This window comes from Telopea speciosissima, chromosome 4 (assembly GCF_018873765.1).
Source record: "Telopea speciosissima isolate NSW1024214 ecotype Mountain lineage chromosome 4, Tspe_v1, whole genome shotgun sequence".
Classification (NCBI taxonomy): domain Eukaryota; kingdom Viridiplantae; phylum Streptophyta; class Magnoliopsida; order Proteales; family Proteaceae; genus Telopea; species Telopea speciosissima.
The window spans coordinates 37,444,879-37,589,057 of NC_057919.1; the positions used below are offsets into that span (position 1 = coordinate 37,444,879).

General features: G+C 41.0%; 2 protein-coding genes, 1 long non-coding RNA gene and 1 other non-coding gene across 7 annotated transcripts; 3 read left to right on the forward strand and 1 right to left on the reverse strand.

Annotated features, from left to right (window-relative positions):
- The first annotated feature begins 18,265 nt into the window (after positions 1-18,265).
- Positions 18,266-100,717, forward strand: LOC122660226 (dihydroorotate dehydrogenase (quinone), mitochondrial). Of its 4 annotated transcripts, XR_006332649.1 has the most exons (12): positions 18,268-18,428; positions 19,182-19,264; positions 32,768-33,091; positions 33,272-33,527; positions 33,797-33,877; positions 33,961-34,068; positions 34,165-34,194; positions 62,758-62,895; positions 67,346-67,383; positions 67,492-67,591; positions 100,386-100,522; positions 100,664-100,717. XR_006332649.1 is itself a non-coding variant. In XM_043855443.1 (11 exons), exons 1-11 carry the CDS (start codon positions 18,294-18,296, stop codon positions 100,458-100,460), a joined length of 1,353 nt encoding a protein of 450 aa, XP_043711378.1. In that variant the 5' UTR covers positions 18,266-18,293; the 3' UTR covers positions 100,461-100,666. The 4 variants fall into 4 exon arrangements, 3 of the variants coding, with proteins under 3 accessions (XP_043711378.1, XP_043711377.1, XP_043711379.1); XM_043855443.1 differs by having other exon boundaries at positions 18,266-18,428; positions 32,768-33,076; positions 100,386-100,666; XM_043855442.1 differs by having other exon boundaries at positions 100,386-100,666.
- LOC122660227 lies at positions 35,671-55,649 on the forward strand. The gene is made up of 3 exons (XR_006332650.1): positions 35,671-35,939; positions 39,450-39,454; positions 55,639-55,649. It is a non-coding gene; the product is annotated as an uncharacterized LOC122660227 (long non-coding RNA).
- A 7,793-nt stretch (positions 100,718-108,510) lies between the features above and the next one.
- Positions 108,511-109,488, reverse strand: LOC122659267 (uncharacterized mitochondrial protein AtMg00810-like). The gene has a single exon (XM_043854399.1). The coding sequence runs from the start codon at positions 109,486-109,488 to the stop codon at positions 108,511-108,513; it is 978 nt and encodes a 325-aa protein (XP_043710334.1).
- A 20,248-nt stretch (positions 109,489-129,736) lies between these two features.
- LOC122660617 lies at positions 129,737-129,815 on the forward strand. The gene has a single exon (XR_006332728.1). It is a non-coding gene; the product is annotated as a small nucleolar RNA snoR117 (small nucleolar RNA).
- Positions 129,816-144,179: the final 14,364 nt, after the last annotated feature.

Consider the following 144,179-nt stretch of genomic DNA (forward strand, 5'->3'; position numbering starts at 1 on the left):
TAAAATAGAATTAATTAAATCAAAGATATTAAATTAAAACCAACAATTAAATAGAAATTCAATGCAAAATTACTACCCAATCAGTCTTCCCCTAGTTTGACAATCAAGTGGGTTATCAACATAGTTATGTTCGTCGCCAATTCCAACTTCTTCATTAACACCATCTGGTCCACTCATTATTAGATGTAATTCATAATCATCCATAGGCTCTACATTGGTTGCACATGCCATTCCCTTCAACTTAGTAATATTGTTATTGATGTATTCAATGGTAATAGTGAATCGATCTTCGGTCATACAAGCCACTTTAATTAGTTCTGTTGTGGATAACCGTAATGCGTCTATCCTCTCATGTCAGCCTTCTGGTCTAATTCGAACAGGGGATAGTGCTACACATGATTCACGCCGCCACCAGTGTGGAAGATATTGATCTAAAATTTCAAAACAATTGCTACGCAGCAACACACTAAGAGCATGACGACAAATTATACCACAAAACTCAAATTTCAGACAAGTACAAGAAATCAAGTCAGATCCTTCCGAATGAATAACAATACGACCCCCCCACTAATGTTTCATGTCGCTCACCAGCCGTACATCGGGATCTATGAGGATAGATGAATACTGGAAGGATTCTAATGGTTGGTTCTAGAATAGATCGAAAGCATACAGAGTCAAGGTTTTACCTGCCTGATTTTCAATCGTAGCTTTGATTAAAAACCTGATGTTGTTAACCTTTTGTTGAACTGTTTTATGTTCTCCTGCTTAGTCTAGCAATTCAACATTAGTTGTTATATATATATATATATATATATATACTAGTCCATAAGTGGGTGCAGAGAAGAGATAATAGAGAGTGGAGGGTTGCTTGTGAAAAAGGAAGTTAAGGAATTAATTTGTAAACATAGTAAGAGGTTTCCATGTATGAAATAGCAACTTAAACATGGTCATTCAAAAATAGACAAGATCTCGTAATTCTTGAATAGACTTTCTATAACAAATTAGATTTTCTTTTCCCACAAGTGTGGTATAATTTTACCCTGTTGATATAGGTCTATTTTCATTGACACTTGCTAATTCGAATGTCATATTTTGTAGTTTAAAACCTCACATTTAAAACAAAAGGGAAGTGGGTAGAACCAAGTGGAAAGAATTCACTGAAAATCTTGGAGGTATTTTTGTGTACAATCATTAGAATTGTAAGCTTTATAGTGAAAAAGAGAAGTTAAGATTTTAGTAAAAATCATAAAACGAGATAAATGCAGTCTAAGTGTGGATTAAACATGGTATTCTATATAACATAAGGCATGTTTTGTAAGTCGTATACAAACTGTCACTCAAAACTGACTACAATAAGTTGCTTCTTTGATCTATGATTTCAAATCAATAGCTCATTTAGTATTAAGAGGAATGACCTGGTTGACTGCAGCGTAAGCTGAGAGGAACTCCAGATATTTGTACCCTTCAGGGTTCCATACATATGATCCCTTTGCTTGAGAAAATACTACAGGTATTGGGCGGTAACTACATTCCAATCCAATAAAATGACTTAGAATAGGCACATGCACTAAGTCGAAGGAATACAAAGCCAAAAGGAACACAATCACAAGAGATTAAGGCAAAAGGGAGACCAAGATAATGTGTATAATGTAACAAAGACAAAGAACACGGTACAATGAAACCCTCACTGACTCTCCTCTAACCCCAAAGTTTTAAAACTTCATTCCAACTTGTGTGTTCTTGATTGCTAGATCTGATTAGATCTCTGCTCATATATCATGATTGATTGTACCCAATTGCTGTAGGGATTTCTATTATTCTTCTTCTTTAGTTAGTTTTGCTTCTATATTTGAATTATACACCTATATTACAATTCTGGACAGTGGTACAAATAATACTTGTTACACAAATCAAAATAAGAGAGAAATGTTTGTTTTCTCAACCATGGTCTCTATGAGACAATAACAAACACTCGACTAAAATATGGTGCTGGTTCAGAATTGAATTGTACTTTTTTTTAAGTAACCTAGATCTTTCATAACTGAATCCCTAGTTCAAGGTTCAGTCTTAATTTTGGTGCCCATTACTAGCAGGTTGTCTAATCTGTGGCTGCATCATTGATTGACTCTCTCATTATCTCTGTCAAGGCTAGATGAGAGTTTGCTAAGCTTAATAATAGTCTTGGCTGAAAAGGTCTCATGCAATATCTGTATCCTTGCATCCTCTTCAGATGTTAAATTTGTATTAATAAAATTTGAGACAATGCCCAATGAATGCTTTTTCACAGGACAATGTTGCATTTGTGGTTCTAAACTGGCAATGTAAAATATGACAACTTAATATGGATTAGATTATTAGGTGAACATGCCAAATTCTTATAGCATAAATGTTAAACTTAAATCTTCTACAGAGACTTCTTACGGAAATTGATCTAGTCAAAAGACATTAGATTCAGGCTTACAACATCTGATTGTTGCTCTCTTCTTGTTATGTCATTCACTCACCAATGCAGAACATAAGCATTTAGGTAACGTAGATTCACATATAAAATGAACAAATCAAATACTGAAGAACACCCATACAGGAATCATAATGAAGTTTGAATATCTAGCAGTGCTAATGACATAAATATTTCTCAAAATAAGATAGCAATAATAGCTACTAATTAGATAAATATTCTCAAATAATGTAGCAACAATAGCTATCAGTATACACAATTTCATCACAATCTAAAAGTGTATCTTTCATAAAAAATTAATCATACTTTGTTGTAGTAAAAAACACTATAACCTGAACTGCAACAATCATTCAAATAAGAAATGGGATAGAATTCAACCCACATTCGCATGCTACCCTTAATACTGGTGTGTACTACATCAGCCATCTTCATAAGCATAGAGGAGCGTTTCTTGTGACATTAAATAAGTTCAGGTGCTATTAACCATCACAAGGGTAGAGGTTTCAAGTTAAAAAATGATAGTCATGAGCATAATTGCAAACAAATGAAAGCAAAAACCCTAGCAAAACAATGGATTATGGAATGTATGGTTTAAGGAATTGGAATTGTTTCGTCCTCCCCCTTTGGACTCTCAAGGGATGCTCGTCAGAACATACAACATAAATACATTCAAATGCAGAGATCATGGCAGCAATCTTCCAGTAAACTTGTTGCTCCAGTCAACTCTCCCATTATTCATCTTAACAAGCACCTAAACAGGGTAGACAAAGACCAATGTCATTCAATGTCGAATAACAAACTCTGTAATAGAAAATCAGAACTACAGTCACATATTCAAATTGTTAAAGATTTCATACTATAATACAAATATAGAAAGAGAAGTAAAGGATTAATGGAAGCTGAAATTGATCAATCAGCAGACAGACCAATTACATGAAGCAAACAAAGGGGAATTTTTTAACTGCTAATCGGATGTGGTTGGCGATGGGAATCATTTGTTTATATTTGCATGTGGATGAAAATCATAAGAATAAAAAATAAACCAAAAAGGGGGGGGGGGTCAAGAAAAGGGAGCATCACAATAATGTACGTGAGAAAATGAAAGAGAGATGAAAAGGAAACTATATGTATTACATAATAATGAACTTGATCTGAAAACCAACCTCCATAGTTTTAACTTGATTTCTAATTGAAATGGAAACCATCTCTTAGACATCAATATGTCCCAACATAGCATATGTAAAGTTTGAACAATATCAACCCTCAAAACCATATTATTCTGTTTATTTCAGATAACCAATCTCCTGCAGTAGTGACTGATCAATCAATAATAATAAAAAAAAGCAATCTTTATGAAGCGGAGATCAAACTTTATCAATTGATATAAGAATCCAATATGACCATCTGAAGAACTGAAAGATTTATAGTAACAGAAGATATCAGCTACTCATCATATCAGATTATCAGAGAGAGAGAGAGAGAGAGAGAGAATGTATCAAGAAATAAAAGGGGGGGGGGGGTAAAACCAAAACAACACTCTAATAAGGCTAAAAAAATAATAGCTAGCAAACATACTGAGTAAAAGGAAGAGAGAATAGGCGAGCGAATTATTCCTCGAGTAAGTGTAGATGTAGATTATTATACATTAATCCATCAAAAGATAACTCAACATTAATGAAAAGGGAGGACTGCAATTAAAATAATAGAGAACAAACTAAGTAAATAAAAACATTACATCAAATAAGATGTAGGAAAAAGACTAACTTAACTTTCATCAAATGAATAAGAACAATACACCAAATACGATGTAGGAACATGACTAAATTTTCATTGAGAGAGGAGGGCAATGATAACAGAGAGCGAACCTAATAAATAAGAACAATACATTGAATAAGATGTAGGAACAGGACTTACACGTAATAGGGACTTCGCTTGTATCTGCCTCCCTAACTTTGTTGGACGATGTCAGTTTCAAAGACCTATAATCTAGAACTGGCAATGTGTGACAAGAGAAACAATTAAGAACTAACAAGCGAATCGATGCAGAACTACCCATGAAAGACATGAGATAAAGAATAAAGAAAATGAAGTGAGAGAGAGAGAGAGAGAGAACAATAGGCAACTACCACGTCCACACACTTACACGTCCTGCGATCCTTTGGCATAGATATCTTCGGCCTGATCGACTTGAGCATCGAAAGGAGGGTGAGTGCATTAATTGTGCTCAGCAGCTACCACATCCGTGTATGAATTCAAGAGAATAGAAGCGAGATTAGGGTTTGTACTAGACCATTTGAGGAGAACAACAGGCATGCCCTTGACAAATTCAAGGGATTGCGATTCGAGGCTGATGATTTTGGCTTGAGAGGTTGAAATCTGTGGTAGCAGAGTAGCCAAAGTTAGGGTGAACAGTGTTAATTCGAAGATATTGTTGGAATCTTGAGATTATCGTCGATGAATCCTCTGGCAATGAAACAACTAGTACTGTCGATGTGAATAAGAAGAAGAAGAATATAAGGGAATTGGAAAATGAGGAACTAGAGAGAGAGAGAGAGAGAGAGAGAGAGAGAGAGAGAGAGCAAGTTCCATAAATTCCTTCCATATTTTTCATGAGAGAGATCAGTTAAGAGTGGCAAAGTGGCACTCAGTCTTTAAGATCTGAACTCCTTTAAAAGAAAAATAAGAATCGATTGCTCTGATAAAGTTCCAAAGTCCAAGCCCAGGCAAAACAACATAGAACAGAACAAAGTTTCCACCGTTTGATTGGAAGAGGAATCAATCAAATGGGTGGTAACACCTGCATGATGACTGAACAAGGAATTGGTTCGGTTTAAGTGTGAAGATTGCTTCAGAACCAATTTGAGAATCAATGAAGGGTGCATCCAAGTGTTCTGGGGAGTGGAAGCTCTGATCTTGGGGCTCCTCTGTTTTTCTTGCGTTGGTATGTAGATCAATGTCAATTTACAAGGAGGAAAAAGAGAGTTCGGAGAAGTAAAATAGAGAGAATGTTTGAGAGAGAAAGAGAGAGATTATGGACAAAGGTAGAGGGTAGAATGCAATGCCTTTGGTGGTTGTGCGTTCTTCATGTCGATGGAAGAAGAGAAATATATAGGGGTTTAAGGGAGGTTTTGCGCATAGAATAGGGTTTGCAAGAAGGAAGGGAATGAGAGAATCGCGGAAGGAGGGGGAAGAAGGGAAGTTGGTAGTCAGATTGTTTCGAGCGAGAGAAAAATATTTCAATAGAAAAATAAATAAATAATAAAGAGTACCAATAGTTTGATAAAAATACAAAGTAAAGAGAAAAAATATAATAAAATAAGAGGATATTTAAATAAGAAAGAAGGGTAAAGTAGTCAAGTGAAAAAGTAGCCACGAAACATGAGTTCATGCACTAATATTATAATATGATATGATATGATATATATATATATATATATATATATATACCATATCTGATACGTAATAATAAATATCAATTGTAAAAGTATTCTAGGCGGATAAGTACCTGTCCAATAAAATTATGTAACAATAGTTTGATACAAAAATAGAAAGTAATGAGAAAAAATATAATACAAAGAGAGGTTATTTAAATAAGCAAACCACGAAACATGAGTTCATGCACTTATACAATAGTATATATATATATACCATATTTAACACGTAGTAATAAATATCAATTGTAAGAGTATCCTAGGCGGATAAGTATCTGTCCAATAAAGTCTTGTAACAACGTTTGGAGCTTAACATACTATCTTAATTACAATGTTCATTGATTCACATCTATTAGATGTCTTCATCGCAAAAAAAAAAAAAAAAAGGATTTCAAATATGGCTAGGCCCACTCCTTATGGATTATACACCTTCTCCATTCCCGTATTCGAACTTAAATTGTAGTTTTCAAGCATGCAAGTCCATTGAATTTCAAATTCCTCAACAGTTTCTAACTCATTCAATTTGTGGAAGACATCATGAAACTCATTCAACTTTGTACCCAACCAGGGATTTGCTTACTTAAGTGCCACATACACAAAGCATGCTTTGGGGGGGAGGGGCTAGGCAACATAATCTTAGTGGCATCTTGAATGGCACAATCTTGATCAGTGATGATGGTTTGAGGAGCTTTTTCACCAATAAAATTTACAAATCCTGCATACCATAAGAATAATAAATAGGAGTACAATATACTTTGGACAGTAACTGTAATCCAAAAAATAGTATTGGTAGGTTAAAATTTGATCATTTACCTTAAATGCCTATTGGAAGGGACTCAGTTGTCTCATTTGCTAGCACACAACAACCGAAAACACAACTTGAACAATGATTTATTAAACCGACCTAAATACCTACCGGCTACCGGCATTTTGTATATGTTTAACTTGTATGTCGTGTCAACACTACGACATCTCCATAATGTTGACACCCATATAGAAACGTTGAATGTGACCAAGCAATATGCTTCAGTCGATTATCATCATCGACTATATATTCATACTGGAAGTCATTGTCTTTTTCCTTCAACGTCTTTTAAATAAGCACAATTCTATTTATATCATTCCTCTTTTTGATAGTTTTGGCAACCTGCAAAAATTATAAGCATTCCCTTGAGTTAAAAGGAAGTCCACCAACACCAATATTGAGTTCCTTTTCTAAAATCAATATCATTTGTCTAACAGGAACCCATGCTTCACTAAGGATCAACAAACCGTCTCTCATTTGTCCTAATATACGACGATATGAAGCTAAATGTCGCACTTCGTTCTGGGTCAAAAGCTCATGATTGTGCTCATTGTTGAATCCATACACCCTGCAAACCCGTAAATCACCATCCTTTACCTCTCTCACACTTACGTAGGCAGGACAATTGTTTCTCTTAGATGTCTATTTGCTATTCTTCTGCTTCTACAGGTAGTTTTTAGGATTTTCAGAACCATTATTTTCATTGACCAGATTCCCCAAAGCACCAATGCCATTACTACCACCCATATTATCATCATCATTGTGTGTTCTTTCATTAGTTGGATTAATACTATCTCCATTAGCATATACCTTCTTCTGTCCACTACAAGCTCTAAAACATATAAAGTCCTTCCTATATACACCTCTATCACCCCAATCCTGATTAAAACTGCGTTGTTTCCTAACAACAAATCCATGAGCTTTTGCATACCGCACATAATGCTCCAACGCATCTTCAGATTTGAGAACTCTTGACATTTAGTTATATTATACTCTACCGCATCCAACCTATTATGTTTCCCACATTCTAAAGTATCCCCTTCTTCATAAATTGGTCGTTCAATATGTCACGCCCCTATTCCTGACAAGGAATATAATATAATATAAAGGGTGATAAGGACGACGCGTGTCATCCTATTAAGCTGCCCGGATCAATGACACAGTGTCCCAACGCACAGTCATAACCAATATTAACACAGTATAATATCAGAATGCGGAAAAAGGAATATTACATTCCAAAGATCAGTAGTATTGCGGAAGCATATAAAATCAAATAGTTACAAGATGTTCAAAGACTAGATGATAAATACAGTAGTTAGTTACATTTCCAATGACCATCTAATAACTATCAAAAGGGTATAACAGTAAATATTTATACCCGGGCCTAAGCCCCAAAAGTAATCAAAAAGGGGATCAAGTCCCAAGAATCCTTATGGCCCGTAGGCGCAATCATCGCAAGGACACTCGTCGCCATGTTCCTCGAACACGGCTTCCGGCTCCTCCTCACCAATCTCATCGTATCCCGAGGGCTGAACTCCAAGTCCCGCAAAATACCCGTCACCTGCATCATAATCTAAAAAGTGTGCGCACGAGGGGGTTAGCTCCACTGAGCCAGTGAGGGGATGGGGATGCACAAACACGCATTCATATAGTCCAATGATACATGCACATGTTAATTCCATTTTTATTCCACCTATCACACAACTAAGTCAGAGGTAAATGCTACTGTGACAATTCGGGAAACACTGTGGGTCACTTCCATTCATCACCACAATGAGACCTCAACTGCCACCCGGGAGCCTACGCCGGGCAATGCCACCAAAACATTTCAGTGGCAGACCCTAATATAACCATCACTACCATAACTGACTCTCTTTCACACCACAGAATCCGGGCTCTGGTTATCCAACACCTAAACCCCTGTTAGCAAGGGTCGTAGCATAAGGGTGCAAAGTCCTAGCTGCAGATATACTACATGGAATTCCTATCGTCCCGAGAAGTAATCCGAGTGCATCAACTTTTCATCTGGTTTAGTGCCCGGTTACCAGCACAGCACGGCGTATATAGTTCAATATGAAATTCAATCAAAATATTATATATAGTCCGGGGTTCCAGCACCGGCATTCACCGACACCGTAACCCAATAAGAAAAGGAAAGCAACCATAACATCAATATATCATCTCCATTAAAAATATGCAAAATGCACAAGCATGCCTAATAAGATATACTACTAGCATGATACATGTATATTTAATGATAGCAAGCCCAAACAAGACCAAACCCACTCACAATATATATGCCAAGCACCAAGATTATAAGTTGTCGCCTCCATCAAGCAATAAGCCACAAGATGGATATATTAACCTAAACAAGGAGTAAAAATAAGGTTAAACAAGCAAAGGAAAAAGATCCCCAAAAGGTCTCCCATAACCACTTAAGTACAAAGTTTCAGAAGCAGAGTAGTTGCAGGAGTGGTCTCATGCCCAATTTCTGAAACCACAGGTAAATCCTAGAAAACCAGGGGCTCAGGACAGTCTCAGTAAAGTGGGGTTGCAAGAGTGGTTTATCTCAGGAAATGAAATCGCACATAAATCTTAGCTTTCTAGGGGCCTTCTCAGGGAGGTAATCTCAGGGTGGTTTCTTGCAGGTCTCAAACCACATGTAAAACCTCACACCTGCAGGTCCAAAATCCAAAGGATCCTCCTCTAAGGGTTCCATTTTCAAGTAGTTTAAAGCATAAGAACATCAAGGAAGCTCCATCCTAAGCTCATTAGGGTTCTAAGACCTCTCTAGGTCCATTTAACCCAATAGATTCAAGAGAAGGAACCGAGAAGAACCTAACCTAAAGCATAATAGGGTCCAAACCCTAAATCTCTCAAATAGAATGAGACTACTAACATTAGAGCTCATAATGGAGTGAAATAACTCCACCATAGCCTGGGCTTTAAGGTTCCATCGATTTCTTGGGTTCCAAGAGAACTCTAGGTCGAATCTCTCCCATTTCCCAACACTTTAAAACCCAAAATAGAAGAAGGAAGAAAGCTTCAAATGGCTTACCAACCCCCAAGATAAGAGAGCTCCACGATTTATAGCTCCAAGAGGTGGGGTCTCAACCTTCCACCAAGCTTCTCCACCTTTCTCCTCCTCTTTCACTCCTCTTTCTCTCCTCCACGATTTAGGTTAGATGGGAGAAGTAATTGAGAATTGAATGCTCTCTCCCCCTTTGGCTTATTTATAGAAAGTGGATCTTGGGTCTCTTAAGCCAAATGGGTCAAGAGCTAAATGGGTTGACCCATTAGTTCTATGTGGGTAAGTGAATGGAATAACCCATCCTTAGGTCAATAGGGTTAAATGGGCCTTTAGTGAAATGGGCCATACAAGTTAAATGGCTTCTTAAGTTAAATGGGCCTGCCCACAAGCTTTAATTAGGGAAAAACCCACTTTAAGATGGGTTCACATGAGATGGGTATAAGTCCTCAATGTACTTTCCAAAGGTAAGTGGGATCCGAAATTAAATATTCTCCTCACATGAAATAGTTCGAGTGGTTCAGACCTTGACCCGCACTTCGAGGTCACCAAGGAAAGAATAAATAATAAAGCTTGAGGGCTAGAACTTACTTTTCCCCTGTCATGGTTTATCACCCATGACCCCGAATAGCTTCGCCACAGCAATGCCAAGCTCATCCCTGAACGAAGTAACCAACTGAGGCGACGGTCCAGGATGCTCTCTCCTAAACTCCTCACTTCCCGGGCTGATGCTTGGAGGATAGTCAAGGAAGTCGCCGTCAACGAACTTTTCCCACTGGCTATTGAGGAATCTTTCCTCCACAGGCAAACCCATACTGTGGTCAATGATTTTATAACTAGGTTTGACCATCATGGAGAACAGGTCACCAGCATACATGGCAGCGGTATCTACACGTCACGAGAAGAAATAATATTTAATTATATCCCGGGGTACGGGTATAACATCCCCCCCACCTTATAAGAAATTTCGTCCTCAAAATTTGACGTACCTTGTAGATAGGCAAGAAAAAGGTATTTCGCCCGCATCTCTACCTCTGTCTCCCAAGAAGCTTCCTTTTTAGGATGGTTGCACCATTTCACCTTCACATAATGGATGGGCCGGTTGCGAAGATAAACAGCCTTGCTGTCCAAAATCTTTTCAGGTAGCTCTTTGTACGACATGTCGGCCGTAAGTTCTGGCGGTTCATGTGTCAGTACATGGCTTGGATCATGGACATACTTGCTCAACATGGACACGTGGAAGATGTCATGCACACCATCTAAAGATGGAGGGAGTGCTAACCGATATGCCACTGGTCCAATCCGTGCAAGGATCTCCAAAGGCCTTATAAACCTCGGGCTCAACTTGCCCTTCTTGCTGAAACGCATCACCCCTTTAGAGGGTAATACCTTAAGGAACACTTTATCGCTGATAGTGAACTCAAGGTCCTTCCGCCTCAGGTCCGCATAACCCTTCTGCTTGGACTGAGCCGCCTCGATCCGCTCACGAATCAAATCCACTTTCTCGCATGTCGCCTGAATCAACCACTCGAACTTCACTCCCTTTCGGGTCAGTCGTGTCATAGGAGCGGAGAGCCTTGAGAAGTTCTCAATAAATCTCCTGTAATAGCTAGCTAGTCCCAGAAAACTATGAATGTCTACCACACTCTTGGGTGTCGCCCAGTCAACTACTGACTTCACCTTGCCAGGGTCAACCTCTATACCCTTGCCAGAAACCAAGTGTCCCAGAAATGCCACTTGTTGCAGCCAAAACTCGCACTTACTGAATTTGGTGTACAACTGCTTCTCCCTCAAGCGCTGCAGCACTAGGCGAAGATGGTCTGCATGCTCCTCCTCGCTCTTGGAATAGACCAAGATGTCATCAATGAAGACAATGCCATACTTGTCTAGAACATCGTGGAACACCCGGTTCATCAATTCCATAAAGGCGGCCGGGGCATTGGTCAGCCAGAAGGACATGACCAAGAACTCATAATGACCATAGCGAGATCTGAAAGCTATCTTACTGATATCACTGTCTCTGATCTTCAACTGATGGTACCCTGACCGGAGATCAATTTTCGAGAACACCTTGGCACCTTGTAATTGGTCGAATAGGTCATCGATCCTGGGCAAAGGATATTGGTTCTTGATTGTCAATTTGTTGAGCTCACGGTAGTCGATGCACAGACGCATACTACCATCGTTCTTTTTCATAAATAACACAGGAGCTCCCCAAGGAGACACACTGGGTCTAATGAAACCCTTCTTTAACAAGTCATTCAACTGCTCTTGTAGCTCCTTCAACTCAGTTGCGGCCATCCTGTAGGGTGCTTTGGACACTGGGGCTGCACCTAGGATTAGATCTATCATGAACTCTGTCTCGCGATCTGGTGGCAACCGCGTCAGATCTTCAGGAAAGACATTTGGAAAATCTTTCACTACACATAGTTCTTCCAAAGGCCTAACCTTAGTTTCAGTGTCTATCACCGATGCCAGGTAACACTGACATCCCTCTAATAACAGCTTCTGTACTTGGAGGGCAGAGATGATAACTTTCTTGGGTCTCTCCCGCCTAGTACCCATAAACATAAACTCTTCACCTTCAGCTGGTTTGAACAGAACCTTCCTCTCTGAACAGATTAAACTGGCCTTGTGAGTTGATAGCCAATCCATACCCAAAATCACATCAAAGTCTTTCATATTCAGTAGTACTAAGCTTGCTTCAAGTCCATGACCACACACATACCGGGAAAGGATCATAAACCGAGTCAAGTTCAACCTTGCTTCCCGTTGGTGTACTGACTATCAATTTATGAGCCATTAGCTTTGGTTCAATGGACATCTTCTTAGCAAAATTAGGGGACACAAAAGAATGTGATGCCCCTGAATCAAATAAAGCATAAGCAGGCTAAGAGCAAACAATAACCACACCTGACAAGCAACAGACAACCAAATCATAGAAACAAAAGCTCTAAAGATGCACATCATAATAGTTGAGTGCATTACCTGTAATAACACTAGGATCAGCCTGGGCTTCTTCATTTGTCACAGAATACACCCGACCTTGAGATTTGTGGGCCGGAGTAGGAAGAAGAGAACGTACAGCTGCTTTGGCTTGGGGCGCCTTTTGCGTAGCTGCACTTGGAGGCCCTATCATCCGAGGATGAGGACAGTCCCGGATCATATGCCCGGATTCCTTACATTTGTAGCATATGTAAGTCTGAGGAACTGATGTGGTCCTTGGTGCTTGCACCACATCTGACCTACGGGGTTGGATTGGAGAAGTGGTAGTGTAGGATCCCCTCTTTTGAAACCTTGTAGATCCCTTAGGTTCATAAGAGGTTGCGGGCCTTTTTCCTGCCTGAATTGCCCTGTAATTCTCCTTCTGCTGGTCCTCAATCACCTTGGTGGCCTAGACCGTATCAACATAAGTGGGGTACTTATGAAGCACCACAGAAGTACTAATGCCAGGCCTAAGCCCTTTCTCACACTTCGTAGCCTTCACATCCTCGGGCTTCATGTGTATTGAGGCAAAATAGAATAGCTCCTCAAAAGCCTGCTGGTACTTAAGGACCGATTTAGATCCTTGACAGAAGTTCATGAACTCAGACTCCTTCTTATCACGAAAGTTCTGAGGAAAGAAGTTTTTGAAGAAGACTTCTTTGAATTGAGCCCAAGTTGCCTCTGGATGAGTTGACCAAAAATGATCCTTAGAGGAGAGCCACCAAGCATCAGAATCACCCCGAAGTTGGTACGTTGCACACCGGATCTTGTCTGTGTCATTGCACTGTAACACTTCAAAGATCCTCTCCAGGTCCCTTATAAATGTTGCCGGGAACATGGAATCATGAGCCAACCTGTAGAAGGTCGGTGTTTCTGAAACCTTTCCGACAGCTTGGAGGCATCTGACCAAGCCGGTGCTACTACTTGGACTGGAGGAGCCACTGAAGTGGGAGGTAGAGTGGGTGCTGGCACCTCTTGTGTCAAAGGAATTTCGGCGGAAGCTTGAGCTAAAGGAACACTAGGTACGGCAGAACCCACAGGGGTAGGTGGGGGAGGATTAACTTGCACAGGAGGGGGCACTGGCCGCCTTTCCCTAACAAAGTCTTGGAACATAGTAGTCATATTTTGCATAAATTGGTACTGCTCTTGTTGCGCCTCCCTATGCTCTCGTTCCATGGATTGCAACCTATTGCTCAACAAAGCGGCAATATCCGCATTATTATTAACTGGCGGTGCGATCGGTAAAACCGTATTCGAAGCCTCGTCGGCCTCTTCCCTAGCAGGGGAATGGTTGGCATTTGACCGTGTATTAACCATGGTTTACATCTGGTTACAGTCAACACCCACAGTTATAGGCACAATACCAATCATAGGCAAACCAACCAAAAATTGATTTACAAAGGTAAACACAGGCTACAAGAAAGGGAAGCAATAATCAGGGTAACAAGCATTAGAAACAAGTTGGTTAAGCAAAACAGAGCCAAAACCCCTTTTTAGCTTGGGCTGTTTTAGGTGTGGTTTCACTAAGCTGCAACGATAGGTAAATCCGAGTTTTCACAGAACCAAAATTTGGTCTCAGGAAATTCGCGGATTCACAGTCGGTTTCATAATTTTGCAACCGAGTGTAAAACTGCATGGCCCAAAAATTAGAATCTCAAACCCACGACTTTTTTTTTTTTTTAAACCCATTCCCTATTTCTAAAACACACCCTACGCTTTGGAGAAACCCAAAGCCGCGATCGTCCTTGCTCCATCTCCCTTCTTAGTGGATTTTTGGCACTCTAAATCACTCCTCAACAGATCCGATCGAGTTCAGGTATGGTTTCTTCCCCCTCTATCGATCTATCTCTTTCTCCCTTCGATTTCTCTCATGGAGAAACCCCAAAAATCGATTTAAGGTTTACAAGGCTTGGGGTTTTTGTTTTCTCCTTGCTAAATAAATGGATTATTGTCCATTCTCTATTCGTTTCCCATCATATGTAATCTAGGTAAGGTATTTCCCCCAATTTTGCACCTTCATCATGAATTTGGGTTGGATTTTAGAGAAATCCCAAAACCCTAACCGGAAATTTTATTTTCTTTTTGCCCAAATCAAGTTCGGTTTTGCTATGTAGGCTTTATGCATATAAATTTGGGTTGTCTCAAGCCATAACTAATTTACTTCTTGCATTTGGAACATCAAGAATCACATCTGAAATTTTCTTTTAGAGATTCAAGCATGCCTCATGATCGAATGCATCCCTTGCTTGATTGTATTTAACATTTCATAAGAGAGCTTAAGCCCAAGCATAACATGGCCATGAATAGTTGTTTCCTATGATTTAAACTCCAAGTACTATATCTGAAATTTCTTTTCTTTGAAGTTCTAAGCATGATTCACTACCAATTAGCTCCATATATTGCTTGAACTAGCTATTTGGTATAAAATCTCATGTTCTAGGTATAATATGGCCATGTATTTATATTGTTTACTGTCATTCAACTCCCAAACCCAAATCTGAAAATTTCTTTTCAAAATTTCTTAGCACGCTTTCTTATCAAATCAGTCCAATTCTTGTTTGAACTAATTGTTTGCATAGTATAATATTCTCTAAGCATAATGTGGCCATGTACATTTATTCTCTATGATTGCATCCACATGGTGGCCACGCATTCCCCTTTTTCCCAACTCCTTAAACCATTCACAACAAAATTTTTCTAGTAAAAATTTCCTGCCATAATTTGATTAATTCTGTTGTAGGAATCAAGGTCTAGGTTATAATTCCTCATCTCTTTTCATTGAGCATCCTCTTAGGCCTCAATATCTAAGCATTGACTTAATATGTTTCTATATTCTTGGCCTTTCTTGGTTGCAGATTAGGGCAAATAAATGGCTCCTAGAACAAGGCGTGCACGGGCTGAACAAGCTGCCCCAGTTGTTTTGGACGCACTATGGTTTCAAGACATGGAGAAACAAGAGTTGTACCAAGACTACTTTCGCTTCAAGAATATTGTGGAGGGAAGGGATGTAGTATTGGAAGACCTTAAAGCCTATAAGGTAGGGCCGAGATTTGAAGCACTGGGGTGGTCTAACCTCCTCAACCTTCCATAACCATTTTACCCCAAGCTCATCCGCCACTTCTACTCCAACTTGTACACCGAGAACCTAGGCACACGAGACTATCGAATCATCTCATATGTCAAGGGAGTCACTATTTCATTCACAGGGGCACAGTTGGCAGGTATCCTCAATGTAGTTATTTGGGAAGAGAAGACCTATTGCGCACCATGGAATAATCCCTACTCTTTTATCATCCCCTCCCCTGTAAATTTTCATAATATCCACTCAATCCCTAATTTTTGAAAAATGATCATGCTCTCTCTTACTTTTTAAACATGCTATCAACCGTACCTTAAGTGATTAATTCCGTTAAAACAGTATATGAAAAGACGAAATTACCCTTTTTTTAATTGGAGTTCAAAGGCATAAACCTTTCTCCAACAGGGGAAATCGAGAGAAAGAAGACGGCGCCAGCAAGCATCCTCCGCCATTGACGACCTGCAAGCTTCCTCCGCCATTGACGACTTTCAAGTTATGTGGACCGGTTCTCCCTTTTCTATTCTTCCTCTTCTTTGTTCTTTCTTCTTCTGCAAACATCTTTCTTCTTTTGCAAACAAACAGAAGGGCAACCCTGCCCCACCATTTGCAACACCCCCCTCATCCACCTTCACCCTTCCTCCGCCCATGCTCCCTACCCAACAGTCCCAACGCGTGTATACTTTTTTACAGTTTCATCGAGAGAGAGAGAGAGGAGGCCTATTGAAGCAGCCAAACAAGATACAAATTCAGATCTGATTTGGTTTGCGATAGAAAAGAAAAGAAGTCCGGAACTGCAACGAAACCCAGGTTCAGACCTGATTTGCAGATAAGAGACCAAACCCATAATTGATTTGCGATGAAGGCTTCAGTTGTGGCTTGCAATACTAGGTTCATATCAGTTTTGTAGAGACTAAATCCAAAACTGATTTGCGATGAATTCTTCAGATGCGGCTTGCAAAACCAGGTTCAGATCTAGTTTGCAGAGAAGAGACCAAACCCAAATTTGACTTGCGATACACAGAAGAGGAGATGGGGCTTCATTCTTGCTAGGGAATCTAGTTTCTGTGCCGGCCAATGTTATTTGCAACAAGATCCCATCTTCAACCAGTCGGAGAAGAGAGAGTCATACTGATACCGCTCCGAAGGCTCCTAGCCTCCTAAGCTCAAACTACAACTTATTCACGGATCATTTCGACAAGGAAGAGCATGCAAACAAAAACTGCTATTCTGCAAATCAATTTCATGGTAGTGGATTCAGATTTAATACCATGTAACAATTCAAGAAAGATTATACTGAGAGAAGAAAAAACCCTTAATACTAACTTAGACTCTAATTTCGACTTCAATTCCTAATTCCATCACTAGACTTTAGGAATCTAGTGAAATCCCCAAAGAAAATTGCGGAAAATTATGGAATAACAACAATTGTTACTAATTTTTAAATGGAAAAATGTTGTTTGTCATCATCTAACAGAGAATTCAGAAATCGTTGAAGAAGAAGAAGAAACAAGGAGAGGAAGAAGAGGAAGAAGAAGAAACAAGGACAGGAAGAAGAGGCAAGAAGAAGATGTTGCAGGGGCGGTGCTGTTCGTCATTTGGGGCTGAAGAGGGTAAAATGGGAATTAAATTATATTAAGGGTAATCTAGGGTTTTAGAAAAATTAGATATGCATACGTCATCATTTAATGGGTTTTTTATCGGTTAGGGTACGGTTGATAGAATCATTAAAAAATAAGGGAGGATATAATCATTTTTTCAAAACATGGGTATTGGGTTGATATTATGGAATCTTAGAGGGAAGGAGATGATATTTTCCCTTTTGTTATTTTTCCAAACGTAACCCAACCCTGTTACATGAATAGGAACCCAAAAAAATATGTGCTCATCTAAAACCCAAAACCTTTCCACTTGCGCTATTATGCGAGGCAGCAAGGTCGACTTCAACTCTTCAACGGATGATCATCTACGCCCCTGTAAGTTGTTGGTTCCAAGTTCCAACATTCTCTCTCTTTACCGGCATTTGATCATCTAATCTAAAACCCTAGAGAAATATTGCTCGGTTTCTCTGATTCTTTTTCCCAATTGAAGCATGGAGACATTGTTTTTCGGGGAATATAAGGGCTCAAGTAGGTATTCTTTTTCCATTTTCTTCTTTTAGTGCTCCATTCACTGCTGGGTGTGTTCATGTGATTTGGGAGATAAATAGTTAGTTAGTGGATGAGTTACAATTTTATTAGGGGCAAATCTTGCCACGCTTTCATGCAGGCTCTTTACCAAATCCAATCCGAACCATCTTAAATATGCAATTCTTTGTCTCCGAAGGTTTCCGAACAAGTCTCCAAGTCCGTGTTGTTCTCCGTTTTCTCTCTCTCTGTGCGTGGGCGTGTGCGTGTGTTAAGCAGATAATCTGAAGGCTTTCTTCTTTTGTCATTCAGTACCAGTAAAGCTCACATGTTGTCTTTCTTTGGCTCTCAGATAACTGAATTTTAGAGAGGGAGGGCGCTTCCATGGCCGCAAGGGCTTCCAGGAATTTTTTTAGGGAGGCTTTGTACAGGAAAGCAAATTTTAAAGCTTTTGGTGCCTCCAGACATTTGAGTTCGGTAGCTGAGACTACTCCAAAGATCCCTCAGCCTTCTAAGAAAGTACAAATTCAGCTTAACTTTTTTCTTCCTCTGCCTTTTTCTATCTCTGAATCTTTTCCTATAAGAAAGTAAGAGCTTAATCTGACTACGAATATGCAATAGTTCATTAACGGATTTGGAAAAGAGGAAAAGTATGAATAGAGAAAGAATCCGCAAGATTGGGTTTTTATCCGTGTATCCACCAACTAAAATCCAATGTACCAAACTAGAGAAGGAAAAGATTCCAACTCATGGAATGTCGTACGTTACTGGTCTTTCCTTTATTTCTTATTAATCTCTTTGATGGAACATTTCTCCGTAGTGTTGAATAGACAGATACATAGGCTGGTCCTCCATATTAGCACTAGGAAAAAATAGGGATCTTTGCCTTGGGATTGCCTTTGGAGTTCCTGCCACTTTGGCTTCAGGCTCTATTTATTATATTACTTTAGTGTCAATAGCCTCTTTTATGCTTGTTTAGCTCTACTTGTGCTTGCTTTCTTCAGCATTTATATGGCATTTACTAGGAAGTTCCTGGTAGCATTGGCCCACTTGGCTAAATTTTAACCTTGTTGAGGAAAGTAAATTTTTAGCTGTAAACTTTCATGAAATAAAATAGATAGAATTGAGCTTCTGGGGGATTTACTTGAATATACTAACTCTGGGTTTTATGCTTGATATCTTTTCTTCTTTGTATACTTTTCTGTGCAGGCATTTGATGTTGACTAATTTCAGTTCTAAATCTTCAATTTCCAATTATGTTTTGATTTGTAGGGGAGGTTATTGACTGGGGCCACGATAGGCCTATTAATAGCTGGGGGAGCTTATGTGAGTACTGCAGATGAGGCAACTTTCTGGTACATCATTTAGGATGTTTCAATAATTTATGCGGTTCTTTCATCTAACACTTATTCACTTATCTTTTGTTTTAACGCTGCCAATGGATATATGATCATGGATATAAGTCTTTGGGTGTAGCATCAATGTTATCTATCAACTGTAATTTAATCAGATTGCAATGAAACCTTTCTAGGGTTTCTTAAGCTTGTTAATAGGTTAAACCAAATATTTAACACTTGGTGCTGTCAGATGGTAGGAGGTTCTGAGTGGCTCTTCCTTACTTCAATGATATATATATTGTATTATATTGATAGATTACTCATAGTTGGAAAACCAGGTTTTCTGACTCGACTTGCCTTTTAAAAAACCTGGTGACTTGGCCTGGTCAAACCGGGTCAGACCGAGTCATGTTTTGTTTTTTTTTTTTGAAATTATAAAAAATACAATAAATATGTATATATTAATAGAAAATCAGAACATGTGATTAAATAACTCATTTTCAAATCTTATAACATAACTTGCCTCTTGCAAGTTAAGAACTTAGAAATCTTACAATGTCATATTTAAATGTATGCAAAACAAACATATCATTCATAAATAAAATTGCTTGCCCTTTGCAAGCTAAAACTTATCAATATGAGATTCACACACTAAAAAAGAAGTGCAAGTTTGACTTAGTACTATGACAGCAATTCGTGTCAATTCAGGACATGTGATTCCATGTTGTCTCCACCAAGAAGCTTAAATTTACAGCATAATTATTAAATATAAGTAATTTAGATTGTAGTGAACTAGGTATGAAATATGAAAGGGAGATTAAAAGATTTTCATCTATGTACTCATTATTACCTGGATCAAGAGTAGAAAAAATAAGATAATAACACAATATTAGTGGAATCTAGGATAAGATATGATTGTATAGTTCATAATAATTACTAGAAATTGGAAAGAAAAAATAATTACCCCAAGAAATGTTGCATCCCTGTTCTCATTAATCGGCTCCAAGCGATATAATACATCATTGAGTCCACGTATAATATGTGGTGCCTATAACAGAATAAATAGAATAAAATAGATAAGCGCATTAATAATTTATAGTTAAAAAAATATTAATAAAAGGTTTAAATAACAAACCTCCGTAAAGTCATCCCGATATCGATATCTTGGATTCAAGAAATAGGCTGCTGCATGAAGAGGATGATGGTGTTGATCATCCCAACGAGCAATAATAATTGATTTCACTATATCCCTTTGTTCCACATCATCACCGTGAGCATTATAAGTATCATAAATGCTTTCTCCATCAACTAATTTCAAGACTTTGAAAAGGGGAATGAAACATTTACAAATAGAATAAATATTTCTCCAAAAAATCCTACTTCGAACAATCTTCTCAACCTCTTTTCCAGCAACTAACTTTGCATATTGAGAATTCAACCACTCATCAGAATCAAACATCCTTTTCAATTCTCTTCTATGATTCATCAAGCTACCCAATGCAATATAATGTGTTGCAAACCTTGTAGAAGCAGGGGGCATAAGATCTCTCTCTTTAGTAAACTTATTTCTCATCAAACTAAGAACTCAAGAATGATTACAAATGAATTTTATAATCTTCCTCCCCTTTTCAATGCATGCAGCTTCCTTTTTAAGTTTTGCAATGTCTTCCAAAACGAGATCAATGCAATGAGCAGTACAAGGGACCCAATAGAAGGTATTATACTTCTTATCGGCCAAAAACTTTCCCGCAGCCTTGTAACTTGATTGGTTGTCAGTCACAATTTGAATAACATTTTCCACACCAACTTTTTTCACTACCTTATCAAACAAATTTGCCAAATTGACCTCATCCTTGCAAATGCCAGATGCATCTACAGAGGATAAGAAATACACTCTATGTGGACAATACACAACAAAATTAATCAAGGATTTATTTGTTTGATCAGTCCAACCATCAGCCATAATTGTGCATCCAGTTTGCTTCAAAGAAGCTTTAAATTCTTTCAAGTTTCCATCAATTGTGTCCATCTCATTTTTAAGAAGCCTGCCCGCAATTTCCGTTCGTGAAGGACGCCTTAATCCTTGCCCATATTCTGCTATCTTGTTCACCATTGCAGTGAAATAAGGGGAATCAGCTGCATTAAATGGAATTGCAGCATGGTAGAAGAATCTAGCAATTGCCACAGCCATGTTCTCTCTTGCTTCAGCCGGATTGGTAGTTTGGTACTTGTCTTTATCTTCATTTGCTTGTACTTGTGCTTCAAAACCTGTTTGTTCTTTTTATGGATTACCTGAGCCTTACTTGAGCTTGAACCCATATTTTGTTTCGTCTTAGTCCCCTTTGATTGTTGGAGTACTTTGCTGCCCTTTTCTATTGTTATCACCTCTACCTCCTCATCCTCACTTGAAGCAATCTCTCCTTACAAGCCCAAAGATCCAATCTCTGTTTCTCCTCTTTCTTTTTGCTCCTTGTTGGTTGAATATGATTCTAGAAATTTTCTCATATTTTCTGGAACATAATCAGTAACTTGCTTACATTGCATTTCCTCCCCCTTAATACCAGCTAAATGATACTTAAATCTATTTATCCCGCCACTAATAATTTTTTCACAAAAGTTACATTTGACCTTCTTCTTCAATTCATCTATTGGTTGGCAATAGCCCCACTTAGGATCAGGCATCATTTCTCTATAGCAATTCATTACAATGCTAAAAGCCTAAAACAAACATATACTACAAATTATTACAAAAGCTGAACATTTTAAGAGCCAAAATTGAACACAAAGAAGAAATTAGAATTGAACATTCCATTCACTGTGTACATTCAAAGCTACCAAAGTACCAATTGTAAAACAATGAGACGGAAAAAAGGAATGAAATTCTGCAAACTGGGTAACAGCAAATGTTATGTGCATGAAGGAAGAGAGACACTGCCAGAATGGTGCAACAAATATTCTCTTCTATATGATGACTTTCTTTTATTAAAAAATAAGGGCTTACTTGCCCATGGTTAGCTTGAATTGTGTTGTACCAAGTACCAACTACCTACAAAGCAAGGAGGTCGGACCCGAGAGAGAGAGAGAGAGAGAGAGAGAGAGAGTCTTCCTAGAGTCTTCCTGGTGGCAATCATCGGGTCTCCGTAGGAATAAATAAGATATAAGATACTGCAGGCCCGCTGGAGTTACAAAAGGGATGTGCTTCAGTGATGTAAATATGACGACTGGCTAGAAGAAAAAGAAGAACCAAGGCCCATCGAACCAGCTCCAGATGGACCAGATCAAGCCAGCACAGCTTCTAGAAGGGCCAAGAAAATAGGCCAAAACACTGTTCACGTGAACAGTGTCACAACCCACAACCCATATTTTCCTTGTGTGGAGATATTTTTTCGAAGATTTTGTGGGCCTCAAGTGGAGGAAGATTCCATCCTAATGCCGGCATAGTTTAGGTTCTATTTTCAGTTTTAGAAAGTTTATAGGTAGTTTCAAATTTTAGTTTGTTTGTATTTTGTTTCCTTGCTTGTTTAGAAAGCTGAACTGTAAAGCCTAGTAGGTTCTAATTTTAGTTACCTTCTATTTTAGTTAGGATTTAGTAGTTTCTATTTTCTCAAGTTAGATTAGTTTTTATTTTGGAAAGTTTCTATTTTTATTGTGAGCTTGCCTAAGCTATTAATAGGCCTGTCATTGTAATGAAGGAACACAGTTTTGAGAATAGAAAATTGCTGGCCAAGCTTGCCATCGAATTATGGGAGAACCTCCTTGTTTCAACAGCTGGGATAGCTGTGGGTTAGAGACCCAGGCTGAGTTAGCCATTCCCCTACCCCCCTTCTCTTCTATTTTCACTTATTCCCCCACTCGAACTCCATATTCTCTGTTGTTTGAGACCACAATCAAGTGCTGCTGCTGCATCAGTAAAGGACCAGAATACATCCCCATTTCAACTAGAAACTGCTGCTGCTGATCACAACCGCAGAAGGATCGAGTCACCCCTGCAGATCAGTTTTCTGCCCAAAATTCTCCAGCAACTTCAAGCCTACACTTCTCTGCAACCTGAGCCTTGTTTCAGTAGGGCTCTGGAGGGCTGAACCCTGTCAAGGAGAGCTACACTTGATCCCTGTTTAGAGTCCAAGTTGCTGCTGGTTTGCAAGATCTCAGCAAACTTTTTAATTTTGATTCCAGTTCATACCTTAGCAACCAGCCATCATATTAGGCTGAAATTTGGAGCACAAGGCCCTCTCCTCGATCCAAGTCTGGATCCAAACTGCTGTCTGATTTGGTTTTATTTCTCTAAGTTATTAATTCTGATTTTGTTGCTATTTTGATGTTCTGCTATAGAGTGGTTCTTACTTGAACCCCTTCTACATTATTCAGGCTTCAGCTGGAAAGTTAAAAATGCGAATACGTTTCATTGTGCTAATGTGCTTATGAAAATTGAAAGATGCAAAGTTGCAATGGGAAGTTGAAGAGTTGTGGAGAAGGGGGCCAAGGGACTCGGGGAGTCTTTTCTTTTGGTCTTTACTGTCTTACATGTTTGTTACTTTGTTTAAGCTGTAGTTTTACTTTTATTAGTTGTTACTAACTAATTACATTTATTGATATATGCACTCAACAGTCATCTACTTAAGTGCTCATTTATGTTTTTTAAAATTTGACAAGACTCGCCTGGTTACCAGTGACTCGGGCAGAAAAACCGAGTCTTGTTGGATTTTCTGTTTCAGGAGCTTGCAATGGGAAAAATAGGGGAATAAAGAAGAGAAGACGGGAGAGGAGGGAGAAATGAGGCTGTCCATAGGGAAGAGAAAGAGATAGCTGCAGGAAGGGGAAGAGAGGAGGGATCACAGAGAGAGAGATCTGTCTGGGGTGGGGAGGAGAAAGAAGCCTTCACTTGGCCAACGTTTTTGCACAAGATTCTTTTTTATCTCAATCCAATCAATAGGTATTTACATGGCTTTTTAAATACCTAAAAGATAATGAAAAATAGAACTAGACTAGCTTACTGAAATAACTAGAAAAAGAAACTAGAGAAGTACTCTTCTGGACACTTACTTGCTTAACATGACAAAACCAACAGCTATGTAGAGGGTCCCACAAGACCCCATGCTAATGTACTTTAAAATAAAATCTCTTAAACTACCGGCTAAGGGGCCCCACTGGTAGTACTAACAACGGCACTAATGCAAAAGACTCAAAACAATTTATAAACTACAATACATATCTATACATATATTATTACACTACATCCAAGGAAGGTTTAAAATTTCGCGATATATCGGTATCTCGGGCCTACCGAGATATCCGAAATATCCGAAATATATCGAAATTTCGCCGAAATATTGCATTTTTTCTGTAATATTTCGGCAGTCCATCTCGGTGGGTTTTTGGCCATATCTAGGGTTGATACTTCATGGACACCCTTATTTAAGCTAAAGAAACACATTTAAACCTTCATATTGCAAAAAAATGAACTCAAAGTGGTGTTTTGGGCTTGCATCCTTAATTGACAGTATACGGTCGCCAACCCTAATGTATAAATAGTTATATACACATTGATTAGGAAGTCAAAGACATAAAAGAAATTTAAACAAACTAATTAAAACTCATAAGACAATTCATAAATCATATTCTTATAAACTCCATAATCGTCAATGACTCAATACTCAATAGCTCAGTACTTTAATAGGCAATAGTGCAATACACAAAGTCACAAGTTCACAAATCTATAAATCACAACTTACAACTTACAACTTACAAGAGTGCAAGACTCACAAGACTCACAAGTCACAAGTGCTAATAATAATTGTTGTGCCTTCTTGGATCAACCCCACTCATGCCCCGCTGGAGTCGACGTTCATTGCTCTCTGTTTGAAGGACATATGTGGACCATGATATAGTTTTGGAGAAGAAACGAGTGTAGTCATCCACAACTGTCATGTAAATGGAGTCATCAACATACTGTAGGTAACCTATCCTAGGATATGGGTTAGGGTTAGCAATCGGTCCAGCCTGGGAAGAAGTTGATCGAGTATGATAGATGTCGACGGAAGCGGCGTTGGCACTGGCTGCATGTATGGCTGGTGAGGTCGGTAGCTAGGGTATTGAAAGATGTCATCCACAAAAGATGATCCAGTATGTCTCTGGGACTGGGACTGAGAGTCATAGTTCCCTACCTCACTAAACTGCCCATATCCATATCCATATTCATATCCACCGTGAGATTGTGATGCACTATAATCTGATGACAATGGAGTGGTATGTGCGTCAAAAGATGGGGCACGCCAATGCCCAGTCGATCCTCCCTCCCTATCACCCATACTCAAACCGCCAACAGAGCTAGATAAGTCATCAATGTCTATATAATCAGCTTGTAATTGTGTTTGTCGACCCCTACGCTTCCTGCTGTATGGTTGTATGGGGGGCTTGTGAGGGTGCGGGTCCGGGGTCATGTGTACTGCGGTCCATATCCTGTGTGGCATGATCAAATTGTGTCTCTCCAGTGAATCGGACTGGCTCTACAGGCACCGTATCCTCGCCTACCACAAAACCCTCTCGCATTCCAGTAAATTCTAATCACCACCACCACCACCACCACCACCACCACCACCACCACTACCACCATCACCACCACCACCATCATCATCACCTGAGGACCTAGACCAGTCATCATCATCAGCAATATTGCCATCAGTGGGTTGGAATGGTATGGGTGATGCTTCCTGTGCATGTATCTGATCCTTGTTAGCCATATAATCATCCACATCAGCACCAATCTCGGAAGCTATCACGGGGTCTGGCCTACCTCCCTCTTGATCCAACATCGGCTCACCTCTATCCCTCACCCAATCCACAATAGGGTCCTCATCGTCTGAGTCAACTTGAAAGATGTCGGCAAGGTCAATAGTGCCCCTTTGTCCCTCATGTCCCATGCGTATGTGTTGCAGTTTCAGCCTCAAGTTGTAGTGCACGTACACCATGTCAGATAGACGTTCGGACCCTAATCTGGTGCGCCTCTTGGAGTGGATGAGCGTAAAGGTACTTGAGTTCCTCTCACAGCCAGATGCGTAACATGTTTGGGCAAGGACCTTGATTGCTATTCTCTTTATATTCTCAGCCGATTCCCCATACAACACCCACCATTCAACTGCATTACAAGTTTACAACAAAAAAAGACATGTGTCAAATGTTGTTTCAAGTTTCAACTTTCAATACATATGTAATTTAAAACTTAAAAGAATTAGATACTGAATTGAGTAACAGCATCACCGCGTGCTCTGCCTTGTATTATAGCATCGGTTCCAAAACTTCCTAATGCATCCCTAAACATCTTTATCTACATCCATGTGAAAAATTAGTAGTTACCTATTACTAATTAGTAATTACTACTTACTAATCATATTCCAAATGAATTCTAAGACTCACCTCATTGTTGCAAATAGCTTGTAGTTGACCATCTGGCTCCAACTTCTACACTAGTTTCACAGCATCAATAAGTTGAGTTTCCAATCCAAGCCTATTATTATATTGATACTTGGGGTTCAAGTAGTATGCTGAAATTTGACATATAGAAATGAGATATTGTCAAATGTATAGGTAATTAGTAAATAGTAATACTATGAATTAGTTACATAAACAAATTTACTCACCAGCCTTATGCAGTGGATGCATAAATTGATTCTCCCAGCGGGCATTGAGGATATCCAAGAAGTGCTTGCTACTACGAGGAGCCACACTGTAGACACTATCTTTCATCAAGTCCATTGCAACATATAAGACTGGCATGGTAGGGTCCTTGAGAGCGGAGTCAGCTATATGTAAAACTTTAACTACTGGCTCCAAACCTTTCACCACTTTGCTTAGTTTTGTCCAGAAGTCCTCAGATGACATGATTGCTTGTGCTTCCCTCCCACTTGCAGTATTGGAACCCTTCCATCCAAACCACTCCTCAGAAGCAAACATACTTCTCAGCCCGGCCTTCTTTGTCTCAATGCTTTTTAGGGCAATGTAGTTGGTGGTAAATCTTGTGATGCCCGGTCTCACCAAGTCACCCCCACATTTTTCCCTCAATAGATTTGAGTGCAAATGAGTGGTTGTATACATAGTTGGTGACTTGTCTTGCACTTTCAACCACAGTCTTCACCAACTTTATCTTCCCCATATCCTTTAGCATTAAATCAATGCAATGGGTTGCACAAGGAGTCCAGAAGAGCCGGTACTTACTGTTGTTCATCATCTTCTCACCGGCCAGCTTGAAGTTGCTTCTATTTTCCGTTACAATCTGGACAACATTCTCAATTCCCACATCTTTTTTAACCACTTCCTTTAACAATCTATAAATGTATTTTACATTTTTTATCTCTTTGGATGCATCCATAGATTTGAGGAAAACTGTCCTCCCATCACAATAGACCGTACAATTGATGATGGACTTTCTTGTAGGCCTAGTCCAACCATCTGCCATTATAGTCACCCCATATGTCTCCCACATACTCCTCATCTCCCCAATGTACTCATCAATCTCAGACTTCTGTTGAGGTAAATAAACATTCATTACCTCATATGGGGTGGGGCCCTTGAACCTTGGGCCAGCCTCTGCAATTATATCAATCATGGTATCATAATGGGGGCCTTATGCAGTATTTGCTGGGATGGTATGGTATAGCATCCACTTAGCTATTGACTCTTTAACTAACCCATTCATCCCCTTCCATGCTCCTTTGATTCTTGGTTGACTGCTTCCTTTCTTCCTATGTAGTTTAGGATCTGATGCTGATGGTGGTACTGGTACTGATAGAGGTGTTGGGGCTGCCTTCACACTTTGTGATCTTTTAAAAGGACTGAAAGATCTAAAACCTCCAGATGTGCCACCTCCTCTACTACCCCCTACTCTCTGTCTCTGCTGATCATCTTGAAAACTAACTCTACTCCTTGAAACAGTCTGTCGAAAGTCCCTAGCCTTCTCTGCTGTTTGTATATCATCAGGTACTGCAATGTCCTCCTCCTCATCATCATCAGAGGAGTCATCATCATCATGGTATTGTCCTCCTCCTCCCATTGAACTCCTCACTGCATCCTCAAGTTGTTCTCTTATTCTCTGCTTGTCAGCCTTCCTCTTCTTCTTTCTCCTCAAACTCTCACCAATCTCCCTAGCTACTTGCACAGGTGTCATATGGCAACCTACAACATCTTTAGATCCTCCAGTCAGATGTTGTTTAAGTCTACTGGACGTCTGGACCCACCTCCCAAAAACTGCATGTGACAATAGTTACATTGGGATTTTCTCTTATCCCCATCAATTGGAGTGCCATGTAACCATGCAATGTCACCCCTAGCTGCCTGGCTGGCCTCTCTTCTTTTTACTCCCTCTGCTCTCTCTGTTGACTACTTTCCCTTACCTTTTGCTTGCCCTTCGCACGTTGTCTTTCACGATCCGTCATAATAATACTTGTTTACTGCAATGTAAGTAAAACAAATAATTAAAAACTTAATGTAGAAGCACTTCAATTGAGACTCTTAGAATACTAAAACAATTGTGTAGCTATTTAATATTTTTCCCTTAACTTTTATAATTTTCTCATAATTAAAAATAATTTTTTATATATAATTTTAATATAAATATTGACCTAACACAACAAAACCGAAAATTATTAAACATAATATATATCTAATGCATTTCAAAACATGTAGAAATTACTTTCATATTTTTTCATGGTTGTTCAAACCACAAACTCATATTTTCCTTATTTATTTCATTTTTTTTATTTTTTAAATATTTTTCTTAATTTTCAAAAAAATAAAAAAAACTATTTATGGGCAGAAAAATAAGTTCGGCACCGTGAAACCATAGATCGACCATTGGTGTCTTACATATATTTAATTGATCCTCATCTAAGTTATATTACCCCTATTTTTTTTCCTATTTTAGTTGTAGGAAAATCAATTTTTAAAACCAGAAAATAAAAAATAGAAAATACATATGTAAAAAAAATTTCAACACCGTGAGGTTGTAGATCGGCCTCCGGTGTCTAACATATATAAATTTCATCACCATCCAACAACTCTTATGCATAGTATTTTCAAAAAAATAGTTTTAAAGGAAAAGGATATACCTTAAATAGTGGAAAAATACTTGTAGGATGTGCTTAGATGAGCCGCCGACGTGTTTCCGGCGACAATCCGTCAAAAAAGTGCTTGAACAATTCTTGGAGTTTTGGATTATAGCTTGGAAGAGTAGAAGAAGAAGAAAATGGTGGAAAACTAAGGCTTACAGCAGGTCTCAGTCGATATTTCGACTGAGACCTGCGAATTTTGAGAATATAAGCAAGTGTCACGTGACACTTTTCGTTAAAATGTGATATTTCGCCGATATCTCGTGAGGCCACGATATATCGTCGATATATCACGAGATATCGATGAAATATGTTACTTTTTCATTTCGGTATTGTATCTTGTCTCGGCCCACTCGAAATACACGATGTTTACCGATATATCGGCGAAATATCGTGAAATTTTCTACCATGCATCCAAGTTACAAAATACAAACCGAAGGCCCAAATTGAGGGTCAAGCCACATCGAACGGGTGGAGGTTATGTCACTGCATCATTGTTACTTCTACTAGCATTGATTTTGAGTCCTGGTGATATATTTGCTCTGTTTCATTGACCCACCAATCAGTAGTTACAAAGCAAAGGTAAGAGGCTATGGACTTCAATTTGTAGGACAATTATCTGGTGTCCCTTGAAATCTGGAAATGATAGGGTCGCGAACAATAATGCTGGAGGGGTTGAGAAGCACACAATGCTGCTTCGGTCCTTGTAGTGGTTAACAGGATTAGAGATAATCTTTTATGATGGGGCTTCTTTAACTTCTGCATTGTGATCAGTTAATATTCTGATATTAGGAGGCAGTGAGACATGTTTTGGTATTGGGGATTGGTGTGCGTGTGTGTGTTTGCATGCATGCCATAGTTGTCAAGGCGGCAAGGCAACCCAAGGCGGTGGAGAGGTACCTAAACGCTTAGGCGACAAGGCGCCCTCCTAGGCAACCAAGGCGCCCAAGTGTTATTTTTTTTAATTTCCCCTCTTTTCAAACATTATTTAGTATGCTACAATATATACCTTATAATGTAGGAGGAATTCAAGTAAGAACCACTCTACAGTAGGAGATAATAGTTGCAGTAGAACACCAAAATAGAAACTAAATCAGAATTAGTAACTTGGTGAATAAGGACCAAGCAGCAGCAGGAATGGCTCCAAAGTAGGATCGAGTGAAGGCCTAGGCAAGGGTGGTTTGTGCTCCACATATCAGCCAATTCTAATGGCTGTTTGTGAAGTTATTCAAGTCTGAAGTTTGCAGCAGATTCTGGGCAGAACTGAGATCGCAGGTGCAGCAGTCCTTCACTTGATTGTGTAAAAAGCAGCAGCAGAACTTGATGATGATTGTGGATTGATTCAAGTCTCCAAAGAGTTCTCCAGCAGCAGTTTATTGCAGTCACAAGATGGCAGCAACAGTAGGGGTTGATTGGAAGAACAAAAAAGAAAATAGAAGATAGAATGTTTGGGATAGGGATAAGGGGGGGCGTGAGAGGTAGGCTATTTCAGCCTTGGGTCTCTCACCCATAGTTATCTCAGCTGTTGAACACAAGTCTCTCTCAGACCAAACACTTGCAAGCAAGCAGTAGAAATTCCATTAATCAAGTTTGAATTCTAGTACACCAAGTAATCTAAGACTTGACTAAGTAAACTGAAATAAAATTAGAAAGTAAACAAAAATAGAAACTTGAGTGAATAGTAACTAACTAGATCAGCAATAAATTCTTCATTCTCTTGCTATCTTCAGTGGGGCCCATAGAATCTCAAATATTTCCTTGGATTTCCTTCTCCATGCAAGGCTTATGGACCCACAACATTGTTCACATGAACAGTAGTTTGGGTACTGTTCATGTGAACAGTAAAAAAAAGAAGAAAAAAAAAGGAGTCTGTTGTGTCCTATTCTTCATGCTTTGATCTACATCACCTTTTATCATAAAAAATCAACATTAAGCTGCATCAAGTCATAAAAAATCAACATTAAGCCACATCAAGTCAAAAAAAATCAACATTAAGGCACATCAAGTCATCAAAAATCAATATTAAGTCACATCAAGTCGTCAAAAATCAATATTAAGCCACATCATGTCGTCAAAAATCAATATTAAGCCCCTTAGAACCAATGCTCTAAGGGGTGAGCCTATTGACCCGGGTTAGTTGGCCTTATTCGGGCCGGGCTTGGTTCTTCCTATCTCCTGGTTTGTTTCTCATTTTGAGCGCTTTTTGGGTTGGGCTTTGGCCCATTGTCTTGTCCCTGCTTTTTGGTAGGGCTTAGTGTCGGCTTTTGCATGTTTCCTTCCACCCCTCTTTTTCTCCCTTTGGTAATTGAATTATTTATTCATCAAAAAAAAAAAAAGAAAAGAAAAAAAAAAGTCATAAAATTTCAACATAGAACTAGAAGACATCAGAACTGAAGAAGCAAACTAATTGGAAGTTTAAAACAATCAACACATATATGTGGTTTATACTGTTCTTGGAATTGGTCATTGTACTGGTATACCTAGTCTCACATTTGGTTTATACTGTTCTTAGAAAATATGATCTTATTTATAAATAATTAAACTACTCACGATTTAGAGAAATATTTTTGTTCTCTAGAAGTTTGACTAGTCAAATGATGTTATTTTTACATGATACTTTTGTATTAGGTAGAACACAAAACCAGCTTCCCAACAAATCCAAGATTGTTTAAATCTTATTTATATTGGAGAAATTATGTTCCGGTTGAACTTTATTTGGTGCTCAAGAATGCTATCAAAATCGCTCTGAATGAAAATATATTTTATGTATCAAAACAAATGAACATTTTACCGTACTTTTGGTTTTTAGCATTGTTTTACTATATTAAGATTTAAGGAATTTTTGGATTTGAGAAGAACTCCAGCATTTGAAAGTTGAAAATTCCCCCTATCGCCAAAAAGCCAGTTTTTGTTTTTGAACCCGGGGGGGGGTTTACTTTTTTACATTTTGGAATTTGATTTTTTGAACTATTTTTATTGGATTCGAATAGGATGAGGGGGGAGTATTTGGTTATTTATGAATAATATCTTAAGTAAATGAAATAACAACTATAAAAACATTTACTTAAATTATATTTGGCATAAATAAGGGTCGATAACACTAAGGCGGCAGTCGCCTGGGCCCCCAATATTCTGCCTGGATGCCTAGGTAGTGCCTAGTCAACACCTTGACAACTATGGCGCGTGTGTGTGTATGTATGTAAACTTTGCAGCAAACTGAGTGCTTTTTGTTCACATGGTTAATGGTTATATTGGAACTCCTCAATTAAGTTGATAGAAAAAAGTTTTTTAGTTTTAAAATACTGATGATCTGTTATCTCTTTGTTATATTCATGCCTGTGTGAGTCAGCTTGCTTTATTCAACTAATATAATACTGTATTTTTCCTGTTAATGGACTTGTATTACATTTACATTCTGCAGTGGTTGGCTATTTTCAGCTACAAAACTTGTGAATCCATTATTTGCCTTTCTGGATCCAGAGGTTGCTCATCGTCTAGCAGTCTCTGCAGCAGCCCGTGGTTTGGTTCCAAAGGAGAAAAGGCCAGATCCATCGATATTGGGGCTGGAAGTTTGGGGACGGAAAATTTCAAATCCAATAGGTCTTGCTGCTGGTTTTGATAAAAATGCTGAGGCTGTCGAAGGATTATTAGGGTTAGGTTTTGGGTTTGTAGAGGTGGGCTCAGTAACTCCTGTTCCACAAGAGGGTAATCCAAAGCCTCGTATCTTCAGATTGCCGCAGGAGGGGTAAGCATGCATATTGTATCCTATTAACCTTTTCCATTCAATAATTATTCTAAATTGAAATTGCTCACTCTTGTGGAGTCCATTTCACTAGAAACCAGAAGAGATTGGTAATTGTGTTTGGCCTTGTTCATATTCCTGTTTCTTGTGATGAGTTGTGGAGCTGCTTGGTTTTGTTGGCAGTGCTATCATAAACCGATGTGGCTTTAATAGTGAAGGAATCGTGGCTGTTGCAAAACGTTTGGGTGCCCAGCATGGTAAGAGAAAGCTGGCTGAAATATCAAGCACTTCGATCTCATCCAATGATGAAGTCCAACCTGGAGGAAAAGCAGGCCCTGGAATTCTTGGGGTTAATCTTGGCAAGAATAAGACAAGTGAAGATGCCGCTGCTGACTATGTTCAAGGGGTTCATACATTGTCCCAGTATGCTGATTACCTGGTATGTTCTTTCCTTTTTTTTTTATGTTGCCATGATTTTTATCTATTCAACTTAGACACTTGACTCCCTATGTTATCTTTTGTTTGAAAATAATTAAATGTCTAACATGCTGAATAAAATTCAATAATGCTCCATTAGCCTCTAAGAAAAACATTCACGTCAGAGTGTTAAAAGATCAAGTCCAGTTCTAATCAAGTCACTGAACTTTTCAAACTTTCTTGAGAATTCATTAAATGTAGACTATACAAGCTACTAGTATTGCTGTGCAGGTTATAAACGTTTCGTCACCAAACACTCCTGGACTGCGTAAACTTCAGGGGAGAAAACAACTGAAGGACCTTATTAAGAAGGTTTGGATCTTCATGAACATATTTAGTGATATACCCACCCCTAACAACTAAAAGGCCAATTGCTCCCTCCTTTTGTTCTGAAGGTACAAGCTGCTCGTGATGAGATGCAATGGGGTGAAGAGGGTCCTCCACCATTGCTTGTGAAAATTGCTCCAGACTTGTCTAAAGAAGACCTTGAAGATATTGCAGCGGTGTGCAGATGTTTTACTTTATTAATTTATTTTATTTAGTATTGACTTGTTGATTCCATCTAAAGTTTCTTATTGTTTCCTTTTTTATTGTTGTAGGTTGCTCTTACTCTCCGCTTGGATGGATTGGTAACTTTTTCTTGATCTCAGCTTCAACTCATTATCCTCTTTAGATTTGAGTTAGATGATGACTGTAGCATTCCCTTGACTCTCTGCTTTCTGATAATATGTCACTGAGTTGGCTGTATTATGTTTATTACCTGTCCACTTTTGCTACTTGGTTGTATATAATGTGGCTCATAGATTATTTTCCAGGTGCAATCCATATGGTAGCATGTGTGATGTTAACTTGTACTGTATTCTGCCATGAAGTTGACCTTCTTTAACTTTTTCAGACATTGCTGTGAAATGAAACATGTGCCTCATGCATTTACTCTCTGGTTTGGCTTTCTTCTTGTGTTGTACGGTTCGGATGGGGTGGGTAGGGGGCTGATGTAGTAGCAAACAACTTCTGGCCTGTGTTATTTCTGTGACATTTAAGCATGTTTGGAGAGAGGTGAACCAGCCAGCAGATCATATTGCTTCTCTCTTTTCTGGAGAGGAGGAAATGGTTATTTCGCCTAGCGATTTCTTGTCTAATTTGACTATTCTTGTTCAAAATGATGCTAATCAATGTATTTATTTAAAAATTTTAATTCTTTAGCAAAAAAATTCAAAAATTTTAATTTTATTTTCATTAATGAAATTTCAATATTACCTAAACTTCTGCCATGCAGGTTAATGTGCCCATGAATTCACTGTTCTGCAACCAATGCTCACCTCAACTTTGACTTCTTAAGCCAATAATGATTCAGTCTATAACTTCTATATCATAACACTTCAAGATTCAATGAAAGTTGAAAGAAATGTGGTGGAGGTGTTGGCAAATACCATAATTTATAGGGAAATTTACGAAACACCCCCTGAAAATGGGCAGATACTCAGATCACCCCCTCATATTTGAAAATACTCAGATCACCCCCTGCATTAGAGCCTTATACTCAAATTAGACTCTACCATTAGTTAACTGATGAAGTCAGCTAGTTAAATTTTTTGAAAATCCTAAACTACCCTTGAGACGAGTATAATTACTATTTTACCCTTAGATATGTCACCCAGTTAAATAAATTTAAATCCCTAAACTACCCTTTGATTAATGTGAAGTTACTTTTTACCCTTGGATCTAAAATCCCCAATTTTTTTAAGTTTATAAGGATGAGGGGAATCAGAGGGGAATATTCCCTCGTCTTCCCCAAATCAACGGTGAGACAAATGAAACCCTTAGGGTTCTCCCTTAAGGAAATGACGTGAATGGCGGCCAAAACACCGTGATGGTGGCCCAATAATCCCCGCGAAGGGTGTGATAGGCCAGCGACCAATCGTAGGGCGTCAGACGCTGTGAATTTCCGGTGATCCTTGCAACTCACGATTAGCTTTCCCTGTTTCTCCCACCACAAAACCCCAAGACAAAAACCAAATAGAAAAGTACCAGTCTTCATTAAAATGGGCAAAGAGACTATCGTCTCGCAATCTCTTCTTTTGTTCCCCTTTTTTTTTGTTTTTTTGTTTGCTAGTTTGGATTGTCGAAGAACAAAGACTGATTGTTCTGTTCTCTCTAGCTCTTCAAAATCTCTGTTGAATCTCTAAAGCCATTGCTGACCTTGAAGTTTTCACCTTGATAACTGATTTTGCTGTTGTATTGGTGCCATTTGTGAACCTGGGAAGGATTTGAATTCAAAACCCTAGGTTTAAATGCCGTCTTAAATGGAAGATTTTGTTTGTACACATGTAGATTTCTGGTGAATGGGTAATACTCTGTAATGGCAGAAACGGAAGTGATTGGAGAGCACTGATTTCAAGCCCGAAAGGGCTTTTCTCGGCTTTTCTCTCTGAAGGGTTTGCTTCGAGGTCTCTGTCCCAGATTATTAATGGGTTTGATGCTAATGCTACTGCAACAGCCCATGCCGATGGTGAGAAAGCTAGAGATCCAATATGATGATCTAAACCCTTCTATCTATCGTCTTCCTCACAGCACTCTCCCTGTGTGTGCTCCAAGCTTGGGGAATCCAGTGCTATTCCAGAAAGGAAGGTCGAACTTGAGAGTGATTGAGATTTTGAAGTTCGATAATCGACGGTTTCTCTCCGAAAAACTGACTATTGCTCTAGTCATTCAAACTCAGAGACGACATTTCTATGATTTCCGACAAAGTTGTTGGAATTCCTCAAACCATCTACAATGGTTCCATTCTCGAATTTCGATCTGAGATCCACTTTTTGCAAGGATTGAAGCTGCTATGTTTGGATACACAGATTGAGGCTAGGGTTCGAAGAAACACAAGATGAGAAGAAAAGGAAAGGGTAGTATTGTAAATTTAATTCTAATGATTTAGTATAAGAGTAAAATAATCATTTTACACCAATAACTAACAGCAGACTAACAACGTTAGTGTAGAGGGGGTGATCTGAGTATTTTCAACTATGAGGGGGTGATCTGAGTATCGGCCCATTTTCAAGGGGTGTTTCGTAAATTTCCCAAATTTATAAGATGATTGGAAAAGATTTAGCCAACCAAACAACTAAACAATCTACCATATACTTCTAAATGGCATATGATGCAGTTAAGATTGTCCAATTGGGCCAATCGGACCTTGAAAGACTTATTTTAGGCGATGTCTGGGTTCTATGGAGCTTGATGTAGGACAAAACATGAAGAAAAGAGGCCAAAACACTGTTCACGTAAACAGTGCCACGTCCCCTTATTTTGCCTTGGTGGAATATTATTAGGAGATCTTGTGGGGCCCAAGACCAGACCATGTGAAGACTTTTTAGCACGGTCAATTTTGTGTATGTGTGGGGATTTAGAAGTTTAGTTTAGTTTCTAATTTTAGATTTAGAAAGTAGGCTTAAGTTTCTGTTTTATAGTTTCTAATTTTGTTCCTTGCATGTTGGCTGAACTATAAAGCCTAGTTTCTATTTCATTAGATTTATATTTTTAGTAGTTTCTATTTTCTTTTAACTTGAGGTGCAAGCATAGCCCTCTATTAATTGTAAGGCTGTTGTAACCATTCCCGACGATTTTAAGAAGATGAATGAATATGAGTTTGCCTTGAGTGCAACTGAGTTTTTTATCCTTGTGTGGATGAAGGGTTGAGAAACCTGGCTGAGATAGCCAAAGCATCTTTATCCTTCCCTTCTCTTATCTTATTCCTTCCTCCTGCCTTACTCGGGCTCTGTTGGTGACTGCTGCTGTGAGTCTTCAACTGCTCTTCTGCTACACTTGTGTCAACATTTTTCCATTGCTGTTGCATCTGTGAAGGAACAGAGATCAACCCAAATCACTGCTGGAGTTACTGCTGCTGAACTGAGACCAGGAAATCTATCCCCACACCTGCGGTTGCACCTCTTCCTAGTTCTCTGCTGCTGCAAGCTTTGGATCTTCATATCTCAGCAACTATTGATCCGACTTGGCTGAGTTTGGCTGAGTTTTGGAGGGCTAAACCCTGCCAAGGAACCTTACATTCGATTCCAGTTTGAGCTCCTTCTGCTGGCTGATTTGTTCGTAGCTCCTACCTTCTAAATTTGGAGTTAACTTTCAAAATTGGTAATCTTCTTCTACCTTTGTTTCTGACCATTGGAATCAGCTCCTATTTGGAGGCTTACTCCATCCGACCCAAAGAACCAAAACTTGGAACTCGACCCCAACTTGATCCTGGGAAAAACCGAGTTGTCTCGAGATATCTCGAGATCTCGGTCAAGTTGGTGCATTTTTTTTTTCAACTCGAAACCTGGTTTCAGTGGGTTTTAGACCTAGTTTGAGTTTGAAACTTGACTTAGGCCATTTAAACATAATGGCACTATCATATTTTGCAAAAACAAAGTCCAAATAGGAGTTTCACTTTGGACCCTAGGTTGGTAGGACGTACTAAAATACCCTATTCTACACATAATTTAGTAATAGAAAGCAATCAAAACATTCAATTAATGTAAAACAACTTAAGTAAGCCCTAAAAATGTTAAAGTGTACAATATTACAATACATCAATCTGGAAGGTAGAAATAGACAACTATCATCTCATAAAATGTGATTGAATCACGCATTCAGTCCCCACTAGTGCCACATAGTCTTCCCATGTCATAGTGTTGCTGTATTGTTGCACATAGTTTGCCACAACAGTCAGATAAGAGTTGTCATCAACATATGCCAAGTCCCCTATCCTATGGTATAGGAGAGGCGGTTGCCATGAGGCGTGAGATCCACTACTACTGTCATATTGAGGCATGTTTGGGTGTGGCTGGTTTGGGACTGGGAATATGGGCCCGAAACCAGACCTAGTGCTTTGATTGTCGAACTCAAGTGTTGACTGCCTAAACTGACCATAACCACTATATTCGGAACCGGTGCTTTCCTAGCGATAATTATAGTCATGATGAGGCTAAGATGAATGCTACGACTAACGCTCACTAGTAGTATCTATACTTATGCTTCTGAAACTTGCAAGCATGGTCTGCATACTCATGTCATCATCCTGAGCCTGTGAATGTTTGCGACCCTTCTTTCTCTTGTACGTAGTGGGGGCACAATGGTCTCGATCCTGTGTGGCATGTATAACCTGAGACTCACCTGTGTAACGCACAGGTCCCGCTTGCATTCATAGTTCGAGAACTCGCGAGATCTCGCCGAGTTTCTCGATTTTTTGAAATCCCGAGGCGAGATGGGGGTCAAGTCACAAAAGTACAATATCTCTCCGAGATCTCGGTTTGACATAGGAAAATGCCCATCTAGGTCCTTTATATGAGTGCCAGATCTCGAGATCTTGCTGGGAAATCTTAGTATACAGACACCTATCTATGCCAGGAACCAAGATAGACAAGACAAACACTTATTTATGCCTAATATCATTTAAGTAAATGTTTTTGTATTTGTATTTCATTTACTTAAGATATTTTTCATAAATAAGCAAATACCCCCCTATTTGAATCCAATAAAAATAGTTAAAAAATCAAATTCCAAAAGGAAAAAAAGTCAACCCCCCAGTTCAAGAACAAAAACTGGATTTTCGGCGATAGGTGCAATTTTCAACTTTCTAATGCTTGATACCATCTTTGTCACACCTCGGAACCCCCCCTAGGAGGATCCAAAGGCTGACCTGAATACCCGAGGTACTCGAACACCTCCAGGATCCAGACGCAATAAGTACAAGTCACAAGTAACCAAAAGATTAAAATGTTTACAAACTTACTTAGTCAGAGTGCGCACAAGTTGTACTATTTACATAAAGTTCCAGTCCTCTAGTCTACTTACTATTCCCTACATTCGGTTACTTTCTATGTACATTTCCCAAAAGGAAAAGTAACCTATCTAGTATTTACAATGGATTTTCATCCATCAAAAGAATGTAAAGGAAAGAACAAAAATGTAAAACAGAAAGGTCCGTCTACATCGCTAGTCTCTATTCCTCAGACCCACTCGGATTGTCCAGGTAATAAGGGTTACACCCCTCTCCGTCCATATCAGCATCTGTACCTCCAGCATAATCCTCCGGCTCGAAATCACCCTCCACGCCATCGAAATATTTTCACCTGTAGGATCATCAAAAAGAGTAAAGTTCCACAGGGGTGAGCTCCACTGAGCCCAACAAGTAAAGATAGACCACACACATGGAAGTATAAATCCTAAATGCATGGATTAATTTTAAACCTAATTTACATTTAACAAGCAATGCTTAAGTCACTAGGTCAATGCCAAGCCAACAACTCGGGTAACAATCTCAGTTCCTTCCCATTTCCCTGAGATGTACCTCAATTGTTGTATGGGGCCCACATCGGTCGTTGGTAAGGTATACCTTCCCATGGGTAGATCCCGATAATCATAGCCTGGACCCCACCCCGGCATGTACTCCTCGGGACAAGGGGCTATGATCATCAACACCTGAACCCCTGTTGGTAAGGGTTGTAGCATTAAGGAATTTACATCCCTAGCCATGTGCATCTAAATGGCATCGTACAAGGTGTACAGTGCTCCCGCATCCCATACTACAGCGCACCATACCTCTAGTTTCCAAGCCGACTACGACGTCTATTTTAACACAATTATTCACAAAGCATATTTCACAGTACATTATTCATGTTCATAAATCACAGATAACGGAACAATAGTTGTCATATGTAAAACTGGAATTGAAATATGCAAATAAATATTTACAATTGTAGCCAAGAATGAAATCAAACATTCCTAAAACAATCAAAGCCTATCCCACTTACCTTGTTATGATCGAGATAGTGATGTTGGGTTTTGTTCGGTGTCGGTGGTCGACGCGACTTGACGAGCGAATGGTAAGGTCCTACGAATGTTTAACCATATCCGGTGTTAAAAGGCGTCAAAAACCCGTGTGGAGTCCTAGGGTTACCCCGTGGTACAATTGGACAGGGTCTAGGGCGTATTCATAAGTGAAACAGCATCTCAGGTTGATGAGGCAGTCAACCGGGACATCAACCTGAGATGGCAGTGTTTTAAAAACTGAAACAGTTATTCTCTGGTTGATGAACCAGTCAACTGGGACACCAACCTGAGATGGCAGTGTTCTAAAAACTGAAGTTGCATTCTCTGGTTGATGATCTAGTCGACTAGGACATCGACCAGAGATGCAACAGCAGCATAGTAGGGCTGAAAACTCAGGGTTTTGATGGGGTTTTTGGCTGACCTTCATCCAATTAGTCAGGGGATGATGTTCACATGACCATCACCATGAGATGGACCTATATTATGATCCAATTTTTACAAGAAATTGAGGGTTTTGATGATGGGTACAGCCATGACTGAAATTCTTTGTTTTAAATTTGTAAACCAATCACATATGGCTGAAATAAGAATCCATTGCTTCAGTTTCAGCAGTAGATATGTAAATTGGATAGTAACTAGGTTAATATAGGGCTAGGGTTTGAGATTTGAACATACTTGAGATAATTGTTTTAATTTCTGAAATTTCTAAACCAATTAGCTAAAGAAAAACAGTAGAGAAACCAAACTCATGGTTTAATTTGTGAAACCGATTTGGTATAATTAAAAAAAAAGAGTTAGGAAAGTAGGAACTCATCTAGCTTGAAGTCTACAAGAAAAAGGAATGAATCCAGAAATGGATTCATCAATTTAACTCAAAAATTGATGGTTCTTCCTTTGATTTCAGCAAGAAATTGGACATGAGAAGATAATCTAGAGTGATTAGAGGTGATGAAGGTAAAGATCTTACCTAAGGATGGGGATTGGATCAAAGTAGCAGCCCCTTAATCGGCTTTCCTTCTTCTTCTTCTTCTTCTCCTCTTCTTTTCCTTTCTTTTCATTAATAGAGTCTTAGGTATAAGTCGAATAGAGTCTTAGAGATTAGTTTGTATATCTCTAATAAAATATTTAATGTATTGGTTAGTCGGTTAGATTAGAAGATAAGTGAATAGAGTCTTAGTTTGTATATCTCTAATAAAATATTTAATGTATTGGTTAGTCGGTTAGATTAGAAGATAAGTGAAATGAATTTTTGAGATTTGTTTGTATTCATTTATTTAATTAATCCTTTAGTTAGGCGGCTAATGGGTTAGATAAGGAGTGAGTTGTTTAAACTTTTGTTTTATATACCTCACGAATCAACTATTTGAAATGTTTTGTTTTTAATGGTTAGTTTGTAATAATCCCTAATTAAACCGACACTTACATTGGTGGACTGATTAGTGGGCCCCACGTATCTAAATGTTGGGGGAATACTTTCCAATTAAATATTTGGGAAGCGACGGCAAGATCCCCGACTCAAAACACTGGGTCCCGCACCACTAGGAGCAAAAATCCGTGGTAGCAGAAATCTCTGGTCAATGCAGCGATTGATCAGCACACCAACCTGTGATTTCTATCTTTGTTTTCTTTGTGTCGGAACATCTAAAAGTCAATTCGTTCCGCAAGCGAACCCACACGGACATATTTATAATACTAGAAACACCTAATACGCAGTTAGGATCTCTTACCACGAGTTGTACGTCTGTGTGTGGATCCCATAACCGAACGGGGGAGGTATCTGTCGTTTTATCGGCAGACGTCGAGTTGCCGCAAGAATTCCATCTTCCTCTTTTATCTGCTCGAAAACCCAGCCGACATTCCACAATGAACATGGTGCTATGACCTCGGGTTCCGGACCAACATTTGGGTTCGGGTTAGGGTTTGGGTAAAAAATATGCCAAGCTGATATCATCTTTGTCATACCCCGAAACCCCCCTTGGGAGGATTCGATGGTTGACCCGAATACCTGATGTATTCGGAGACCACCAGGATCCAGATGTAGTAAGTATACGTCACAAGCACAACACAATTTCAAGATAATACGTGTTACATTGATCAGAGTGCAGGGAAAGTAAAGTGCTATAAGTTTTATATATATTATTTACATTGAAAGTTCCAACAGTTCGATATTCCCAAGTTCACGACCATCGAGCCAACACACAACTACTAAACAAGAGAAAATAAAAAGGTAACGCCACGTCATCAGTCCCTGTTCACCAAGTAATCTTTTCTGCCACAAACGTATTCACCTGCAGGATCATCTAAAAAGAGGAAATTCCACAGGGGTGAGCTCCACTGAGCCCAGCAAGTAAAGGATAGATCACACACTCACAAGCATGCATCCTAAATGCATGGGTTCAATTTTAATATTAAATCCACCTAACAAACAAATGCCTAAGTCGGGTCTGTGTTACGACAACAGCTCGGGAGACGTTCTCGGTTCCTTCCTAACCGCCCCGAGACATAACCTCAATTGTTGTATGGAGCCCACAGTGGTCGTTGGTACTATATACCTTCCCGTGGGTAGACCCCGATAATCATAGCCAGGACCCCATCCCGGCGTCCTTCACACTCCTCAGTGACAGGGAGCTATGATCACCCAACATTTGAACCCCTGTTGGTAAGGGTTGTAGCACTAAGGAATGACATTCCTTGCTATATGCACTAAATGGCATAGTACGAGGTATACAGTGCTCCCGCATCCCATACTACAGCACACCCTACCTCTCTTTTCCAAGTCGACTACGGCATCTAATCTATCCCAAGAATTCATTTTTGCATATTATTCCCCATTGCAATATTCACATTCATAAGTCATAAACGATGAATTCAAATAATATCATAAATAAGATAGGAATGTAAATATACAAATGATTCCTAGCTAATATATCTAAGAATACGACAAACATTCTTAAAAAAACAATCAAAGCCTACCCCCACTTACCTTGTTATGATTGCGATGGTGATGTCGGGTTATATTCCGTGTCGGTGGTCGGCGCGATTTGACGAACGAACGGTAAAGTCCTACGAATGTTTAATTACACACAGTGTTAGGAAGTGTCAAAAACTTATGTGGAGTCCTAGGGTTACCTTGTGGTAAGGTTAGGTAAGGTCTAGGATGTGTTCACGAGTGAAACAGCATCTCAGGTTGATGTGGCAGTCAACCTGGACATCAACCTAAGATGGCAGTGTTCTAAAAACTGAAACAGTTAATCTCTGGTTGATGAACTAGTCAACTGGGACACCAACCTGAGATGGCAGTAGCAAAAGGGACTGAGACAGCATTCTCTGGTTGATGATGCAGTCAACCAGGACATTCACCAGAGATGCAACAACAGCATATAGTAGGGCTGAAAACTCAGGATTTTGATGGGGTTTTTGGCTGAACTTCATCCAATTAGTCAGGGGATGATATTCACATGACCATCACCATGAGATGGACCTATATTATGATCCAATTTTTATAAGAAATTGCTGGTTTTGAAGATGGGTACAACCATGACTGAAATTCTTTGTTTTAAATTTGTAAAACAGTCACATATGGCTGAAACAAGAATCCATTGCTTCAGTTTCAGCAGTAGATATGTAAATTGGATAGTAACTAGGTTAATATAGGGCTAGGGTTTGAGATTTGAACATACATGAGATAATTGTTTTAATTTCTGAAATTTCTAAACCTATTAGCTAAAGAAAAACAGAAGAGAAACCAACTAATGGTTTAATTTATGAAACTGATTTGGTATAATTAAAACAAAGAGAGTTAGGAATTTAGGAACTCATCTAGCTTGAAGTCTACAAGAAAAAGGAATGAATCCATTTCTGGATTCATCAATTTAACTCAAAAATTGATGGTTCTTCCTTTAATTTCAGCAAGATATTGGACATGAGAAGATAATCTAGAGTTATTAGAGGTGATGAAGGTAAGGATCTTACCTAAGGATGGGGATTAGATCAAAGTAGCAGCCCCTCAATCGGCTTTCCTTCTTCTTCTTCTTCTTCTTCTCTTCTTTTCCTTTCTCTTCTTTTCCTTTCTTTTCCTTTCTTTTCAGTCGGATAAGTGAATAGAGTCTTAGAGATTAGCTTGTATATCTCTAATTAATTATTTAATGTATTGGTTAGTCGGTTAGATTAGAAGATAAGTGAATAGAGTCTTAGAGATTAGTTTGTATATCTCTAATTAGATATTTAATGTATTGGTTAGTCGGTTAGATTAGAAGATAAGTAAAACGATTTTTTTTAGATTTGTTTGTATTCATTTATTTAATTAATCCTTTAGTTAGGCGGCTAATGGGTTAGATAAGGATTGAGTTGTTTAAACTTTTGTTTTATATACCCCATTAATCAACTATTTGAATTGTTTTGTTTTTAATGGGTTAGTTTGTAATAATCCCTAATCAAATCGACACTTACATTGGTGGACTGATTAGTGGGCCCCGCGTATCCAAATGTTGGAGGAATACTTTTCAATTAAATATTTGGGACGCGACGGCGAGATCCCCGACTCAAAACACTGGGTCCCGCACCACTAGGAGCAAAAATCCGTGGTAGCAGAAATCTCTGGTCGATGCAGCGATTGACCAGCGCACCAACCTGTGATTTCTATCTTTGTTTTCTTTGTGTCAGAACATCCAAAAGCCAATTCGTTCCTCAAGCGAACCCACACGGACATATTTATAATACTAAAAACACCTAATACGCGGTTAGGATCTCTTACCACGAGTTGTACATCTGTGTGTGGATCCCACAACTGCACGGGGGAGGTATTTGCCGTTTTGCCCCGCGCGGCGGGTTACTACCGGGATTCCTTCTTCATCTTCTACTTGTTCGAACATAAATCACTACTCCATAACGCACACGATGCCACGACTTGGGGTTCTGGATCTACATTCGGATTCGGGTTAGGGTTTGGGTCAATTTTTTTCCAGGCCGTAACATTCTCCCCACCTTACAAAACTTTCGTCCTCGAAATTTGGCTTGTCTGGGGGGTCTAAGGGAAAATGAACTCAATCATATATATCAAGGAAATACACTATCTCTGCGTATTTCGCCAAATAATCTATACTTCAATGGCTTTGGTTTGTGTGACATAATTTTGCGTCACCTTGATTACATGACTTCTCCTATGAAGACGGTCACTTCAGGTTCTTCAATTTCCAACTCAACTTTAGAATGAATAGGGTATTGATGGGATCATTACTGTTCACTCTCAATGACGAAGGGGACATTCGGTGACCCATTACTCCACTCATACCTATGAGCAGGGTTTCGTAAAAAGTTCTTTGGTTTTGGTTCTTTTCCGTTCTCATCTGTTCTTGGCTGTCAGGGTTCAATTGTTTTGCAATTAGGTCCATAAATATCTATAACTTGTTAGTTATCCTTCTAAGTTTATTATTCCGCTCACAACATTGCTATGGACTTAAGGATATTGATTGATCTTAAGGTGAAATTTTTTTTTTTTTTTTTGGTCACCCCCTTGGCGAGGACGATACATGGAGTACCGGCAATCTATGTCTCAGATGCAAAGAAATAAAAGATAATAAAATGAAAACTAGATTGTCTAGATCCTGGTCCATGAAGATCTACTGGATCAAAGCCCATTGAGGGTTTAATCTGGTAGGGGTAAGATGGGAAACAACCCAAAAAAAACAATTTCTAAAATCAAAAGGGGAAGGGTAAAATAGGAAAGAAAAAAAAATTTAAAAAGGAGGCACCTGAGGTTTCCATTTAAGGCTAAAATGGGAAAAACAAAAAGTTAACTAAACCTGAAAGAGGGAAGGGGTAAAATAGTAAAAACACCTAAATTAAGAATGAGCTTCAAAAGAGAAAAGGAGAGAATTATGGAGGGGAAACAGCCGTCATTAAAAAAAAATTTCCCAAAAAGTAGAAAAGACAAACAGAGAAGGAAAGAAGAAAAAAAAAATGGACAAGAGTGGGGGAAAGTGAAGAGAGAACGAAAGAGACATTCTAGCCCGAATCTGAATGGCTCAACCGACCGGACATTGGTACTCTCCTTAGAAAAGGTCAACAACATTGTGAATGGCCTCTGTTAGTCTAAGGCTATTGAAGTGAAGTGACAACACATAGGCAAATTCAAGTTCCTACACAAAGAAGGACAAAGTAAGCTATGGGTAGGGATTGTTCATAGGCTATTTGGGTAGTCTGTAGGAAAAGTTACTGCAGCCAACCACAGAGAGAGAGGGAGGTGGGAAAGTATTTACTCTAGGTGAGGGGACTGGAGAGGGGTGGAGGAGTAGATGAGAAATGAAACGGAGAGAATGAGGAAGAAGGAGAGAACGTAAGTGCACTGGCATTTGGGTTTTATGTTTTCTTTGTTCCGTTCGTTGGAAAGGAGGTGTTTCAGTACATTGTGATGGGGCTGTACACAGCTTTGTGATCAATCATCGCAAGTGGTGAATCGAGTTCGAGGATTGAGTTACTCTAGAGCTGTTGCTGTCCCGTTCATTTTTTTTATTTCAGTTTATTTATTGGTTTGTAATAAATCCCTTCCCCACCTTAGTTCCCGGTTTGTAATATTTGCCCGTATCGGATTCGAGTTCACTGCCGATTGTGTCGAGGACAAAACGACGCACATGGGATGGGTTGGATTATAAAATTAAGTAAATGCTGATTGAGGCATGGTTGCACAAGTAGGAAATGAATAAAACCACACAACACAGTGCAAAAAAAAATACAGCAGCAAGAATCGCACAATGTAGTGAATAAAAGAGAAAAAAAAAAACACAGCAAGAACACAGGAAAAAAAAAAAACAGCAAGAGGTTTAGGACTTTTTGTGCCAAAAAAAACAACCCCATAAAGATCATGGCAAATGGGTAGAATAACAAGGGAATGCCGCAATAAGAAGAAATACACGAAGATTCACAGATTATATCAAGAAAGCAAAGAACCGAAGAACTGCAGAATCATTTCTCATCAAATAAAAGAAAATCTGAGGGAATTAATAGGGGGAATGAAGTTTACCTGAGGGTCTTCGTGCGATTGCTTGACGCAATCGGCAGTGAACCCGAATCCGATACGAGCAAATATTACAAACCGGGAACTAAGGTGGGGAAGAGATTTATTACAAACCAATAAACTGAAATAAATAAAAAAAAAATGAACGGGACAGCAGCAACTCTAGAGTATCTCAATCCTCGAACTCGATCCACCACTTGCCACGATTGATCACAAAGCTGTGTACACAATGCACTGAAACACCTTCTTTCCAACCACGGAACAAAGAAAACATAAAACCCAAATGCCAGTGCTCTTACGTTCTCTCCTCCTTCCTCACTCTCTCTGTTTCATTCTCATCTACTCCTCCACCCCTCCCTAGTCCCCTCACCTAAAGTAATTACTTTCCCACCTCCCTCTCTCTCTGTGGTTGGTTGCAGTAACTTTTCCTACAGACTACCCAAATAGCCTATGAACAATCCCTACCCATAGCTTACTTTGTCCTTCTTTGTGTAGGAACTTGAATTTGCCTATGTGTTGTCACTTCACTTCAATAGCCTTAGACTAACATCACTTCAATAGCCTTAGACTAACAGAGGCCATTCACAGTGTTGTTGACCTTTTCTAAGGAGAGTACCAATGTCAGGTCGGTTGAGCCATTCAGATTTGGGCTAGAATGTCTCTTTCGTTCTCTCTTCACATTCCCCCTCTTTTCTCCAATTTTTTTTTTTTTTTTTTTTTTCCTTCTCTTTTTGTATTTTCTACTTTTTGGGAAATTTTTTTTTAATGACGGCTGTTCCTGCTCCATAATTCTCTCCTTTTTCTCTTTTGAAACTCATTCTTAATTTAGGTGTTTTTACTATTTTACCCCTTCCCTCTTTTAGGTATAGTTATCTTTTTGTTTTTTTTTTCCCATTTTAGCCTGAAATGGAAACCTCAGGTGCCTCCTTTTTAAATGTTCTTTTTTCTTTCCTGTTTTACCCTTCCCCTTTTGATTTTAGAAATTGTTTTTTTTGTTGTTTCCCATCTTACCCCTACCGGATCAAACCCTCAATGGGCTTTGATCCAGTAGACCTTCATGGGCCAGGATCTAGACAATCTAGTTTTCATTTTATTATCTTTTATTTCTTTGTAACTAAGACAAAAATTGCTGGTACTCCATGTATTGTCATCGCCAGGGGGTGACAAAAAAAAATAAAAAATCAAGTGTCTACACCTTTGGTACAAGGAAGAACCATTTAATTTAAACTCTTAGTTTGAACCCACGTTAGGTGACTACGTGTCGAACGAAGAATTAACTTCATAAGAGTGATTGCAAAAAAAAAAAAGAAAAAAAATTACACCTTAAGATCAACCAATACCCTTAAGTCCATAGCAACGTTGTGAGCGGAATAATAAACTTAGAAGAATAATTAACAAGTTATAGATATTTATGGACCTAATTGCAAAACAATTGAACCCTGACAGCCAAGAACAGCCGAGATCAGAAAAGAACCGAAACCGACGAACTTTTTACAAAACCCTGCTCAACGATAGGTATGAGTGGAGTAATGGGTCACCGAATGTCCCCTCCGTCATTGGGAGTGAACAGTAGTGATCCCATCGATACCCTATTTATTCTAAAATTGAGTTGGGAATTGAAGAACCTGAAGTGACCGTCTTCATAGGAGAAGTCAGGTAATCAAGGTGACGCAAAATTATGTCACACAAACCAAAGCCATTGAAGTATAGATTATTTGGCGAAATACGCAGAGATACTGTATTTTCTTGATATATATGATCGAGTTTGTTTTCCCTTAGACCCCCAGACCTGCCAAATTTCGAGGATGAAATTTTTGTATGGTGGGGAGAATGTTACGGCTTGGAAAAAAAAAAAAATTGACCCGAACCCTAACCGAATCCTAATATAGATCCGAAACCCGAAGTCGTGGCATTGTGTGTATTATGGAGTATTGATTTATGTTTGAACAAGTAGAAGATAAAGAAGAAATCCCGGTGGTAACTCGCCGCGCGTCGGCAAAACGACAAATACCTCACCTGTGCGGTTGTGGGATCCACACACAGATGTACACCTCACGGTAAGGGATCCTAACCTCGGATTAGGTGTTATAGTATTAAAAATTTTGTCCATGTGGGTTTGCTTGCGGAACGTAATGACTTTTGGATGTTTCGATACGGAGAAAACAAAAACTGAATTTTCAGGTTGATGTACTAGTTGATTGCTGCATCAACCAGAGAATCGTACCATCGCGGATTTTTGCTCTAGTGGTGTGGGACCCAGTGTTTTGAGTCGGGGATCTCGCCGCCGCGTCCCAAAATTTTATTGGAAAGTATTCCCCCAACATTTGGATATGCGGGGCCCACTAATCAGTCCACTAATGTAAGTGTCGGTTTAATTAGGGATTATTACAAACTAACCCATTAAAAACAAAACATTTCAAATAGTTGATTAGTGGGGTATATAAAACAAAAGTTTAAACAACTCGCTCTTTATCTAACCCATTAACCGCCTAACTAAAGGATTAATTAAATAAATGAATACAAACAATTTTCAAAAATTCATTTCACTTATCTTCTAATCTAACCGACTAATCAATACATTAAATATTTAATTAGAGATATACAAACTAAGACTATTCACTTATCTTCTAATCTAACCGACTAACCAATACATTAAATATTTAATTAGAGATATACAAACTAATCTCTAAGACTCTATTCACTTATCCGACTGAAAAGAAAGGAAAAGAAGAGGAGAAGAAGAAGAAGAAGAAGGAAAGCCGATTGAGGGGCTGCTACCCATCCTTAGGTAAGATCTTTACCTTCATCACCTCTAATCACTCTAGATTATCTTCTCATGTCCAATTTATTGCTGAAATCAAAGGAAGAACCATCAATTTTTGAGTTAAATTGATTAATCAATTTTTGGATTCATTCCTTTTTCTTGTAGACTTCAAGCTAGATGAGTTCCTCCTTTTCTAACTCTTTTTTTTAATTATACCAAGTTAGTTTCATAAATTAAACCATGAGTTTGGTTTCTCTACTGTTTTTCCTTAGCTAATTGGTTTAGAAATTTCAGAAATTAAAACAATTATCTCAGGTATGTTCAAATCTCAAACCTTAGTCCTATATTAACCTAGTTGCTATCCAATTTACATATCTACTGCTGAAATTGAAGCAATGGATTCTTATTTCAGCCATATATGACTGTTTTACAAATTTTTCAGCCATGGCTGTACCAATCTTCAAAACCCTCAATTTCTTATGAAAATTAGATCATAATATAGGTCCATCTCATGGTAGTGGTCATGTGAACATCATCCCCTGACTAATTGGATGAAGTTCAGCCAGAAACCCCATCAAAACACAGAGTTTTCAGCCATACTGTGCTGCTATTGCATCTCTGGTCGATGTCTTAGTCGACTGGGTCATCAACCAAAGAATGCAACTTCAGTTTTTAAAACACTGCCATCTCAGGTTGATGTCCCGGTTGACTGCCTCATCAACCTGAGATGCTGTTTCACTTGTGAACACGCTTTAGACCTTGTCCAACTGTACCACGGGGTAACCCTTGGACTCCACACGGTTTTTGACGCTTTTTAACCCCGGATATGGTTAAACATTCGTAGGACCTTACCATTCGCTCGTCAAGTCTCGTCGATCACCGATACCGAACAAAACCCAACATCACTATCTCGATCGTAACAAGGTAAGTGGGATAGGCTTTGATTGTTTTAGAAATGTTTGATTTCATTTATATATACAATTGTCAATATTTATTTGCATATTTCAATTCCAGTTTTACATGTGATAATTATTGTTCTGTTATTTGTAATTTATGAACATGAACAATGTACTGTGAAATATGCTTTGTGAGTATTTGTGTTAGAATAGACGCCGTAGTCGGCTTGGAAACGAGTGATATGGTGTGCTGTAGTATGGGATGCGGGAGCACTGTACACCTCGTACGATGCCATTTAGATACACATGGCTAGGGATGTAAATTCCTTAATACTACAACCCTTAGCAACAGGGGTTCAGGTGTTGTTGATCATAGCCCCTTATCCCGAGGAGTACATGCCTGGGTAGGGTCCAGGCTATGATTATCAGGGGTCTACCCTTGGGAAGGTATACCGTACCAACGATCGATGTGGGCCCCATGCAACAATTGAGGTACATCTCAGGGAAATGGGAAAGAACTGAGATCGTTGGCCGAGTTGTTCGCGTGGCATTGACCTAGTGACTTAGGCATTGCTTGTTAAATAAAATTAGGTCTAAAATTAATCCATGCATTTAGGATTTATGCTTCTATGTGTGTGGTCTATCTTTACTTGCTGGGCTCAGTGGAGTTCACCTCTGTGGAATTTCCTCTTTTCGATGATCCTGCAGGTGAATGCGTTTATGGCAGAAAGGATGGCTTGGAGAACAGGAACTGATGACGTGGCGTTGTCTTTTTATTTTCTTTTGTTTAATACTATCCTTTTTGGTGGATGAATTTCCACTGTTTATATTTTAGAATAGTTGTGTGTTGGCTCGATGGTCATGAACTTTGGAACATCGAGCTGTTGGAACTTTCAATGTAAATAATATGTATAAAACTTATAGCACTTTATTTTCCTTGCACTCTGATCAATGTAACACGTGTTATCTTGAAATTGTGTTGTGCTTATGACGTGTATTTATTGCATCTGAATCCTGGTGGTCTCCGAATACATCGGGTATTCGGGTCAGCCATCGAATCCTCCCAGGGGGTTTTCGGGGTGTGACAAAGATGCTCTCACAAAGCTTTCCAACAAGTCTAAGATTGCTTAAATCTGATATATATTGAAGGAGTTATGTACCGGTCAAACTTAATTCGGTGTGCGCGAATGTTGTCAAAATCGCTCTGAATGAAAATAGTCTTTTACCGCACTTTTGGTTTTTAGCAATGTTTTATCATAATATGATTTATGAAATTTTTAGATTTGAGAAAAACCCCAGCATTAGAAAGTTGAAAATTGCACCTACCGCCGAAAATCCAGTTTTTGTTCTTGAACTAGGGTGTTGATTTTTTTTTCTTTTGGAATTTGATTTTTTAACTATTTTTATTGGATTCAAATAGGGGGTATTTGCTTATTTATGAATAATATCTTAAGTAAATGTTTTTCTAAGTAAATGTTTTTTTTTAAAAAACATTTACTTAAATGATATTAGGCATAAATAAGTGTGTTTGTCCTGTGTCTGTCCTGGTTTCTAGCATAAGTAAGTGTCTGCCCTGCTTTCCCACTAGGTGAAACTCCTATTTGGACTTTGTTTTTGCAAAATCTGATAGTGTCATTGTGTTTAAATGGCCTAAAATAGTCTGAATACCAAGTTTGAGACCCAAACTAGGTCTAAAACCCACCGAGATGAGGCTTCGAGTCAAGAAAAAAAAAAGTGCACCAACTCGGCGAGATCTCGACTCGACTCGGTTTTTCAAGGGTCTGAGTTGGCACCGAGACCCGAGTTTTCTAACCTTGCTTGCATTCCCACCTCATACTGGTACTGTTCGTGCATCACGTCATGACGATCATCATAATAACCACCACTTCGCATGCCACCACCACCACCAGTAGGATCACCACCATCACCACCACCATCATCACAATGGTCATCATCATCAACACTTCCTGTTGCAGCCTTAAAAGGTCTCGGTGACTCTAGATACACACACCCCTCTTCCGACATATATTTCTCAACATCTGTACCGGCAGCGGATGCAATGGTGGGGTCAGGCCTACCCCTGGGCTGATCCATATCTAGTGCACCACGATCCCTCACCCACTGGAATAGGGGATCCTCATCATCATCAGAGTCCTCCTGGAAAATGTTTGCTAGCTCAATGGGTTCTCGATCATTGGTGTCCATTCCTTCACGTATATGCGTCATCCTTAGTCTCATATTGTAATGCACATATACCAGCTGCACTAGTCGTTTGTGACCCAATACGTTCCGCTTCTTCGAGTGTATCTATGAGAATGTACTCTAGTTGCGCTCGCATCCGGAGGATGAAAAAGTCAGTGAGTGCACTCTCACTGCTATCTTCCTCAGGTCGGGTGAACTTGTACCATTAAACACCCACCAGTTGGTTGTATTACAAATATAGAATATTAGGAATATGTATATCTTAAAGAGATAAAATTATAATTCATAAATGTAATGCTGCCTATCAGGGTCTTACTTTTGTTTACCCTCCACTACAATTTTTCGACCGAAACTTCCTGTGGCCTCTCTGAAGTATTGGATCTGTTTTCATTTCAAATTTCAAACATTGTTAGAGGCATTAGTATTTACTATTTAGTAATTACATTCCTTTACTTACTATTAAAGTACCAAGTCCCATACTCTCACTTCATCATTGTACTCAACCTGAGTTGATGCATTGGGCTCCAATTTCTCAATAACATTTTGAACTGCCTCTAGCAATTCTGTGTTTAGCCCAAGATCATGGGAGTACTAATACTTTGGATTCAGATAGTATACTGGTAAAGTAAAGTGGAAATCACAAATATAACTTGTTAGTGACTTATTGCTTTTGAGTTTTGATTATGTAAATGGAAAAACTCATGTCAAGTGTAAAGTATGTTGAAGTGTTGAACTCACCAGCTTTATGCAATGGATGACTCATGTGCTTCTCCCATCGATCATCAATGATGTTAGTGTATGACCTTGCACTCCAGGGTATCGCAACTCTGACCGTTTCCTTTATCTTCTGAAGGGTAGCATAAATGTGGGGGCAAGGTAGGCTTTCTCTCTATATCAACCATCTTTAGTACTGCCACCACTGGCTCTAATATGACAACAACTTTATTCAAGTCCTTCCAGAATTGGTCACTTGCAATGGTCTCTTGTGCTGCCCTCCCTTCTTCTGAATTAGACCCCTACCAACCAAACCACTGTTCACTTGCAAACATAGACCTTAGACCTACCACCTTCGTCTGAAAGCTCTTCAATGCAATGTAATTGGTGGCAAATCGAGTAACACCAGGCCTCACTAAATCGCCATTGCATTTTTCCCTCAACATGGCTAAAGCATAACCATGATTATATACAAATGTGGTCACTTGTCTTGCCCTCCTGACCACACTTGCCACTAAAGTTTTCTTCCCCATGTCCTTCAGCATTAAATCAATGGAATGTGCTGCTCATGGAGTCCAAAAGAGGCAGATCCTCTTACACTTCTTCGTTCATCAGCTTCTCCCCAACCTTTTTAAAGTTAGAACTGTTATCCATCACAGTTTGGATAACGTTCTTTAGTCCTACAACATCCACCACTTCCTTCCTCCTGCCCTACTCGAGCTCTGTTGGTGACTGCTGCTGTGAGTCTTCAACTGCTCTGCTGCTACACTTGTGTTAACATTATGCCATTGCTGCTGCATCTGTGAAGGACCAGAGATCAACCCAAATCACTGCCGGAGTTACTGCTGCTGAACTGAGACCAGGAAATCTATCCCTACACCTGCGGTTGCACCTCTTCCTAGTTCTCTGCTGCTGCAACCTTTGGATCTTCATATCTCAGCAACTACTGATCCAACTTGGCTGAGTTTTGGAGGGCTAAACCCTGCCAAGGAACCTTACATTCGATCCCAGTTTGAGCTCCTTCTGCTGGCTGATTTGTTCTGTAGCTCCTACCTTCTATATTTGGAATTAACCTTCAAAATTGGTAGTCTTCTTCTACCTTTGCTTCTGACCATTGGAATCAGCTCCTATTTGGAGGCTTACTCCATCCTACGGTCCTACCATGGCCTACACTCGACCTGAATTTGATCATCATCACATGACTGAATATTGAGATTCTGTCCACTTTCTAATTCTGATTGGTGATATTTTGATGTTCTGCTGCAACCTATTATCGATCCTACTGTAGAGGGGTTCTTACTAGAACCCCTTCTACATTAGACCTTGGACTACTTATTTTTGGGTTTATTGATGTTATGAGCCTCTTTTATAAGTCCATATTTGAGGTCTTGATTCCGTACAAGGGATTTAGTATATAGATAATATTATGTGGGTCCTATGTGCTGTTAAGTAAGTTTAGTCTAGAAAGAGTCCTTAGTTAAGTATTTGGGTTAGATTTAGGATACTTAGTAATTAGATAGAGTTCTGTTTTGAGTCTATTTACATTATTCAGTGTAGTGATTAAGAGTCCTTTTATGAGTCAATATAGGAATTTTATGTCTTTATGTATGTAATACACGTCCCATCAATTGGAGATAATTTGATTAAAGAATATTAGATTAAAGAGTTTTGATGTTGTTGAGCAGTACATATGGGATTGGTATCCTAGACCTGTTTTCTTCTCTTCTCTTCTCTTTTGTCCTCTCTCCTCTTTGTTCCTCACAACTTCTTTACCTCATCCTTGCGATTCCTTTTCTTCCCTATCCTTGTGGCTCCATTGCTAGTAGTCTCGTTACCCGTTCTACATTAGACCTTGGACTACTTATTTTTGGGTTTATTGATGTTATGAGCCTCTTTTATAAGTCCATATTTGAGGTCTTAATTCTGTACAAGGGATTTAGTATATAGATTATATTATGTGAATCCTATTTGCTGTTAAGTAGTTTAGTCTAGAAAGAGTCTTTAGTTAAGTATTTGGGTTAGATTTAGGATACTTAGCAATTAGATAGAGTTCTGTTTTGAGTCTATTTACATTATTCAGTGTAGTGATTAAGAGTCCTTTTATGAGTCAATATAGGAATTTTAGGTCTTTATGTATGTAATACACGTCCCATCAATTGGAGATAATTTGATTCAAGAATATTAGATTAAAGAGTTTTGATGTTGTTGAGCAGTACATATGGGATTGGTATCCTAGACCTGTTTTCTTCTCTTCTCTTTTGTCCTCTCTCCTCTCTGTTCCTCACAACTTCTTCTTTCCCTTGACCTTGCGATTCCCTTTCTTCCCCATCCTTGTGGCTCCATTGCTAGTAGTCTCGTTCCTTCTATCTTAGAAGAAACCTATCACCAGCAGATCCTCTGATTGTCTGCATTATTTGGTATCAGAGCTTAGCTTAACCTGGATATTATCCACCTTTATTTTCAAGATTAGAGCTCTCTTTCCAAATACAGGAGCTGCTGTTTTATTCATAGATGAAGAGGGAAGTGAGAATGTCGTTTCACAGTCCGTAGTAGAGATGTTGTCTAAGACGGATGAGATTTTTACTGAATCCGACAATGATTCTTTCTTCGAATTTTCGGTTTTCTCCTACTTTGATGATGCTAGATGTCATGTATTTCGTTCTTCTAAACATGTCATCATAGTTGGTCAATTATGGATGGAAGAACAGAAGGCTATCCTTAATCGTGAAGGAAGCTCATGCACGTTAAGGCCCTCTCAGCAACTATAAGCAATTGTCTTGAAAGGGTTGCAGCGTGATAGCTCTAATCTGGTTGAAGTGACATCAACAGTGCAGCCACAAGAGAAATTGATTGATGGTTCGATTGAAAATTTGGAGCCCCAAGAATAGATTCCACTTGGAGAGACACCACTTGGCCTTGTTCGTAAGGAGATTGAGAGAGTTGGTTGTCTTCTTCCTCCACAGATCCTGGACGTTCGGAATTGGTCTGTTGCTGATTTTTTATAAAAAGCAATGGATCACCATCAAACATAGTTGTCAAGACATCTAGGTGATCCTATGCATTGGAGGAGGAAAAAAATGGAGGCATGATGCAGGTGCACTACCTTGGACCGACCCAAACCCGTTTGGGAACCCAATGGAGATTAATCGGGTCCAGTATGAGTTTTGGATCTAGTAGCATTTTAGGAATTTGTGTTACTTGGGGAAAATAATGTCTTTTTCACTTTCTGTTATTCTGTTAGCTATGTATAGGATATTTGGTTTCCCAATTGTTCTTATTTTCCTTATTTGAATTAGTTTCTTAGTTAGAGAGTTGGTATTTATTTTTGGGAGTCTTTTATTTCTCTTTATATATGATGTAATCCCATCATTAGAGGTAGATTGAAGCATGAATTGAATAATGAGTTATTGAGTGCCTAGAATGAATTGAATAGTGAGTTATTGAGTGCCTGTGTGGCTGGTTGTGTGCGTTCTTCCCCCTTCCCTCCTTTCTTCTTATTCTGTTACCTTCTCTCCCTACCTACAACTCTGAAATCCTATCTCAGGATACTCCCTTCTCCTATGGCCCTCCACCAAATTGGTATCATAGCCGCAGTTCCCCACCTCCCTCCTGTCAGTCTGTCTCATTACTGTTTCCCTTGCTCTGAGGGATTCTTTCACCCCAACAGTATAGGTTACTGCCCCCCCCCCAAAAAAAAAAAAAAGACAGCAAGCCCCATCCCTCCCGACTCCAGTAGCAACCCTTCCATCCCAGCGCTGAAACATCACCGCAGAAATCCATCTCCCCAACCCCATCCCTCCGAATTTCACAAGCAACCCCAACCCCATCGTTTCGATTCCCACCCCTTCAACATCCACTGAAACCCAACCATTCCCACAGCAAAACCCCCTCCCATCACCGGCTTTTTCCCCTTCCCCACAGTGATATATTCCTTCTAGGGTTTCGCCAACAGAACCAAAAAAAAAGGGGGGGGGGGGAATCATACCTGATTTCGCAGCACTTCTCCCGTCGGATTCCTCGCTGGTTTAGCCCTTGTTCATGTATTAGACCCCATCACAATAGCAATCGTGTAGAGGTCGAACTCGACTCGAACTTTGCTGGTTATCTGGAGTTAGAAGATGAGAAGGTTACGTCTTCCACCCCACCCCCACGATAGATCTTCATTGGTTCTCCTTACCATAAGTACCCTCCCATTCCTTATTTATTCTTTTAGCTCTCTTTTTTTATTAGTTTCCAATAATACCCCTGCTTTCCTTTCTTATCTTTTTTTCTCCTTTGAATTGTTCCAAGTAACTCTCTAGTGATTAATTCTTATTACCCAGCATATCCTCTCTTTGGTCTCCTTAGTAATCCTCTAAGATTTGTTTAAATTACAATTCTGCCATCCTCTTATAAATTCCCATTTATTTATTTTTTGCCACTAACTCCTTGATTTGAGTATTCTCGTGTTTTTATAGGCCCATAATGATTCCGAATACAAACATGGCCATGGACTCCTTTCTCTTCAAGTTTAGAGTTCGATTGCCCAATGGAAAGCTTGCCATTTTGTTTATTGATGATGGGCAAAGCTGCAGTTCTGTATCGCTATCTGTGGTGAATATGTTATCAGAGATGACTTGACAACTATGCTATCAAATGAAAGCAAGTCTTAGATGATGCCGATCGATTGGTGATGATCCTTCTGAGTTACAAAACTTTAGGGCAAGTTTTTTCAAACAAGGAGGCATTGATGCAGTTATGATTGTTCAATTGGGCCAATCTGGCCGTGAAGACTTTATTTTGGCCTATGGTTTAGGTTCTATGGGCATTGGTCTTCTTATTTTTGGGTTCATTGATGTAATGAGCCTCTTTTATTAGCCCATATTTGAGGGTCAAAATTCTGTACATGGGATTTAGTATATAAATAAGATTGTATGGGTCCCATGTTCTGTTTAAGTTTGTTTAGTCTAGAAAAGTCATTTTTAGTGAGTATTTGGGTTGGATTAGGATATTTATTAGTTAGATAGAGTTCTGTTTTTTAGTCTATTTATTTTAGTCAGTGTGTTAGAGTGATTAGGAGTCCTTTTATGAGTCAATTTAGGAATTTTAGAAGGTTTTTGTGTATGTAATTCACTCCCATCAATTGGAGATGATTTGAATAGAGAAAGAGTTTTTTTTTGTTTGTTTGTTAAAGAGTTTTGGTGTTGTTGAGCAGTGCGTACGGAATTGGTATCCTAGACCTGATTTCTTCTATTCTCTCGTTTCCCCCTCTCTCTCTCTCTCTTCCCCATGACTTCTCCCTTCTCCTCATCTTTGCATTCCCTTTTTTCCCTATTCTCGCGGCTCCATTAGTAGCAATCTCTTTCCTTCTATCTTAGAAGAAAACCCACTGCCAGTAGATCCTCTGGTTGATCTGCATTAGCATTTTTCTCAAACCAGAGCCCTTTTTTTAGTGAGATTTGACAGATAAACAGAAGAATCAAAGAAAACTTGCCAAATTACCGATCAATAGCAAAACTCTAGATAGGGTTTATATGCTGATGGATGGGATAGATTTTTAATTCCAGTTTTAATACCTTGAATGATATTAAATGATTCAAATTCAACACCTCTTCCAGAATCCAAGGTATTACTGTTTGGGAAACATGTATTTATTGTTTCCAATCAAATAAAATAAGAGATCTAGTCAATGGAGATTGATTCAAGCACTTGTCCATGTATCTATTGTAAACAACAACCCAGAGTAAATAATTGCAGTCCTGTCAATAACTATAGTAAAAATAGCTTAATAAAGAAGAATAATGGAAGAAACATTTTTGTATTCAACTTTCCAAAATAACTGCGACAATTAATACCCTAAAAAAAAGACTTCCATCCCTCCTCTCTCTTATATTGTATGTGACCTTTATGAAAAATGGAAGGGCAGAATAGACATACTTAGCGTGGAGTATCATTCACTAACTATTAACTTTTTTAAATAAAGAAACGAAGTTTAACTAAGCTATTTAGTAATATTCTACCAAATGATCGGACTGTTCTATTAAAAGAATATTTTACAATAACAAATTCTTCCTGTGTCTAATGAAATGAAAATTATGAAGAGCCCAAATCTGAAGATATATATGTTTAAAAATGCCAGGCTCCTCCAAATCTTGTTGTCTTCACTCTCCAACATCAATCTTTGAATATATTTGTGAGGACCATCCTTGCAATCATGGGCTGGGCTGTATGACCTCCTATGTGGAGGAATATATGGGTGATGGGGAGTTTGGAGTTTTGACATCCACAATGGTTCCACATCAGGGGGATTGACATATTTGACCAACTAAACTAATAAATTTTTTGCTTGAAAATTTCCCAAATACAACTCATTTAAAAGAGTTTCAAGCTGTAGAAAAGAAAAAAAAAAAAGAAAGAAAATGTTGAACTCTTGGAACTAGTAATAGTGAAGGACAACACAGTTGGACAAATTTGTTGACCTTCCTGTCCTCCTTTATTCTGCACTGAATTCAACGGCCTTGTTAACAAAGTCTGAAATCATACCAAAGAAATCCAGTAGGAATTTAGACTGAACAGGATCACAGACTAGGGAAAACAGAACAGTAGGAAAAATAATATAGCTCAGGCTAGGGTTATCAAAACAGCACATAGTACTGATTAGAATATGCAGAACAGTGCAGCAAAATATCACAGGAAACAGGTCCAGAATCTGTCCTATGCAGGCTGACACAGTAGAATCACAGATCAAGGAAAGCTTAATATGGAAGTACAGCAGATGAAACCCAAACTTTGGTCGAATGGTCTATTCTACTAACAAAATCAACCTACATAATTTGGGCCAAATTTGATGACATAATAGTGTGATTTAGCAGAGTCGTAGAGCTACTAGGAGTATGAGTAGCAGTCCAGAACTATACCAATCGATCAGAAGATCAGAGAACAGTAACACAGAGATGGATGTATGAAACTAGAAACAAATCAAGTCAGCTGATGTGTGGATATGTGATCAACAAACCAGAATAGCAAATCTGCACTGTTGCAGGCAACAGAAGAGTAAATAAATCTTACCTGTTGCCTGGGAAGGATTAGGACAGAAAATAAAGAAGATAACTGAACTACAGCTCGGAATCCACCGTGCCTCATTACTTGGAATCCACCAACCAACCACTGAATCGACAGCTTATTCAAGAATTCAGAAATACTGAATTGATGGGGAGGCCTCTGGCTTTTATATCTATTTATAGTTTTTGCTAACCAAAGTTGGATAACACAAGGACTGAACTACAAAAAGATTAAATAAAATGAGGGAGAGGCTTGGGTATGCTGCCAGTTTTCGGTAAGCTTGTGGCATACGCCAACCACAGGGCTGCACACAGGAAGGCACATGGATCTTTTACAAATGAGGAAGAGAGCAGATGACACATGCTGGGCACCGTGGCAGCGTGCCCAGCCTTTTCCCATAAAATGAATATGAAACACTCAGATGGGGATAAGATAACCCTTCGACTAGCCATAACCAGTCCCCTAATCTACTAGAAGACCTGACTTTAGAGATAATGATATAAGCTAACGATAAGCTGGATTGCTAGCATCAGGCCTATTCCAGCTAAGATAAAAAAATAAATAAATAACAGAAGTGAAATAGAAGACAATTGGGCTACGTTTGGTAACACTCCTTATAAGTATTTCCAGTGTTTTTTTTTTCTGTGAGAACAAAAAAACACTAAAAAGGCATTTGGTAAGGCTACATTTGGTATCGTGTACAAAAGGCCTTGGACACATAATGGGTCTAGAAGTACTATTTCTGCATCTCCCTGACCAAATCCACCCACATTGGGTCCCAGGCCGCATGTCAATTCGCAGAACTATCTTTTTTCGTTTCTGTTCTTGAACTGTGTTTTGGGGCTCTAGATTAGCGTTTGGTAAACCTATTCCAGAACTAGTTCTAGAACAGAAAAAGATTAGCAATGGCGTTTGGTAAAACCTGCTCCGGATTTAATTGTTAACACTGTTACCAATAATTACAGAATTGCAATTACCATCATAATTAACCCAAATAATTACGTAAATGCCATTACCACTCAAGCCACCATAACAAAAAACTACGAAAATGCCATTACCATTCCACTTTCCAATATAATTAGGAATATGCCATTACATCTATTCTAATTTGGGAAAATAGAGTCACTTGTCTTAAATTACTATCAAATCAACTACATAGGCCAAGTGGCAAGTTCTAAACATTCATTAACATGAAAAACACATTTTATAATGAACCGGAGATTTGAACACAATTTTTGATAAATAGAGAAACAAAAAAAATGTACCTTTGTCTTTCTGAAACACAATTCAAAGAAAACAAAAAACAAAAAAAAGACCTACGATTTGGATTTGTTGAGCTGCCAATATGTGTTTCTCAGGTTACCCACTCTAACTAGGTACATCTTTCCGCCATTGAGAAACTGCTGACTGATTTCTCAATAATGCTTGTATTTAAGGTGGTTAGAAGTCTTCTGAAATGATTTGATGCTTCATTTGAGAAGAAACTGAATATATGCTTTCCCCAATTCTTTTACATTGGGAATTGGGATGCATTTACTGGTCTTTTCAAGTTTTTTCCTTAAAATATTCACATTTTTTTTAGGAAGAAAAGCTTGACTTTATTTCATGCATAACCTACAGTTTCTTTGTATTTCCTTCTATGTTTTTTTTTTCTTCTATTACTTCTGGTTTATTTCTTTGTTGAAGTTTTATCCTGTACATAAATTGTCATTGGCTGCTCATAATGATCATCTGTCTGTTTCAGATAATATCAAATACAACCATTTCAAGACCTGATCCTGTAAGTAAGAACCCGGTGGCTGAAGAGTCTGGTGGCTTAAGCGGGAAGCCTCTTTTTAATCTATCCACCAACATCTTGAAGGAGATGTACCTTTTGACGAGGGTATGTTGTTTTTTTTTGTGGGTGTGGGGGTTGTTTCTTTTTGTCAAATTCTGGTTGCCTCCTTGACCTCATTTATTTGCCCCTGCCCTGATATTGTGTTTTTTTAAGTTGAGTACAAATTTTTTAATATGGACCACCAAAATTTTTGCCAGGGCCCTCCACAATTTTAAGCCAGGGAAAATATGTACTTGTAGATGAGAATCTAGGGGCTGATTCCTAAATATCCAGTCATTTCCTCCTGCTATGTTGAGCGAAGGACCATCCCTAATCTGGAAGCTGGAACCATTTTCGGTGGAAGGGGTCAGAAAAGTGAGCCAAGATTTGCAAAATGGGGTTTTTTTTTGGGGGAGAGGGGTGGAGGAGGTTGCTGGTTCAGTTGGAACGTGGCTGATGGGGGGACGGCCAGGTGGGAGGGAGAGATGGTCAGGGTGGGGAGGGATGTCGTGTGATGAAGGATCCAATGATATGAAATTGCTGGAAACAACTGTCACAGGCTTCCAACAAACACTAGAAAACTCCTTATATTAAATCCATTGCACCCACTTCAAATGTTGGGCTTTGGTGGATATTGAATTGTGGTAGTTGATGGGATTGTTATTCAATGATATTGTGAAATTACATGAAACCCTTCCCTCCATGTGCAACCTAAGAGTAACATAAGGGTAAAGGATATAAGGTTGCACCTTCCTAGTTCAGCTCCACGGGTGACAACCAGAAACACCCTTGTAGTTTAAGTTTTTGTAATATACTCTTCACTTCTTTGGAGCTTATTCTAAACCAAACTTCTGCATACTTGTTTTCCGTCGTTAACAAGTGGGCCAACAATATATAGCCCCATGGGCATATTGTTATAATGTAGAAGTCAGTTCAACTAAGAACTACTCTACAGTAGGATCAATGATAGGTCAGAATTGATGCTGAAAATTGATATTCAACTGCTGGACAGAATAGGAGATCGATCACTTTGTTCAGAAGCATATTTACTCTTCGATCACAGGACTTGTAGCAAATCACAGTATCACACAATGAAAATTAAAAAAGGAAAATAGAAGATAGGATAGATGGATAGGTTAGGCTATCTCACCCTTGGGCCTCTCACCCACAGCTCTCTCAGCTGTTGAAACAAAGATCTCTCTGAGATCTCAAGCAAGCAAATTGCAACTTCATTGATTCTTTTAAAACTGTTGGAGGCCTCTAAGGGCATTACATTATATAGACTTAAGGGTTGAGCCCAAAATAGAAGTGTTTGCTACCAAGTAGCTTACAACCAAAATAGAAACTTCCTATAATATCTAGCTGCCATACATCAAAATAGAAACTCCTATTTTAGAGAAGAAAACAAAAATAGTAACAAACTGAAACTAAAAGCTACCTCAATGAAATAAAATATACTTTCTAAAACTGAAAATAGAAACTAAACTATGGAAGCATTAGGATAGAATCTTTCTTCACTTGATGAACCTACAATATCTTCTAAAAGACATCCCCACGCAAGGCAAATATGGGCTGTGACACTGTTCACGTGAACAGTGTTTTGGTCTTTTTTTTCCTACATATTTTGATCTACATCATGTTAATTAGCTTTATGGATATTTGAAATTTTAAAACATAAATTACGCGAACCACTTCTGTAGTTTGCTTAAAATCGAGAAAAACCTGAAATTTCGCACACATGACTCGTACACCCCTTCAGTGATTTTCAGTACCCCTTTACCCTGGCGCCATTAGAAGTGCAATTCAAAAGACAATTTTACCCTCATCATACAAAATAAAACTCAAATCCTCAACCCTCAATACAAAGGCTACAAAGGCTTCTTTCTCTTTCCCTCCCACTTCTTCTTCTTTGCAGAACACCACAGCCCCACCCTCTGCAACTCCCTCAACCCACCGACAAAGGAACACCATAACCCTGCCCCATCACATCCCCTCCTTAGTATCTCCCCCCCCCCCTCCGCCTTCCCTGCCATTCCCGAGGCCATCCCCATCTGAAACCCTTGCAAACACGAAGAAGAAGGGCAAATAAAAAAAATTCTCGGGAACGGGTGTCTTCTTCTGATTTCTTGCCATTTGTGCTCAGAGTTCCTGAGTCTGTTTACGGGAATGCAGAGAAGTCGTAAGTATAGAATTTGGCAGACCCTTGAAGCGGTGAGGTTTTAGTATTTCAAATCCTTGGCGAGCATTTGAAACATTGAGTGGTAGAATTTGGATGCACGATTTGAATAGCTGCTGAGAATGCAGAGCATAATACGCTGGGAGGGTATATCATAGTGGGGCGGTGGGTTGGGAGGATTCAATCAGGGGGAGTTCTTGTTTCAATATCCAATTCTTGTACAGCATGGATTCTATCCTGAGCCGTGAAGGTGCTGCTGAAACGATGGCAACATCTCCAACGAACGCGAACCTGTGACTGCCTCCCAATCCAAACCAGGAACAGTAACCCCCACTGCCAAGCCCCCTGCAATTCACTGCCTACGATTAGCAAATACGGTGGCTCAACTTCTGCCCTAGATCTTCCTTCCCTCTACAAAGACACCACCACTGCAACCATCGATAACAATGACATTGGTGTCCCATGACTGTTGATTCAACAAGCAGCGACAAGGGCAAGGGGAAGCTGGCAGTTGGAGAGGCGGAAACTCGCACTTTCCAGCGGCGGCCGTCCTTGGAGAAGACGATTAGAGTTTGGCCGCTGGGCTTCAAAATGCCGGCGAAGATTGGCCACGAATGGGATCATCCTAATCTCATTCAAAAAGTTTTGCTTCGCCATGAATGACTCAGACATGAGGTTTGGGGAGGATGAGGACACCTCTTGAGGTTCATATGAGGAAATGACATATTTGTCATTTCGTCATGTAATAGAGGCATGACATCATCGCTTAACAGTCTCCTACTAACGGACTGTTAAGTTTGTAGTTTTTAATGAATAGTAAGGGGTGTACGAGTCATGTGTGTGAATTTTCGGGTTATTCTCGATTTTACGCAAATTATAGGGAAGCTAGTCTTCAGCACCGCTGTTCACCATATCTGGATGGAGAGGAATCTTAGGAGATGGACTTCCAAATCTAGATCCTTTGATGTGATTTGGAAAGCCATCTCATTCGATGTTTCCTCCAAGCTCAGTTGTATCTGTCAAAGGCCCGTCTCTGACTCTCCGAGGAACAGACATCTTTTGACTTTTTGGGGTCTTGATAATCCCCTATTGCGGTCCTCCTCCTCTGCGTATGCTGGAGGATCGCCCCCCCCTCTTTTCTTCCCCCTCTTGTACATTGGTTCTTTGGTTCTTTCCCTGCCCCCTCTTGGGGTTCTTTCCCTGCCCCCTCTGGGGCTCGGTAATATATTTATTTACCAAAAAAAAAGGGGTGGTAAGCGTTATTTTCCTTAAAATTTTTAAGGTATTGGCTTGGTTTAGCAATAGGGCAACAAGTATTGTGGTTTTATTGTTGGAAGATGTCAATGAGTGAACTACTCGTACTCCACATGATAGGAAAAAGAATGCAAAAAATTGAGCCAAGGGATCACCCATCTGATCCATAGTTCGAGATTTCAACTTTGATTTGGGTTTTGACCGACTGAAATCTGTTACAATTTGGTTGTCAAAGTCATATTTTGGCCCGAACTTTAGTGAAACCCTAATTAAGTATCTCTGTACATATTTGGACCTTTATATTATAAAAAAACACACCCAAAATTGTAGTTTGACTTCGGACCGTAGGTTGGAATTGTACGTTGTATGTTTCGGTATCCTCTCTCTTTTATAACCTATTCTACACTTAATTTAGTACTAGAAAACACAATATTTAATAAGAGCATTGGAATATGTATTAAGAATGAAGAAAAACCATTTTATAGTAGACCAATGTCAAAAAACTGTTATCATAGACAATTATTAGGGATTGTCTATTTAAACATGTTTACATATGTTTAAAGCATTAGATTGGAAAAAAGAACACCTAAAGTTGTAGTTTGGCTTTAAATCCTATGACATATGGTGGCCATGTCATCTTCTGCCTGAAGAATCTTTCAAAGTACATCACAACAGATCTATAGGTGTAAAATTTGAAATTTGAGGAATTTTGGCCAAATGATGTTTAATCCAGCCAAATGTTGTTGGGATGCTCCACAGTTAACCAAGTCTTGATTCAGTAGCAAAATAAAGGATTTTTCTAAAAAATTGAGGTTTTCTAGTAGTCCTGGAGTGCTTAGGAGCAAAGGGTGCGAAATCTTGAAAATTTTCCGAACTGACCAAAATGGCCGAAATTTTGGCTGAAATGTCAAAGTTTCTGTCTAAATTTGATATGCCTGCAGAGTCTAACCCTGTTCTGTTTCGACCAAAATTTCAAACTATGATTTGATCTATTGAATTCATGGGCTAGAAAATCTATGACAAATGGTTCTAGAGTGTATTCTTCTCAGTCGTGTTTGATGTTTTGTGCAACTCCTTCTTTTTCAGGGAAAGATCCCCCTTATTGGTTGCGGGGGTATTAGCAGGTTAGTATCAGTCCCTTCTTGACAATACCATCTTTTGTTCGATTGTGAAGATGATGAATGGTATTTGAATCTGGTTTTTCACATGTGTTTAAAATGCATTTGTTCCAGCGGGGAGGATGCGTACAAGAAGATACGAGCAGGAGCAACCCTTGTTCAGCTTTACACAGCCTTTGCCTATGAAGGGCCTATTCTCCTTCCCCAGATGAAGGTACACCCCCAAATTGGTTTAATTATTTATCAAATGCACATGCACATATATTTGCATATCTACATTTAGAGAACATGATTCTCTCTTTATATATTTGACCCAGTTGGGAGTTTTGAGCTCTCATACAATCTTAACTACAAATTGGTTTGTCACAGTGGGAGTCATTTTCGAGAGTGATAGAGAGTGCTTATATCCATGTTGATTTGAATTTCTGGACTAATTTTTTTCCCTGGTTGGAGAAGGGGTCCAGATTTGAAGTTGAGATTACCCTATATTTTTTATGAGGAATTTTAAGATTCTTGTTAGGGTCTTCTTAGCAAGGTTCAAGAACTCGGTTTCGCTACAGATTTCGCCCTGGCCAAAAACCAAGTTGGGCCGAGATCTCAGAGAGTTGGGGTAAATTTTTTTTTTTCAACTCGATGGCTGGATTCGGTGGGTTTTAGACCTATTTTAGGGCTGAAACTTAGTACTCAGCCTATTTTAGGCCATTTAAACACAATGACACTATCAGATTTTGCAAAAAACAAAGTCCAATTAGGAGTTTCACTTTGGACCCTAGGTTGGTAGGCGACGATGTACTAATAGGCCTTGTTCTACACATAATTTAGTAATTGAATGCAATCAAATCATACAATTAAAATATAACAACTTAAATAAACATTACAAATGTAAAAGTGTACAATACATCAATCTTAACATATTACATCTATCATCTCATGCCATATGACCAAATCAAGTATTAACCACCATATTGTTCCATAAAGTCTTCCCATGTCATAGTGTTGTTGTAGTGTTGCACACAGTTATCAAGGCGGGAAGGCGGCCATGGCGTTTTAGATGGTCAAAATTTAAGGCGACACTGCCATGGTGCCCAAGGAGCCTGACACCATGATAACTATGGTGTTGCACATAGGTTGCCACAAAACTCATATAAGTGTTGTCATCAACGTATTCCAAGTTCCCTATCCTAAGGTATAGAAGAGGCGGTTGCGATGAGGGCCATGAGGCATGAGATCTACTGCTATTGTCACCAGCCTGTTGAAATACCATCGACATGTATGGGTGTGGCTGGGTTGGGACTAGGAATATGTCCACAAAACCTGACCTAGTGTTTTGATTGTCGAACTCATGTACTGGTTGTCCAAACTGACCATAGCCACTATATTTGGAACCGATGCTCTCCTGGCCATAGTCATAGTCATACTGAGGCTGAGATGCATGCCACGGCTTACGCTCATTAGTAGTATCTATACTCATGCTTTCGAAACTTTCAAGCATGGTGTTTATACTCATGGCATCATCCTGAACCTATGACTGTTTACGACGCGGGCATCTCTGGTACGTAGCGGGGACACCATGGTCCTAATCTTGTGTGGCATGATTAAACGGAGTCTCACCTGTGTAACGCACAATCCCATTTTCGTCCCCAGCTCATATTGGTACTGCTCGCGCACCCCCTCATGGCGATCATCATAATAACCACCACTTGGCATGCCACCGCCGCTACCACCACCACCAGCAAGATCATCATCATCATCAACACTTCCTGCTGCAGCCTTAAAATGTCTCGGCGACTCTGGTGTCAAAACATGAACCGTACCGACCCGTTAAGGCCCGAGCCGAGCTGAGTCGTTCCGTTTGCTTAATGGGTAGGTGGCGGATTCAGGAATTGTAGACCCCTCGGTTTAGGGGCGGTTCGGTCTACACCGACGGTTTCCGGATAGGCCTGATTGTCAGGACCAAACCGACAACCGAACAGTAATTGAAACCCGACCCGGTAGAAACCGAATGACACCCCTACACTATTGCAGTATTGCACTCTTTCAAATTTGTTTAGTTGTTTAGATAAAAAGAAATGGATCCCAGCTCATTTTTTTTTTGTATGAAAAGATAAAAAATGGAGCCTAGTCCATTTGAAAAAGTAAAAAAGTAAAATGGAAGTATTGAACCCAGTCCATTTGATAAGGCCCCCTGGGCCCTAACAGCATATAAATTTTGGTATAAAATCGGGCTGGTAACGGTTTCGGATCGGTTTGAAAACCGATCCAAACCGTCTCATACCTGTTATCACAAACTGAAACCGCCCCGAAATCGAAAAAACCTTATAGGTCCAGTTTTAGATTCAACTATTTCCACAACGAAACCAAAAAAACCGAACTGAAACCGACCCGACCTGACCGTTTGACACCCTTAGCACATGCTCCTCTTGCGACATATATTCGTCAACATCTGTATCGGTTGCGGTCGCAATGATGGGGTTTTACCTACCCCCAGCCTGATCCATTTCTGGTGCACCACAATCCCTCACCCACTGGAATAGGGGAACCTTATCATCATCAGAGTCCTCCTGGAAAATGTTTGCTAGCTCGATGGGTTCTCTATCATTGGTGCCCATTCCTTAACGTATGTACCTCATCCTTAGTCTCATATTGTAAAGCACATACACCAGCTGCTCCAATCGTTTGTGACCCAATCTGTTCCGCTTCTTCGAGTGTATCAATGAGAATGTACTCCAGTTGTGCTCGCATCCGGAGGATGAACAAGTCTGTGAGAGCACTTTCATTGCTATCTTCCTCAGGTCGGGTGAACTTGTACCATAAAGTACCCACCAGTTGGCTGCATTACAAATATAGAATATTAGGAATATTTATATCTTAAAATATAATTCATAAATGTAATGCCTGCCACCTACCAGGGTCTGACTTTTGTCTACCCTCCACTGCAGTTTTTCGACTGAAACTTGTGCTAGCCTCTTTGAAGTATTGGATCTGTTTTCATTTCAAAACTCAAACCTGCCTTGCATTAGTATTTACTATTTAGTAATTAGTACATGATACGATGAATTAAGTCAATTAACTAATTACTTTCCTTACTACCAAGTCCCATACTCTCACATCATCATTTGCCTCAGCTTGTGTCGATGCATTGGGCTCCAACTTCTCAATAACATTTTGAACTGCCTCTAGCAATTCTTGTGTTTAGCCCAAGATTTTGTGAGTACTGATACTTTGGATTCAGATAGTATGTTGGTAAAGTGGTAATGACAAATATAACCTGTTAATTTTGAATATGTAAATGTAAAAACTCATGTAAAGTGTAAAGTATGTTGAAGTGATGAACTCACTGGCTTTATGCAATGGATGACTCATGTGCTCTCCTGTCGATCATCAATGATGTTAGTGTATGCCCTTGTACTACAGGGTATCGCAGCTCTGACCATTTCCTTCATCTTCTGAAGGGCAACATAAATGGGGGCCAAGGTAGGTTTCTTCTCTGTATCCACCATCCTTAGTACTGTCACCACTGGCTCTAATGTAGCAACAACTTTATTCAAGTCACGCCAAAATAAGTCATTTGCAATGGTCTCTTGTGTTGCCTTCCCTTCTTCTGAACTCAACCCCTGCCAACCAAACCACTGTTCACTTGCAAACATAGACCTCAGATCAATCACCTTTGTCTGAAAGCTCTTTAATGCAATGTAATTGGTGGCACATCGAGTGACACTAGGCCTCACTAAATCACCATTGCATCTTTCCCTCAACATGGCTAATGTATAACCATGGTTATATACAAATGTGGTCACTTGTCTTGTCCTCCTGACCACGCTTGCCACCAAAGTTTTCTTTCCCATGTCCTTCAACATTAAATCAATGGAATGTGTTGCACATGGAGTCCAAAAGAGGTGGATCCTCTTGCTCTTCTTGTTCATCAATTTCTCCCAAGCCTTTTTAAGGTTAGAATCGTTATCCGTCACAATTTGGATAACGTTCTTTGGTCCTACATCCTCTACCACTTTCTTCAGTTCACTAGACAAATATGATGCATCCTTTATTTTCTTCGATGCATCCAAAGACTTCAAGAATATTGTCTTTCCATTACAACTCACCATGAAATTGATAATGGACTGTCTAGTAGGTCCAGTCCAACTAACAGCCATAATAGTAACCCCACACATCTCCCACCTTGGTTTCAGAGTCTTAATGTAGTCTTCCAATTCCTTCTTCTCCTTAGGTAATTAGATATTCATTAACTCATATGGTTTGAGCCCCTTCAATCCTGCGCTAGCTCTCCCTGTAACGTCAAGGAATGCATGATAGTTTGTTTCCTATGCTACATTAGGTGGAATGTTATTATAGAACATGAACTTGTTGAAGACATCCCGTGCTTCATCTTGTTTACTACCATACATTTGCGGGATGGTTGACTGGTAGGCATCTTATTGCCTAAATATGGTGGGATCCTGCTGAAGAATGGGATATGGGGAATGTACTCGTGGTCGGGTTAGGGGCCGTGGGGGTTCCGTCACGTTCTATCTGGTGCTTCTCCTCCTCTTATCTTGTTACACTGCTTTTGGTGCAATTGAGCCAGATCCACCAGCTCCTCTGCTCATATGCTCATAGCTCAATATGCAAACTTTGTCTATTGGCTGCTAAAGTCTATTGGTAGATTCTCCACTCAGCCTCTGATTGGAAATCATCAGGAGGAGGCCTATATCCAGTATCATCTCCAATGACCTCTACACCAGGCCTCTCTAGCTTTGCCTCATCAAACTCTCTTTATTGTTTTTCCCTCTCAGCTTTCCTTTCTCTTCGTCCTCTTAAGTGCTTTGCTATGGCGTGCTGCACCTCATAAGGAACATTGGTGCATTTGGCAACATCCTTATAGCCACTAGCCAAATGCTGTTTTAACCTAGTGGCCCCTATAGAATTTAGCAACTTCCCACAATATTGACACTTGGTGACTTCTTTTTATCCTCCAAATATCGAGGTTCCATGTTGCCATGCTATCTCACCACGGTCTTCCATTGTGTACCAAATGTCTTACTTTTTACATTGTTACATAAAAAAACATGTATTAGTAACTATTAAAGACTTAAAGTAATGTATTAGTAACTATTAAACATAATGTCAAGCTAGTAAAACAATCAAATAGCTATCTCTTATATGTCCCCTAACCCTAGTATTTATTTCTTAATTAAAATAAAATTTAGAATTTCTATTAAAAATAGGGAGAATTTCCTAGATCTACTAGATTAAAAAAAGATTTACAAACCCAGTATCAGTAAATTATGTTTTACATTCATAAGTTTTTTAAAGATTTACCAAAACCCCATTAAAAAAAAAAAAGTTAAATGAATAACCCAAAATGCCCCAACATCCTTCTCTCGCTTTCTTCTTCTTCTCTTGACGGAACCAACCACTCTCTCCTGCAACCACTCCCTTGATCCCCCTCCCCTGCAATCCCGGCCTCAGAATCTTTGAGCGGCGATATCGTAGGCTTTAGCTGCTGCTTCTTCTTCATTGAAAGTTCCAAGCCAAACTCGTTGGTGTTTCTCATATATCTGAGCTCCCCATCGACCGTTGGGTTGAAGAACAACACCTTTCTATTGAGAGGAAGGAAGCTTTCGTGATTCGGCTTCGATTCCACTTTCTGAGTCTAGAACGACGCTTGCTCCGCTTCCGACTCGGCATAGTTTCTCCGGCGGTAAAGGTAGTACCGTTGTCGATGACACAGATGCTGAAGCTGAATCGCTTATGGTCTCATCTATGCAACTGCTATCTATTTTTTTTGGATTCTCCAAAGCGATGTGATGATCAGTTGAGATTAAGGAAAGAAAGAGAGTCAAGAGAGAGGGAAAAGTGAAGAGAGAATGAGGTAAAGATCTCTAATGGTTAACACGGAAAGGATTGAATAAAGGTTTAATATATATAGGAGGAACAGGTGAACCCAATTGGAATTAATTTTTGTTTTTGAATTTCTTGATTTTTATTGGCATATATGGGGCAACTCTGATGTGGGTCAACTCATGGGATGGGGTGAGAGAGGAAGGAAGATTCATGGATACTGTGATGCGAGAGAGAGAGAGAGAGAAAGAGAGAAGTGTTGTGGGAAGTGCCGCTGGTATATGGGAGAGAGAAGGGTTGGGGGTTGTGTGTGGGTGGGGCGGGATTGCAGGGGAGGGGGATCAAGGGAGTGGTTGCAAAAGAGAGTGGTTAGTTTCGTCAGGAGAAGAAGGAGAGAGAAGGATGTTGGGGCATTTTGGGGTATTCATTTAACTTTTTTTACTCAATGGGGGTTTGGTAAATTTTTTTAACTGAAGTAACTTATGAATGTAAAACATAATTTACTGCTACTAGTTTTGTAAATCTTTTTTTCATCTAGTAGATCTAGAAAATTCCCCCTTAAAAATATTTATACCTTAAAGCACAAAACATTATAATGGAATGATGTACTTGACATCATTTTAATTTGGACATATAATACATATGTTGTACGTAATTTTCCAAGAAAAACAGGTATTTTTCCTTCATATTTGATATTTTTTGCAAATTTTAATAACATTTTTATTAATTCTGAAAAATAAAATCATATTTTTTATGAGTGAAAAAAATGAATCCTTGAGGCCGTAGAACATCCAAAGGTGAACAACATATATGAAAATCACTTCCAAACAATCACTATTGATCTTATTTTTTTCAATTTTTTTTTGCAGAAAATTTAATAAAAAAAAAATAATAATAGAAAAAAATTCGGACTCCAAGTGATTGATCGGCCAAAGTTATGTAACATATATTAAATTGACATGAATCTACAAAGGTTTGAAAAAATTTTTTTGAAAAAAATGGATTTGAGGAAAAATTGGTTTACCTTTCAAAAGTTCTTCAAACTTAAGATGAAGAATCACAATTCTTAAACAGATCCTGCACTTTTGTAGCTGAATGATGTCTCCGGCAGGTTCTACATCGAAATCCAGCTGAAAATCGACGAAGCAGCAGCTCACAAGCTACTTCTACAGGTCTCGGTCGAGTTAGAGGCGAATTTTCGCCTCTCGGTCGAGATCTGACATTTTAATAAGGTGGTTTGGGTCGAAATCTTGGTCTCACTGAAATCTCAACCCGAGATCTCAACTCGACTGAGTTGGGCTAAAAATTGATTTCGACCTTCATCTCGTCTCGCCATTTCAAAATAGCAAGTTATTAGCGAGATCTCGCCGAGTTCTTGTACCATGCTTTTTAGAAGCTTAGCAATATCTGGCAAAGTGTTAGTCTTCCTGCTGTTGCCCCCCCCCCCCCCCCCCATCCCACCAAAAAAGCCTTGAATGGGCTGTCTATATAGCAGATCCATTAGTCTTAATCTCATGATAGATTTGATATCTGTGGAAGGTCCATCAATTTCCAAGTAAATCTTTTTGAAGATATGCTAATGCTATGTAGAGATTACTTCTGTTAGGTTTTTCCCCTTACAAGCATTCTTCCCTGTAACGAAATGGTATCTGACCTAAGGATTTATATAGACTGAGATCATTAGGGATGGTAGTGACCATAGTTAGTTAAAACGGGAATGGCAAAAAAATATTGTTCGGTACTGGTGTGTTTTAAACGGATCAGAACATGACCGGTGGTAAAAAAATACGGTCAAATACTTCACGACAAAAAATTGAAAACAGACAACATGCGTTTTAAACGTTTAAATTTAAACCATTACGATACCCAAAAAAGGCCAATAAACAAACATAAATTGGTAAATAATTACCTAAATACCTGCATCCAAATTTCAAAGCAACTATAACAATCAAAACAAATGTTAGATTGTATCCATATTCCATTCCAAATTCACGATGGTTAGATTGTATCCACATTCCATTCAAAATTCACGATGGAATCTCAAGCACAAATAATAGAATAACATTAATCAGAAAAGTACTATAAGTATGTTAGCCATGTTTAGCCATGTACTTTACATAATCATTAATAAAAAAACAATAGTGAATATAATCTATTTAAATCATGGAATGTTAAAGAATAACAGTGAATGAATCAACTTAGCAGGCTAACAAAGTATGAACGATTGAACATGTAGGAGACACATTTATCAAAGTCAGAATATTTATCAATAATATTCCCATCACATATTTTTCTTTCCACTCTATCATAACGAATCGGATAGAGAAGGATGGAGTTTCCATAATATTCCCATCACACATTTATCAATAATACTCCCTTCATCATTTTTCTTGGTAAGGCATCTCTGCGTAGTTTCCATATGAAGATCATCATAAGCAGAGGGATGTGTAACAACGATGGAGTTTAATAAACAAATTTGTAGGAATTTTTCACTATCTGGTGTGATTCACTGTATCATAATGAATCAGGTGGAGATTGCGAGAGAGTGAGAGAGGGAGGGAGGGGTTTCAGGCTGCTAACCGTTTTCCCGCTGGTAGCTGGCTTACTGCTTCCCTCCGGTTGCCGATTCGCTGCTGGGAGAGAGGGAGAGTGACTGTGTGATAAGGAGCAGAGGAGGTTCAGTTGTGTGAGAGTCTCGGACTCTCAATTCCTTGCTGGCTTGCTCTTAACTCCGGTCACCATCTCGCCACTGCTCTGGAAAGGATAGAAGCTTCGGTCGCCGGCTTGCCACTGGGAGAGAGGGAGAGGGACTGTGCGATGAGGAGCTGAGGAAATCTTAGGGTTCGGCACTTCGGCTGTGCGCATAGTACTATATCTAGCGATATATCGGTATCTCGGGCGTACCGAGATATCTGAAATTTGGCGAAATTTCGCCGAAATATTGCATTTTTCTGCAATATTTCAGGAGTCCATCTCGGTGGGTATTTGGCCATATCTAGGCCTGATACTTCATGGACACCCTTACTTAAGCTAAATAAACACATTTAAACCTTCATATTGCAAAAAAAATGAACTCAAAGTGGTGTTTTGGGTTTGCACCCTTGATTGACTGTATACGGTCGGACCCTGTTGTATAAAATAGTTAAATACATATTGTTTAAGTACTAAAAGACATTATAAGAAATTTAAACAAAGAAATGAAACAAAAATAAAGTCAAATGTAGCCTTTAGTTTAAACTCATAAAGTCATAAGTGCATAAGTCATAACTCATAAACTTCATAATAGTCAATAGTTCAATACTCAATACACAGTATTTCTGCAAAATTTACCGAAATATACTGCTCAATACACAGTATTTCTACGAAATATACTGAAATATACCAAAATATACTGAAATATCGCCTAAATTTGAACTTTTTTCATTTCGGAAGCCCATCTGGTCTCGGTAGTGTCGAAATTACTGAAATTTACCGAAATTTCGGCGATATATCGTGAAATTTTGTACCATGGCTGTGCGAGAGTGACAAACTTTGAAATCCTCTATCAAGAAAATGAGGGAATGAGTTAAGGCTTTGTTTTTTTTTTGGGGTGGGGTTGGTTTTGGTCGAATGGCTAAACCGGGTTTTTTGTTAATAGCCTTTTTTTTTTAATTAAAAAAAATAAGTATTTGTGTATTATACGCACTTAAAATTCTTTATCCATCTGTACCTGTTTTTAACCATCGCTTTGGGAGCATTTCGGTCATGCACGTTTTAAACGAAAAAAATGGTTCGGCCATTTTATTCGAGTTTTAAACGCATTTTAACTAACAAAGGTGGTGACTATTGTTCGTAATGCGGGTAGTCATCCCTCTTTCAACTTTGAGTGCTTGTTTGAAATTTACACTGGAAATCTTTGCAATGCGGTGTGTTCCAGCATTGTTAGTGGAGCAGCTTGATAAGCTGAAGGGATTTTCAAATGTTGATATAGGGAAATGTAATCTTTATGAACTGGAGAACGCCTCTTCTTTACCTTGAAGGGTGGGTTAGGGATTAGGAATTTAGGAGCATTAGTATGTTGATTTAATGGTATATGACATTGCAGTTTGGGCCATTCTCCTGTTGCAAGCATGGCAGCGGAAACTTTGGGAGGGAGTGTGTTAATAGTAATGACTCTTCAGAGACATGGAAAAGGAGCGGAAATTTGCCTTCATTGATCTTCTTTCCAATCTGAAGAAGAGCATATACTTGTTAGGTTTTGAATTGCATTCCCAAAGAGTGCATTGAATTTGTTTATTGTGCTTCCAGTCATGGAAGAAGAACTCAGTCTTGCAGCCTACCGAGACAAGATAAGGGTCGAATATAGTTTTGACCATATTTCAGCAATTTCGCAAGTTTCGACCTGAATACCTATATAAATGTACTTATCCCCATTGAAACTTGAGGAAACCTAGCTCGAAACTAGGATGGGCACTTATTTATGCCAAAGATCATTTAAGTAAATGTTTTTATTTACTTATGGTATTATTTATAAATAAGCAAATACCCCCTATTTGAACCCAATAAAAATAGTTAAAAAAAAAATCCAATTCTATAAGTATAAAAAATCAACCCTCCAGTTCAAGAACAAAAACTGGATTTTCGACAGTAGGTGCAATTTTCAACTTTTAAATCTGGGGTTTTCTCAAATCTAGAAATTGTATAAATTTTAATACGATAAAACATTGATAAAAACCAAAAGAGTGGTAAAATATTCATTTGTTTTGATGTCTAAAAATTTATTTCCATTCAGAGCGATTTTAAACAGTATTTGTGCACACAAAATTAAGTTTGATCGGAACATAACTCTTTCAATATAAATCAGATTTAAAAAATCTTGGATTTGTTGGAAAGCTTTCCAACAAAGCTTTGAAACAAATCTAAGATTGCTTAAATCTAATTTATATTGAAGGAATTTTGTTCCGGTCAAACCTTATTCGATACCATGTCCAAGAACAGTGTACACTATCAATCTTGGGTCAAAACCACAAGTATTACTTCAAGTGTTCTCTATGTGAGACTAATGCATGGATTTGGTTTAAAATGTCAAAAATAGGCAGCACAACATGAATCAAGGCAAAAACCAACTTCTGGGCCTTGAAACCAAGGCTTCGATGTGGCCTGGAGAAAGTACCAAGTTTCAACCTAGATATGGTCAAAACCTGGGAAATCTCGATTTCTGGCTGGTCAAAACCAGAGCAGGCACCGAGTTCTTGATCCTTGGTTCTAGTGTGTTTCTGTGTAAATGATCAGACCACCTGTAAATAATTTGTTCTATTCAAAGTATTGTGAAGTGTCAATTCTTCCCGAATGCTCCATAAAGAGCTACGTTTGTCATTCCCACATAGTTTGCTCATTTTGTGGAATGATGCAATACACAAGGAAACAATTGCATGTCTGTCATGGAGCCCAGCGCCCCCTTCAAATCTATCCAAAAAGTGATTGTGTGATTTTGTTATTCTTGAAGTGGATCTACCATCTATCCGCCAAGCATAGATGGCATATGGGAGGAGGTTGTTTACAGTTTTCTTTTGTGCTTAAGCTGTGTCAATTTCTTCAACCACCCTCCAGCAAAAGGCCATACTTTTAGGTGCATTAAAATTTGTGCTGGGAAAAGTGTGTTGCTGCTAGTCTAACTCTACCATTCGGTATGCAAAGGGGAAGCTACACATTTCCTATGATGATGCATGGACAATTCCATGGTCCGGCCTAAACTTGTTGGGGATCCCAGATGGAGATGAATCGGGTCCAATTGGTTCTTGGTCCAGTAGGATATTTTTGTTTATTTATTTAGGTTTTATTATTTTGGATTTATCTTGTAATTTTTTGTTTTAGTTTTAATAGGCTAATTAGTGATAGAGTTGATTTAGGATTTTATTTCAGTTTATGAGTGCAAGTTAGGATCAAGTTTAATTTCAGTTTTAGATTACATTAGGAGTATTTTATTTTCCTCTTTAAATATTAGCTAGTAACCAATGTAGGATACATATTTGATGAATTGAAGTTGTTTATTGTTGTTGAGTTGTTTATTGTTACCGCTTGGTATGATAGCAAGAGGTTGTGAGACCTTTTTTCCTCCCTTCTTTGATACTTTTTCTCTCCCTTCCATTGGTATCTACTCTCCCGTGTCTTCTTCTCTCTCTCTCTCTCTCTCTCTTCACTTCTTTTCTTGCCCTTTACTGTTATTAATGGGTTCCATTTTTTTGTCCTGCATCTATCTTCCTACTGAACTGCAAGGGGGTCTTGGATAATCTCCCTAGTGAGCAATCGAATGGGCCTGATAACTTGGGCCTTGACTGCCCCTTTATAGGCGATTGAAGTCCCAGATTTTCAGCCCCAAAGAACCCCTGCTGTGAGTAGACGAGATTCAGTACTGGGTTTTCCCTTACCGCCAAACCTTCCTTGCAGAAGTTTCTCTGCTTAAAATTGTAGCCCTTGGGTTTGCTTTTGGTTTAATCTTTGACCTGTCTTAAATTTCCGTGCGATTTGGGATTTCAGCTGTGAAGTTGGATCGATTACGCAACTCCATTGTCGCTGATTTGGTTGCTTTGGTCGAAGGTTTGAAGAAGACAACCTTTCCCTCAATAATTCCTTAGTTGTCACATTTCACCCCACTTCCATAGTTATACCCTTTCTTAATTTTATTTTGTCCCATACCTTATATTTGCTTCCAAGTGTATCCTTGATCTATAAATGCTATTGTCTCTCGTCCGTTCCCTTATTTGACTACCAAGTTGCCCCTTAATTCATTTGGTTATTTTTAATTCTGCCTCTCCATTTTTTATTTGAGCTATTTGGTGATTGGTTGAGCCCTTAAGCGATCCGAGCCGGGTTTTGGAACCTGTGGTCCGCATCAATGGGTATTAGAGTCAAAATCCTTATTTCCTCGCCCTTATGAAGGGGTTTACGAAACAATTTGAGGATTGATTGTTGGATCTCAGATCGGATTTTCAAGATCTTCGATTGAGTTTTCAAGAGCTTGTCGATAGGACCAACCACTACTGTGATAAGTGACAAACATTATAAAATCTTTAGGGGACGTATTAGAGGTGGCAGAAACAATGGACATTGGACGTGATGATTAAAATGAACTCAACGGTCTGATCAAGTTTGCAGTTGAAGAATTAATGTATGGTCCGATTGCAATTGTGAAACCCCACGATCATATTCCAATCGGGGGGATGTCATTTGCTAATGACCATCAGGAGATCGTGACGGTTGATCGTGAGATTTACTAGATCGTCGACCCATCAAAGCAGATGATTGAGGACGCCAATCGAGTGGTGCTGATCCTCTCCTCCTACAAAACTTGAGGTCGAGCTTTGGTCAGCACCGGGGGAGTTAATGCAGGGGCAATTCCATGGACCGGCCCAAACCCGTTGGGCAACTCAGATGGAGATAGACCGGGTCAAATTGGTTCCTGGGTCTAGTAGGATATTTTAGTTTATGTTGGTTTTATTATTTGGATTTATCTTGTAATTTTCTGTTTTAATTTTAATAGACTAAGTAGTGGTAGAGTTAATTTAGGATATATATATATACGGTTCGCATTCCTTTGGCTTCCAAATGCAACTGCTGTGGGAATCCACGGAGGGAAACTACTGATCACTGGTGGTACGGCTTCTAAGGTGTTGGGTTATTTCTCTCGTATTTTTGACATCTCTCCTGGTATCTTACCGGATGTCGGAAGTCGTTTCTCTCTTTCGCAGGGTTCGGCTAGCTGTAACAGCCTAAGTGCTTATATCACAAGAGTCCTGCCTTCTTTGATTGTTTGGGAGCTTTGGAAGGAGAGAAACAATAGAAGGCATGGGGAAAGTTGGCGTACTGCTGGTTCAATAGTTGAGCGCATTAAAGCCTGGGTGAAAGAAGTTCAGTTGCCCTCCAAGGTTGGTTGGTTGGGGTCCTTAAGGGACGGCTTAATTCTTCAGTGTTTTGGCCTCTTGGCTCCAAAACCCAAGCTGAAACGGCCTCTCCCAGTTTATTGGTGTCCTTCTTTTGCCTCAGTAAAGCTTAATGTGGATGGTGCTTGTAGGGGTAATCCAGGCTATGGAGGGGGTGGAGGGGTTATCAGGGACTCGAATGGTGTGGTCTTGGCGGCCTTCTCTAACTTGTATGGTATTTGCACTAATTCGATTGCAGAGCTAAGAGCCTTGAGGGATGGTTTGCTCCTGTGCCAGGATTTAGATCTCTTTGATTTGGTGGTTAACTCGGATTCCGCATCCATTGTCAGAATGTTTGACCATAAGAGGAGTAACTTGTGGAAGGGGTGGTATTGGTTCTAGGAGGTTTTGGTTTTAGTTGCCATTGCTCTGGCTTACGTGTCCTTTGCTTATCGCGGAAATAACAGGGTGGCTGATTGGTTGGCTAATCTTGCTTGTGATTCTGGGTCGTCCATCACTTTTCAGCAGGATGGTCTACCTACGGGCGATTTTAAGGTCATTCTACGGCAGGACAGGGCTGGTCTACCTGTTCTCAGAAAATAGCTTATGGTGTTTTCTTCCCTTTCTGTACAGGTTTGGTGGGTTTCGATCCTTGAGAGGCCAAGAGTGGTTGTACTCCTTGGGCTGGGGTAAAGGGAGAATGTTCCCCCCCCCCCCTCGTGTATGCTCTTATTATTTATTATTTTTAATAAAATGATAGGGGCTGGCCCAGGTCCCAGTAATATTCGGGTTAAAAATAAATAAATAAATAAATATATATATATATATTTTTCAGTTTATGTGTCTATGTTAGAGTCAAGTTTAATTTAGTTTTAGATTACAGTTAGGAGTATTTTATTTTCCTCTTTAAATAGTAGCTTATAACCAACATAAGATACAGATTTGCTTAATTGATGTTATTGAGTTGTTTATTGTTACCAGTTGGTATTATGCCAAGAGGTTGTGAGACCTTTCTTCCTCCGTTCTTTGGTACTTCTTCTTTCCCCTCCGCTGGTATGCACTCTCCCGCGTCTTCTTCTTTTTCTGTACTTCTTATACTTGCTTATTCTTCTTTCTTCCCCTTTACTGTTGTTACTGGGTTCCATTTTTTTTTTTTCCTTTCCTGCAACTGTCTTCCTACTGAACCGCAAGGGTCTTGGATAATCTCCCTAGTGAGCAAATGAATGGGCCTGATAACTTGGGCCTAGACTGCCCCTTTATAGGTGATTGAAGTCCCAGAATTTCTGCCCCAACTCCATTGTCGCTGGTTTGGTTGCTTTGGTTGAAGGTTGAAGAAGACAACCTTTCTCTCTATGATTCGTTACTTCCTTGTCATACTTCACACCTATTTCCATAATTATGCTTTCCTTTTCCATTAATTCTATTTTGTCCCATACCTTATATTTGCTTCCAAATCTAACCTTGATTAATAAATGCTATTGCCTCTCTTGTCCATTCCCAATTTGGCTATCAAGTTGCCCCTTAATTCATATGGTTGTTTACAATTCTGCCACCACTTTTTATTTGAGCTATGTGGTGATTGGGTGGGCCCTTAGGCGATCCGAACCAGGTTTTGGAACTCCAGATCCACATCACATGAACTTGATAGAATATAGAAATTTCAATTTCTTTGAGGCCTCTTTGGAAACCACTTATCAAGATTGACCCGATTGGAATAAAGAAATCACAATCTGAGATCAGTTGTTGGATTGACAAAAATAATAATTCTTTGACTTACATATTAAAAAATTGTACTAGAGGAAGAAGATTCTTCAAATACTGAACTTTACAAAGGAACTATACATATGAGGATTTGATCAAATCAGAATTGGAAGAATATGAGCTTTTGGTATCCATCAAATCAACCGAACAATTGTTACTAGGGGCAATCACGAATATTTAAGGGATTGCAGGCACGACCAGAAGGAACTGTTGAAGTCTGACCATAAAAATGAATTGTGCAATCCCAAATGACAAAAAACAATTATTGACAAATTCCTTTCTGTCCAAGTCTTTAGATGAAAATTTCCAATTCTTTATTAGAGAGCTTTTGAACCCTGCAAAGTTATTGAATCATCCATCATGAATCTTTTATTTTGTTATCTCCACAATTTCCATATCAAGGCAACAGGAGCTGGTTTTAAGGGCTTCTCCCCAGAAAATCAGAGGGGTTTGAGTGCTAAAAAGAGAAAATGTCATGTGGCTTCTGCAGGCAATTGCAATAACCTAGAGATGAGGAAACCTAGAACAGAAGGTAGATTCATGCCATCAAAATATCCTCCCAACTACCTTTGAAGAGGCATAATCATTTTTCAACCAGCCAAACATTTCAAATTTTGGCTATTGGGGCCCAAAATAATGCAGAGTTGGGTTGGCTTCTGATCTGGATCTAAAGATCAGTATTGGTCCTTGGATCATTATAGGATGGTACTCATCCAGCTCTGTTTGGATTAGATTGGCCAATCCAGAATAGTGCCAGAATTTCGGCTGATCCAGTTTTGGAGATCAATATAGTTCCATCCAATCACTAACACAGATAGTGAAATCTGGTTGTGCTTAACCAGTCCATTTAACATGGTCTCATTCATTAACCTATTTTTTGTACTGACTTAGTCAGCAGCTGACAGGGTTGATACTTCATAGTATTTGTATGATCACCCTATCGGGGAGTAACCTTTTAACTTTTTTTTATGGTAATTTATGAAATATGATATTTTGTATTCTTTCTCTACCATGGATTGTAGAGTTACTTGCCTCTTCGTCCCAAGGAGGAAAAGGTAAATGAAACCCATCAAAACTTATGTATGACCTAATGTGAGATCTATGGGAGGTTAAGACAAGGAATTCCCAATTACAATTGGATTACATTAGGGATCAGCCTTAAGCCCTTATCTATTTGTGCTTATCATGGACGACCTAACCAAAAGCATTCAAGACGAGGTCTCGTGGTGTATGCTCTTTGCTGACGGTATCGTCTTGGTGGATGAGATAAAAGCAGGGAATAATGCTAAGTTAGAGCTATGGAGATCAACCCTGGACACAAGAGGTTTTAAGATTAGTAGAACAAAGACGGAGTATATGACTTGTAATTTTAGTCATACAATGATGGATAATGATATGGTGCAAATTGGGGAAAGAGAGATACCGCAAAGTGACTATTTTAAATATTTGGGGTCAATTATAAACAAGGAAGGTAACATAGAGGATGATGTTTCACAGAGAATTAAAGTGGGGTGGATGAAGTGGAGAGGTGCGTCCGGAGTGTTGTGCGACCGCTGTATTCCTTTAAAGCTTAAAGGAAAGTTCTATAGGAATGTTGTACGACTGGCTATGATGTATGGGGCAAATTGTTGGGTAGTTAAGAAATGACATATTGAGAAGCTATGTGTAGTAGAGATGAGGATGTTAAGATGGATGTGTGAAAAAACTAGGAAAGATAAACTAAAGAATGAATGTATTAGAGCTGATTGGGAGTTGCTCCGATCAATGACAAACTCCGAGAGAGTCATTTGAGGTGTAATGGTCATGTTCAATGAAGGCCTAGGGATGCCCCTGTAAGGAGGAGTGATATGATCTCGATTGAAGGAGTTAAAAGAGCTAAGGGCAGGCCTAAAATGACCATAGGAGAAGTTGTGAGGAAGGACATGCATAGTCTAGGTCGAGTACCAAGTATGACCTTGGACAGAGCCTATTGGAGGGCAAGGATCCATTTGGCAGATCCCATTTAGCTGAGATTTTCCTGACTTACTAGGCTGTGCCTCGTTCCTCTTACTTACATCTTACTTTTTTCCTTTTATTCCCCATCTTTAATTTGTTATTTTTCCATTTTTGCATTTCTCATTTCATCCCCCATCCCTCTTTTTCCATCTCTTCATCCTCCTTTTGTTTATATCTTAGTTTTCCCTACTTGTAATTGTTTGGATCCATGTAGCCGACCCTATTAAGTTGGGATAAGGCTGAGTTTGTTGTTTTTGTTGCATATGAGTTGGACCCATAGTTATCAAGGCGACCACGACATTTGAGGGCCTTCCTAAGCCCCTTGGCAATAGGGCGGCCGCAAGGCGTCGCCTTGGCGAACAAGGCGTTCTAGTGTTTTTTTATTTTTTATTTTTTATTTTATATATATATATATATAAAACCATTTTATTTGGCACAAATAGCGTATAAAAAATTATATAATTTTACTTATTTGCTAAATAAATATTAAAGAGTAATACCAATGCAAGGTATTCATCAGAAAAAACAAATTAACAAACTAAGTTCATCATATTATCATAGCAATATAGCATATAAATATGAAACAACATTATAAATTATTAAATATAAAGAATAAAGGGCTGGTAAAAGTAAATATGTAAGTATTTATTATACTTACCTTTATGATGCCAAAATGAGTGCCTGGGCCCTAAGGTCATCCACTATATTTCTACTCATGTGACCCTATTCTCAATACATAAATAAAGTATAAGAACTAAGAAGTAAAAAGTTAAAAACCAAGAATTAAAAAGTATCTAAAGTAAGAATTGAGAAGCCAAATTTAATTGAAAAGAAATAACCTGGGGTGATCTGAATTCTAAATCATTCAAAAAATCATCAATAAAAGAAAACATAAAATAAACTAAAATAGTAAAATGCCAAAATTAAGTAATCTTTAAAGTTTAAACAATCAAATACTTAAGAGTGAAGAAAAGTTTAAAAAAAAAAACCCATCCAAATTCCAAATACAAATTGTTCAATAGAGTACTTCAATCTCAATTAAGTATATTTAAATCATCTTCTTCTTGCTCCTATTGCTGGCCCATAGATCACTTGGTTCTATACCATAATCATCCTTAACATTTTCAGCATCACGCACCTTCTCTTCCTCTAATTCCAACTCAAGCTCTTCATCTGAAGACTCCTCAGCCCTCCCCCTACCACGCCGTGAATAGAGGATATTGGCTCCATCCGCTCCACTGGTTGATGCTCCAGACCTCTTTGGTCTATTCGGACCCTGAAACGATGAAGATGCCCCAGCTACTGTTGATACAGTTCTCCAAGTGAGATCATCCTCAGGATGAACTAATTCATCATTTGATTCGCCAATCATCCACTCACAACTCCAATCTAGCTCATCAAGCACCAGTAGATTATAATTTCTGCACTATTCCTTTCTTTTTTGGAACCTTACTTGAAGATGGTGGTTATACTGGATGTGGACAAGATCATTTAAATGTTGATGCTCTAACATATTCCTCTTCTTGGTGTGAATCTGAAGAACAATTAACAATATGATAATATCACTCTTTATTCTTTAAGCCATTATTTTATAAAACCATACAAAAAAAAAACAAAAAAAAAAATTAACTTAGTACTAAGTACTCAATCTCAAATATGCTCCAATTGCGCTCACAACCAGAAGATGAGCAACAAAGACCAAGCACATTGCAATCTTTGTAAGATCAGGTGTAGAGTTTCCATGTTTTTGCCACCAAAGGACTATAAATATAATATAAGAAAAAATATAGATTAAATAAAAATCAACAAACAAAATACAAACAACTAAACAATATAAATTGAAAAAAACTTACTAGGATCCAACTTGTCCCTTTGTCTAATCGCCATCTCCTTTGCAAAACTTTCTTTAGCTCTAGTATAATCAGCAAACTGTTCATTGATCTTGTCTTGCAAGGTTGTATCAAACACCAACCTTGCAAGAACATCATTAAAGGCATCATTTGTTTTATGCATCAAGGAGTTGGGTAACTCTGAATCCATCTCAACAACCTTAAAGAACTTTCTTGGATAGAGAAAAAATGCAGCTAAATATATCAATCGCTCAATCTGAGTTGTCCAAAACGCCTATCAATAACCTTTATGACTTTCTTCCATTTTCTTTTTATGTCCTTAAAATTTGTTTTTATGCGCTTCTTTGCCTCTTCCATTGCAATAAATACTTCAGGCAATGCAGGCCTCTCATCACCATCTACTATCCTCAAGATTTGAAGAAGAGGTAGTAATGCTCTCAGGCAGTCTTGCACACCATTCCAGAAAGGTATAGCAAGAATTGTTTGAACATCTTTCTTCCTTGTCTTTGTATGTGATAACTTAGGACACTCCCAGTGATCAGAAAGGAATAATCACCTCAAAGCATCCTTATGCTTATATAAGCTCTGAAGTGTTAAAAATGAGATGCAAATCTGGTGACTCCTGCCCTCACTAAGTGTGCTCCTCTTGTTTGTTCCCTTATAGGCTGTAAACGGATCGGATTCGGCTCGGATAGTGCTATATCCGCATCCGCATCCAATTAGTTATTGGACGGATTCGGATAGTGCTAAACGGATATGGACATGGATATGGATCGAATATTTTATCTATTTACATGTAAATATAGCTTTTCGGATAGCTATAGCATATCCGTATCCGCATCCGTAGCTTTCGGACGGATTCGGATAGTGCTAAATAGATACGGACACGGATACGGAAACGGATTTCGACTATTCATTTACACCTCTAGCCGAGTATGCCTAAAGATGAAGCTAGTTATTTTTCTTTCCTTTAATATAACAGACTTGTATGAATTTGAATTGCCTATTTCCTCCATCATAAGGTCTAGGCAATGAGCTACACATTGAGTCCTGATACATCCAATATTCACCGGGCCAATCAACGACCGCCACGTATCGCTGCACGACCCGCTCCATAGCTAATGGGAACGAACCGGGTCCCAAAGACCACTGGGGCGGCTACCACTGGCGCGCCCCGCAACAGTGAGCGGCTCACCTGTGCCGCGGCCTCACCAGCGCGGCCACCACTGGCGTGGCCTCGGCCATAGCCCACACATCCAGCGCCGCCGCACCCAAGCAAGCATCGTGGCACGCGAGGGGGGCCACCCATCTACGACCCTTCGTAGACGCTAAGACTCACGTCACTACCAGACTCTGACCGCCGCTTGAGGTCACGCCATCCGCACGGATTCAAGCACCGAGGACGTTATCACCACACGCGAGTATCTATCCACCAAGGATCCCCGATGCCACCAGGACACTCCCTCTCACGGGGAGATGGTTAATCGTGATAGAGTCCTGCTACCCAGTGGCCTCTATCCATTCAACAAAGACAATCGCCCTCAAACGGGGACTCTCCACACCGCCATACACCGCCATATGCTACTATAAAAGGCAAGGTACGCAACCCCATCGGGGACATCTAAACTCATATGAATAATCACTATTCATCCGTTTTGCGCCAGGAGATCTAACTTTGGCATCGGAGAGCCCTAGGCCGGGACCACACCGGTTCTCTCTCGATGACCCCTTTGGTCCACTTGCAGGCGACGGCACTCGCAGACCGCCGACGATTTCTTGACGCAATGATTGGCGCCGTCATGGGAAAGACGCTAGCCATTATAGCTACTAGCTCGCTTCCATACTCATTCAATGGCACGAAGGAAGACTACCACCTCCAACAACGGAGCAAGGAATGGATCACCACCCCCGAGGGCTCTCGCCGCAGAGCCAACACCAGACCATGTCCCTCCTGGAGGAGATCCCCTTACCGACTCGGTTCGTGATCGCCGAGCCCAACAATGACGAGGCCAACGATGCGGTGGTGGAGGTGACACCGACCCCAATGCTCCAGCCCATCGTGGGTCGATCAACGACCGCAACGACAGATCCTCGATGAACGACTCTTTCGAGAATACCCGACGCAGCGTGCGACATCTCACCGTCGAAGGACTTCACCAAACAGTAGGCGGAGTCCATACCTCAACAAGAGCCAAACCCCAGGAGATCATCTCCCGTGGGCGCGAGATCGTAGAGACTTGCGCGACAAGCAACCCCCACTCCGCGCCGGGGAGCCTTCCCAAAGATCCCAGAGAACAAGAGACCTCTCACCACGGTCGAACGTGGGAGGACGCCAACACCCTGTGGCGAGGTGTCTAGCCCGCAGAGATCGGTCCGGAGGTCCGTGTTCGACTGACGACTGGAAGAAAGTCACATACCACGCACGGCGGACCTCACAGAGAAGAAAGCCCTCACCTTCACGGCAGGATTCATCACGGCGTGATCATTCCCCATCCCACCAACACTCAAGCGGGAGGGGACATCCAGAGAGAGCGTGAACGAGGTCGCAGCGCGAACGTCCGGCCAGCGTGGGGGCGGACACGGGACGAGGAGCTCGATCAAAGACTCCACGACCTGGATGAGAAGTGGAAGGGTCAAGAAGCAAACCAAAGGCGAGACACATTCCATACCCGGACAACACCCTTCTGGCAGAGATCATGTCGCCCACACTACCTTCCGTGTTTCGACTACCCACTTCAACTCTACATGGTACCATCGACCCTAATGACCACATCAACTACTTTAATGGCATGATGACGCCTGTAGATGGGGTCGGACGTGGTATCCCGTCGGGCATTCCCTGCGTCCCTTAAGGGAGCAGCCACATCACGGTTCTCCGTGCTACGACCGAGATCTATATGCTCGTTTGCGGAGCTATGTGAATAGTTCGTCACCCGTTTCCAGCGGCGTCAAGCGTAAGAAGACCACCGCCAATGTACTAAACGTGGGTACGTAACCCTGGGGAATCTCTCGGGGAATACGTTACCAGTGTTCACCAAGGAGTCCCTGGAGGTTCGAGACTGGATGACCGGCAGACGCACGCAGCCCTAGCAGAGGAGGTATTAGGGACCTGGACTTGATCAAGGACTCGGCACGTCATGAGACCAGGACTACGAAAGAGCTCCTGGAGCGGTGCAACGAGTTTGCAAATATGGCCGAGGTACTACAAGCTAGAACAAAAATAATCGAGGCCAAGCCACGGACAACAAGAGGCCAGCACCGATGACCGCAAAGAGGGTAAGAGGTCGAGGACAGAGCGCCGACAAGAGCAGAGCGACCGCCCATCCGGGAGGATAGACCGCCTGGAGAGAAGTGAGAGGGCAAGCACCCCCGAGTTCACACCATCAACACCACCAGTCCCGTGATACTCACGCAGATCCAGACCGTGACCTACTCCATTGCCACGACCCATGCTAGCGCCTGCAGAGAAGCGAAACCCTAACAAATATTGTCTCTTCCACAAAGAGAAGGGGCACGACACGGAGGAGTGCTATCAATCAAGAGAGAGATAGAACAACCGGTAAAAGCAGAAGCTTGAACAAATATGTGAAGGGGAGACGTGACAACCGCAAGCCAAGGAGATAGAGGTCGCGACGGAGACAGAGTGGAGCCGAGACGAGAAGAAAGAAGAAAGATCAAGAGAGAGACCGCCCGTAAAGGCGGAGAGATGCCACGTAACCTAGTGGCACCGGGACCTCCCATCCTCACCATACTTGAGGACCAGGCAAGAGTCCACCGAAAAGCTAAAGCTCATGCCAGGTTCGTGGGAGTGGCGGAGAAGCCCAAAGAAGATAGCCAAGACCAGGCGGTGATCTCCTTCTCGGATGAAGACTTGGAAAGACTAAACTTCCCGCTGAAGATGCCCCTGGTAGTACAGTGGAGGTAGCCAATCAACTGCATACGGTATCGATGATAGAAGCAGGCGTCCGTTGACGTACTCTCCTCGACGCCATCGGCGGTCGGGTTCGGGACGACCACTCAAACCAGAGCCCACTTATCTCCATGGATTCTCAGTGCCACCGCCTCCATCGAGGTACCATGAGCTACCCGTCACCTTCGGTACACCCTCAACAAGTAACCATCAGTGGTAAACTTCATGGTAGTCAAGTCCGTGGTGTCCTTCAAGGCCTCTTAGGGCGACCAAATGACCCTTAGAGGAGTCATATCACCACTTCACTTGAAGATGAAGTTCCCACCGAGAATGGGGTAGCGAAGTCCGAGGAGATCGAGGAGAAAGCAGGAGTGCTACGCCACCTTCGTGAAAAAGAATAATGGCAACACCCGTGGAATGGCACTCTGCAGAGAGCATGATCGACTGAGAGAGATGAACTGACAGAGAGAAGGGGAAGGCCAGTGGAAGACCTCATCCCATGGCCCCTCACCAGGATGACCCCTCCAAGGTCGTTCAGTCGGCTCGCGCTAAGCTAAGGAACGAAAGAAGGGCTTGGGACACCTCCTCCAAGCGAACATGGATGTCTTCGCATGGTCGACCTCCGACATGCCAGGAATACCACGCTCCATAATGGAACACCGACTACATGTCGACCCAACCAGGAAGCCCCTTCACGAAGCGGCGTAACCGCCCTTGACCACAAGCAATCGAGGAGGAGGTCGAGAAGTTAAGCCGATCGGGTTCATCGAGAAGGAGAAGTTCCCAACCTGGCTCGCCAACGTGGTCGCGGTACCAAAGCCAAGTGGGAAGTGGAGGATGTGTGTCGACTACACCGACCAACAAGGCATGCCCTAAAAGATGAGTACCATCGCCCGGATCGACCATCGACGACGCCACCGCCGCGTGAGATGCCGAGTTTCATGGACGCCTACTCGGATACAACCAGATCCTCACGATGAGGATGACGAGTCTTACACCGCATTCGGACGGACAAAGAGAATCTATCGCTACAACGTCAGGCCGTTCGTGTTAAAGAATGCAGGGGCCACCTACCGGAGAATGGTCAACAAGATGTTCAAGAGCAGATTGGGCGCAACATGGAGGTATATGTGGATGACATGCTCTTGTGAAAAGCGCCCACACCAACCAACACCGACCGACCTAGAGGAAGCCTTCGCAGATCGAGGAGGAACCAGATGAAGCTAAACCCGCAAGTGCGCCTTGGTGTAACGCCAGGAAAATTCCCGGGTTCATGGTCTCAATCCGCGGAATAAGCTAACCCATCCAAGATCAAGGCCATCCAAGAGATGGCACCTCCGAACGGCCGTGGAAGTACAGAGGTTGAATGGGAGGGTCCGCCTTTCCAGGCTCAGGTCACGATCAAAGTGATAAGCGCTTACCATTCTTCAAAACATTCAAGAACCTCCAAGCCCTAAGGACTTCACATGGACGGAAGAGCGCCAAAAGGCGTTCGGAGAATCAAGGAGTACCTAGAGAGCCCACCGCTGGGGCGACCGAACCTAACGAAGAGTCGCAGCTATACCGGCCGCCACCCCCGCGGCCGCGCAGATCGCGAAGGAAGAAGACAAAGTCCGGAGGCCCATCTACTACGTCGCCATGTCCTGATCGATGCAGAGACCAGGTACACTAGGATCGAGAAGGTAGCCTATGCATTGGTAATGGCAGCCAGAAGCTACGACCATACTTCCAAGCCCATACCATCGCAGTCCTCGCTGCACCTACCCTTGAAGAAGATATTGCACTGTCGGACGCCTCCGGACAGTGATAGCACGGCGGTGGAGTTAAGTGAGCATGACATCAAGTTCCAACCAAGGACGGCCATCAGGCCAAGCCTTCGCAGACTTCGTCGTTGAATGCACCTTACGAGACAGACGAAAAAAAAAAAAAAAAAAGAGGAAGAGAGAGAGGCCAGTGGGTACAGCCAAGAGGCCGGCTGGCCAAAGACCACGTACGAGGCCACGGCAAAGGCTATGGTCGTCATCAATGGATGTCACCTATCAAAAGAGAGAGGCCCAGTGGCTACGGCCAAGAGGCCGTGGCGAAGACCCGTGACCAAGAGGCCGCGGCGAGGCCGTGGCCAAAAGACCATGACAAGAGGCCACGGCCAAGAGGCCACGTGGCCAAAAGAACACGACTGAAGAGGCCACGGCCAAAGGGCTATGGTCGTCACCTATCAAGAAAAAAAAATAAATAAATAAAAAATAAATTTTGGGTGCCATCGTCAAAGGCACGCCAAAAGCAAAGAAGAAAAGAGAGAAGAAAGAAAAATAAAAAGGGGGTCTTTGCCACGGCAGGGCCACAATCGACAAACCATGGTAGAAGTTCAAGGTTCAAGGTTCGAGGTTCGAGGTCCGAGGTCGGAAGTTCGAGATGGTTCGAGTTCTAAGGATCGAGAATGCAATGTTGATGCAATCCGGCTAGCCAATGATGAACTCGAAACCTGGCCAACGCATGCGACGTGGAAATATTACATGAGATTGAGGAGGGGCCTAGCTAGATGGACCCTATACTCAACTACCTACTGTGGACGACGCCTTACCGTAAGACAAGGCCGAGGCAAGGAAGATCAGACGAGAGCTGCAAAGTACACCGCCCTGACGGGTACCGTACAAGTGGGGCAACAACACCACTTCTCCCGCGCTAGGACCTAAGGGGGCGAGTACGCCCCATTAAGTCCACGAGGGGATATGTGGAAGCCACATGGGGGACGAGCCCTAGCCTACAAAATCCTCCGCCAGGGACTATATCAAGCGACGAAGGCAAGAGGAGGCCATCCAATATGCCAAGAAGTGCGAGCAATGTCGCTTTGTTCGCCCCAAGTACCCATCTACCCGCCACCAAGTCGACATCAATCCTCAACCCCATACCTTTTGCCATGTGGGGACTAGACATCTTGGGCAACTTCACCGCAGCACCAGGAAATAGAAAGTACCTGGTCGTCTCTACCTGGTCGTCGCGATCGACTACTTCACCAAGTAGGTTGAAGCTAAACCCTTGGCAAGATAACAGAGACAGAGATGGAGAAGTTCGTCGCGGCGCGTCATCTACAGTTCGGGTGCCACGGATCCTCGTCTTAGACAATGGAAAACAATTCAACAACCCTAAATTCCAAGCATTCTGCGGCTACAACATCGACTATCGGCAGTTGGTAGCATACCCACAAGCAATGGTCAGGTGGAGGTCACCAATGAACACTACTTCAAGGAGTCAAGAAAAGGCTAGAAGGAGCTAAAGGCAAGTGGGTAGAAGAGCTACAGCGTCCTGTGGGCATACCGAACTACGATACGGACGCCCACAGGAGAGAGCCCATTCCGCCTAGCATATGGCATCAAGCATTGGCGCCGGTAGAGTCGCGCTATGCCCCATAGGGTTTACGCACTTTAATGAACGCACCTATGCCAACGGGATCAGGCGAACCTAGACTTTATAGATGAGGTCCGGAAGAGCACTGCTAAGGAACGTCGCCTACCGGCTGCATTGCCAGTGCTATAACGCTGTGGTCAAGGAAAGGCTATTCCACCAGGGAGATTTAGTACTACTGAGGGCAAGTGCATCAGGCCACAAAAGGCGGAAGCTGTCACCCAACCGGGAAGGACCCTACATAGTCTCCAAGCGTATACGCCCCAGGGACCTACGCCAAGACTCAGGGGCAAGAAGGTAGACCTGCACTGAACTCACTATACTTGAAGAAGTACTATCAGTGAAGTAACAACAATGAGTTTGGCACCACCAACGATGCAGGTAGATGGCATTACGATTTCAAAGATGAATTGAAAAAATTGGGAATACTCGGCTTCTTCTACTACTCGGCGAGGCTTCGTGCCTAAGGCGATATGCCAACACCGAGGCTTCGTGCCTAAGGCGACATGCCAATATTGAGGCTTTATGCCTAAGGCGATATGCCAACACCGAGGCTTCGTGCCTAGGCGACATGCCAACATGAGGCTTTATGCCTAAGGCGACATGCCAACACCGAGGCTTCATGCCTAAGACGATATGCCAACACCGAGGCTTCGTGCCTAAGGCGATATGCCAACATCGAGGCTTCGTGCCTAAGGCGACATGCCAATATTCAGGCTTTATGCCTAAGGCGATATGCCAACACCGAGGCTTCGTGCCTAAGGCGACATGCCAACATTGAGGCTTTATGCCTAAGGCAAACATGCCAACACCGAGGCTTCACGCCTAAGGCGCCATGCCACCGGCGAGGCTCTACGCCTAAGGCGTTAACCCCAAGGTCGAGGATCACCAAGGCACGACGTCACTACCAAAACCCGAGGACTATCAAGGGTCGAGAGCATCAACGCGCAAACGATCACCAGGAGACAATGCAATCAATATCAAAGCGACAAGGATCAAATCATATCAACATCTAAAGGAAGAGTCAAGTACATACAAAAGCAAGCATCACAATCCAAAAGTTATTATCCAAAAAGTCAACACCTAGAAAGAACATCTATAAAATCGGGGCATCTAGTGGAGGAGCAGACCTACGATCCGAAGGAGACATCATATCAGCCTCACGGACAAGCAACACTCTCCTCGGTAAGACCGCACCCTCCTCTGTCACCACAACATCATCCTCGGGAGAGACACGAGCCACTATAGCGGTCTCAGGTAGCGGCGTAGTGACCTCGGGGAACCTTGAGAAGTCATAATCACGGGTCTTCTCGGGATGCGAACCGCCAAGTCCGAAGAAATCAAGACGCTAGGAATGAAAGCCAACTTACTCCTAAGGTCACCAACAGAAATAGAAGCTCTGGAGGCCCTACGACCCCTACTAGGGGTGGAATCTCCAGAAACCTCCTCCTCCCCTTCACTACCAACGGGGAAGGCAAAGAAGAAAAATATCCGCCGGGAACGCTCCTCTCGAAGATCCAACCGGCGAGGGGCGAGGCCAGGTCACTGGGAGCGACATGAAGGACAAGAGGGGAACGAACTACTTACTCGAGAAAGCAATCTCCTCGAAGTTGGCAAGAAAAAGGAAAGGAATGTCACCGCAAAATATAAACAGCAGCTCCATCACATACAAGAGGAGGAATAGGGAAGAAGAGCGAGGGTCCATCACGTCCACGCTCGCGGTCACCTAGGCGCGGCATCACCGGCAAGGCGTGGACCACACCTGTGCATGGCCACCTGGGCCGCCAGCGCCACACCCGCAGCGCGGACTCACCGCTGGCGCGGCCTCACCGCTGGCGGGGCTCACCACGGCGCGGCTGCCCCCTGTCGGGCGCGCCACGGCGCGGCCCCGCCACGGCGCGCGGCCACGCCCTCGGCGCGCCACGGCCTCGGCGCGGCTCACCACCGGCGCGGCCCCACCATGGGCGCGGCCTCACCACGGGCGCGGCCCCAGCCGCGGGCGCGGCCACAGCCTCGGGCGCGGCCTCACCGCGGGCGTGGCCTCACCGCGGGCGCGGCCACAGCCTCGGGCGCGCGGCCGGCGCGGGCGCGGCCTCACCGCGGCCACACCCGCAGGGCGCGGCCTCACCGTGGCCACACCCCGCAAGCGCGGCCTCGAGGAGACGCCCTACAAAAAAAAAAAAAAAAAAAAAAGGGGTTGGAATCGATGTACCTCAGAAAAAAGGTGATCGCGCAGGAAGGACAAGCACACGGCAATGACGTAGCCACACCACGAGGCACAACCAAGGAATAGAGGTCACAAGAGGCAAGGCACTCAAGCTTTCCAAGCAAACCAAGGCACCAAGAGAACACCACCCAAGCACAAGGACCCAAAAATCAAGCAAAGTGGATACTAGTGGAGGTGACCCAAAAACAAACACATGGTGGGCACCAAAAAGAGGACAAAAGACAAAAAGAAGAAAGGAGAGCAAAAGGGAAGACAAAAAGTAAGAAAGAGAAATGAGAAGTGAAAGAAGAAAGGAGAGGAAGGAACATATACCTACAAAAAACAAAAAGAAAAAGTGTAGGAGGTAAGGTTTGAACCCCTGACCTCTCCTACCTCATCGGATGGATTTGAGCAAACCCCACAGGAAAGTTTATTCGCGGCGGACCCCTACTATGCAAAGACACCTACTCTCTTGGACATCCTATCCCAAGAGAGGGGGCAAATGATACATCCAATATTCACCGGGCCAATCAACGACCGCCACGTGTCACGCAGGCGACCCGCTCCATAGCTAAGAGGGAAGAACCGGGGTCAGCACCACTCGGGGCGCGGCCGCGCTCGGGCGTGGCCGGCAACGAGGAGCGGCCTCACCCAGGCCGCGGCCTCCTCGCGGGCGGCCTCGCTCAGGGCGAGCCACCACTGGGCGCGGCCTCGGCAACCACACATCCGAGCGCGGCCTCACCCGGGCGCGGCTGCACCCAAGCAAGCATCGTGGGCACGTGAGGTGGGGGCCACCCATCTACGACCCTTCGTATCGCTAAGACTCACGTCACTACCAGGACTCAGACCGCCGCTTAGAGGTCACGTCATCCAGGCGGTTCAAGCACCAGGACGTTATCACCACACGCGGGTATCTATCCACCAAGGATCCCGATGCCACCAGGACACTCCCTCTCACGGGGAGATGGCCAATCAGGATAGAGTCCCGTTACCCAGGGCCTCTATCCACTCAACAGCACAATCGCCCTCAAACGGGGACTCTCCACACCGCCATACACCGCCATATGCTACTATAAAAGGCAAGGTACGCAACCCCATCAGGGGACATCTAAACTCATACTGAATAATCACTATTCATCTGTTTGCGCCAGGAGATCTAACTTTGGCATCGGAGGCCCTAGGCGGGACCACACCGGTTCTCTCGATTGACCCCTTTGGTCCACTTGCGGTGACGGCACTCGCAGGACCGCTCGACGATTTCTTGACGCAACAAGTCCATTACAACTTCTTTCTTTTCTCCATTAATAATCTTCCAACTGCAACTAATTGGCAGCATTGTCAGTGACTACTTGAATCACATTATCCTCCCCAATCTCTTCAACCTTATTATCATAGAGCTCAAATAACATTTGAGCATCTTGTGTTTGACTTGATGTATCCACAAACCCAAAAAAATGTCCCCTACGTACAGTTGACAAGAAAATTAATTAGATGGCTTCCTTTCCTGTCTGTCCACCCATCAAACATGAGAGTACACTTTTTCTTCCAATAGATTTTATGTTTCTTCTTCATTTCATCAACTTTTTCTTTCTCAGACTTCAATAGAGTAATCCTATAATCGTGAAATGAAAGGGACTTGAAACCTGGCCCATACAGTCCAATTGCCTCAACCAACTCCTCAAAGCTCCTTAGATTCAATGCATTGAATGAAACACTGCTTTTATAAGGCCACCTTGCAAAGTAAGAACAAAGTTTCTCTCTTTCTTCCTTTGATCTTAAATGGTTCTCCATTGTTACCCCGCCTCTTTGCGACCACCTCTTCAGGGGTCCGCCTCACATGAACATCCATGGGTCCCCTTGTTGTTTGACTTGTGTCTGAATGACAGTTTTTTTTTTTTTTTTTGAAGTTGTCCCAGAGCTTTGGACAAGGCTTAAGCCCCCCCCCCCCCCCCCCCTAAAATCGGACTTTGTATGCCCTTCGGCCCCTTCCACAAGTGAATCCCTACCACCAACATCCAAATCATCAAAATTTTCCATCCTCTTCTTGTTTTTCAAGATTGCTTATCATATCTAATTAGCAACTTCTACAGTTGTCTTTGTACACGGCTACATCTCCATAGCCACCAATCAAATGTTGCTTCAATCTTTTTATTCCTCCCTTGACATCCTTCCCACAAAGGATACACTTAACATAATTCTTGTCTTCTAAGTTAGGCTACTATCCAAACTTCCACCTAGGATCTTAGCCTTCCTTTTTGGATTCTTGCTTGGATTAATCCCTGACCCCTCTGTACTTATATTTTCAGCCCTACTACTACCACCAACATTGGCCATTGTACTCTCTTTGTCTGATATCTAATTGTCTACGATGACAGAAAGTAGAAAAATATAAAAATATAGAAGTAGAGGACTGTAGAACACAAACATGTCTTAAATAAGTACTAACAGCCCAACAGTAAGTGAATACTAACAGTCTAACACATTACACATATATAGTTATGTACTAATAATTACTTAGTAAGTACTAAGTTACTAACAGCCTAACAGTAAAGTAGTAAACACTGAACAGTCCAAGTGTCTAACACTCTTAACATTGTATAAAAACTAAGAGGAGGGAAAAAAATAGAGTATGAAAATTAAAAAAGAGATTCAATATTCCAATCATCCAATGTGTATAAAAACTTAAAAAGTAATGAAAAAAAAACAGAACAAAAGAAAGTAGATTAAATCAGAAAAGAAAAACACTTACGAAGGTTGAGTGCTTGCTGTTGGTGAAGTAAGGAGGGATGCGCTGGCAGTGCCGCTTTAGAGGAAGAGAAGCCAGCAAGTCAGTAACGATAGAATCATAGAAGTTAAAAAAAAAAGGGGGAAAAGGAACCGAAGAGGAAGTGGAGAAGAGAGAAAAAAAAAAAAAAAAAGAAACTTACTGCTAGCCTGGAAGAAGTCGCCGGAGTAAAGAAAGATTGCCAGTGCCGGAGGATGGAGCTATCACCACTGCAAAAAAGAAGAAACAGAGAGATGGTTAGAAGAAAGGGGTTTAGAAGTAAAAAAAGAAGGCACAGGCATAACAGGCTAACAACTTACCGGAGGAGGATGGTGCTGTCGCCGGTGGAGGCTGGAGATACTGGGAGACGCCGCTGCTGCTTCTTCTCGTTTTTGTTTCGTTCTTTCACTCTGTCTTTTCTTTTGGTTAGAAGAAAGGTGTTTAGAAAAAAAAAAAAGGCTAAAAGGGTTTAGAAGGAAAAAGAAAGAAAATAATGCATAACAGGCTAACAAATTACTGGAGGAGGATGGAACAGTTGCCAGTAGAGGCTGGAGAGACAGGGAGACGCCTCTGGCCTCTTCTTCTCTCTTTCGATGTTTTTTTTCTCTTTTGGTCGACGATTTGGGTTGTCTCCCTAATGGTCATGAGTTTGAGTCTTTAGTTTTAGGTTTTGTTTGTTTTTAAATGCATATGATTCCATGCTTCTCAGAGCATGGTACAAAAACAGAAAACCAATAAAATGATTAGTATTAAAAAAAAAAAAAAAAAAAAAAAAAAAAAGGGGCACCTAAGGCGACTGCCTACCCAACTAAGTGTCGTAAGGCATCGCCCAGTCGACGCCTTAGTGAATGTTTGAAAGGCGGTCAATCACCTACCCATTGTAAAACCACCTGGATGCCTTGGCGCTGCCTAGGCGACGCCTTGATAACTATGGTTGGACCTGAGTTCAGGGCTCTCTCTTACCACCCAAGTTGAAGCCCCATCTGTCTTATGGTGAGAGTGCGGTACGGCTTTCCTTATTCCCATGTCTTATGGTGAAAGTGCAGTACGACTTTCCTTATTACTAAGAAAAAAAGGAAAGCTGAATGATTCAAGTTAGTCTACTATAGCCGAATGACTTAACTTAGTGTACCATGTGTGATTATTCTTGAAATTTCCCAGATAACTTTATCTGATTAATTTCGGTATTGGAAGTCTCTAAGTGGAGCCTGTCAATTGGTTGAACTTGACTTTCTAGCTCAAAAGTGATTTGTTTGGTGCTGATTAAAACAGTTTTGCATTCTACTTAGGATCATATTCCGTGAAGAGAAATTTCAGCTAGGCTTTCTTTCTCACTTAGCAACTGCTTGGTATTTATTGATGTATTCATTTTCCTTCTACTCAGGCTGAGCTAGCACAGTGCTTAGAAAGAGATGGTTTCAAGTCCGCAAGTGAAGCTGTTGGTGCAGATTACAGATAGCTTTATCCTGATGCTGTATATTAACTGCAGAGGAACCCAGTCTACCTCCTTAAAACCGAGAGGCATGCATACTTACGATTGGAGCTTTGGTCTTTGCTTATTATCATATCAATTCTTTTCTCCCTTATTGTGAAATGTTAAATAAAATTATCCCTCAGTTTTCTGTTCTTTGGTTTGGATATCTAATTTATTTGTGATTTCAGGGAGAAGTGATCTGTAAGTAGAGGAGTCAAGGATCTGCTGCCTGAAAAAAAAAATTTTGCTGCACATGCCACCAAAAAAAATGCTATGTAGCATCCCTCAAATTCCTTAAATTCTCCAACTTTTAATCCAGCATCATGGATGTTGACTATTGTCAATACCCTGAAATTTTGTATCCCATATTTATTTTTGTTGAGCGAAAGAAAAGTTCAGATGGAAGTTGCAGAGGGATCTGTAGTTTCCTCCATTTATTTACCCAGTTAATCAAATTTTTTATTTGCTTGTTAAAACTTTTTGATCTCAATGTTTATGTATTAATCAGGAGTGCAAAAGGCAAAGAAAAGTTGGGAGAAAATCGCCCTTTCACTGAATTTGTTCTTAGAGGATGCAAGACAATCCCCCTCCCCAAGGAGTAGAAAGTAGATGGATCGGGGGGAATCAGGGAACAAGGTTAGCAGGGACTAAGAATTAGTTGATTATGGCATTTGGTGTTTCTTGATTTGAAAATGAGTTCTTGTTATGTTATGATAAAATTGTATCTGGTTGGCTTTTGATTAAATAAGCTTATATTATCAGTTCAAACATCTGTCATGTGGCATGTTGGATGGGGTTAAAATTTTGTGGACAGGTAATTCCCAAGGTCCTCTGTTCACATACTGAGTTTAAGTCATACCTAAGGTCCTCTGCTCGAATGTTAAGTTTAAGTCTAAACGAAGTTTCCCAAGTGGATTCCATAGCTCCAATATGAGATGACATTTTTAAAGCACAAAATTCAAAAGTTCCAACGGGGATAAATTACTGACTCTGTAGAAGTTAAATCTCATGGAGCATATGTAAAAGGAGAGGAATGGTACCAAATAGACAAATGTAACAGGCAAAGAAAGACCTAGTAGATGAGTGATTATTAGAGATGAAATTAGTAAATTCTGTACTGCAAAAACATATTTAGGTGTTCCTTGTTATATTCTTATATCTGAAGCCCAAGCATTACGTAATCTTTATTACTAGAAGTCTAAACCACGAATATTATATGTAAATTTTACTGTCAATTCCAGATAAGAGTCCTAAAAAGAGAGTTCTAGTCCAGGTGAAGTTTCTTATTATTAGAAGAGATAAGAAATAGAAATAAGGCAGCCCATTTAATATAGGGGAAATTTTTTTATTGAATATCCTAGACCTTAGAATAGACTATGATTAGACTAAGCTAGAGGAATTAAGGCTATGTTTGGATGCCAAGAAAAGAAAAGAAAAGAAAAAAAAAAACATAATGATACAAAAATCATGATGATGCAATCAACGAAAGTTGTATATAGCACCTATGGATACATAAGAAATGAATCAAACTGATTCTCTTTAATGAATAGATCTGATTGATATAGTGTTGTCATGGAATATATTAGCCTATCCAGGAATAACAATGAATTGGTTGATAATTTCAGGCCACATGGAACACAATGTTTGGTTTTTAAGTGAATCAATAATCAGTTGCATTGGGTTGGATCAAACAGAACCTAGTTTCTATACTAATATCCTATGGTAGTTAGGTTCTAAGGTGCAGCTTACAATATGGTTGCATGAGTAAACTTAAATGAGTTTTGTCGTTAGTAACGTACATGTATATGGTGAACAGCTGCTACCTCGGTTGATTGGAAATTTGCCGGTTGAAGTGCTTGCCCCTTAGGAGGTCATGGGTTCGACTTTCCTAGTCACATATGTGCCATATTAAGGCACGGTTTCTCTTCTCCCCCTCCCCCTTGGTAGTTGTAGATCTGTGAGTCTGGCTCAGGTCCCCCTAGAAGGTAGGTCCTAAGGACCATCCTCGTATGAGGTCCTGAGCCACACTTTAGATCTAATGGCTTGTCTTAGCCTTCCCTCTCCCTCGTACCTGTAGTTGGCCATGGGCGGTCCAAAAAAAAAAAAAAAAAGATATGATAAAAGGTGACTAGTGGAGTTAAATCGTCAATTCGTGTGTCACGGCAGTGACTAGTATACGTCTTTATCCGGGTGGGGTTTTTATTGACCATTAACTTATAAAGGGAGGTGGGCTTACGAACTTGACATGTTTTTTCTTTTTTTGATAAGAGAAATTTATTATCTATAGAAAAGTGAACCCAAAGAATCAGTAAACAAAGAACGGGAAATGCAGGGGGGGTGGGCTATGCTGCCATACATTAGCCTGTTGGGAGAGAGCACCGTGATTAGCTAATAAATCTGAAGTTCGGTTAGCTTCTAATGGCTAAAGATCACCCTTCCAAAGAGTTGAGAAAGTATCCAGTAGTCTTGAACGATGTAGTATATCCTCCGAGGAATAGAGAGAGCCTTATGATTGAGGCTGTCGATGACCACCTGATTATCGCTTTCTACAATTAGGTAAGAGATGTCCTGGGAAGAAGCCATAAGAAGAGCTTGCCGGATAGCTAGAGATTCAGCAACTAAGGCATAATTCCAACCGAGTCCTATTGCAAAGCAGCAAATGAAATAATCGGTGGATCGGCACACCCCTCCCATTCTGGCGAGTCTTGGGTTGCCCTTACTAGCTCCGTCGACGTTGAACTTTGCAAAAGGAGGTGTAGGAGGAATCCATTTGATCAAACGAGCATGGAGATCGTACCTGTGAGGGGTGCTGTGGAGAAGATCTTTGAATTGTGTAGAGGCTTTGTGAATGATGCTTGAGGGATTAACGACACTTTCCCTGAAGACAAAGTCCCAGTAGGCATTCCAGATAAACCATATGATATTGCAGATGAGAGCGACCTTGAATCTGTTTTCACTGGAAGATTGATGACCTGCAGACAATATGGAGAGAAGCACTGCCGAGATATCTCCCATGTGTATGAGAGCAGAGACACCAGTCTACGTCCAACCCGTCTAGATAACCGGGCAAAGAAGAAACAAATGGTTGGCTGATTGAACTTGCGTGTGGCATATACCATAGGTAGGGTAAATCTGGAAACCCCGAGAAGTAAGTAGGTCTGGGAATGGGAGCCGTTGGTGAAGGATCTTCCACACCAGATATTGGATTTTTGGGATGGTGGGAAGGTGCCAAACTTTCAGCCAATGTGAAGTGTATTGAGGTTGATAACTGTTGGAGGCCAAGGCATAGGCAGAGGCTACAGAGTAAAGGCCTGAGGAGGTGACGGTCTAAATGAGTCATCCTCAGAGGGGAAAAGGGGGAGGGGTATGGAGAGGATTTCGAGAGCCACGTCAGGAGGCCACCAGAAAAATATGAGGTCCCTCTTCCACTTCCTATTCCAAGTGGAAGAGATTGAGTGAAAGAGAAGGTCCACAGAGAGGGGGGCATTAGAGGGGAGGGGGAAAGGGGCAGCTGATGGGGGATGATTTGGAATCCAGTAATCTAGCCAAGGATTAATGGATCGACCATAACCGACTTGGAAGAAGAGTCCTTTGCGGAGTAGATCTCGAGTTGAACAGATAGATTTCCAACCCCAGGAAACATTCTAGGGGCAAGGGGCAATAAGAAAGGAGTGATTGGGGAAGTATTTGGCTTTCATTAACTTCGCCCAGAGAGATGTAGCGTGTTGGAGAAGTTCCCAACCTTTCTTGGCCAAGAGAGCTTGGTTCATTAAACTAGAAAGTTTGACATTTAATCCCCCTGACCTTTTTAGAGGCAGATGGTTTTCCAGGAGATGGTAGGCACAAGAGAATTTATTCCATTGGACCAAAAGATGCTTCTGCTTATTGAATCGAGAGAGTGGTGAACCAACGTAGGAAGGTTAAAGCATGGTATAAAGCGGCATGGCTGACAAGGTGGATTGGATGAGAGCAAGCTTACCTGCAGGACTTAAAAACTTTGTTTTCCAGTGCTGAAGTCTAGTATTGACTCTTAATAAGAGGTCGTTGGAGTGGGCCTTGGATAATCGTCCTCCAATGAAGGGTATACCAAGGTACTTATCAAGATTAGATGTGGCTGTAATCTGAAAGTACTCCTTCAGTTGCCTTTTGCAAGCAGCTTCCATAGTGGGGCTGAATTACGATTTGGTTTTACTGATGTTGATAGCCTGCCCAGAATATTTATAGTACTCTTGGAGAACTCCATCCAATGCTCGAGCTTCAGACATAGAAGCTTCTCCGAAAAGAAAAGATCATCAGCAAAGGCCATGTGAGAGATTCTCTGTCCTCCTCTGTTAAGCTGGATACCTTTGATTTTGCCTTTTGATAACGCAATGGCAAGCTTAGTTGAGAGGACCTCCGCACATAACACAAAAAGGTATGAAGAAAGAGGGTCTCCCTGTCGAACACCCCGGGTGGGTTTGAAGAAAGGAAGGGGGGAGCCATTCAGCAGAATTCCCAATTAAGTAGTTTCAACACAAAACATAACTTTGTTGATCCAACTGGCATTGAAACCCATGTGGGAGAGAGAGCATCTGAGAAAACCCCATTCAACCCTGTCGTAAGCCTTATTCATATCCACCTTAAGTGAGAAAAAACCTTTCCTTCCTCGCTTGGTGGACTTGATTTTATATAGTAGTTTGTGGCAAATCAACACATTATCTTGGGCTTGTCTCCCTTTAATGAATTCATTCTGGTTAAAGGAGATGATCCGATTCAAGATGAGTCTGAGACGATGGACGATGATGCGAGAGATGACTTTGTAAACAAAGGTGCAAAGACTGATTGGTCGAAACTCAGTGAATGATGATGGATTATCCACTTTGGGGATGAGGTAGATAAAGGTACGATTGACAGTGAGGCTGAAGGTACCAGTATTAAAGAAAGTCTTGATGCTGCTTGAGACCCCCTCGGCAATGATTGGCCAAGAATGGTGAAAGAAGGAACCTGAAAAACCGTCAGGCCCAGGTGCTTTATCTGCGGGCATGGATTTGACAGTATTGAAGATTTCAATATCAGTGACCGGCCTGTTTAAGGAATTGTTGTCTTCCAACCTTACTATGCCTTGGACTGCTGCGAAATAATATGCCGTTTGAGTGATGTTGCGAGTTCGATAGACATCCGTGAAATACTCTACAAAGACCCTACCCACCTCTGCCTCATCGGTAGTCGTGACTCCATTAAAGTTGATGGTCTTGATGGCATTCCTAGCCCTGTGTTTTTTGAGGTGGAAACATGAAAAAATCTTGTGTTTCTGTCACCTTCAAGAGTCCATTGCAGCCTAGACTTTTGTAGCCAAAGAATCTCTTCCTGATTAGCTAGTTGCTTAGAGAAGGCTAGGAGTCATTTCTCCTCCAAAAACCAACAAGTATTTCTGGCAAATGGATGCACTCGGTATAACTCAGAGAGAGCAGTCTTGGTGTCTTCAATCCTCTGAAATAAATTGCCAACAGAATATCTATTCCAACTTTTAAGGGTACCCTGGAGCCGATGCAGTTTGATACTAAGAGTAAATGTTGGGGATCCTCTAAGCTGCAATGAATTCCAAGAATCAGTGATCACCTCAAGGAAGCCAGGTTCAAGAATCCAAAAGTGCTCAAATCAGAAAGGCCTATTGCGTCTTAGTAGAGGATGATCCATATGGAGGATAATAGCTCGATGATCCGATGTAGCCATCACTTCGGTAGAGACCCAAGCATTAGGATGACGCTGGAACCACTCCTGGTTTGATAAGAACCTATCGAGCCTGGCCTCAATCCTCCTCTCCCCCATTTGTCTATTGTCCCAAATGAAGTGATAGCCCTGAAATGGGAGGTCCGAAACACAGGCAACATTAATGAAATCATTTAGTGGGGCCATCTGACTTAGCGTTACCTCCCTGCCTCCTCTTTTATCAATATTGAGTAGATAGGAGTTCCAATCCCCAGTGAGGAGCCAAGGGTGATTAATAAATGTAGAAAGGTGAAGAAGAGTGGAGAATTGTTCCTCACTTGATGAGATCAGTACAACTCAAGTAAACAAACGTCATCTCCCAAATTTCATTAAGATCCAAAAAGGTAGCTTCCACATGAATACACCAATTGCTGGTCCACAAAACATTACAAGTAACTCTGTCCGACCACATAAGCGACAAACCTCTAGCGCCATTAACAGCCGGGATACAAACAGAATTAGAGAAAGACCAGGCACGACAGATGTTGCTGAGATTGGGATTGGATGATTTTGTTTCAGAATAAAAGCAAACTTCGGGTCTGAGTTTTATTAACAGGTGACGAATTTCACGCCTTGTCATAGGGCGACCCAACCCTCGACAATTGAAGGCCATAACTCTCATTATCCTTTGGGTGGCTGTTTACGGCCAGCCACCGACGCCTCAGATTCAGCAACTGCAACTGAGTTGATGTCAGACTTCGCCTTCTTGGTTGTCTCACCTTCCCCAGGAGTGAATAGCTGTAGTGCAAGTGGATCTTGGACCTCAAGTAAGACAGCACGCTTCTTGGGTAGCAAGGATGAAGATTCAGCCATAGACATGGAAGTAGTGATGGGAATTCCTTGGAGAGCAAAACCACTTCCCTTTAAGTTCCAGAATGCTGCTTGATTGTTGAACGCAATGGCGGGATGCAATCCAGTGACCCAGCTTCAGAAGTCATAACTTGCTTGTCCTTGCGTTTGGTTGAAGAGACTGCAGCTTGAGGGCTTGGCACTGGATTTGGAAGGAACACTGGGATAAGGTTAACAGGAACGTGTGAGGTAGGCATATCCCTCGTAGGAGCCACAGCTAGAGAGGAATTGTTTCGAATGATGTCAAGCATGACCTTTCTAGTATTAGCTGAGGTAAGGGGTTGTTCAATACCAAACACATGGGCCATGGTTATAATGGATTGGAGAAGTTTAGATTTCCTTCGATGTGAGTAGGGGATAGCTGACCCGGTTGATGAGGAACCCAGATGAGGAGGCTGGGAAGAAGGTTGTGATTCAGAAGAGGTACCAAAAAAGTCATCATAGACAGCGCAAATCTTAGATATGAGATTAGTGCGGCGCGGGGGTATGGCTGCCTTAGGAAGGAGACCTAGCTCAGTAGCAGGGTCACGCAAAGATATAGCTTTTAAAAACTCCTGTCGAGGCCAATCCGCACCTTATGAATGACCAAACATAATGCAGTTAAGAAAGATCAGGGTAGGTCTGTTTTCGTACGCAAATCCAATAGAAGTGGATACATTGGTCCCAAATTCACCACAGTTGATTGATTGATGTTGTGGGTGAGAGGGATGATGACTCTGGCTGCAGGGCAGTTAGTGGAACTGATGGAGCCAGAGGGACATTCAATCCCCAAACACCTCCCAACTTTGGAGAAGATAGAGGTGAGAATATCATGACTATAAAACATCCAATGTAGATTCTGTGGACCCAGATGGTGGCCATGGTAAAGATGGCCTGGTAAGCAGGAATTTCAAGAATCCACTGTTGGAGAATCACCAGGTGACCCAGATAAATCCATGGGTGAGAAAACAACGTAACATGCATGTCTCTAGCCATTTTGAATTTGATGATAAACGGTCTGCAGCATTTTCCACCAAGTGAATTTCTTCAACCTTCACAGACTTAGCATTACCGGCTCGGTTGAACATTGAACGTAGTTCCAACACATAAACGGGGACATTGTCCATGACCCAGCCGATAATAGAGTATTGTAAATTGGCTCGCACCAATTGCAGAGTATTGGATTGAAGATTGGATATTATTGCCTTGACCTTTGAAGATTACAAGTGTGTACATATATATAGGAGAGGTGAGAGGAATCCACAAGATTGGAAACTCAATCACCTTTACCATATAGAGAGAGATGTGATTGAAAGAATATTGGGATTGAGAGAGATTGCATACAATTATAGAAAGCTAGCTAATGATAAGATAGGATTGCATGGGATTGCATGTAATCATGGTAAGAGCCAAGATGGTAAGTGCCAAGATGGAAAACTGTTATGACTGATACACCCCCTTAAGATGAAGATTTAAGAGATCTAATCTTTAGCTTGTTCTGAAGGAAAGAAAAACGTGTCGTACCGAGCCCCTTAGTCATAATGTTCGCAATCTGGTCTTTTGTGGAAATAAATCGGACCTGAAGTTCCTTTTTGGCAACTTTATCACGCACAAAATGGAAGTCGATCTCTATGTGCTTGGTGCAGGCATGAAAGACCGGATTGGCGGAGAGATAAGTGGCTCTAATGTTGTCGCACCATAACACCGGGGCCTGGGTCGTGGACAGACTGAGTTCGCCAAATAGAGACTGGAGCCAAGTCAGCTCGGCACAGGCATCAGCAAGTGCTTTATATTCTGATTCAGTGGATGACCGGGCAACTGTCTTCTGTTTCTTCGAGGCCCAAGAGATCAAATTCGGGCCCATATAGATTGCATATCCACCTGTAGATTTTTTATCATCACCATCACCCGCCCAATCAGCATCAGTGAAAGCCTGAAGATCCTGAGAAGAGGATTTTGTGATGCGAAGGCCATATTTAATAGTATGCTTGAGATAGCGTAGAATCCTTTTCTCCATGGACCAATAGTCTTTAGTTGGGTTGTGCATGAACTGGCACACCCGGTTCACTGAGAAGGCTACATCAGGACGGGTTAGGGTAATATACTGAAGTGTACCATCGATAGACCTGTATTGAGTCGGATCTGAGTGTGCGACACCCCCTGTAGAGGAGGCTTTATTGGTGGTGGCCATCGGTGTGAGAACTGGTTTGCAGTCCACCATGCCAGCTCGTTGTAAGAGATTGGTAATGTAACGGGTTTGAGACAGAATAACCTCATCTGGCTGATATGTGGCCTCAAAACCCAGAAAGAAATTCAAACGACCAAGGTCCTTGATGGAGAACTCCGAAGCAAGCTGTTGGAGTAGAGCAGTGATGTGCGCAGGCTGGTTCCCTGTAACCAGTATGTCATCTACATAAACCAAGACATAAGTTACCATGTGGCCCTGTCTATGAACAAAGATGGATCAGTGTGGGATGCCCGAAAACCAGTCCCAATTAAAAACTAAGAAAGACGGCTGAACCAAGCCCGGGGGGCCTGCTTAAGCCCATATAAAGACTTGTGCAACTTGCAGATATGGTGAGGCCGATTGGAATCTTCAAAACCCTGGGGTTGTGTCATATAGACTTCTTTATTAAGAATGCCATGTAGAAAGGTATTTTGAACGTCTAGTTGACTAACGGCCCAACCATTGGAAATAGCCATTGTGAGGACGGTCCGAATTGTTGTGGGCTTTATAACTGGGCTAAAGGTTTCATCATAATCGAGGCCGTGCTGCTGGTGAAACCCCTTAGCAACAAGTCGGGCCTTATACCGCTCAATCGTGCCATCCGCCTTCCGCTTGATCCTGTACACCCATTTACAACCCGTATCTGGATCTAGACAAAGCGTACCTCTTAAGGATAAGATACACTTCTCATCAACTATGACTCTTCAACCCCCTTCTACTTCCGGCATCTCCCTCAAAAGCTCTCATGCAGCAAAGGTTGATTACCTGTACGAACTCAGCTATACTCCGGCTGAGCAGCAGATCCATCCGACCAATTTTCCCATCATCAATCCTTACGATATTTTCCCTAAAGCATCTACTTCGGTTACTAAGAAATTCCAGACTATTCTCTCTCCCAAGAAGACCCCTGGTCTCAAAGAATATGTCCAGGCACCCCCCTTTTCTCAGAACCAGATTACTGCCAACGACAAAGAGCAGTACTTTCCGATGGAGATCAGCCCAGATCTCATCCGTCAGTGGATCGCCCTTAGATACACCCATCTCCATCTCGGAGCTGTGAAGATTACTGCTACTTTGCATAGTCGAAAAGGACTACCCGTGGCCATGCGTCTTAATCTCCTAGACACAAGATTCCGCAACTTTCCTCATGCCACGATCACTGATGTCCAGACCACTCTGAATGATGGCACAGTCTTCTACACAGTGTACCCAAACTACAATGTATCCCTGCAAGATCCCAATCTCCCCGACGCCTGGCAATTTCTAGTTCAGCTCACGGGTGCCCCACAAAAAGAATCAGCCATTGCGGTGACTCTTCACTACCATATCTGTTACAGGCTTCAAAATCATGCCATGAATCTCAACACTGGTTTTTCCAGCAACGATTCGGCATTATTTGTTCAGATCGGTGAAGACAGAATTCCTACGGTGACTCATGTTCCCCGACAAATCAGCCGTGCTGAACTGATGAAGGTGATCCTGGAATCTTGGATCACAGCATATGAGCCCACTCACAATACACATGCGGCTACTCCCCCTATCACTGCAACAAACCCTGTCTACAAGCCTCTGGACGATGGAAGAACTATGGTAACTTACCCCAGGCCAGCTGATTTCTGTACAGCTGTCCCGATCTACCCTCAAGACCTTCCAGAGAGATTACCTCATGTTCCCATAGAGGCATTTGACAACTTCGGTGCTCCGATCTATCCGTTCACCGGACCTACTGGCCACACTTGGTTCAATGTCTGTGAATGTCCTGATTGCGATCATACAGACGACGAGCCCGAACCTCCTCCAAAGCCTAAGAAGAAGAAGAAGAAAGGCCCTGATCCTCTTTGGCAAAGGTATCTACTGGCCACGTTGCCCTAATGTTGGCCCTCTTGGTGAAGATAGAGGCCACTACCAATTTATCGTTGAGTACTGCTTCAGCAAACCTTGCTTCCTCGGTTGCTGCCTCCTATCTCTTCAGATCCAGAGCCTCCTTTTCAGGAACCGCCTCCTTCTACTTGTAAGCCAGATCTCCCTCTGGCACCACCACCGCCACTAGCATCACCTCCTTTGATGCTTTGGCAGCAGCAAGTCCAGCAGCCCATTCCCTGCTTTATAGCCTCTGGGTCAGAAGGCATCAGCAGGACTTTTCCCCCCATGGTCGATTATGAAGATTCTGATCGCCGTCATCATCGGTGGAAGATTACCCCACCAAGTGTTGTTGACAATATGGGCCAGATGTCCGTCAATTCTTCTGTTGAAGCCCAGCTCAATTGGCAAGCAGAAAATGCTTTGGTATAGAACCAATACCTGCATAAATTGATTTCTTACCAGGAACACCATACTCTTGCCCTTCAGCAAAGTGAAATTGATGTTCGTTACCTCAAAACGAGGATTGAGAATCTCCACCAAGAACTTCTACATATTGCTACTACTGTGAAAGATGTCTCTTATGCCTCTGCTCTTATTTCTGTCCGTGAGAAAGAAAAGAGGCTTCTTGAGGACCAGCTGAGATATGCCCAAGCACCAATACCCACCAGTCCGCCTTCGTACAATTACCCTTTGTTCTTTGACTCCTTTTCTTCCCCTTCTCATCCTTCACCAAAAGTTCCTCATACCTTCCCCACAGCCATGTTCAAAGAACTCCAAGAACAATAAAGAAACCTTGCTTCTCAAAAGGCCAAAACCTCAAAACCAAAAAGGTTTCAACCATCTCATCCACCCATTGTTTCTCTCCCTTCGTACCTCACCCCCTTGTCAACACCAACCTCTCAGCCCACTTTCCAACCCATTCTGGGTCACACTCCCCCAGGACCTCCTGCATTCGTCCCATGGGTACCTCCTCCTAAACCTACTATCCCTAAGACGGCTCTTGCCCTTGTTCCCTCGCCTCCAAATCCGAATACCCTAAGTACTTACCTCACCCAGTTAACCATGTAAGATCCTATCCCGGTGCTATCTCTTACCAAAGAGACCTCCTCAGATACCTCAAGCTGTGACTCTTATGATGAACCTCCTCCGATTCTTCAGACTCGTCTTGAGTCTCAAACCCAGGCTCCAACTGAAGGCGTCACTGAACCCATTGTTCACAGTGACAGCGACCATGGATCTGTTCATGCCACTGGTCAGCAACAGCAACAGCAACCTCCGCCGGCTGCTCCTCACCCTTTTGCTAACCAGGATCCTAAGCAGCTGTTCACTTTTGATGGCCTTCCTTTCCATAAATGGCCTGAAAGAATTTCTGAATTCCATGCCCGGTTGACAGCAAAGTTACTCCATGACGGATCTACTGATGGAAGTGTTATCACTAAGTTTCTGGCTCGAACTCATGGCACTCTCCGTGAATGGTTCATGGCTCTTAGTGGCTACAGACAACTCCAGTGGACGCAGGTCCCAATTGATGTTTTCATTGCCCAGCTCTATAATGAAATGATTGGCCCTATTGAAAACAGTCGGCTTAAAGCCAGAGAAGAATACTTCTAGATGAAGTGTTGCTCTTTTCAGAAGACCGATCTTACCAGACATTATATCGGGATGCTTGACAGATTCTACATCCTTGGTGGCCTTGATGATCCCAACATGAAGCAAGTCTTTCTAAATTCCTTCCCTGAACCTTTGGGCAAGGATGCCTTGAAAGCTCTTCAACACCTTGGTCTCCGGCTTGACCAAGCACCTATTGGCTGCCTTTACTAGGAGATTTTGAGTGCTCTTCAAAAACTGTGTGATCAGCAGCAGTTCTTCAAACAATGGGAGAAAACTACCCATAAGATCACTGATGCATGTGACACATCTTATCTCAAGATCAAATGTAAAGAGAACAACTGCTCCTATCCCTCGAAGAAGAAATCACACTTCTCCAAATATAGCACTCACTCCAAAGAAGCTCACTCCAAGTAGCGGCGTTCCAAGAAACGTCATCAGCACCATACTTTTCCACAGAAGTATAAATTCTTCAAAAGAAAGAAGTTCCGCAACAAGACTTCTACTCGGTGCTATGCTTGTGGAAAAATAGGACATTTTGCCAAGAATTGTCCTCATCAGACGAAGAAGGCAAAGCTCATGCACATGCTCACTCAGTTCTCCATTCAGGATGAGCCAGATGCAGATATTGAATCATTATTCTCTATTGATGATGATTTCTCCCTAGATCTGCTATTTGTCGTCGAAAACTATGACGATGATTCTGACTCACCCTCTGATGAGTTCGATGGATTTGACCCCATCTACCCAAACATCTCCAAAGACCCTCCAGATCTTCCCCAAGCTCAGCTCCTCTCTCAGCCTCTATTAGCAGTCACTAAAACTCCTCTTCCTCAGGCTCCCCTGTACATTTCCGCCACTACATGGGATCGCCCAATCAAAGTCATAGGATATTTTGATACGGGATGTTCCATGACTATTCTAGCCCCCCATGTCCTCCCTTCTTATTACTGGAAGCCCCATAAGCAGTACTTTACTACAGCAGACGAAAAAACCTTCTCGGTTGACCTCATCTCTAAATGTCCCATCCATTTCAAGATCTTTTCGACCCTTACCCTTAGCCATATTGTGTTAGACTCTTCTCTCCCCGGTCGTGATGCTCTTATTGGATTCGACCTCCTTTGTCGACTCCCCCATCTCCGATGGAGCATCCATGGTATCAGTCATAAGAAACATTTCCTCCCTTGGACCACTGTCTCTAATTTGCTACTAACATCTCCTCTTGCAGATATTAAGGAGCAACTCATCTCCCAGTGCAGTGCAAACTCTCACACTGAGTTTCTCACCAAGTGTGACCATCCTTTATGGCCGAATCCAAAGTTCTTCATTCATCTCCCATTCAAGATAAATGAAGATGCAAATCCAACAAAGGCCAGCCATTCAGGAATGAAGCCTGAACATCTCACTCTTGCTCGTCAGGAAGTTGCCCTCCTCCAAGCCCAACATCTTATTGAGCATACCTCTTCTCCTTGGGCATGTGAAGCATTCTACATCAACAAACGTGCTGAGCAGACTCGTGGTAAACTCAGGCTGGTTATCAATTATCAACCACTCAATGCCTTTTTGGCCGACGATAAATTTCCTCTACCCACTCGACCAGCACTTCTTCTGCAGCTCTCCAAGGCAACCATCTTCAGCAAGTTCAATCTTAAAGCAGGTTTTCGGCAAAATGGCATCCATCCAGATTATCATTTCCATTGGACTGTCATGCCATTTGGTCTCAAGGTTGCACCTTCACTATTCCAGAAAGCTATGCTTCAGATCTATGAACCCATCCAGTCGCAGGCGCTCATCTACATAGATGACATTCTTCTCTTCTCCGTGACAGAGGAAGAACATCACCAGCTCCTTCAACGGTTCCTAGACCTAACTACTCAGTACGACATCATGCTTTCCCCCAGTAAGATGGAAATAGTAGTATCCACAGTCAATTTCCTTGGTGTCACCATTACCAAAGGACAGTTTCATCTCCAGCCGCATATAGGATGATCTCTCCTTCAGTTCGCCGATGGCCCCCTTACAAGACAACAGTTGTAACAGTTCCTTGGAATTGTCAACTACATGACAAAATTCCTCCCAACGCAGATCCAGTACACCAGCCATCTTCATCGTCTTCTCAAGAAGAACCCTCCTCCGTGGTCTCCAGTCCATACACATGCTATACAGTCTCTCAAGAAGCTAGCACAGGCACTTCCTACCTTGTAGATACCATCTTCAGGTCTCCGTATCCTCCAGTCTGATGCTAGTGACACCCAATGGGGTGTTGTCCTATTAGAAGAAGCTCCAGACAAGTCCAAAGGTTTGTGGCTACCGCAGTGGTGAATTCAAACCCTCAGAACAACATTACCACTCCACATTTAAAGAGATTTTAGCAGTCCAGCGTGGTATTGAGAAGTTCCAGTTCTTTCTCATCAGTCACACCTTCCAGGTCGAGATGGACATGACCTCCTTTCCCAAAATGCTCCACTTCAAGCAGAAGATTCTCCCAGAGTCCCAACTCTTATGATGGGCCCAATGGTTCTCTCAATGGTCATTCAAGGTCAATCACATAAAAGGAAAAGACAACTCCCTAGCTGATTTCCTATCAAGAAACAAACCCCTTGTTTCATCTTCCATCCCTGTTTTGTGTATGCCCTTATACCCTGCTGCCTCTTCCTCCTCTGACCCATCCTCCTCTACTGGACCACCACCCGTCGACCCATTAACCTCTCTACTCCCTGCTCTTCCACCACCCTTACTATGTGAGATTTCCCTCCGAACTCTACAAGCTAATAGTATCCAAACCTACCAGTCTACTCTTGCAGCCATTATCCATAAAAATGGCCTCCAGTTTGATTGGGTAGTTTGCCATCCCGACTACCCATTCCTTACCCCCTTCACCATCCGTGTCCCAACCATGTTTGACAAAGACTATGTAGTCTTCTTCTGGCACCTTGTAGCAGTCCACAAAATTGCTATCACCTTTAGCAAGCCCAGTCTTCTACACTACCTACGCACAGTCTCAGCTATTTTTACCAACCCTACTGGAAACTATTTCTTTCGACTCCAACGTCCCCAATACTTGGCCCGCTTCCTTCGTCTTTTTTGCTTTAGTCCCTCAATGGATCAATATGCTCTAGGATCTCCCTAGTGATGATTTCTTTATCACGTACATCTTCCACCGTCCTCCAGACTTTATCCACCATGACCTAGTCTCTCCACCTATCCTCGAACACCACCTTGTTGCCTATGACCCCACCTATATTCTGCATGGAACCAGCCAGGAAGATATCTTCACTCATCGTGATGACACTGAAAGCACCAAAGAAGGATGGATCACTTTCATGCACACCATGTGCATGCACAATGACGTGGACCCTACCACTATACTAGCCTGTCTTACACAGTCCATCAGCACTGCTTGGGAAGTGAATCATCAGCTTCAGCATCCTGTCATCCATCATTTAATGTGGCACCATGTGGAATTTGAGATAGACCATGCTTTGGACGATTTTATCCCGTACTCAAGTGATAGTGGACGGATTGATCGAGAAGTCTTAAAGTAACTACGGTTTGCTTATAAAGTCATAAAGTAACCTTGGTTTGTCCACCGAAAGTAACTACGGTTTGATTGTAATTATTGTAATCATGGTTTGAAGTTTGGTTTGTTTGTAACCACAGTTTGTTTGTAAGCCTATAAATATGGCATCTCCTTTGTACTAGAATGGACAAGTTTGAATGATATCTCTCTATCTCTGATATTTGGTATCAGGGACTAAAGACCAAGTGTCATTCCATAATAGGGCCGCAAACTCTTCAGACATGGCCAATCTCCACTCATGCTCCTTAGCAGCCTGAGTATAACAAGTGGGTTCATTAAGGGGAGGTGGTGAGGCAGGGTTTGGGGGAATAAGGGTGTGTAAGGCAGTGGAAGGGTCATTATAAATTTCACTTAGAAGGCGTGTACGGCGTGAGGGGGTGGTTGGAGGGGTTGAAGTTGGTGATGGGGACGGGCTAGGTGAGGGAGATGGGGAGGCCACGTTGGATGGTGGGGGAGGGGTAGGAGGTGGTAATGGTGTGATGGGTGGTGGTAGGGGAGTGGGAGGGGGTTGGTCTGGAAAAATGGTGAGGGGAAGGGAAACCCAAGATGAGGGTGAAGATGGGGAGGGGGATGGTGTGCTGGCTGCTTCCCGAAAAGGAAAGCGTGATTCATCAAACCTGACATGGCGAGCGATGTAAATTCGCCCATACTCAATATGCATACAACGGTAACCATGGTGATGGTAACTATACCGTAGGAAGACACAAGGAGTAGACCTTGGATCCATTTTATGACTGTTGTAGGGTCGAAGAAATGGGAAGCAGAGACACCCAAAAACCTTAAGAAAATTGTAATCAGGTGTATGATTTGAGACTAATTGAAAAGGGGAAACATTGCCAATGGTAGGAGAAGGAATCCGATTAATGAGTTACACTTCCATTTCAAAGGCATAATCCCAATAAGCCTGTGGGACCAAACCTTGGGCCAAGAGAGTGAGCCCAGTTTCAGCAATATGGCGGTTGCGCCTTTCGACAGTGCCCTGTTGTTCATGAGTATGAGGGTAGGATATACAATGATGGATGCCAAGAGAGGAAAAATAGGAGGTGAGGGAGCGGTACTACCCTCCCCAATCAGTTTGGACATTTTTTATTTTTCTAGAAAAATGCCGCTCAACAAGGGCCTGAAATTGCTTGAAAGTGGTAAACGCATCAGATTTAACTTTTAACAGATAAAACCAAATAAACTTAGTAAAATCATCCACAAAAATAATAAAATAGCGATGTCAAAGAGAAGAAATAGTAGGGGATGGTCCCCAAATGTCACTAAATATCAAATCATGAGGAAAACTGCTACGATTATTGGTTTCACGAAGACTCAAATGGCAAGATTTGCCAATCTGGCAGGCGGAACACAAGTGAGGCGATGAAGGAAGCTTGATGTCACGAAGCATGAGTTGAAGAGAATAATCATTGGGATGGCCAAGCCGTTGATGCCAACGATCATAAGAAGCAAGATGTGCAAGATGGATTGATGGAGAAGATGGTTGGATCGACGGCAAGTAGTAGAGACCATTGTGGCTAGGTCCCGTAAGTAGAATTTGATTGGACGTCGAATCCTTCACATGAAAATAAGAGGCATGAAATTTAAAAAAAATGTTATTGTCAGAAGCAAATTTATTGATAGAAAGCAAAGAAGTAGTGAGAGATGGAACATGCAAAATATTAGAAAGAACCAAAGAAGGAGACAAGGAAGGGAGAGAAGAGGACCCCACATGTGAGATAGGGACATAATACCATCACCAACCATAAGACTATTCTTACCACTGTACGGAGCATAAGAGGACAGAGATTGTAGATCTGGGGTCGCATGATGTGTAGCACCTGTATCGGGAAGCCAATGGTGAAGGCTGGTTGGGGTAGGTGGTGGTGGGGGTTGGTGGTAAAGAGGGTGGTTCGGTTGAGGCTGATGCGGTTGGGGAGGGTATTGCATGGGTGGAGTGGGCAGCAATGGTGGTTGATTTGTAGTTAGATGGGCTGAAGGTTGGGTATAGGACTGATGGGTAGGGAGAAAAGCAGGTGGAGTGGGTTGACCAGGTGGTTTATTGCGATAATAGCACATCGGGGCTTGATGATTGGTCCGTCCACAGATTGTACAAGGACTATGGGCATATGCATTAGAATGCCCAAATCCACTAGGTCCAATAGGAGCACCACGGCCTCCCCTACCACGACCACGACCACGACCACGACTAGTGGAAGAGCCACGGCCGTAAGGGTGAGAGGGAGGGCCGTGAGATGGTTGACCAATGTTGGCAGCAGCATTGGCAGTCGGATCGAACACGGCCTGGCAAGATGCAATGAGGTACTCATGGCTGAGAAGCAGCCCATGAAGTTCAGTGTAGGAGATTGGTTCCCTGCGATCCATCGTAGCAGAGACCACAGATTCAAACTCAGGACGAAGAGCGCAAAATATATGTATGTTCAAATCCTCTGTGGGGAGGGGTTTTCCTGCAGCACTTAGCTCATCAGAGAGGGCCTTGGCCCGATGGAGAGACTGAGTAATGGTCTCCTCGGGTTTCTGTACTAGATTCTGGAGGGCCACATTAAGGGAGAGGATGTGTGTGGTAGAGGCAGAACTGAAGGCTGCATGAAGGGCATCCCATATTTCTTTACTTGGGTGACGCCCAACGGCGAGAGGCATTGCATCATTGGAGAGGGAGGAGATAATAATGCTCATGATAGAGGCATCCTTTTCATTCCAGGCATCAACTTTGGTTGCATCAGAAGGACATGGATTAGAGCCATCAACATGGCCATAGAATCGTTGGCCTTTGAGGTAAGGAACTATTTGAGTCTTCCAATAGACATAGTTTTTGGGAGTTAACTTATGAGTGAGGATTTGACTAAGGGAGGGCTTGTGAGATGGAGATGAGGGAGGAGAAGTCATGGCCAAAGGAAAATCGTTGGGGAGAGAGGGAGGATCGAAAATGCTCTTTGGAGCTTAATTGCTCATGATACCATATTGGATTGAAGATTGGATATTATTGCCTCAACCTTTGAAGATTACAAGTGTGTACATATATATAGGAGAGGTGAGAGGAATCCAAAGATTGGAAACTCAATCACCTTTACCATATAGAGAGAGATGTGATTGAAAGAATATTGGGATTGAGAGAGATTGCATACAATTATAGAAAGCTAGCTAATGGTAAGATAGGATTGCATGGGATTGCATAGGATTGCATGGGATTGCATGTAATGATGGTAAGAGCCAAGATGGTAAGTGCCAAGATGGTAAATGCCAAGATGGAAAGCTGTTATGACTGATACAGAGCATGTTCCGATACATCAATCTGGGGTACTTGCATATCAGGAAGGTGAATTTTGGATGAGAACTCAGCTGCAAGTTGGTCAACGAAGGCAAAGGAACCAGGATTATCAGTGAGAGAGAAGGCGGAGGAGGAGGAGGAAGTAGAAAGGAGAGCCATGGTGATGGAGATTGCTGAGCATGACTTAGTCACAAGAGCTATCACACTTGCGAGGATTGCTACAGGGGTAAAAGAAGGTGAGGCACTATCACCACAGGGACCGGGTATAAATAGCCGAAGCAGGAAGGAGGGGAATCCAAGAGTTGAGGCTAACCAGTGGGATTGTAGGGAGGTCTCATAAATGCTGGTAGAGGATGTAGGGGGAGGTGGAATAGACATGCAAGTAGGCCAACGTGATAGCTTAAAAGAACATGAGCAGATAATTCTTGAGCCACTAAAGAGGATGCACATACATGGATGATGGGGTCTGTGAAACTTAATAATAGGGAAGATGCAAAGACTTACATCATTAGATGATCTGGAGCTGCGAGAGAGGATAAGGAGAGTTGAATCTCGCCGAATCACCGATGAGCTAATAGTGGACAAAATCTTGCATGCGCCCTGAAGCTTCATTAAAGACTATGGGATTGATATGGGGAGAATCACCAAATGATGGAGATCTTGTAACAGATGTATCGAGCCATCAGAGTTGTTCTCCATCGTAGTAGAAAAGCTCACCAAAATTGCAATGGGGAGAGATCATCTAGTATCTTGATGAAGATTAGAAACCCTTCAATGAATACAGGGAGTTTTCATGGAAGGAGAGATCAGGCACCAGCTGCGTGTCAGCGGTTGAGAGTGAATACGGAGAAAGGGGAGAAGTGAAGGGTAAAGCACCAAACGATGAACAAGGAGAGTGGGGTGGATCGTTTTGAGTTGGATAGATAGTGGTTGAACAAAGGTTACCTAAAGATCATGGAGATCGGAAAGGGGGGGGCAAAAGCGTCCCCCCCCCCCCCCCCCCCAACACCGGCCCCCCCCCCCCAACCCCCCCCCTCGCCCCCCCCCCCCCCCCCCCTTTTAGTTAGAACTCTCACTTTTTGTACGAGAGCTTACCCCCCCACGCCATTATTAACCCAACGATAAGACCACAGACTAGAGTAATCTTTCATGTCGTAGTTATAATTCAAAGTGAAGTATGAAGGAGTAACCACATTAACAATAAGCACGAAGATCTCCCTCTCTCGAAAAAGATGCAATCCAACTTTCTTACCTCATTTTTGCTTAGAATGGATCATCTGCACATACCAACAGGTGAACATACATCTCAAAGCCAATCACATTTTAATTTTGTTTTCATAAAAACCCCTCCTCCCCTTGTAAATGAAAAAAATAGAACAAATGGTTGGCTCTCACATGTACGTTCACCTGTTGGTACATGCAAAGGAACCGAACTCGTATTTGCTCTCCTCTATCTTTAATTAGTTTCTCACTCTTCATCTCCTTTCTCCCTGAATCTTTTTTTTGAGCTTTTTTGTCCCTTCTTGTAGGTCAAGGTCTCTCATAGGGCCACCTGGTGTTGCTCCAGCTCAGCTTTATTCTGGTTGCTTCAAACCCATGTTTTGTTTTTGCCGTTTATATATTCCATTTTGGCTTATGGGTGAATCTCCTTTTCTGAAAGTTCTGGCTCTAAGGGGAAGGCACAAGCACGACCAACAGGTTTCAAGCTCATCTAAGGTCTCTCAAAGGAAACAAATAACTCCTCTTTCACCTGACAAAGCATCTCTCAGTGGTTATGTTGTTGGACAGTGGAATCTCAACTAAGAAGTGTTACAAAGAAGCCTTGAACAATATTAGAAGAAATTGGATGAGGTGTCTATTCGTATGTTAGCAGGAGGATGTTTCATTGCTGAATTCAAGAATACAAGAACTAGAGATTTGATTCTTCGATTATGCCCATGGTGGTATGAAGACAATATATTACATCTACAAAAGTGTCTTCCACGAAGAAATTACTGTGAATCTACCTGTTTCTCTCAAGTAACTAAACACCATGAATGGCGCATTGCCATGTTTGAGGAATTCAATGTTTTACTCAAGAATGAGACCGGTCCTTGATTCCATGATCACCAACTATTATTCTGGTAGACTGTAAATGGGTTTACAGTGTTAAGTGGAAAACTGATGGTTCACTTGAATGATACAAGGTCCGCTTGGTAGTTAAGCGATTTCATCAGCAATAAGGCATTACACGAATACGTTTAGCCCGATTGTTAAACTGACCACCATTCGATCTATACTTGTGAATTCACCTAGAGGGGGGTGAATAGGTAAAGATAGGAAAATAAAAAATTATGAAGAAATAAAACAAATTACCAATTTAAAGACAAGCAATAAACAAAGTAATAATTCAAAGAGTGACACAAGAGATTTATAGTGGTTCGGCCAATATGTGCCTACGTCCACTCCTCTCACCTTAGAGAGAATTCCACTAAATCAAATCTTGAGTAAGAGCAAGAGGACTCATACAAATCTTGATTAAGAGCAAGAGAACTCAACTAATCTTGATTCCGAGCAAGAGGACTCAACCAATCTTGATTCCGAGCAAGAGGACTCACTACTCTTGATTCTGAGCAAGAGGACTCCTTCTCTTGATTTCGAGCAAGAGGACTCAACAAAAACTTTAAACAAAGTGAAATGAACTACTAATTAGTTTAGGATTACCTCAAACTTTAGTAGAATAGGTGCCACCTTTCAATCTATGCAGCTTGAATGCAAATGTGAAGGGAGAAAGAGTGAGATTGAACTTCTTTGATCCTCTTTGATCTTGAGTGTATAATCTCACTAGGGAGTAATTGATCTTTTAGAGCTCTTGATTATTGATAATTATTGTGTTTAGAACACTAATCAAGAGGGTATTTATAGGCTAGAGGCTTAGAACCAATTAGGAATCCAATTAAGAAAAGAATCCCACATTCTATAAGTAATCCGGTATGCTGGATGGGAATCCGGTATGCCGGATTACCTACTTTCCTTAAGAAACAAGGGAATAAAGGTCATATTTCAACAATCATAAAGTGATCCGGTATGCTGGATTATGATCCGGTATGCTGGATCCTCATCCAGCATGCTTAACTGAGCTGCTGTTTCCCATTTCCTGAGATTCACTATTGATCCGGTATACCGTTTCATGATCCGGTATGCTGGATCATAAAATTTCTGCTGACATTATTAAGTCCTTTATTGGACTTACTTGGGTCGATTCCATTGGACAAGTTCGGGCCAATTTCTTTGGTCTTAGTCCAAGTGAGAAGTGTCTAAAACAACCTCCTAGGGTCATACTACATGTATGCATGCGTGAGTGTGTACATTACATATGGACTTTAACAAATGAATTTAAATCTTAGTACATTTCTAAGGCTTTCATAATTCTTCAAGTCTTGAACTTTACTTCTTTACATGAGTATCTTCAAAGTGAGTTCCTCTAACTTGTCTTGATCTTTGACTTCAAACGTTGTTCTCCATTCTTCATGATTCTTTGATGTCTTGAAAGATTGGATAAGTTCAATTTGCTTTGAGCATCAATCTCTTGAATTGAGTGCTCCCCCTCACTTGATGCTCTGCTTTTATCTATGCATCTTTTAGACAAGAGTTAGTATAACTAACTTATTTGTTATCATCAAAATCCTAATGGGTGATGTGTGGAATTTACCCCAACAATACTTTCCATTGCTATTTCTCAAGGGTGGTCTATTCAGCAATTGGATGTACATAATGCATTCTTCCATGGTCTCCTCACCGAGGAAGTTTATATAACATAGCCACCTAGTTTTGAGGATCCCCTTTGACCAGATCATGTTTGCCGTCTCCATCGGTCTTTATATGGGCTTAAACAGGCCCCTAAGGGCATGATTTCATATGTTATCTACCTTTCTCATTTGAAAAGGGCGTACCCAGTGCACAAGGCTCTCACCACTGCGGGATGTGGGGAGGGTCGTAATGTATGTAGTCTTGCCCCTGCTTTTGCAGAGAGGCTGTTTCCAGATCTACCTTTCTGCTTTAATTGGGATTTAATGCCTCTAAGACTGATCCATCATATTCATCTATAGTCAGGGTCAGCATGTTCTCTATGTTCTTGTATACGTGGAAAATATCCTTGTTATAAGTAATGTTCCTACCCAGGTTATCGCTTTACTTGCCAAACTTGCAGTGAAATTCTCCATAAAAATCTGGGATCATTACATTTTTTTCTTGGTCATTGAGGTGGTACCACACTCAAAGGGCATCTTTCTCTCTCAGACACGTTACACTCATGACCTTCTACATCGAGCTGGTGTGACTAATTGTAAACCTGTATGCACCCCAAGGCCACCACTCAGACTACATCTCATTCAGGGGGTGCACCCATGGCTGATCCTACGCTCTATCGCTCTATTGTTGGTGCTATGCAATATGTTATTATTACCCACCCTGATGTTGCCTTTGCTGTTAATAGGGCATGTCAGCACATGCATGCGCCCACTGAGGACCATTGGGCTCCTAACGGATTTGAGGTATCTTAAGTACACCTACACCTATGGCCTCTTTGTTGAACGCTCTCCCAATGCATCTCTTGAAGCTTTCTTCGGCGCTAATAGAGTGGGCAGCAGTGCTAACCGGCACTCCATTGGTGGTTATGCTATATTCCTTGACCCAAATCTCCACTCATGGTCCATCTAGAAGTAGAATACTATATCACGGTCTTCTACTGAAGCCGGATATAAGTTGCATGATCTGCCGCATGGCCTACTGTACTTCAAAAACTGCTTAATTATGAAGTGGGCCCCGATTGGCTTTGAGGTGTACTTGACCTAAGGTAACCCTAGGTGTGGGACACCCATGCCCTCACACAACTTGTGGGGGTCATGGTGATAGGTCTACATAGCCCAAACATGGGAAAATGCAATTTTGGGCTGGGGGTTCCATAGACCAACCAAACAAAACTTAGTAACACTTTTCTATAATTAGACTTGAACTTCTAAAACCTCACTTCTCTCACTCTCAATACCAAATTCGTGGGAAGGAGGAGAAGAAGCAGAAAAAGGAAGGAGAAGATGGGAGGTGTAGCTAGACCACTCACCCTTGCCCTAGCTCACTAAGGTTTACCTATTTCTTCCCCTTTCTCTCAATTCTTTCTTTAATTAGTATTAGATTAGGGATTTTCTTTGGGGTTTGATTGGGAAACCTAGTATATTTCTATGGTTATCCTAATTGATTATCCAATTGTAGTTTTAGACTCCATTCCACCTTCTCTAGCTCAAGGTGTGTAAAACCCCAACAACCTTTGAGGGTTTTTGACCAAATTTGGGTTTCCAAGCATTGGAACCATGGACTAATCCCTCCCCCATTCCTTGGTGAGCATTTCATCTCTCTCCCTCTCCATTTATTACACTTGGATTTTAGTGGTGAATGTCCTACCATTAATGGAACTTCACCCACCTAAGTGAGGAACCATTAATGGAGGACCCTAATGCCTTCAATGTATGCCTAAATGATTCCTTGTACTTCTCATCCCTTTCAAAACCCTAATACCTTTGGGTAAGCCCTAGATTAAGAAATGGTAGATTTGGGTTTTTCTATATATTTGTGGATAACCCCATAGTGCTTGTGCTTGGTTACATTGTGAGCTCTAGTTGAGCTCCCCAAACCTTGAAAAGTACCTATCATAACTCCCCTTCCCTTCCATTAATGGCGAAATCCATGAAAACCTTAGGATTTTTGAACCCAAAGGGATTTGGTGCCTTAACCCTTGGTCTGAGGTGATCCTCATAGTTAGGAGGGCATATGAGGCCTAGGGGTATGCCTCGTTTGAGCCAAAAACCCAAGCTCACAAAACCAAAACAAGAAATGTGAGTTAAGCTAAAATCGGGAGGAGCAAACGGGGCATGACAACAGATGTAATCTAGGTGCCTGCCTGCCGGGCAGTTACATCTGTAGGGTTATACTGCTTCTGTTGAGGAAAAGTCCCCATACTTTAATTCCATCATCTATCAAGATGAGAACACTGTTTTGATGATAAAAAATAAAACCATATTGGACTAACTCTTGTTTAAGATGTATAGATAAGAGCATGACACCAAGTGAGGGGGAACACTCAATTCAAGAGATTGATACTCAAGTATATTTGTCCTATCTTTCAAGACATCAAGAATCATGAAAAATAAAGAACAAGTTTTGAAGATAAAGACCAAGACAAGATAGAAGATCTTACATTGAAGACTTTACAAAAAAGTTTAAGTTTTGAAGAATTCAAGTTGTACTATGTTGTAAAATCATTTGTTAAAGTCACAAATTAATGTAATGCACATACACACACACACACACACATTCATATAGAATGACTTTAGGAGGTTGAAATAACCCCAATTTATGTGACCAAACTCATTCGGAAACCCCCAAGTTAGTCCATCAAAAAACTTAGCTTATTTCAACAGAAATTAGCTGATCCAGCATACCAGATTCTTAAATGGCATACCGGATCAGTTATGATCTTAGGGAATTGCCTACAGTAGCCTTCCAACGCGCGCTGAATTGTGGTCCAGCATACCGGATCAAAGGTTTGCTGTGTTTTACCCTGAACCGGCATACCGGATCATGATCCAATATACCGGATCAGATATAACTGTTGGGAATTTAACCGTTATACCAAAGATCATTTTAGGAAATTTGGTGAATCGGCATACCAGATTAGGAAACGGTATACCGGATTATGTCTGTCTAATTAAATCCGATCTTAAGACAGATTTCTAATTTATTAGAGCTACCTAGCTAGCCTATAAATAGACACTTGTTTAAGCTCTGATCACTACTAATCACCATCATTAAGAGCCTTCATTACAAGCTTCCATTGCAATAGTCTCAAGTGAGCCTTCATTGATTTTAAGCATCAATTCATCACAAGGCTCACACACTCAAGATCCTCTACCTCATCTAGCTTCAAGCTCCAAGGGTGGAAGGTAGCTTACACACTTACTAAGGTTGAGGTAATCCTTTACCTAGTAATTTTTTATTATATGTGTTAATTGAGTCCTCTTGCTCGGAATCAAGATTGGTTGAGTCCTGTTGCTCGGAATCAAGAGTAGTGTTGAGTCCTCTTGCTCTCAATCAAGATTTGTACGAGTTCTCTTACTCATTCTCAAGATTGTTTTTAGTGGAATTCTCTCTAAGGTGAGAGGAGTGGATGTAGGCAAGTTTTAGCTGAACCACTATAAATCTCTGTGTTATCTTTGCAATTTACTTGTCTTTTATTGATAACATTTTTATTTTCGCAATATTTTTTATGTTCCACTACCTTCACCTATTCACCCCCTCTCTAGGTGAATTCACAGTTTCTAACCGGTAGATGTGCTGGCAGATGTAATGGAATACATATGCCGGCTTGGGTAGAATGGATCTATTATCGGTTTCCTATTTTGGGGATTCATGAACCATGTTGGTCCTCTCCTTTTGGGAACCTAAACATTAGTTAATTATGTATTTGTATGCATACCTAAGGCACTTAAATATACACTTGTGCGTATTGGAATCTAGAGTACCGAGCCTTCTATTGGACCATCGAGTTGGAGTACGAGGTGAGGAAATTACTCTCGACTTTGTTTGGGAATGTTTTACAATCTTATTATGTGAATGCCATCCATGCATGTGTTACAATACGTTTGTTAATTATGTATGTTCATTACACTTGATTACTTGGAGTTGAACATCTTATAGGAATGATTAGTACTGTAGGGTGTTACCATATTGAATGTAGATGCTTAGGATGTACATTTACTTTTGAATTATTATTATGATGAGATTATGATTGAGAATATGGTTGTGTTGAGATTATGGATGTGAATGCAAGTGGATGATGAGACATGTATGTGAAAAGTGAATGGACATGGTTATGTGTGTGATATGAGAATGTTTGGTGGTTATGAGATGTGAGAGATTGATGTGATCCAAGTATCGTAAGTGTGTGCCAAACTTGGGATCGAAAATTGAAAATAATTGTATGTGCATGTGTAAGCTAGAGGGGGCGAGAGGATAGCAAGCCCGATGTAGGCACTATAGACTCGACCTCTGGCCTACGCATGTACGTACCCTAATATGCATTTAGACGAATGATGGCTAGGATGACACTATAGCCAGTGCTACGCCCCTTGCCAACATGGGTTTATGTGTTGGATAAATCTCCATGGGAAAACCAGAGATTCCGATATAGGTACTGGGAGTGGCGATTCCGATATAGGACCAGAACTGGCAGTGGGGTCAACTTTGGGGGTTTGCTGGGTAAACCAATGATTCCGATATAGATACTGGGACTGGCGGCTCCGATCTAAGACCGGGACCGATAGGCTCCCTGTGTAACTCGGGTTTGACATCGTCGGATAGGCCATACGTGTGTGAGAGGTGGAGGGTCAGGGATGCTACCTAGAGTGTAGTAGTAGCACTAGACCCGACTTACAATGTGATGTTAGGTGGAAAAGTAATTAATGCATTCATGCATCACGATATTTGTCATTCATATGTGATTGTACTTGTTTGTATGGTTTGATTTGCTCATTGGGCTCAGTGGAACTCATTCCTCAAGGATACCCCCTTATAGATGTTGATGCAGGTGTGGGGGAGCTGGGTGGTTCCGAGTATGTGATTCCCGAGGGTAGTAGTGACGCTTGGTGGACTCTTGAGGTCAACAGGCATGGACCAGACTGCTATTGTGAGATGTGCTACCAGGGGGAGTAGTGACATTGGGCCGGGTAGCCTTATTTTGACTTATATTATTCTTTTTGATTTCTTGTCATGAAAGATGTATTACTTAGATAATATGTAATACATATGTCCTGATAGGAAATGGTTGGGGATAAATTTCGATAAACTGCTATAGTTATGGTACTTATGATACAACATAGTTTCCGCTACTCTAATTATCGTTGTTATTATATTTTTCACATTCTCTTATTGATCATGTGTGGTGTGGTTGAGTTAGCTTAAATAATGCATCAGTGATCTTGCTGGGAGAGTAAAGCGTAAATGTACGCTCTAATTACATGTCCTTATGGTATAACGGGGCATGACAGCATCTGTATTGGTTTTCATTATGTGTGAACTAGGGCTGCAATAGGGTCGGGTTAGGCCGGGCTTTATAGAACCCTAGGCCAACCCTAAGTCCCCTTAGTTGGGCCTAGGCCTGACCCGACCCTGACTTAGGACTAGAAAAATCCAACCCTGACCCATCCTCAAGGTCGGGCCGGGTTGACCCTGATCATGGGGAAGGGGAAAAAAATGCATGGGCTAGAATGAGCCAGGGAGAACATTATCATTTTACATAAAATAACAGGGCCGGACAGGGCTAAGCTTAGCCCGAGGCCTCAACCCTAACCCGACCCAACCCTGACTCGAGGCCAAAAATTTCCAGCCCTGACCTGTCCTCAGGGCCAAATATCTTTGCCTAGGCCTTGTTCGAGCTCAAGGCGGGCCAGGGTGGGTTTGGGCTGACCAGGCCAAACTTGCACCCTAGTGTGAACGGATTCTCACAAGACTAGGTAAATTTCTAGGTTCATTTCTGCTTTACTCTCCTCATGCTACCCGGATTCAAATCCTCTATTTCCATCGGCTGTACTTCCATCCTACTTCCACGAGTTCTCATTGTGCCACCTGTCTTTATGTCCATCCAACGGCTATACTTGGAAAATTCAAACTTTTTTTGAATTTTTTATGAGACTTGTCTGAACCACCATAAACCCCAAAACAACCCAACCCGACCAGTTCAATCTCACCCCAAACTAAATCCATTTATAACCGAACCAAACCCATCTCCATTTCATTCATCCCCATTTCATTTCGAAAGAAAAGCTCTAAAACGAGTTGCAGAACCTCTCCGTCACTCCGTCGCTCCGTCAGCTAGCTTATGTGAGAAAACTTATGTGATCCTTCGAGTTGCACTGGTAAGTCTCGTTCTAATCAGGGTCACTTCTTTCCCTTTCGATCTATCAAGTTCGTGTTGATCGATATTTAGGGTTTTGCCTTCTCTGTTTCTTCGCATTCCTCAGAGTAAAAGGATGATCTATTTTGTTTGATTTTAGTGCTTTTTTCACTAACCAAATCAATGGGCGGATCTGCAGAAAACACAATCCTACAATGGCCAGTGATGGATAAAAATTTCCCATACCATATGAGTTATTTCTTTGATGTGATTTCTATTATTTTGCTTCTAAGCTCATTACCTAGTGTTACTTCCAGATATACAACTCTGTTTCTATTTTTATTTCATTGTTAGAAAAATCATTTAATAGGTTATATTGTGCAGTGAGATATTCACCTAAAAAAAAAAAAAACAACAATGAGAGTAGAACACCTAATGCAGAGCCAGTCGATCTTATCAACACAACCCGTAAAATCCCATTAGCCCCTTGTAAACCTCTAACGAAATAAGTTGCAACAGTAAATCCCATTAACCCCAACAGTAAAGCTCAACGGAATCAGATTTATCCACCAAGATGCATTTTTTACTCTTGATTTTCAGCACTTTATTTAGAATTAATTTCAACTATAGGAAAAGAAAGAAACAAGAATAGTTAAGCACAAATCATCAATTGTACACATATATGCATTAACTTATATAAGGTATTATATCATATCTCCCACATCAGAATGATTACCATTTTTTTGGCTTGCTCTGCTCATGTAAAAAATGATTGGATCTGGTTTTCTAGTCATTACTACCATGCAAGCTTTAGGATTCATGGGTTTGGAGTAAACACTAAAAAAGAGAAGAAGGCAACAAGAAGAAAACAATTAGTATACCCTTTGTGTTCCTATTTCTTTACATTAGAATTATCTAGACATTCCCTGGAAATAAAACATTGTGTAGTTGTATGCGTATGTCTATGAATTGCAGTCGGTCATTGCCAGTATAGACTTCCTTATAATTTTTTATGTAGTTACTCTTGTTGCAAATGTCTATAAATTACAGTCGGTCATTGCCAGTATTGACTTCCTGAATTTGAAAGTATCCATCTTTTACAAGGTCAAATATGTCCAACCCAGTGATTTCACCGATTGATAATCGTGCTGAAGATGTGTATGTCGAGGACATACCTCGGATTGGCATGACGTTTAGATCGGAAAATGATGCATATGAGTTTTATAACCAGTATGGTAGAAAGATTGGTTTTAGTATTAGGAGAGATCATGCACATAAGAGCAAGAAAGATCCAACAATCATTATATAGAGGAGATTTGTATATAATAAACACGGACATTGTAAAATGGACAAGAGAGATATACTCACAAAGGAACCTCGTGCAAAAACTAGAACCGATTGCCTTGCAAGATTGTGTATATCTAAGTTGAAAGATGGTCAATATGATTGTAAAGATTTTTTTGATGACCACAATCATGAATTGCATACACTAGCTACTAGCTACTACTCATTTGATGCAGTCTCAGTGCCAAATCTTAAATGTAGATGCTTATAGAATAGATTTGGCTGATGATTCCGGTATCAGGCCCAATGCTACTTTTGATTTAATGGGCATGCAAGTAGGTGGTAGCGAACACCTAGGTTACATCAGGGTAGATCTTAATAATTACCTTCGAACCAAACGTCAGTGTCATCTAGCCTTCGGTGAAGCCGGGAGTTTGCTAACATATTTTGAAATAATGGGAGACCTCAATTTTGGATCGGTGGTTAGTTTATGCATGTTTGGAATAATGGGAGATACACCTCCACCTATGACTTTGGGGGAAAGGTGGAACCATGCAAAGGCAGCCATGACTTTTGGGGAAAGGATTAACCATGCTAGGGTGGCCAAAAGTAGTGAGTTAGAGAATCACTTTGCACCACCCCGGTACAATTTTGTTCCCCAACCCAACTATGGGCCTTCAAAAAATTTTAATTGGTCACATCCCCATACTATCCGTGTTGTGGAAGGATGCCCTAATCTTTATAGGGGTAGCTATGGTGATGAGAATTTGAGTCCTCTATTTCAGCACAATTCTTTTTGCAATTACAATCAGGGGTGGAGTGATCATCCCAATTTCTCATGGGATCACTGGAATAATCAAGATGGATCACCCAATTTCCAATATCATGGTCAGTTTGGTCCTCTAATGCCCAACCCTCCATTGAATCTAAATGAGCTGCCTCCCCTTGCACCATATCAACAACCCCCTGAGTTTCAAAAAATGGGTGAGGAGGCCGGAATGAGTGAGTTTACGAAGAATGTTGCCCTTTTCATAGAAAGTAGTAATAACATGGAGAAGCAATTCTCTCAATGATCACCATAATGCAGGAGGAAACGGGTAAATTACCTAATCAGCCTGAACCTAATCTGTGTTATCAGATTCCAGTTCAGAATGAACCGCCCCACCCCCAGTTTAATGATGTTGAAAGTCCACCACCCCAGTTTGACGTTAATGAGAGTCACCCCCAACAATATGATTTTCAAGATGATTTATTTGTTGAGATTGAAGTTCCTGAAGACGTTAGTGAAGCGAAGTTTAATGAGCGACCTAGGGAAGTCCAACTTTTGCCTAAAATTTTTGATCTTAGTGAGCCTAGTGTTTTTACTGATTTAGAATCAGATTTTCATGATAGCATAGAAACCCAGGAAATTTGATCTCCCTCTCTTTCTTTGGAAAACCCAGATGATTGTCATACTGAGGATTGTTTTGTCTCACATGTTGATTTGTTCAAACCTCCTAGGTTTGATGATTTTATTGAGGAGGACAATATTAGTTATGATGCTCTTCAAGCATATTATTGTGATCCCTATTTGGCTAACCAAATTATGCAAAGGGCGGATAGTTTTATTGCTAGGATTGATTTGAGTAAACCTTTCATTTTTTATGATTATCTTGGTGAGGTTACTGCTATTCATGATCCTTTTGATGCTTACTGCGATCCATTCTTGGTTGGTTTTTGCGATAATGACATGCATTTTGCATTGATCATGGGACGGAATGGGAGGATTTGTCTACATAAACTATTTTTCACTGCTTTCATTTTCCACTGTCCCATGTGGACAGATTTTCCTGTTGGGTATTTATCATTTGTGCTTAACTTCTATATTATTTCTCGCTTTACTAAAATTCATGGCCGAGTATTTTTTGGTTTTGAAGCTCTTTTTACATTTACCAGCCATGGATTGAGATTTCTAGTGATGCCCCAAGTACCTTTTGTAGAGCTCATGACTCTTCATGATCCTCTTTGTTGATTATATCTGGTAAGCCCCCTCATCTCCTCCCTTGTCCTTATTCTTTATTTTCTACATGCATTGAGGACACTGCATGAATTAAGTGTGTGGGGGGGGGTGTGTGAACTTAATTGGTGAATTTTGATTGTGACGGTAGTTTTGGTTTTGTGCATATGTTTCTTTGATTGTGAAGCAGGAGAAAGAGGGAATTAGGTGCCCTAGCATGCGAAATAATAAAAAAATCCCTTTTCAAGGACTGTAATTAGTGCGTATCTAGTGATGGGGATTGAGTTAGAAAATATGAGCACTATTTCGTTTGATGGTTAGATTCGTCTGTGTGTTTTATGGACCCTTTGATCTTTTGGCTAGTAGCTGAGACCAATTTGTTTGTGGCAAGGCATGGAAGTAAATGAAAAAAAAATAAAAAAGAAGAGAAGAAATGAAAGTGGAATTCCTTGGAACTAGACAGGATACTGGTGCCTCAAGAAGCAGGGTGACTAGTTCGAAATTCCTTGGAAAGAAACTCAAAAAAAAAAAAAAAAAAAAAAAAACTCTTGCATCAATGTCTCAATGTCTTTATAGATATATGCAAAAAGTGAAGCTATCAAGTACTTGGGTGTCTGGTGTATGGTTCACCATGTCATTTAGGGAACAGTAATGGAGTAGAAATAGAGTTTACTGTAGAGAAAGAAAAGCTATTGCCTTAATGTCTGAAAAGAAAGTATGGTCAAAAAATGCTCAAAGCCTGAGTCTTCGGTTCCATCGATGCTATGAGTGGTTTACCTGAAGGTGAGCAGTGTTCAGAAGATATGAGGAGATCCCTTAATCTTGATATATGCTTGTTGCTTGAATTGATGTGGGGTAATAAAATTCAAGTATGGGGAAATCTTTGGCTCCTTGATCTTTAGTTGAGCACTTTTAGGGATTGTGTGCAGTATCCTACTTATGCCATGATTAAAATTTGCAGCATTGTTTTTGACTTATTGAATTTTGGGTGTACATTCACTGCAAACACCCATGAGTCAAACCTCGTCCATTAGGGGTAATCTAGGGGTTCAAAGGCTTGTTGCACATGCTAAGTGCAACTGTGATTCCTACGAAAGTGAGTTAGGACTTCTGCATTTTAGATTAGTTATTGTTTTGTTTACTTGAGGACAAGCAAAGTTCAAGTGTCGGGGAATCTGATGAGCACATTTAACTATGAAATCTTAGGGTATAAAGCATGCATTTTACCACATTAAACAGAGTTACTCGGGTGCTTTCCTGTTCTTTTCAAGTTTTTGGTCATTTTATGCTATTCTGGGCTATCGGGAGCTACATGTCCTAATCTACACGTAAAGTCACTATATTTCTTTCCATGGCTGTAAAGGGGACTGAATTTTGATAAAGATGGGCATGACGGAATTCAATTATGCATCCGTTTAGGCCACCATGCAAGCGATTATTCTTTTCAAGGTAGGAAAGAACAATGGGCCAGAAATGAGCCGAAATACAATCCCGGGCCAGTCTGAATTTTTGGAGAGTTATATTTGGCATCAAGGAAGACAATTATGATCAACAGTTGAGATCCTCTCAAGCATTTACCCTCTTTTTGCATTTTTCACTATTGGAGGAGAGAGAAAAGCCACATGGGACCTACACCTGTGCACATGTGACCAAGGGTAGGATGGGAATAATTCTCACTGAAGCAGCCAAGGACAAAGGAGGAATTTCATATTCAAATTAGAAGTTTGACTAGAAAGCGGGTTGCAAGCAAGGATCGGCCAAGATGGGATTTGCACAAGAAAGAAAGGAGAAATAGTAGGAGAGATAGGAAAGGAAGAAAAAAAAATAATAATAAAAAAAAAAGATACTCTCTCCAACTCGTGTTTCTCTCTCCCTCTTTCCTAACTTCTTCTTCTTCTCTCTCTCCCCTATTTTATCTCCCTTTCCATGCTCTCTCCCATCCACTTTCCATTTTCACTTTTCTTTTTTTTATTTTTTTATTTTGTTTTTCCTTATCCCATCTCATTCCATGGTTCCCATTTTTCCTCTAACTCCCCACCATAGTTTCTCTCTCCCATATTTCTTAAAACCCCTCCTCTCTCTCCTAAAATCTCTCCTCTCGCACATGCTCCACGATATTTTAAGGACATCATGGGGATTTAATTAATTCCTTAAATGGAATCCTAGTCATCACTCTCTCTCTCCTCCAAATTTCCAAGGGCATTTTAGGAATTTATCTATGGATGGATTTGTGGAGAAGATTCTCTCATCCTTGGAAGGTTGAAAAGTCAGAAATTGGAGATGCCTTAATCACATTACTTGGAGAAGACTCCTGCAAAGAAAATAAAGCACAAGAATTAAATTGAAAAGTCTACTTTTTGGAAAATAGCAAGTTTATTGGACTAAGCTTTGTACACCTCTTACTTTTTTTTTTTTTTTCCTTGGGATTCAAGCAAATTGTAAAGGAAAGAGAGATGAGAGAATATTATTTTGGGAGGACTCTCTCCACCCTCCACGATTTTTAGAAGGAGAGAGCTTCCCAAAACCGTGGTGCTCCCTCCCTCTTCTCTCTTCTTCTCTCCTTCTCCTATGATTACCCAAGGGTTGGGGGTTGTAAAGTGTTCAAGTTCTAGTTCAATTCTCAATGAAATTTCTTCTTCTTCTTCTTTTAATTTTTGACTTTTAGCTTCTAATTTGATTTTATGAGTTTGATTTACATGGTTGTAATAATTTCATGCAAGTTTTAATTCAATTATTGTCTTCCATATGGTTTTAATCTCTTAATCTCTAGTTCTAGTTTAAGCTTTCTAGTCTAGGTTTCTAATTCTTGTGAGAAGACTTAGAGATTTGGAAGAGGAAGACATGCAAGGTTCATTCAAGTTTTTCAAGCTTCATCAACTACATCCATCCAATGCCTAATCAATTCATACAATTACAAGTTTGGTAGAAGGGAGTATTGGTTCAAAGTTCTTATTTTATTTTTCTTTCTCTTATTCTTAGTCTCTTATTTCTTCCATTATTTTGATTTTATTCTTACTCTCATCCCCTCTATTCCCTCCATTCTATTAGGATTTTTAATTTTCCACTCTTTTTCATTCTCATTCTCTACCTCTCTAATTCTTCCATACTTTTGGAATTTTATTTTTTTTATTTACTATCATCATCATGCATTATGTTGAGTTCTTAATTTAATTATTTTTGTTTTATTTTTCAGATTTGGTAGGAGCATTCAAGTGTGGTAGAGAAAGTCAATCAACTTCAGTCCGGTTCAAGCCTCATTCGTTAGTTCTATTTCTTTGATTTTTTGCTTTTGATTGTGTGGTTGTGGTAATTTAATTCCTCCAATTTCGTCAATCCGCGTTAGATACATAGTAGGTTAGATGGATATGTGTGAGGACGTAGATGCTTGTGAGTTAGGATTCGTTAGTTTAATTATCGTTAGTTTAATCCAACACTTTAATTAATTTGGTTCACTTTGCGTTGCTTTTAAGTAAGTAAAATAGAGTGGCATACATCTCCTTATGTTCGACCCATAGCTATGATTGACTTGTACGCTTGCGAAATTATTTAAACTCAAACAATATGTTGCAAGCCTGGAATTCTATCACCTACATTTGTCTGTGGGTTGTCACTGGGTACAGTCATTATTATACTTGGTCATTGTACGGGATCACACCAAGAGAAGAAATTACAGCCACCTCCAGGATACTCTGTACAACATTGGTATAGCCTGTTCGGGTTGTTTGAAGATTGTGAAATTCTTACTGATGCTCTTCTATTACAAAAACACTTCATGTTCAAATACCTCAAGTAATCTTCATTGTTTTTATTTACACTGGATGTTGACATTGTTTATCTACAAATTAAACAAGATAAACATCAATACTTAAGGAAAACAATTTTAGAATCTTAGCGGCACTAAAGGTGGTGGCAAAACCTGTAAGAACAATTGAAATCAAGGTCAAACTTTATCAATCACAAACAAACCCAATGCGGTTAATTTTTTTTTATTGGGTAGGGGAGGTGGGGGAAGGTAACTTTTCTAAGACATCACACATCCTTAATTTTAGCTGTGAGACCTTAAAACCCTGGTTAGTATCAAGTCCAAACTCCTACATGAGCTACAATAGGTGAAAACTAATACTTGGAATGCATTCTAAGTCAATCTCGCATTCCTTGATGATAAATGTAGTTGTTTTAATTGCCCACGAATGTAAAATCGACTGAAATGCATTCCAAGAATGCATAATAAACACAACCTTAGTATAATGGCCATCAAATCTATAATTATAAACTAATATCTAAAAAGAACATTTTTTTTTTATGTTTTATGAGTACACTTGGTCCTTGTAGGGATGGCAACAGGTACAAAATTACCCAGCTTAGTAAGTGACCCTACTTTAAATACAGATTTCATACAATTCAACCCAACTCAGCCTTATCCCTACTTCAAAAACAGATTTCGTACACCAACAACAAAATGGGAGGGATAAACAATTCTTTAAATTCCTCATTACAAAGCCACATGGTCCAATCAGTTCAAGTAACTACCATTAGTTCATTACTTGTTATTCCGATCTGCCCCTAAATTGAAGAAAATAGAAACCAACAAGTGTAATACATTTGAACTGAAATAAGCACCAACAATTGTGTCGAACAAGTGAGATATGATTTTAGTATGTTACTGTCAACACATAAACAATCACAGAATGAAGACCAATCAGCATTTCAACCAAGAAATATTATACAATAAGTGCAAGCATGAAAATAAAGCAGACACAATCTGGTTTTTCATAAATCTGGAAAATCCAAAATTAATTACTCCCAAAAACTCCCAAATGGAAAATACATAAGATACATTGCAAGTAAAAATTATCCAAAGCCATAAACGCAAAAGCCCTAAACGGTAAACCTATGAACACAAACAAATCTCAATGGTTGTAGAACTCTGTTGCAGTAGGGAAAATGAACAGACCATTTCTGTTAGACCTGCACCTGAGATCCCAATATTATATTATTATTCTCCTGCCACGTAGATGGAGCTGAATTCTATGTCGGTGAGCTGTTTGCTTTGGTCGTCAAACCGACCCACAAGATCATTGACCAATTCACAGGTTTGATTGTCGAGGACCGATTCCTCAACTGAGATTGGGGAAAGTTTGTTGACAATGACTTCATGGACTACCCTCCTAGTACTAGTCTCGAGAGCGAAGAGTTCTGAAAGGAGCACTTGGTGTCCTGTCACATCGACACTTTGTGTCTTAACAATGTAAGTGTCGAAGTTAGAAAACTCTTTGGGATTCTGGAAGACACGCCATGACGGTCGAGGAAAACACATTTTGGGTATGCTTCTAACCCTAAACCTCTCTTACACACTTTCCCTTGAAGTCTTTGAAGTGCGGGTCCAAGTCTGGAGCTTGTTTGAGGTTTAAAAAGGCCTTACATCAAGGCTAGATTCTCCCTTATGAGAATCCGACCAAGGATCCACCCTTGTTGTATTTACTCTTTATAGGGTTTTGATTGATGGGACCCACTTACCTCGTGATCCATGCAAGTATGAGAGGTCCCCATGCATTGTGGATGCCATCTACAGCCTACCCTTCTTGGTTGAATCGTGTGGGTAGGCCCACAAGGCCCAACTTAAGTCAAAAATGGGTTTTTGGGTCTTGACTTAGGAATAATGGGTTTTGGGTATTAGGGGCTAAGGCCAAACAGGCCCTAGGGCTTTCACTTACTATAAATAGAATAGTAAGGCCATTCATTGGCCATTACTCATCAACCTAAACAAATCATTGGAGAGGAGGAGAGAAAGAGGGAAAGGAGGAAAAGGAGGAGAAGAAGGTGGAGGCTGTTGGGTTGGGGCTCATCCCTGGGTGATTCTTCAGTGGTTCGGGTAGGTCTTCACTCCCCTCTTTCCCTTCTTTGGTTTTGAGTTTTGGGCAATGTTTTTGGGTGGCTTGAACCTAGGGTTTTATGTGAAACTCAGGTGGATGGTGGAGCTCTTGATGGTGAACCCATTATGAGCCTCTATTCCTCCCCTAGTAGACCTTAGGATCCCCGTTGAATTAGTGTATGAAGCCTAAGGCTCCATCCTCTTAAAAACTTAGGTCTAGGTCTTATGGAAGGGTCAGTCTATGAAACCCTTCGCACCGTTGTTTGAATGAGGTCTATGTGACCCCTGAAGGTCTTAGAACACTCTCCATTAACTATTGAGACCTTAAGAAACATCAGGAAGAAATCTGGAGGTGAATACATTTAGAATTCGGGCTTAAAAATAGGGTGGATTCTCACTGTATTCCCTCCCAGGAGATTCCCCCTGAGAATTCGATATAGATAGAATCCTACTTAAAAATATGCTTTGGGTGGATTCTCACCTAGATTCTCTCCCAAGAGGTTTATCCACCCAAGAATCCACCCCTGCTGTCAAGGCATAATCATAGGGGCAGCCTAGGAAGGACCTCTTGGGGCTTTCCCTTATTGTTCTTAACGTTTGTTCTCACCTTCATAGGCTTCTACATAACCACAAGACGACGTATTTTAACGACATTCGGCGGTGAACCTTATAATCGAATCGCGAACTAATTGTGAATGGGGTTGGGATTTCACTTGATATTGGGAATGTTTTCATCCTGTATATGATTTGAATGCCAATTATCATGCATCTCTCATTATGATTTCGAACATGTTAGTGATGTGGAATGTATGGATGTGGTGTATGTTAGAAATGCTTGGTTTGGGATACGGTGTCAGGTATGTCGGCATCGGATCCCCCTGATATGTTATCTCTTGCCTATCATTTGCCCTGTTGTGCTAGTACCCGGGTATTAGATGGTATGGGTCATCAATGTGCTCGGGATACCTCTCGATGCGATAGCCTCATATAGTATTATTGCAGTTAGGGTTTTGATCCCCTTAATACGACCTTTACCAACAGAGATTTAGGTGTTGGGTACGAGGCTCCCAGTGTGCCTGAGGAGTGATTCGAGGCCAAATTAGAGATGACCATTGGTTATTAGGGTTTGCCTCCGGGTGGCGAGTGGCTTCTACCGGCGTGAGCCCAATTGTAGCAATTGAGGTTGCATTTTGGTAATAAGATAAGTGATCTGCGATGTTACCCGAGTTAATACTATAGCAAGAACCTAGTGACTTAAACATGAATGCTAGGTGGTTAATTGGTTAATAATTTCATGCATCATGGACTATATGTTATTGTTTGTGTGTTCCCCATCCCTTTGCTGGGCTCAGTGGAGCTTACCCCCTTTGTGTACACCTTTTTAGATATGGCTGCAGATGATGGATTTGTGGCGAACCTGGAGGTTCACTCATCTAATTATGATTTTATTGGCGTGGAGGACCCAGAGCCAGTGATAGAGGAACACGGCGACGGGTGTCAATGTGATGATTGTGCCTATGGGGCATATTGATTCAGAGACTTTACTTTTGATTCTTTTGAGTTTATACCATTCATTGTATAAGCTGGTTTTGATAGTTATGTAATGGTCATTTGGTTAAACACCTATCACTAGACAGATGAACATTATGTAACTATTACTTAAACACTTCTAAAACTCTATTTTATCTTTGGAAATGTTATATTCCTTTGTTTCCGTTTCCTAGTATTATCGTGATGATTATATTAGCTTTTGACTGTGCTTCATAACATTGCATTCGAGATCCTGGCAGTGTGGGATGACATGTGTCATCCTAGTCATACCCCATTCATTGTATTTTACCCCTTTTTGGGATAGGGCGTGACAACATGGTATCAGAGCATGATGCTCTGTACCTGAATCACAGTCTAGCGAAACATCTGATTTACTCTACACAACTAGGTTCGAAACTAAAAGAAACTTATAGGACAATAAATTACATGTGACATAGGTAGAAGATTGGCTACTTGTGAAAGCCGACAACAACATCAAATAATAAGAGAACAGACACAAGTATGAGAGAAGCAAGTTCTATTAATATGGTTCAGCTGTTACAGGCCCTCCCTCGGAGGCAATTACAATTTTCAAAAGCTCCCAAAATTACAGCTGAAGGCTACAAAAGTCCTTACATACGGAGGAACTATAATAAAACTACTTAGCTAAACCTAATAAAAGTGTAGAAATTAAACTAAGTTATAGACTAATGTTGTGGAGTCTGGCCCTCCATCGTGTCATCACCTCCTTCATACCCTCCATAATCACTCTCATAATCCTCGGACCCTTTATCGTATATGAAGGCATTCAAGTCATGAACCTCCTTCTCGATCCGCTCCATACGCTTGTCGATCTGCTCATGTTGGTGCTCAACTGACCTATGGCTTGGAGAATCTGGTCCATGTCAACTCCCCAAGAAGGAGTAGTAGATGAGGAGGTCCCGTGCCCCGACACATAAGGTTTAGGTGCATAACCCTCCTCTTGGGGAATTGGTTCCCCACCACTGTAAGTGTTGGCCTTGGCGTGCATCCTCACAACTACATTGTGATCGAAGGGCGCTTTCTCTGCCTCATCCCTATCTTCTCGCTAAAATCAACACTGAACCGCTCGAAGGTTGTAGTGAGAAGTCTTCTGTAGGGCTAGGTCAGCTTCCTCTTGGGATGCTCCGCCGTGAAAGCCATGTTACAGAGGATGGTGTAGGGAGGGCTGAGGGGCATCCCCTTGTACACATGGTATGTTATGTAGCTAACGTAGACGGAAGGTTCAGTGGGGTGCCCTCCCTTGGGAAGGACATTATGCTGCACTATCTGACCAATCACCCTCTAGGACTTGCCAAACAATGTCTCTGTCACATTCACTCCATGTTTCTGGTTGGTTAGAGTGAGGAATAACTCTTGGTTTGCTTCCAGTGTCATGAAGTCACGAGGTTCCTTCCTGGGAGTACGTCCTCACCCCAGCAGCTGATACATTAATTATGCCCACTAGTTGCTCAATATTGAAGGAAATCTCTACCCCCTTCACATACGAAACAATCCTAAAGTTGGGAGAACTCGAGAGCTCCATCTTCAAGTTGGCATAGAAGTGGCAAATGAGGTTTGGGTAAGAAGACACGAGGGGCGTGAGAATATTGCTCCACCCCATAGCCTCGAACCTTTGTCGAATTTTGTACGCCTTGAGGTCATCCACGATTATGCTCCACCCCACTGCAATCTTCTTTTGGCGGAAGTAGTTTTGGTAATGGTTCTGTTCCTCCACGGTTAGGAACCACTTGGGATCATTTTAGATCTGTAGACCTTTCCTGGCAAGAGTCTTACGTGTCATTGGAGCCATTGTTTAAGTCCAACCTACAACCAATAACAAGAGAGGTAAACATGAACAATGAGAATCAATTTGAGCAATGTGTTTGAGTACCAACCTAGGGGAAATAGAATAACAAACCCAATCGCCTAAATATTATGTGCTTTCACAAAATACAGCAAATTGGGAGTTTAATCCTTAAGCTACATTGGGATAAAAACCTAGGAAAATTTGTTTGAAATGAATACAATCATCCTAAGCCTACTTTATACATAGAACATGGTGTACTGTCATAACAAGAAAGAAGGGCATAAAAGAATGAATAAATAGAACTAGCATGTTCAAATACTAAAACATTAGTGGAGCATATAAATAAAACTAACACCCCTAGTGCAATCCTAAGTCCCTTGCAAAAAAAAGAAAAGAAGAAAATCTAAGGGTGAAATCCTCGAATCATAAGTAGAAAACACTTAAGAAGTTAAGGAGAATAAGGTTGGTTAGGTGATGGTCAAATGTCACCACTTATCTGAACTATAATACTATGTGTAAGTACCGTGGTCCTCTGCAATGAGGTTACCACAGCCTAATTGGCGACAGACTATTGGATCTGATAAAGTGGGGTATCATTTTGACACATCATCATGGGGGAGGGATCATGCTTCATAAAATATTAAAACAATGAGGAGTCACCACCTAGGTTTAGGGCCTAGGACCCACAAGGTGTAGCCCTATCCGTTATGAATGGAAACGGGCTACAGAACTCCATATGGTCTGGTCAAAGATTCGGGTAAGGGGTCAGGTTACAAGCATAGGAAGGTGTTAGGCACCCATCTTGCCCAGTAAGAGCCGGTCTTTTTACTATAGATGCTAAAAGGGGCGAATATTCTCTCTTTATGGAATTATATAATGTACATTATACATACATTTACAGTATTTACACTAAACGATAAGTCACAAAAAACTACATTGTAAATGATGGAAATGTAATAAATGTACCTCTATGTGAGTGTACCTTGGATCTCGGTGATTCCCTAGCTCAGGGGAGACAGACAAATGGGCCAACACGGGCTTTTCTGAACAATGTAATGGCCCTCTTTTAATATTCTTCTGCTATCTGTATGTGGACAGAATAACGGCTAGGAAGGGGATTTTTGCTATCCATACACTAACGGGATAGCGAAATAGAGAGGTGGAAACCGCTCTTTCACTCGAATGGTAATCGAAGGATCTACCCATGCATTCGGATTCTTGCTCCAACGGGCACTCAAGAGGGGGAGAAATGAGGGAGAAGAGGCTAAAAAATGAGCTGGGAGGGTCTCTTTGCCCAAAAATCCATGCTTTGGAGGGAGGGGGACCCTCTTATTTATAGGGGAGGGGGACCCCACCATGGGCCAGGTGGGGACCACCACGGCGCCATGGCTAATGTCATTCGGCCGACGTTAGAAAATGCCTCAGTGGCGTGATTTCCTATTTGGTTGTCGTGGGGGCCTCCACAGTGCTGTGGGGAACTGTCACAGTGCCGTGGTCAGTGATATTTCTCTCTTTTCCACTTTCTTGGGCCAAAATGGGCTCTTTTGGGTGTTGGGGGTGTGTTTGGGCCCATGGGCCCTGTCTTTTTAGGTCCTGGGAAGGGAAGAAAGTGCGGCGTCCATCGTCCATATCCTGTCATCATCATCACCAAGGGGGTGACAAAATTCAGTGTCTGTAATTTGCCCCTCTTTGGCCGAGGCCTATGCCAACAGCCGAAGGGTATAGACAAAAGACCAACTAATTTTGTTACCAAGAGCATGTACTACTGACGCTTTGCTTAAAGGCGGCAGAGTTGCAAAAACAAATGGTTAATCATAATGAAATCCTTCGATAAACTTCAAAAGGAACACTCGGAAAAAACTGAATCTTGGTAGTAAGAAAATTTATACAGATCTTGGTTAAGAGCAAGAGGACTCACCTGATCTTGATTGAGAGCAAGAGGACTTAACTAATCTTGATTGAGAGCAAGAGGACTTGACTGATCTTGATTGAGAGCAAGAGGACTTGACTGATCTTGGTTGGGAGCAAGAGGACTAGACTGATCTTGGTTGGGAGCAAGAGGACTCCACTAATCTTGATTGAGAGCAAGAGGACTTGCCTGATCTTGGTTGGGAGCAAGAGGACTTGATTGATCTTGATTGAGAGTAAGA

What these genes read in the sequence shown, in the direction of transcription:
- LOC122660226 (XM_043855442.1), top strand. Translation starts at nt 18,294, where the DNA reads ATGGCCGCAAGGGCTTCCAGGAATTTTTTTAGGGAGGCTTTGTACAGG. An exon ending in AGATGTACCTTTTGACGAGG is followed by an intron (nt 62,896 to 67,345) that starts GTATGTTGTTTT and finishes CTTCTTTTTCAG; the next exon opens with GGAAAGATCCCCCTTATTGG. An exon ending in TTCTCCTTCCCCAGATGAAG is followed by an intron (nt 67,592 to 100,385) that starts GTACACCCCCAA and finishes CCTTCTACTCAG; the next exon opens with GCTGAGCTAGCACAGTGCTT.
- LOC122659267 (XM_043854399.1), bottom strand. Translation starts at nt 109,488, where the DNA reads ATGGTAACTTATGTCTTGGTTTATGTAGATGACATACTGGTTACAGGG.